General features: G+C 43.0%; 4 protein-coding genes across 8 annotated transcripts; 3 read left to right on the forward strand and 1 right to left on the reverse strand.

Moving 5' to 3' along the window:
- Window positions 1-8,270: 8,270 nt before the first annotated feature.
- SHISA4 (shisa family member 4) lies at window positions 8,271-32,557 on the reverse strand. Its single transcript, XM_063144375.1, has 5 exons — window positions 32,439-32,557; window positions 18,548-18,719; window positions 14,664-14,797; window positions 10,837-11,016; window positions 8,271-9,458 (listed from the first exon to the last, which is right to left on the reverse strand). The coding sequence occupies exons 1-5, from the start codon at window positions 32,497-32,499 to the stop codon at window positions 9,412-9,414; spliced, it is 594 nt and encodes a 197-aa protein (XP_063000445.1). The 5' UTR covers window positions 32,500-32,557; the 3' UTR covers window positions 8,271-9,411.
- A 7,144-nt stretch (window positions 32,558-39,701) lies between these two features.
- KLHL12 (kelch like family member 12) lies at window positions 39,702-68,050 on the forward strand. 5 transcript variants are annotated; one of them, XM_063144391.1, is made up of 12 exons: window positions 39,702-39,788; window positions 44,871-45,110; window positions 47,317-47,470; window positions 50,214-50,431; window positions 54,540-54,689; window positions 58,164-58,278; window positions 59,024-59,130; window positions 60,223-60,418; window positions 63,092-63,250; window positions 64,251-64,349; window positions 64,986-65,172; window positions 66,238-68,050. In XM_063144391.1, the coding sequence occupies exons 2-12, from the start codon at window positions 44,928-44,930 to the stop codon at window positions 66,362-66,364; spliced, it is 1,695 nt and encodes a 564-aa protein (XP_063000461.1). In that variant the 5' UTR covers window positions 39,702-39,788; window positions 44,871-44,927; the 3' UTR covers window positions 66,365-68,050. The 5 variants fall into 5 exon arrangements, with proteins under 5 accessions (XP_063000461.1, XP_063000474.1, XP_063000468.1 ...); XM_063144382.1 differs by lacking the exon at window positions 39,702-39,788 and adding an exon at window positions 39,869-39,944; XM_063144404.1 differs by lacking the exon at window positions 44,871-45,110 and having other exon boundaries at window positions 39,710-39,788.
- Window positions 68,051-72,546: 4,496 nt separating this feature from the next.
- On the forward strand, window positions 72,547-74,698 carry RABIF (RAB interacting factor). The gene is made up of 2 exons (XM_063119801.1): window positions 72,547-72,701; window positions 73,795-74,698. The coding sequence occupies exons 1-2, from the start codon at window positions 72,552-72,554 to the stop codon at window positions 74,038-74,040; spliced, it is 396 nt and encodes a 131-aa protein (XP_062975871.1). The 5' UTR covers window positions 72,547-72,551; the 3' UTR covers window positions 74,041-74,698.
- A 14,082-nt stretch (window positions 74,699-88,780) lies between these two features.
- LOC134410904 (tubulin alpha-8 chain) lies at window positions 88,781-100,285 on the forward strand. The gene is made up of 5 exons (XM_063144421.1): window positions 88,781-88,880; window positions 94,064-94,286; window positions 96,987-97,135; window positions 98,150-98,830; window positions 99,772-100,285. Exons 1-5 carry the CDS (start codon window positions 88,878-88,880, stop codon window positions 100,063-100,065), a joined length of 1,350 nt encoding a protein of 449 aa, XP_063000491.1. The 5' UTR covers window positions 88,781-88,877; the 3' UTR covers window positions 100,066-100,285.
- The last annotated feature ends 21,905 nt before the right edge of the window (window positions 100,286-122,190 follow it).

Here is a 122,190-nt window from a genome sequence, read left to right on the forward strand (position 1 = left end):
GCATACTTTTGTGCTTTGCATAGAAATGGGGGAAATTTACAGCTATTTACTGTAGCACAAGGCCACGTAGAGGTTATGTAGTGGGAAAGCATTAAAGGAAAATTGTGTAGAGCTCAGATCTCAATTCTGTCACAAAAACAAAAGTCGATGCAGTGGAAAATAGATGCAGCAGATTATCTGCCTCATGTAGAAAGGTTTGAAAAGGATTAATCAATTAGGCTTTCTTTAATTAGACGTATGTGGCAGAGTGTGTCAAAACAGAAACCACGCAGTGGATGACGTGTACTCTAGTACACAATACTTTATGCTACAATAAATCTGTTAGTTTTGCAAGATGCCTTAAGACTTTTTGTTGAGGTTTTCTGAAAGTGATCCTGTCCCTTTTATCTGATGCAGATGACAGGTAGCACTTCTCCCAACGAGTACCTCTCCGTGACAGCATAACCTGTTGACTTCCTACCTGTAAAGTAAAAAAACTGACGGGGGTGGGTTGAGAACGTTGTTCCAGACGGGTCAGATTCAGGCCTGCAATCCTGCCGGGGTCCAGTTCATTCGAAACCCCCGCCCTACGCCCAGCCGTCCGTCCCTCCTTCCTACCTTGGCTTTAGGGCCAGGTCTCGTCTTCCAGCCCATGACCTCCACCAGGGGGAGCGAGAGGGCGGCTGCCGGAGCCGGCGCCGACACGGCCGGGCAGAAGACAAAAGCCCGGCCTGCCTCCCCTCGCAACTTGCGCCCTTCTTGCCCCGGCATCCATGCCTGCGTTGCGCTCTTTCACCGCGCGCCCGCGCCTCCTAGCCTGCCGCGACGCAAAGGGCGGCGGCGGCGAGCGATGAGCCGCGGCGGGGCCGGCTGGCTGGCGGCGGCGGCGCGATGGCCGGGCGGCGGGGCATGCTGAAGCGCAAGCCGAACTTCACGCTGCAGGAGATCGACGTCCTCATGAGCGAAGTGCTCAAGTACGAGCAGCTGCTCTTCGGGGCCGCCTCCACCAACGTGAACGCCTACGAGAAGCAGAAGATCTGGTGGCGCATCACCAACAAGATCAACGCGGCCGGGCGCAACCAGCGAGACATTGGCGAGGTCAAGAACCGCTGGCGGGGCCTGCGGCGCCGGGCCAACGATAAGATCGCCCGGCACCGCCTGCAGCAGCGCCAAACGCAGCCCCCCGCCGACCCACCCCGCCTCGCGCACCTCGCGAGCCCGGGCGGCGACGTGGGCGGCAGTGAGCCGGCCGGCCGGCCGGAGCATGGCCCGGAATGGTCCATGGCGCACGGCGCGTGCCCGTTGGACATTCCGCCGCTGCCGGGCACCATGGAGGCGGCGGCGGCCTCGGCTTTTCAGGGTGAGTTGCTCCCCGCCCCCGGTCAGGTCGCCCTAGCCCTGGCAGGCCGTGAGCTGGTTTCTTAATTGCGTCAGAAGTCACGGCAAGGACAGGAATTGGGCGGTAAGGGGGGCGCAGCCATGCCTGCCACTTATTGCGAAATTTGCAGCCTTCACGCAAGCGGGGAGGAGGGCAACACTTCAGAAATGCAACCTTCCGGAACCCCAGAAAGGCTCTTTAATTTAGTAATTAAGCAGTGCCTCGTGGAGCGGATGGGCTAGCCTATATTGAGGAAGGTTTATTCTTCCCTGAGCTGGCGTCCTCCAGATGTGTTGGACTACAGCTTCCATATTCATGCTGGCTGGGGGTAATGGAAGTCGTAGTCCAACAGGAGGCACCGAGTTGGGGAAAACTACAGGCAGGGTTGAAGCGAGTCAGAATTATGTACTCTGCTTGGTCTCCTCACAGATGCCAAATCACAGAATAAGGGGGCTTAGATCTGTGGTAGAGCACCTGCTTTGCGTACAGAAGGTCCCACCTTTGGTCCCCAGAATCTCAGGCACAGAAAGTAAAAAAATCCTACCCTGAACCCTGGTTATCACCACCAGTTATTCCATCCTAGTTATTGCCCTGCCCTAGTCCATATTACTGGGTATGGATTTTGTACAGTAAGGCACAAAGTGGTCTAATTTTCTTGCATCCCTAGGACATCTGAAATACATGGAATGCTGTCTCCAGATTCATCTCACAGATTTCATGCTAGTTTACAAGCCTTGATAGAAGAGGTCTGTGTTGTCAAAGGTCACGTTCTCTTTTGGACAGCAGAGTTTGTTTATTCTGCATTACAGATTATATTTTCATGGGCCCACAACATTTTGTTTCAGGCAAGGAGTTGGATTAGAGGATTCATGGGATCCCTTCCAAACCCTTTGATTTTCCTGGTAGTCTCTTTTCAGCAATTTCCATAATGTCTCCCACACACACACACACACACACACACACCATTGTATTTATTTCTGAACATCCTGTATGCTTTGCTTTTGAATATATTCCTATATACCGAAAGTAGAGCAGGGGTAAGTGACCATTTTTGGACTACAGTTTCCAAAAGCCCTAGCCAGCATGGCCCATGGTCAGGGATTATGGGAGTTGTAGTCCAATATTTTGAGAGGGCATCAGGTTGCCTACTCTTGAAGTAAGAAGTCACTACATCTAATTCCTATAAGGCAGTCTTCCCCAACCTGGAGGCCTCCATACAATTTCCATCATGCCCCAGCCAGCACAATAAGGCTGCCCTAAGCTAAACAGATGCTCAGCCCATGCTGATTTTCACCTGTCCGTAGGTATGAGGAGCAGCACGGTCAACACAAGCAGTATTGCCTGCAAAAGGAGAAAGAGTTGTGTCAGTGTAGGAAACTGCATGTCATGTTGCATGCCCTACTGAGGAATTCTCTTCCACATGTCAGAATTGATTCTCTGTACAACTGAAACAGATTTCCCTAACAGAGCAGAAGGAATCCGTCGGAGGACAGTACAATGAGATGAATAGCTCAAGTGGGACTAGAAGATGGGTTGTGATGGAAATAATCATTCCTGCAAATTAGTCCACAAAGCCACCAGCACACACATTTTAAAATAGCTCTCCTGCTCACACTCAAAAGCTATTTGAGTTACACAAACAGCTTGCTGTTTTTGAAAATGCCTGGTTATTTACACGCTTGGAACAAATGTATGAACAATATTTGTTTAGATTTCTTTCCCACTTTATCTCATGGGCATGCTGCAATATATACATATCTAATTTTATCCTCACAGAAGGCCCAGGAGGTCTTGTACCCAGACTCACCCAGTGAAGTGCATGGCTCAATAGAGATTGAACCCAGGTCTTCTAAGCTGAAAACCAAATCACCAGCAGCTGTATCACACTGGCTACTTTTAATAAGAAATTGACTGGATTAAGGAAGGTGAAGCCTGCCAATAACAAAGGCATAAGTAGCAGAAATTCTAGCAGCTAAGAAGCAAACGATGTACAGGTGGAAATTCAGAGATCTAGCAAGAATGAAAAAGTTAATGCTTGATAGCACAATCTAGTACATATTTACTCAGAAGTAAGACCCATTCAATTCAGTGGGCTTTACTCCTAGATATGTGTATACAAGATTGCAGCCTGAAGGTCTCAAACAAGAATTGGACAAACAGGGCCATGTAAAAGGGTAAAACAACATTTAGCCTAGCTGAGACATCTGAGCTGTCCACTTATCATGTAATACCAGTGTGGAATATTTAGGTAATAGCTTTTCAGTTGCTGAAATTGGAGACACAAATGTGTGCCTTGTATCTATTTGTTAAATAAAAATCAGCCAGAAATCTCTTTAGTAGTCCCATTATTGCACACCAGACATAAATACATTTTGTATTTTTGGCTTGCAGACGCTGTGGGGAGGAGTGTGAAATTGGTCCTATCAAAAGGACTTAACCAGTGCTAAGCTACACTGGTTACAACAGAATACAAATTGGCACTTAGTTGTCAATGTATCATCACTGTACAGTCCAAGTCCCACTAGACTGGAAGATCATACCAGGCATGTGGGGAAATATGACCTTAATTGTCCAGCAAATTAGTCAGTGTGAGAACAATACTGAGCCGCATGGCCAGTGATCTAACTCAATATAAGGCATAACCTTCCATCTCATGCTGAACGTAGAGATTTCCCCCCGTTAAGTAGTGGAGCCTGTATTATGGGCTCTCAGAGGACATTAATATTGTCATATACAAAACCTGCCCATTTGGAAGGACCTAAAGGGGCTCATTGTTCTTAACGTGGGCTCTGGCTGGCTGCTACTTTGGGTTAACCTGATCTGTCCTCTCTGCTCTGGGCAGGTGTGAAGGAGGAGCCAGTGAAGGAAGAGCCAATAGATGTGAAGTCAGAGCCATTCCACTCCCTTCCCACTGAGACCATCCAGCAGCGTGTGACCCGGGGGGCCGAGAGGCGGTTGCTGAGGAGTTCTGGCCGTGCCCCCGATGATCCCTGTGAGGGCTGGAGCAGAAGCCCCCCAGATTTCTCACAGACTGAGCTCTCAATCAGTGAGTTTGGGGGACAGCAGGAGGCCCTGGGTTTGGATTATGCAAGCATCACATTTGACCAGGAGTCACCACATGGGCAGCTGAATGGTTGTAACGTAGGAGATGTGGTAGCTCCTGGGCCTGTGCCAATTCAGGAAGGGCCATCAGAAAGCAGCCGATTTAGCCTAGCACAGAGGCGGATTGTCCAGTCTAATGAGCAGCTTGTACAGGAGGTGCGTGCCTTCCGGCAGGAGTATGCTGAAAGCCGCAGGGAGACTGCCTCCATCTTGCACAGCATTGCTGAAGCCCTGAGCGGTGTCCGCAGCAGCCTGTCTGAGATCCGGGATCTCTACCTCCGTCAGCAGGCAGTGCCCAAGCAGTGAGGGTCCTATCACCAGAAGACCCTGAGCAACTCTAAGTGCACACACCCTTTCATGGATAGGCATACCAGCTCCTCCAGCAGTGCCTATATGGGCAAGAATTACTTCAGCTATTGGAGAGAAATATTGTTTTGCCTTGGATTTTCCTAATTTCCAGCCTTCCAATCTCAGCTCAATAAAACTGTGAAATGGGTATCTCCGCTTAGGAATTTGTTACCAGGAAGGGCATGTCTGTAGTGCTGTTGTATCTTCTATTTAAACAGCAATTCATCCTTTGTTTACCCAGCCTCTGTTTCCACTAAAGACTCATACTCCTTTCCCTAAGCTCTAATAACAGATACTGTATTTCTTCGATTCTAAGACGCACTTTTCCCCCCACATAAATATCTATAAAAACGGGGTGCGTCTTAGAATCGCAGATCATTTATTATTCCTTAGAATCAAAGCTTTTTTTCTGTTGGTGGTACTGAAATTAGTGTGCGTCTTACAATCGATGGCGTCTTAGAATCGAAGAAATACGGTAACCCTGGTACGTCTGCTACTTCCATTTTCTTTTCTCAATCTGTACTTCTCTTGGCCCTCTAAATGCAGCCAAACTGATCAATTCCCTTTGCCAACTATGGTTCTCATGCCAGAAGTGGCTCGGTTTGTCCAGCTGAAAATTGTGCAGTCTGCTTATGGTTGGCCTGAAGCACAAACAGTGACAATGGCACCAGTTTTTTTAATGCCCTTTCTCATAGATTTGAAAGAGGCTGTTCAGTAGGAGATGAAAATCTCTGCTAACCTGGGATTCAGGACCCTTAAGGACATGTGATATATGGGCCATTGGTTAGTTGATAAATTGTGCTAAGAAGAAAAGAAGAAAAATGGATAATGGAGTATTCTCACACAGACAAGCAGTTGCAAACGAAGTCAGGTGCAATACATGATTATTTGGGCCCAGATCAGAATAACTGTTTTCTTTTTGAAGGATTAGCTGTTTCAAGGGGATCTGCTGAATCTCTATAAGTAAATGAGAATAAACTAGAAAATACAATACAGGGTTGCCCTGAGGGAAAAAGCTGAAGGGGTATTTTTGTACACCACAGCTACTGATCCAAACTGAGGCTTGTGTTACCATGGCAATTAGACTTTCGTTAGCTATTTGAGGTATACTGGCTGAGCTAGTTTGGCCTATTTTTTTCAATTTGTTCCTTTAGTTAACTAGAGTGAGCATATACATTTTAGGATTGCCCAAAGTTTACCTTTGCAATTGTTTGTAAATATTTATATTACTGCTCTTCTCTCCCTTTCAGTTCTTTCACTTGCCTGTGGGCACTTACCTCAGTGCAATATATACAAGCAGAGCTGCTGCACCTGCTCACTTCCTCTCCTCCCATGCCAATATTCATATTTTTCCTTACCAAGCTCTTTATTGTTCCAAAAGCAAGAGTTGCTGTTTTTCCTCCTATTAAGCACTGTTATTCTGCTTAGACCATCCACCTATGCACTACCTGATGTGCCTCACACAGCGGAGGTAGAAGAACACACTGACACACACACACACAGCATTAGCCTAATCAGTGTTTACAATTTAATCCACATTTCAGCAAACAAATCTGTGATGCAAACACTTGCCATTTTGACTATAGCACGAGTTAGCAGTGGTGACTGCCGCTGCAGGGCCATCCCCACACAGTGGGAACAAGGTTTGAGCAAGGGGTTTGAGGCTATTCATCCCTCCTGCCTTCAAATCTGTGCTTCCTTACAGACATCAAAAGACACCAAACTGCAGAAAGAGATGCACTCCCAAGAGGAGCTTCTCAACAGCCAGGTTCCATAGCATAGCAACAAAGCTGTAGGCCTGCAGGGTTGTTCTGTCTTTTGCCCACAGCTAAAGTCACATGCTCAGGGCATTGCTTCCCATCACAATGGGTCCATTGACCTCCCCAGTTGCTAAGAGCTATGAGCTCACGGGGAACTGCCTCACTGCTGGGAGATCATCATGTGATTGGATTTTTATTTGTATTTATTGCACAAGAGCTGCCTTTATACCCTGGCCAATACATTGTGCCTTGGTTCCACACTCTGCCTTTCTCTCTGAGCTTTTATTCCACTCTAGGGGAATTTAAACATAAGACTCTGCAATACTGACAGGTCTAGAGTGACCATATGAGGACAGGGCTCCTGTATCTTTAATAATTGCATAGGAAATGGAATTTCAGCAGATGTCATTTGCAGCACCTGGTGAAATTCCCTCTTTATCACAACAGTTGAAGCTGCAGGAGCCCTGCCCTCTTTTGTATCTGGTTACTCTAGTATAACTCCTGCGGCATTAACTGTTGTGATGAAGAGGGAATTTCACCAGGTACTGCATATATACAAATGACACCTGCTGAATCTCCCTTTTCTATGCAACTTAAACATACGGAGGTTCTGTCCTCCTTTTCATATAGTCATCCTAGCCCTGGTCTAAAAGCTAGCATCTCTGCAGCAGGCAAGGCACTGTACCCTGGACATTGCATCCCCATCTCCACAGACTGGACATTGCAGTGGTTTGCGAGGAAGGACAAAATTGAGCCTGCAGTGGTAAATTGTGGAGTTGGTCAGGCAAGAGCCATGCAGCAAGAATATAGGGAAAGCCACAGGAAGTGTCAGGGACCTCCAGAGGAAATATGGCTACACTGAAAAGCAAGAGCCTAGTTTAAAGGACTTCGCCCCCGCCCTCCTCACTGGCCTCACAAGCTGAAGAGGGAAGGATTGGGGTACGGAACACGGCACAAGGGCCCAGCTTAGCTATTCTTAAGTGTAAAGAAGGGAGACAAGGCTAATTGGGTGGGTTAAAATATTACAAAATACATATTTAGGTACATAGGAAGTTATTACCGTGGGACCAAGACCATTTTCACACATGATATTTAAAAGAGGTTCCTGCTGCAGTCATTTTTTGCGTGATGCGAATTGTAAAACCAAAATTGGCCTGAATGCTCATTCACATTTCAAATGACACTACTCTACTCCTTTCTCTTTAGCATTAATGGTGGTCAGTTGTTGAAATAAATGGTGTAAGAGGAGCTCAAAACAGGACCCAAAATCCTCCAGCATAGCCAGTGAAATCCCTTCAAGAGGGATTCGTGTGGAAAGAAAAGCCATCATAGCTTGGAACCTGAGAAGATTCCAAATTTGGGAGGGGGGCAGGTCCACTGTGATTTCGTGTGTGTATAATGAATTAATGTTTCCCCTAAATGTTCAATTTCAACTGAAGGTCATAGCAAGGGCCTCTGTATTTTAGTACTGAGCTTGCTATTGACAAGTTCTGGCCAGGTTCTTTTTTCATTCAGCCTCACTGGCAGAGAAAGGGCGATTTCAGTACTTTATACTGAATTAACATGTACAAATCAGCAAGAACAGTGTTACCAGATGTGTTCCCATCATGAGTCAAGACTTCAAAACTCCACAGACTGTCATGGTTATGCATTATTGCCAGATATCCAAGCTTTGTATCGCTTTACAGAACAGATGCTACTACTTCAGTGTGTCTTAAATTTAAAGGCACAATACGAAAACAACAGGAATTTTGCACACGAGACTTGCTTCCTTGCTTAGATTGGTCTATAATATGAATATAAAATCTACATTGGCTAGAACGCACAATTTTAAAATAGATTCCCTTCCACACTGTATCCCTTGTTAACCACATTCACACATTGCAGACAGCACAAGAGAGATTCACAAGTGCTTTTTAGTGTTGGGGGAAATGACCTTTGCTACTGTTTTTCCCCAGGCAATATCCATAGGAAATATGCCCTCAGGCTTGCAGATGAAGTGTCAAACAAGGAATTGGCCTCAAAATCCTCAGACCCTTTCTCCAACCTGTGCTAAATAGTACACAAGAACACTTGGCTACTCCATACAGGCCCACCACATCTTGTCTCTTACAAAAGTGCCTGTCAGGCCCACTTCCTGACTCTTATAAATGTATTAATTACACTTACAGCTTCCTTTGGGTAACTCAAAGCAGGCCATATGGGGCTCTCAGACAGTTTCCCCTCCAAGCACTGACCCTGGCTGGCATCCACATAGATTAACTGTATATAACAGCACCAAATGCCCTTACGCTTGTGGGGTATTTGGACAGCCTTGTATCCATCTTTCCAATGAGCTGGGGCTTCCTCGGGGCACAAAACCTCACTCAGGGACTCTGAACAGAGGGCACAATAGATCCTCCTGTTGGTCAGGGAACATGGTAGGCCAAAGTCCCTGTGTAAAGAAGGCTGTGTTCCACTTTGCTCTCCGTTGTCACCTTGAAGCAGATGCCTCTCTACCTCCCACTGAAGAGGCTCAGCTGCGCAGGAGAGGGATATTTATGGCATTTTTGCCAGACTTGTGTGCCTGCCTTTGCACTAGCCCTTTCCTGAAGCCTGGTGAGAAATGAGGAGGTCTAGGAGTTTCCCTCAGTGACACAGCCAGGAAAGGGTTGGAAGGTGGAGGGCAAAGAAGTAGAGTCAGAATGCTTCCTACCATGCAGAGCAAAACATAATTAGTAAGGAACTGGCAAATACGGAAGCTTGGCCTGGAGTTCCAGTGCAGCAGGACATCCATACAAGTTCTGTGGAGCTGGTAGGCCCAGAGAGAATAGCTTTCATTGTACAGTCTTTGCAAAGTCTTCCTCAAGTACTGAACTGCGACGGCTGTGGAGGTAGGTAGGGTGGGGGAGCTGCAGAAGGAAGTGATAGACAATCAGAATATGGTCACCACAAGGAAAGTCTCCCCTATATTAGGGGTGCAATACCTCAGGCCTGGAGGCCATATTCATTACTTCTGAGGTTCCCCAGAGGGCCACACTCCTTTCCCCAACCAAATATCATTGGGTGGTTTCACAGCTTTTGTACAGTTTTTTCCCCATTCTAAAAGGCTGAAATGCTTCTCCTAAGGCTTGGGTTACTGGTAGTAAAAGCTTTAAGATAAAATATGCTGATATTTATGGTATTTTGGCCCTGCCTCCTTTGCCTCCACCCCCTTTGAAACCGGCCCCAACCACCACTGGAATGTGGCTCCAAAATTCAACCCTGGGGTTGAAAGATTTCCATTGGGCGGTGGCATGGACGACTCTTCTCTGCAGTGGTGTCCACTCTGTGGAATGACCTCTGCTCTGAGGTATGTCAGGCCTCAACACTGGCATGTTTTAGGCTGAAAATGTACCTATTGGTTTTTCCCCAGCCATGAGGTAATTTTGAACCAACCATTAATATTATACTTCCGTGTATTTTTTTTTTTTTTTTTTGGTATTCCTTTGTAAACCACTTCATGGGTTGTTCAATGAGAAGCAGTATTTAAATATTGCTAATAAGAATAAATGCTAGGGATATCGGGAGAAATCCGTAACGGATTCAAATGAATTTGGATTTCTATGAATACGACCTGCAAATTCCACAGCAGACCAGCTTTTGTGAGTCATGCAGTTTCCGCAAAGTCGTTTTTCACTTTGGGAACAGAATTTCAGTTAACGCGAATTAGCACGAATGCACATTAGAGCGAATAGTGGGGGGAATCTGATTTTAGAAATCCAGTTCCATCAATGACAGAATGAAAGACACTTGACAGTCCCTGAAGCACAGATGGAATGGATTCAGCAAAATCCGTATATCCCTAATAAGTGCACAAGGGTAAGAATCCTTCCCACCCCACCCTGATCAGCCGAAAGTCATCCTCTCAACCAGTCCCAGTAGAAGCCTCTGTCACTTAAATCATCTAGTTAACTTTGGTCCTTGCCACCCACCCCACATTTCCCACAGCAGCTTTTAAGAGTTTTATTTTAAGGGCAGGCTCTCTCTCTACAATGGTAGTGGACAAGACAAAGGGCCTGGTCAGACAACACACTAAGCCATGGTTAGGCTGCTAACCCTTTTGCAGCAAGTGGTTAGTGAGCATGTTTAAACTGTGGTTATGTAGCCACCATGGTTAGGGATGGTTCACACGACATGCTAAGCCATAACCTTTATCTCAAAACGCTTAACCATCGTGGTTTAACGTGTTGTCTGAACAGGGCCAAAACTTCAAGTTCTATTTACCATCACTTCATACTCTTTTCTTACCTGTGGGGTTGTAGTATGGTGGTCCAGAGGGGTAGAGAGGATACTGTGCAGCTGGAACCGTAGGGGGATAGGGAACCACAGGTGTATATCCAGGGTGAAATGGTGCTGGCCCTGCTTTGGGATCCATAGGGTAAGGGCCTGGAGGGTGAGCAGGGTAGCCAGACAATGGAATCTCCTGACCTGGTGAAAGAAAACAGACACAGTGAGAATGTGCCAGACTGATGATTCTTCAAGAGAATCCTGTAAGTCAGGAGAGCAGAAACAAAATGTGGTGGGGGGTCCAAATTACCTTCATGAGCCACATAACATCAGTGGACACGGCCATGCTCATTGACATCAATGCACTATTCATCTATTTTGCCTTTCTATGGGGCTGTGGGAGGCACAGAGCTCTACAGACCCGATACAGAACCTCCACAGGGGGGATTAGGCCTATAGGGCTGGGTTTCCACATTCCTGCTGTAAATGATCCCCTGACTCCACAGAGGGCAGCTCCATTTCAGAGATGCCTGTCCCCAAAATCTTTTAAGTAAATATCACCCCATTCCCTAAAAATGGTGAGCAGACATCAGGCTTGCAGGATCTACCTTGTTTTTTACTAGGAACCAAAGATCCGCCAACAAAGAACTGGGGCAAAATAAATTTCAAATTCATTAATTCTGAGCCCAAGAATTTGTTTTGAAGTCTAGAATTGAATGGCTACCCGAAAATCCACTCCTGGTTATCAGTAGCTTAATTGGAAATGTGTCATTTTATTGCTACTATTGTTAAACAATTGGGAGTCAGAAATCCTTGCTGATCTGCAAATCACAAAGAGATCTATTGTGACATCCAGGTCTATCTTCTGCCCGCTCCTAAAGAATACACTATAATGAGAAATTCCCAAGGGTAGCCCCACATCCACCCACCTGGCTATCCCCAAAGACATCGCATGGACTTGGACTATTTAAATTAGTGGTGGGTGCGTACAGCCCATGAGTGAATTTGCAGGGTGCCCTGAAATTTATTTCTTAAGAAAAACATTTGGAAGGGAGGGGCAGCCACAATAGTACAAAGTGCCCAAAGGGTAAAATTTAGCTTGTTTGGACCCCACATTGTGTAGAAGGGTCCAGGGGACAAAAATGCCCCCTGGCCTCCCCAAGTTGCCCACTTCTAATTTAAACGTACCAGATAGTGTAGTGTAGTATCAGGGCATGAAGAACCACTGAACTGTATCTAATGATGGCTTAGCACAAGCTAACTTTAGCTGATTTCTCCTACCCAGTTAAACCCCCACCCTGAAAAATGGCTCCTGGGGGGTGAAGTATGGGACATAGTGCACAGGGTTGCAGTAAATAAGGGGGAGTGGCAAAAATTGGATGACCCAAGTCATGTGACCAGAAAGCAGAGGTGAGCAACAGGTGACACTCTCAGCCTTTTTGTGGCCCCACTGCCGTGCCACAGCTGGGAAGAGTGCACAACCTCTTTTAAAGCAAAATCATCACTTTCTTTGTCAATGCAATGGCAATTTGGCTGACAAGTATATGAGCACTCTGGGGTTAGGGGTGGAGCCTAATTGTTCTGGGGGTGCTGTGTGACCCCAAACCTCCAGACGTTACCCAATCTTGTGCTAAGTCAAAGCCACTATTGGATACACCCCACTCACTCCATGATACTGAATGCCAATCTCAGGCCTTCAGATTTGAAAGACTCCCAAAGCAGGGAAGTGCAGGTTCATCAAACCAAATTGCTTCAATAAGTTTCGATGTGTGACTGCAGAAGCAGATTTATTTTGGGGCCTAAGAGGACAAAATGTCCTCATAGGCTCTGTTACTCCTCTTTCTGTGTTTGCTGTCCACACATGCAAAGAAAAAACACACAAGTTACCTGCAAGCAAGTGCCCCAGTCTATCAATGAGTGGATCTACACGTAAATAAGGGTTTGAGTTGACTGTATATACTATATAACCAATGCAGAACTGATTAGACAGCATATCCAGATGGAGCATACACAGTATTTATTTATTGTTTATTTATTACATTTTTATACTGCCCAATAGCCGAAGCTCTGTGGGTGGGTCACAAAAAATTAAAACCATGAAGAACGTAATAAAATAACCAACAATCTAAAACACCAATACAAAATACTGTATAAAAAGCACAACCAGGATAAAACCACCCAGAACAAATTGTTATAAGATTAAAATACAGGATTAAAACAGTAAAATTTAAATGTAAGTTAAAATTAGGTGTTAAAATACTGAGAGAATAAAAAGGTCTTCAGCTGGCGGTGAAAGGAGTACAGTGTAGGCACCAGGCAGACCTCTCTGGGGAGCTCATTCCACAGCCAGGGTGCCACAGTGGAGAAAACCCTCCAGTATGCTGGAGACCAACATCTTTTGGTAGACTAATGCCTTAGAACTCCAAAGGAGACAATGCCAGATGTTATGTGAGGATTGCCTTGCTGGAACAGGCCGAAGATCCATCTAGGCCTAATCTATATCAGCAGCCGTTTGGGAAGTGGGGTTTCCAGCTTCTGAGATCGTTCCTCAGGGGCCAAACATCAGCAAGTTCTCCCAGAAGTAAAGGAGAGCCGTCCCAGGTGATTTATTTATTTTTACTACTCCTATCGCTTGTGCAAGAGCAGTGGTGCACTCCTCTGCAAAGCTGTGATTTTTTAAAAAAACAAAACAACTCGGCGCTGGAAGAAGCCAAGGCCCCTCTGAAACATGGCAAAAATGCTCTCCCCCTCACTCTCAATACCCATGAGCTCTCACCCCACTGATCCCCACTACTCGTGAGGAACAGCGACAACCTCGGGAGGGGGGGCCACACTGCCTGCAGACCACAGGATTGTCCCGAGAGAGGGGGGGAAACAGGGAAAGCAGGCACTGATATCCCGGGAAAACAGAGTGGTCATCCCTGGATCACCACAGGAGTAGGTGAACATCATGTGGCGTGGTAGGAATGCCCTCGATACTATCCTGGGATAAGAGGCAGGTGTAGATTAGGCCTTAGTCCACCACTCTTTGGGTGCTTCCAGGTGGAGGGCTCCTAGCGCTACAAATTAAAAGGCATGAATTAAAAGTCATTAGGCAGTTATTCTGTATTTTCTCCTTAGTGGATTTTCTGCATTGAGAAAAAAAGACAGAAGCAGCGGAGGGAAAACATGAGAGATGAGTTGAAGACAACAACATCTGGAACCTCTGTAAAACTCCCTTAATTAGGCAGGACAATGGTGCCTTAAAAGCCTCCTCTGGAAGCCTTCTTATTCCTTAACATAGGTATGCAGATGCCCCTGGAAAGGTTCCTTATCAGAAAGCACATCTGAGCAATATAAGCCCCATTGCAAATACGGATACAATTTACTATATCAAATTGGCTTAAAGGAACATTAAATTCCCCAAATAAACCAACCTGGCGCCTTCCAGATGTCTTGGACTTCAACTCCCACCATCCTCAGCCAGCCAGACTGGGAAAGGCCACTCTATGTTATAACATCTCTGCTATGAGACATGGATATATTCTCTAGAACAGTTTTAAAATTAAACCATATTCCATATTTTGAAGCACGTATGCCTCTTAATCCAAATCTCAGAAATTTGTAAAACTTCTCTTGCAGTTTTTTGTAGTTCCCTAGATGTGCATGAGCTTACACATCTAGTTGCTTTTTGTCAGTTGCCTAAAGCACTGATATTTGCAATGTTTTCAAACCTGTGACTTATTAGGATGTTTCTACAAAAGCAGATATATTCAGAATCTGAAAATCATGGATATTCACACCATCTCTAGTCTTAACCTAGACTGTGAGCAAGAAAGTGTTGGCCATGACAGCAGGGCTTCACCTACCTTGATAGGGAGTCTGAATGTGATGTCGTCGCTGGTACAGGTAGCAACAGGAGCACAGGAAGCAGCAGACAATGGTGGCAACGATAGCCACAAAGAGTATCACGGCTGAAGCAATGCCAGCGATTGTTCTGGGACTACAAAAGGCACAGATAGAGAAGATAACTGGGGTGTGCATACTACAGCAACTGATACCAGCCCAGACACTAGAGATCCCCTCTAAGAGTAGACTATATTGAGATGGAAATACCAATGGGAGGAAATTTTCCCTCCCTTTCCCCATCACATGGCTCCCTTCAGTCTATCTTTGCTGTTATGTTGGCTTTATGAGCATAAGATATGGCTGTGATTCTTGCAAGAGCCCACAATGGCAGTTCTCTCCAAAGGCCCAATATGGTAGCTGTACCAAAATTAAGGGGATAGCAACAAAAGTAAGAAGGGCGTGTGACAATGCAAAGAGAGCAGGCGCTGCTCCAAAGAGCCCTGCCAGTCGCTCCCTCACTGCGGTAAATGCCAAAGCAGGAAAGTGGCTGGCACCAGAACAGTGGCAGTGGGCCCTCCTGCTAGGTGCAGCCAATTTGCCACTCCTCCACCTGATGTGAGTGTCTCACCCTGCTTCATGGGAGGGCCAGCCCTGGGTGTGTGTGTGTGTGTAACTGATCATGGAGAAGGGTTAAAAGAGGGGAGGAGAAAGAAGTTTCAGACTGAGATAATCTAATGGAGAAGAAACAGACGCTTTTTGGAACTGTAAGAGGATTTTGAAGAAGTGAGGGTTGAGCAAATGCAGAGGTTTGGGAAGAAAATGAATGGAAAGGCTTAAAAACAACAGGCAGTTCCAAAGCTGCAGATGGGGTGGAATATTAGGAAAAAATAACAAAAATAAACAATAATGGCAAGATTAACCTCATCTGCTGACTTGTGAGCACTGTTAAGCCTGTTCTGGAAAAACAAGGAGAAACAGAGATAACAGTGAGAGGCTGTTTTTCTGAGCAGCAAGCATAAGGGGTCTTCCTGGATGGAAAGAATCCTTTCTAAAAATCCATGGATGTGGGATGCTTTTTTTATCCTTCCTCTCAGGTTCCAGTAATTGAAAACATACAAAACAACTCCTCACTTCAAGATTGCTCACCAGATGTTGGAAAATGGATTTTCAGGTGCCAGACATTAGGAGCAGCAAGAAGAAAATAGCTTTTCTTTCTCCTCTGTGGGGTGAGGAAAATGAGGGAGGGATTGATGGGAATTAGCACAGCTATTTCTGGCTATTACAGATTGAGGAAAGAAAGATAGCCAGGATCTGAGCAGGTGTCTTAAACAAAGGGGCTCACTAAGGTGACAAAAGGTCAGTCAAGCAGACTTAGCATGACAGACTTTGACTAGATCTACACTACTGCTTTATTGAAGTGCACTGATAACTGTTGGGGCATAACCCACATTCCATATACCACTTTCATAGTGTTATTTCCCGCTTTTTATCCCACATTCGTAATGATTTCACACAAGGTGTAGATCTGGCTTTTATCCTTTGTCTCTCATTTGAAGCAAAAGCTGTCCTTTCCCCTTCTAATGCTTTTCTGAAGCAATACTGGGGAATTTCAGAGTATCACAGCTTATAAAAGTGTTTTAAAAATACTTTAAAAGGTTAAACGAAGTAAATTGGCTAATATTTTTTCCTTCAACATCAGCATAAAATATTTCTTTATAGAAGGTTCTGTGGCTGTCATCCTAACATAAGAGCTGAAATTTGCAAGTGTTAACACAGAGAAATTAAGGCATTCAGTGGCTGGCCAGCAAGTTGCTTGCAAGAAGTCATGTAGTCCATTTCACTTGGGATGTGTAGGGCCTGAATATCTTACTGGAACTTGCTAGCCTGCTTCCCTCCAAAACGAAGAAAACCAGTCCTCTTCCAGATACAGCTCCCTTCCTTCCTCCCACAAATAGCAAAAATTGGTGGGTGCTTTGTAACAACTGGGTTCTTGGCATTATATAGATGAATCACGTGACAGATTACTTTCAGCTATTCTTAAAAATTGACCCACCCCCATACCCACAATAACATATATAACTATCACCATTTCATGCATGAGCTAACACTGAAAGAGAGGGTCAAGTCCTCCCACCTCTACTACTCTTTTGAGACCCTGCATGTAGGTTAAAGAGCGTAAAGGGTTAACTTAATGAGGACATCCACAGGAAGCCTTGCCCAACCAGCTGGGAACTCCATGAGGGCAGCCTGGAAACATACTGGATCTAACCATCTTTGAGGCAGAGTGTTTTAATAGGTTCCTTCATCTTCGCAGAGATGGCGGGCTTTTCTACATGAGACTTTCAACCTGCACCTTTACTGAGTCTTCTTCTTCCAGATTGTTTTGGGTATTAAGATCAACTCCTTTACATTTGTCTTTTTCCAGATGTTTTTCTTTCTCTGCCTTTCTATATATTCCATTATACAACCACTAGGTGGTGCTATGGTAAAGCAGAATTGCACAATTATGAAAGACTTCTATTGTGCCATTCAGGGAAAAAAATACCATATTTTCCTCGTTAGGGAAAAAACCCTCAGTAATGGTTGTAAAACACAAGAGAGGCCCTGGAGGAGGAGGAGGAGGAGGAGGAGGTTGTGTAAAGGACGTGCAATCACAAGCACATAATAAAAGCGTCCTGTAGACAGGTTCTACAGAGTCGGTGAGGCTCACCCTCACTAGTGAAAGATCATACTTATTAGGGGTGTGCTCCGCTCCATTTCGGATCCCCAAATCTGAAGCGCAGCGGGCCGATCCACACCTCCGACGCCCGGTTCTGGAGCGGAGGAGGTGCAGAACGGTTCGGAATGGTTCAAAGCGATTCGGACTGTTCTGAAGCTCTGGACCCAGGTAAGTGGGGGAGGGGAGCCTACCTGGCTCCCCCATCCGCCACCGTGGTCTGTGCAGTGACGACAGCAGAGCCAGGTAAGTGGAGAAGGGGGGCTTATCTGGCGGCGACGGCGGAACCAGGTAAGGGGGGAGGGGGGTTTATTTGGCTCCGTTGCAGTCCGCGTGGTGGCTTCAACTGAGGCCCAGGCCTCAAGCCAGGCCTGCTTCCGGCTTGAGGCCTGGGCCTCAGTTGAAGCCGCCACCCGGACCGCGACGGAGCCAGGTAAGTGGAGGGGGGGCTTACCTGGCGCCGGCACCGCCACTCCATGCAGCGACAGCGGAGCCAGGTAAGGGGGGAGGGGGGGCCTATTCAGCCACCATTTTGTCCCTCCTTCCCCACTTACCTGCCTTCGCTGCCTGCCGCCGAGGCAAGTAAGTGGGGAAGTGGGGGCAAAATGGGGTCGGAATCTCAATCCAGCCCTCTGGATCTTGCTCCGGATCCGGTTCCAGGGGAGGGTCGGATCGACCTGAACTGGTTTGGGGTGGGGGGATGCACAGCCCTAATACTTATGACATTTGAGATTTATTCCTGAAGGGAGATTTTCATGCTGAGCTATGATCTCTGCACTTTAGACCCAGAGTACAGGTGAGATGTGCAAACTCCAATGTGCATGCTTATAATTAATATACAGTCATAAAGGGATGTGTGAATTTGATCGGAGCAAGAGGGAAGTGGGTACTTCGCCCTTATGTCACAGACTGTTTTCCCTGATCAATATCTCCTCAGATAAAGAGCAGAGATTTTGATGGTAAAAACAACTCAGAGGAAAGGGCAAAGCACACACCACACTGTGCTGACCTGATCAGGTTTCTATCCCCACCATCACCAGGCACACACATGGCTGCATCTCAGTAACCCAAAGAAGTGAGGAAGACTGTTCACATCCCTCCCCTGTCCCATCTACTTCAGCCCTTTAGGGATGGATGATGCTCCAACTTGTCTCTTCCCGCCCCCTTCCCTGAATCTGTCATTCTTACCCAAATGCCATGCAGTGCTTTTGCTGCCGCTCAGTGAGGAGTTTCCGGGGGTCCATACAGCAGTAACGTTGATAACAGTCACCACAGCAGAAGGAGGGGAAGTTGCAGTCGAAACCAGGGTGCCAGGAGCCATTTCTGTCCATGTACCACTTGCAGTCCTCATCGGCCAAGACTGGGAAAGATTGAAGAAGCTGGTCAGTGGTCTAAATCTGCTCAGACAACCACCCAGGAGAACAGTGATAAGCCTGCTAAGAAACAATGGTGGGACAGCACATGGGCATCCCACAGGTTAGCCTCTGGGGAATGAGCCTGTGGCTTGCATTCAAAAGCCTTCCCACAGTTTGTAAAATAGATAACTGTGTTGGATTCAGCTTATTGTTTAGCCAGAAGATTGCATAAACAATCTTTCTTAAAAAAAGAAAGAAAAAGACAATACATCTGGGCTGTGGAATCTCAAGACCAGGGTCCCAATCCGCCCCTGCAGAGTTCCCCACATGCAAACCGAGAAGGACCTTGTAAGTAAATTACTCAACTGAATAGAACTGGAATGTTATGCAATGAAGGCTGAATGCTATACACACTTTATTACATAATAAATGCGCCCTATGGGTTACACAACATAAAAGATACACTTTGAATAAACAGAATAATGAACAATATGAACACAGTTGATTCTAAGTAAATGGGCATATAATAAACCTAATTGTTATAGAAAGAAAACTGATTACAACACTGAAATTAATTTTGATAGGTTGACAAATAATGCTCAATAAGTAAGTAGACGACAACTCCGGATTGTGTTGTGCATTTCAATACTTCATCAGTGAAACTATTCCAGGTCACAATCTGTATCAATTACCCAGAAATCTTTGGCTGCCTTAGTAGCTCCTTGTTAAACAGGCTGGAGTGTCTGGTATTTCCCACGAGGAGAATAAGGAAAGAGTTCAAAGGGCCAGGCTGATAGTCATCAATCTTTGTGGCCTGAATTTTATTTTTCCCACCCCCAAAATAAACACCACCCACTCCATTATGGAAATTCCTGTTACAGTATTTAACTACTGAGCACTATTATTGCACAGCTGTAATTGTACGTGGAAATGGAAAAAAAACAACCATGTAATCATGTGGGTTGTCTCACACAGTCAATAAAAGCAACCTTGGATTTTCTAAAACAAATTAAGGTTTCATGAAAACCTGTATAGCTTATTTAAACATAAGAGTATAAGAAGACTTCTGTCAGATCAGACCTAAAGCCATATCTAATCCAGCATCCTCTTGTGGCCCATTTAGCCCCATAAAAAACAAAAACTCAATACAAACTATAGAGAAAAACTAAGAAGGGTGCCTTTTCTGTTGTAGCATCACGGTTTTGGAATGAGCTCCCCACAGAGGTTAGTCTGGCACCTACTCACTGTGGTCCCTTTGGAGACAGATGAACGCCTTATTTTCCCAGGCATTTTAGAACTTTTCAACAGGAGGCATTTATTGTGTGCTTGTGATTCCTTACCCACAGTTGTGTATGGGCTTTTAAGACGACACTGTGATCCTCCAGTTCCACTTCTGTTTTTTTCAGAGCACTTTCCCATTTTTTTTAAATAGGAATAGTAGGATATTATTTCAGAACAGGGAAAATAGCACAGTTCCTCCTTTTGTATTTCAGCTATTCCTCTATAGCACAGCTCCACCTAGAGGTTATGTAGTGGAAAAGCAGGACAAGAAAAGCTCTTTACTAGCTTGGATCTCAATTCTACGACAAAACTATACGTAGATACAGTGATTAATACCCTACAGTTTCTGTAGTTTTTAAATATGTTTCTGTATTTTAAATCTTTGCACTTCTGCTAGGTTTTATTTTAGTTATTATTTTTAATTTTAATTTTATACTGTAGTTTTAAACTTTTAGAATGTTTTATCGTGTTGTATTTTATGGTTTTAATTGTTGTGAACTGCCCAGAGACCTTTAGCTATTGGGCAGTATAAAAATTGAATAAATAAAGAGAGAATGCCATCTCAGACTTGAGATCTGTTGGAGGAGCCCTCATCTGCATCCCACCAACACAAGACATAAGCTATGGTGGGACATGGGAGAGGGCTTTCTCTGTTGTGGCACCCTGACTGCGGAATGCCCTCCCCTTGGAGGCCTGGCTGACGCTGGCGCTAGTTTCATTTCGGCACCAAATTAAGACATGGCTTTTTAACAAAGCCTTTGTTGGCTAAATTCACCAAGGCTGCACATAGTTTTAATTGGTTTTTACCATTTTTAAGTTCTATACTGGTTTTAGCTTGATTAATGGTTTAATTTGTTTTTAGCTGTGTATATTTATTGTTTTATATTGTTTGTATGATTTTATCTATACACTGTCCTGAGATCCTTGCGATATAGGATGGGATATAACTTTTTAAATAAATAAATGAATAACCTCCAGTTAAAGACTCCCTTAAGCTCACATTGCTCATTACATGCCTATACTTGAAAGTTATATTTCTGTGTGAACAAGGACATGCAGCAGCAACAATCCATATTTTATTTCCTAACTGGTTTTCTTGCAAGACAAATATGAATTCCATGGGGCCATTCTGCCACTAAAATAAAGAGATGAGGGGCAGATACTGGAGTCACATCCACGTGCTTACTTCTTGGAAAAATGTATGAGCGTGGGAGCCCATCCGTAAGGGAGGAAACATGTAGATCATGTTACACAGACACAAGTAGATTGTGTTACATCAGACCTGGCCATGAGTTAAGAGCAGTGGGGAAGAGGAAAGTAGAACTCCTATAGTTGCTGGGACATGGAGGTTGGGCAGCTGCTCTGCTTTTATATTGCCACGTAGAGTGTCAAATGTTGGAGTTCATACTCATGTTCCAAGTCTCCTTCCCTTCAAAATGTGATCTCCAGATATGGAACATGAGCAGCTGTCTTGGAATGGCTGGGAGTGATGCCCAATCTGCTCTCTAAACACACTGCAACTTTAACAAACCTGACCCAGGAAGCCAAGACCAGCTCTTTAATCAGGAATCCATCCTCCCACGATCCCACCCCTCTGTTTATGACCCATTGGCCACAGCAACTACCACAAGCTCTGTCAAGTCTTTTAACAAGCTGTAAATGGCAACTTATATAAGAACAGAGCACTAGGATGCATATATTTAGCAGTGAGAGGCAGTTTCATATTCTGCTGACAATTATGGCATCAAGCTGCAAATCTAGACCAGCCATGCTTATTTTAACATATACTAATAATCTGAGATACACCAATGATTTTAAATGTATTATATATAGCAGGGGTGAACCTAAGAAAAGCCATCCTGGATCAGAACAAGGGTCCATCTACTCCTGCACTCTATTCACACAGTGGCCAACCAGCTGCCCGTGGGAAACCCACAAGCAGAACACGATGCAACAGCATCCTCTGGCTCATGTTCCCCAGCAACTGGTGCACACAGGCATCCTGCCCCTGGATACTGGAGGTAGCATATAGCCATCAGGAATTGTAGCCACTGATAGCCTTCCCATCCGGGAATTTATCTAACACTCTTTTAAAGCCATCCAAACATATACAACATCTGCAGCTCTAAAAACAAATCCTCCACATAGGAAAACATTCCCCTTCTCACTGCTATACAACATCTAGAAATATAATCTATGGCAGTGCATACCAAATTAAGATCTCAAAAGTAATGATCTGTAATGACTGAAGTAAATAAAAACAGTATTTATTATTTTATTCATTACATTTCTATACTACCTGGTAGTAAAGTTCTTTGGATGGTTCACAAAACAAAATATAAAACCATGCACTACAATAACATAGTAAAATAATATTAAAAACATCAGTTTAAAACCTAAGACCTATATAGGAACCAAGATAAAAGCCAGCAGAAGTGCAAAGACCTAAAAATGCACTGACAGAAAAACTGAAGGGTTAAAAAGCCTAAGAAAATTAAAAGGTCTTCACCTAGCACCGAAAAGACTATAACATAGGTGCCTGGCGAGTCTTTCTGGAGCAGGCATTCCACAACCAGACTGCTACCAATGAAAATGCCTTCCTTGGGAGCCACCCGCTGCTTCACCTCATTCAGTGGGGGCACTCAGAGAAGAGCCCCTGAAGATGCTAATACTCATGTACAGTGTCTTCTCTTTATTTCAGGTGTCTATTCTACGCTCTCCCCACCTCCAATCCATACAAGTCACATTATCACCTATAACTATCCTGCACTGACCTCTCTACTTGGCTACTGACTGGGAGGCTGCGTGGCAGGTTGCAGGGGGGCAGCAGTGGCTAATTCTGATGTCGCAACAAAAGCACAGAGTTTCTGGCACCGGGCTCGCCCCGTCCTCTTCCTGCCCAGATAGCAACCAATCAGGGGTCGCCATCCACCTGGCGACCTCTGCAGCAAGGCTAGAAAGTGGGAACACTGTACTCGCCTCACTCTGGAGAAAAAAGTTGGGGCGAGTCCCCGACTTTTTTTCTTTGGAGTTTCAATAGAATGCCTCGTAGTGGCTGAGAATCTGCGGCTGCGTCATTTAACTGACACAGCGCATATTCACAGCCACTGCAGCTTTGGGTGCATATAGACAGTGCCTGGACGACAAACAGGAGAATTCAGTGGCAGGGGTTTGTAGGGAAAAGTCCGTGTGACCATAGAAGCACAGAGCTGACAGACACCTTAAGATCACAACCATCTAGTCCAAAAATTGATGTGAACATATACTGAGTCTCAGGAAAGACAAACTTGTGGATCCGTGCCTGCATTGCTCGCTTGCTGAACGAGCACAAGCAGCAAGAAGAGCCAAGCTACGTGTTTGCTTCTGCTCTTCTGGTTCTTCTTTTTGCAGGAGAAACAGCTGCATTTCTCTTTCTCTCTCTCTCTCTCTCTGCAGACTACAGCTGCAGCATTCTTTTCCCTGGCACTGGAAGTTTGTAAATGTGCCTAGCCACCATTAATACTTTCCTCTTACTGTTTCTGCAGTTTTAAAGGGTTGAAGCATGCCGCAGGAACAGCTCTGCAATGGTGAACAGGCATGGCAACCCAAGCTTAGACTACTTACAGTATATTCATACGTACATTTTATTTATTTGCCAGCTGTGTTTTAGCCCCTTTTCAGATAATTATTGCTTCCCAAAGCAGATCATGTCTATTATTTAAAAAATAAAACAAGGACAGGCTGGCCCTTCCATCAGGCTTACAAACAAAAAAGACAAGACACAAAAGGGGAGTGGAAGGCAGGGAGGCGGAAGTGAGTTCCCAACATCTGTTCTTTCTCTGGCCAATGTATGGGCATACTTTTCAAGGCCAGAACAAGGTGATAAACTTTAAGAGGGCACTGAAATGACTTTGGGCCAGGCTGGTCTTCCCTTGCTGGTGTTCTTGCTCAAATAGCAAGAACTCTTGCTCCTGGGCCAATGGATTGGACCAGGGTGGTCTCTGTCCCCTTACTTCTGTTGTCCCAGGGCTACAGGCAGTTGAGACCAAGTGTTTTTTCCAGCAAGTAGGGGAAACAAGTTCCCTGCAGCTGCTCCTTCTCTGGCCAGGTTGGTCTCCCTTGGCTTGTTGTTATTCCTGGAAATCAGGGGGTGTAGCCTTCCAGCAGTCCTAGGTCCCCTGCCTGATAGCAATAGCCAGAATGTGTTTCCCTTCCCTTCTAGTCGCAGGACAACCCTCTGTTAGAGTAGAGTGTTCTTTCTGGCAGGGAGGGGGAAATGAGATCCTTACAACTGCTCCTACTCTGGCCAATGAATGGACATGAAAGCTGCCCATATGCAGAAAGATTTTAATGCATAGGCACCAGGAAGTAATGTCTTGTGTGCATTCCAGACAGAAAATTTACCACATACCTCCCTGTCTTAGAGCATCATCACATGGGGGAAACCGCGTTTGCTTACCATCGCTTCTCTGCCTGCAAGTTTGTCCCTCGTTACTTCCTCTTTTGACAGAGGAAGTAAACAACTTGCATGTGGCCCATTCAGTGGGCTGTTTTGACCACGCTGCTTCTCCTGCACACACCAAAAGATAGCGGCAACTTCCGTTGGTAAAAATAAGTTGGACTTACTGGGGTATTTTGTTGTCATGTGAAGAAGGCTAAAGGGGCGGGAGGTGCATGAGAGGTAGACGACATTGTGAGAGAGACCCGCGAAAATCCGGGAGTGCCCACTAATGAGCGTGCAATAAAACGCTTGTCTGATGGAGCTCCCATTTGCAACTGTTCTTAGAGGTGCTCAGGAAACAGACCTCCTTTTGCCTAGATTATCAATCCTTGAGTTTAATCACTCTTTAGTATTTTATGCAGAGATATTGCCGAGCATATCTCTGCATAAAACACTAACACTCTCTGTCGCAAGAGAGTGTGAATAATTAAAGTCCCTGGCACGAATTTCTTTAGTGCAGTAAAAGCGTCTCTCCCTTAAGTAGAACCGGGAAAAACACAACCATTACTTTAGTATTATTGTGGGGAGCAGGAGTATCCATATGATTTGCCAGGATGGGCTTCTGTGATAAAGGGGGTTCTGGAGAAGAAGCACAGACCCAGGATAATTAGAAACAAAAACCTGTAAACTGATAAGAACAGGCATGGATAAGAACAGTTATCCTATTATCTTCACCATAGGACTCTCTTAGGTGCTAGGAGGTGAATATTCCTAGCCCAGTTTCTTTTGGACCTACTTTGCTTTTTCATGGGTAAACATCATGGATCAGCTCAGCTTGAGTAAGCATCATTAAAGCTAGGCTGTCAAGCTAGGGAGTACTGTAGTAAATGATGATGTACCTGGCACCAGTCATTTGGTGGGAGTTGATAAGATTATGGTTACTGGCTCAGTGCTTCATTCTGGATTCATATACTGCCCATGAAGAGACAGCCATTCCTGCTTTCCATCTGTTACATTCTTCCCTTGCCAAGGAAAGTATAACCTTTTCAAAGAGATGCCAAATTTTCATAATTAAGAACATAAGAACACAAGCAGAGCCATGCTGAATCAGACCAAGGGTCCATCTAGTCCAGCATTCTGTTCACACAGTGACCAACCAGCTGTCAACCAGGAACCCACAAGCAGGACATGGTGCAACAGCACCTTCCCATCCATGTTCCCTAGCAACTGGTGTATATATGTTTACAGCCTCTGACGCTGGAATTGTGTGTGGCCTATTACATGGGATAGCATGGCAAAGTATACTATCAGAATGGATCTTTTGTGGATCCAGAAAGTAGAGAAATTTAATTTTCCAACCGACTAATGTATGTAGATGATGTTGTATGGGCACTCAAAACAATAGTGGAACCATCTGGCCGACTCCCCTCAAGGAATTTTCTGTATGAAAAAAGTCTTAATTAACCAGCCAAAGGCCAAGAGGGAGGCAGCCAACATGATAAAATTCTACTTTTATAGCTTGTAGATCTCAGAAGGGAGGAGGAGAACCTCAATATGGAAGTGCCCTCAGGTTATCTCTGAAGCAATACTTCAGCAATACTTTAATCAGCCATTAAAACAGTACCATGGACAGCACCACAAGGATGTACAATTGGATGCAAGCAACTTCCATTAAGCCCAACAAAAGGTAATGAACAAAAGACCCCTGGCAATCACTGCATATCATAGGTAGGTAGGTATAAACAAACCTATGGCAGGGCTGATAAATGGCTAACAAGTAACCCTGAACTAAATAAAAAATGCCCTTGATTCTATCAGCTTTTCAACCCTTCACATTCAACCAGCTACAAATCAGCCATGCTCGTGGTCACAAGTAGACCTATTTCTACTATCTCTACCATGGGACTTCTGTGTCCCTCTGATAAATGCTGGATGTATGAACATTTTCATCTGATCATCCCCAACTGGAATCTTCAGCTGTGGAGCCAACAGCTCCCCCCTCTCACCCACACCAATGGAGAGTTAATATTTCCTTGACCTTCTAAGAGGGTGGGAAGCAGCACCTTGGCTAGAACAACAGGGACATCTTTGGTTATTAGAAGCTTTTTCCTTCTGGATAGTTTTGTACTACCCAAAGATAGGATATATCTGTTCTCCAAAACTAAGTTTTTGTTCAAGTTGTTTCTCTTTTAATTCTATTATTTTTTCTTATTGTTACAGATAATTGGTGGTGATGTCATACAGTTGATGGATCTTTTGTTCTTATGTTCTGGAAATACCCAATAGTGGCCTCCTTTGGGGAAGAAGTCCTCAGATGCATAAACTTTGTATCAGAAAGCTCTCTAATATTTTATCTTAAATTATTATCTGCTTCTTGGAATGTTACATACAGTCAGCATACAAAGATTTTTCATGCCCTTTTGACTGCTAAAAGACTGCTACTACAACATTGGAAAGATAGAAGTTCACCACCTATAATGCAATGGACTGAAGACATAACAACACTAGCAACATTTGAAAGAGTGGCATATAGGTGCCATGTACAAATGGACTTATATTTGGATATTGGGTCTGCCTTTATTGAAGATTATGTTTACTTTACTCCTTCCCTCCTTTTTTCATTTAGAACATTGTAGTATTTCAAATTGAGCCTTTAAAGTAGGTAGTTACACTTGCATTTTTTGTTTTTTGTTTTATTGTTTGACTTTGTTAAAACTTACAGCAAAACTGATAAAAAAAGAAAAGAAAAACTGATCTTGAAAAATCTTAACAAACTACTAAAATGAAAACAAAAAAAACCCAAATAAGTAGCACCTCACTGCATAGAGAGTAATTTAATCCCAGAGACTGAATTCTTTTAACCAGCTGTTAAAGGGATTTGTGGGGGGAAAAACCCATATATATGATTGTACAAAATATTTCAAATAGTTATTTGGAAAAGAAAAGGCATTTGTGTTTGAACAGCTGCTTGTGCCATACAAGAGAGAATCTGGGGCCAATGGAGTTTCTTTCTTTCTTTCAGACCTGGGAGGGGGGTGCAATTTAAGGGAGAAAAGCAGCTGGGTGGGACTGTTTAAAAAACACACAGCTGCAAGCTGTGGTCCCAATGGTTAAACTAAAGTAATAAAAAAAATAGGATCACCTACTACACACTAGCCCATCAGGTAGAGATGATCCTAACAAGGAATGTTTGTTTGAGAAACAATATAGGCCAATGAAATGTCACATTGTAGACATGTTAAAATCTCTTAGCAGGAACAGTATTGTTTTTGTGAAAAGCAGCCGCAAGAGGATGGGCATTTTTCCCACCCCAAGGCGAATGAAAAGATATAGGCAGCTGTATATTTTCTATCATGAGTGGAAAATAGGGTGACCCTATGGAAAGGAGGGCAGGGCTTCTGTATCTTTAACAGTTGTATAGAAAAGGGAATTTCAGTAGGTGTCATTTGTATGCATGCAGCACCTCATGAAATTCCCTCTTCATCACAACAGTTAAAGCTGCAGGAGCCCTGCCCTCTTGACCAGATAGAAAAGAGAGCAGCTCTCCTGCAGCTTTAACTGTTGTGATAAAGAGGGAATTTCACCAGGTGCTGCATGCATACAAATCACACCTGCTGATATGTATGGGTTAATAATTGGTTGTCAGGTTAACTCTGGGTTGTTTAATTCACAATTAACCCATAGTGTCTGGGTTTGCATATCATGGAGATCAATTGCAGGTTGTATATTCAAAATGGCAGCAACACACAACACATCAAATCACAGGTTAATTAAACCACAATTTGCCACTTTTACATGAAAACAGGGCTGTTTTTTAAAGACATTTGTTTGCCATCTGTATGTTCTGTTGGAATATGTTGTGAGCAGCAACATAACTTTCTCCCCGAGGCAGCCTACCTACCCAGCCAGTGCAGCTGGGATATTGTACTACTGGTAAATGGATTGAGGCTTGTGGAAAACTTTTTACAGGGAAAGAAAAACAGAGGTATTTCTTGTTTTTTATTGTCTTGAATTGAAAAAAGTTATTTAAAAATATCTGAAGAGACTATATCTAGTCTCATTGGCTGCCTATACATTTCCGAGCCCAATTCAAGGTGCTGGTTTTAACCTATAAAGCCCTACATGGCTTAGGACCGCAATACCTGATGAGGCTTGCCTGGCGCCAACACGGTTATCTTTTAGGTGCCAGGTCAAGACTTTCCTCTTCTCCCAGGCATTTAACACCATTTAACAACGCTAAGTTAGTTTTTTAACGGACCCCAGAACTGTTGTTTTTAAATGGATACTGTTGTTTTTATACTGTTGCTCTTATGTTTTAAATTTTGTATACTTTTAATGTTTACTGTTTTTAACTTTTGTAAACCACCCAGAGAGCTTCGGCTATGGGGCGGTATATAAATGTAACAAATAAATACATCTAAACCATGGTCACCTGACTTGGGTTAGATTACTCCTTGACTGTAAGAGGCCAGAGTTACAAGGCTAAAGTGTTGCAGAAAGAAAGAACCAAAGCTATAGGGAAGTCTTTTCCTCTGGATAAGCATTTCACCCAGAATAATGGTGGGCTTCCCTACATCTTGAAAGCAGAAAAAAATAAATAAACACTGGGGTACAGAAAGAAAAGCTTTATTCTAGTAACTGTTATGAAAATGAAGGAAGAGGTAGAAAAGAAGTTACAGTCTTAAACCAACCAACAAAGGAAGATGTAACCTAGTAGCACTCTAGTTGCAAGTATAACAGAGTAATTAAAGAATGTTAAGGCATAATTAATCTATATTTTTCCCCAGTAGGCAGTCTGGTACAGTCCTCTGGGGATTGGGGAATCAATTGTCTCGCCTTTGAGAATTGCTGCATTAATAACCAGCACATCATAAGAAGTTTAGGATGTTTTTAGGATGTTTTAATAACGTATACTATGTTTTTAATTCAGTTTTATATATTTTATACTTATTGTGGTTCCCCACCTCGATCCAAATGGAGAGGCAGGTAAGAAATAATTTATTATTATTATTATTATTATTATTATTATTATTATTATTATTATAATTATTATTTGCAGTGTACACTACTGAGGACTGGCTTTTATTTATCTGGTGTATTTTTGGATTGCTCCTCTGCTCAACAAGTCCAGAGTAATATAACTTTCATTTATACATTAAACCATCAAAAATGGATAAAGCCAACCAACCACCACCACCCCACAAAAACCCAGACGCATTACAATGAATCTAAGAAGTGCTAATAGAATCAGAAGCATTGGCCATTAAAACCTCAGAGGAACAACAGAGATAAGAAACAACATCTTGAATTAGGCTCAGAAACAAACTGGAAGCCAGTCCAGGTTTTTAAAGATTGACGTTACATGGTGTGTCAATTCAAGCACATGCCAGAGAACAATTAGGCAACTGCATTTTACACTAACTGTAGTTTCCAGACACTTTTCAAGGGCAGCCCCTTAGAATAGGGGCAGCACATTAGAATAGTCCAAACATAATGCGGTTAAGGGTGCAATCTATGCACATTTAGACAGACAGAAAGTCCTACAACCCCCAGCATTCCCCAGCCAGCAATGCTGGCTGGATGATGCTGGAAGCTGAAGGACTTTTTTTCTGTCTAAATATGCACAGGGTTGTGCCCTACAGCATAGATCACTGTGGCCAGGTCCATCTTCCCCAGGAAGGGATTCTGCTGCTGTGCAATGGCAGTCCTGACCCTAGCTGCTTCCTAACCATCCAGGAGCAATGCTGGATCCAAAACCACCCCTAAGCTGCATACCTGATCCTTCAGAATGAGTGCCACCCCATGCTTTCACCTTCATGCTATTTGTTTTGCATTCAAAAGCAGTTCATGCAAGATCAATTGAGCCATAGCAAGTGCAAGTGCACTCTTGCCAACAGAGGCTTTACAACTGCAACAAGAGTTACGGAAAAGCAGATATATGCAGGTAATTAGATGGGCCTTAGCTTAGGGCTGCTTTGGATGGAGAAAGTCCCTTTGGGTTAATTCATGGTATCCTGAGTGAAAGAATCAGGTAGCAGATAATGAGAAAGTCCTCTGCCTTAGATGCTGGAAAGTTGCTTGCTAGCCGGAATGACAGTATTGGCCTTGATGGACCAATGGTGTGATTGAATACAGGCAGATTTCGTATGTCCATGTCAGTGGCCAGTGCTCAGCATCTCACTTGCACAAAAAGCACAAACACATTTCACTCTCAGCTCTTCTGTGGCATCTACTTGACATGTTAGCTTTCCATGTGCTTTTGACATAGGGTTGCATTAAATTATGTGATGCCCCACCTGCTTTCTGAAGTGATAGCATCCAGCATGTATTTTTCTGAATATCTGAATCAGTTCTTCAAGTTCCACACTGAAAAATAATCATCTTAACAGTCAAAGAAAAGGACATTGGCGGGGGGGGGGGGGGGGACACCAAAAACATCGTATCAGACAAACTCTACTCAGCGAGGTCAGATGATTCCACTTTTCCAGAATATAGCAATGAAGTATCGAGGGAATCAGGCTGAAGTTGCTAATTTCAAGCCACTATGTTCAGACAAGTCAAAGCACAATTCCGTATTTCTGCAAATAGCTCATGTATTTAAAGATCTCACACTAAATAAGGTATTTAACTTCCTTGGATCCCCTATAATTATGGGCTTAGCATCCTCCTTTAACCACAGACAAAAATAATTTATACAGAATCGTCATCTATAAAGAACTCAACAAGGACGTGGCAGGAAAGGCAAATAGGCCCCAGCTATGGGCAAATGCAGGTATTTGCATTTTCACTGGCTTCCAAGAGGACTGCTGGTGCCCAAGGAACTGGCATTAAAAGGCATGGACGGATGCCAGCTGCCACAATGGCTACACAGTGCAAATCCCCTGCATAAAATCCACAGATATGAATGAATATTCACATTCTTGCACAACTCCCATTCAATTCAACAGAGCATACTAGAAGTTTCATGGCTTGATAGTTGGGGGTGGGGCGCTGTACTTCCCTAGCTCCTAAGACTGGTTTGGGGATGAAAATGCCAATTGAGGGATACATTATTCATAGAGCCAAACCAAGATACTTTGTTCCCTAAGGCAGAGGAGCAAGGATCCTAAGCACCAGTCAAGGTACACAGTATCCAAAGCAGGCGAAGTTATTTTGGCACCAGAGGCAAAAATTATTTTTAAAAAAATATCTCACAAGTAACTCTCCCCCTTCCTGGCTATAAAAATATAATCATAATAAATTAATCAACTAATGATTTGTGCCCTTTCATGATACCCCAGATCTGCTGCCTACTTGCAAAAAGAGTAGTGGGCTCCTGCTCATGTGATGGCCATTTTTTACTCTACTCTCTAAATGCGTCTGACTTCATGGGGAAAAAAGGCAGTGCACCTCTGCACGGGCAAAGTAGAATGATGGTATCTTTCAAGAGAAAGATACCATCATTCAGAGGTAGACATTATTCCCAGGGCAAAACGCCTTAAGACATCGAGTCCAGATGCCAGACCCTCAAAATAACAAGCACGCAGCCGCGGCCAGAGAACACTCCCCACCCAACGCCCCACCCCTGCTCCACAGGCATCAAGATCTAGAACAGAAACTATCAACCAACGAGCCTTTCGTCCTAATGCCAAGCTGCTTGTGAGCTGGGTCTTGTCAATTCAGAGGCGACGGGGCCATTTTACACATGCTCAGAGGTCCTCTCAGTTCTTATATTGGCTGGATGAAACGCAGTTTGCTGTACCAACCCAGGATCAAATGAAGCTCTGCTTGTCTAGGCAGAAGCCCCCAAGGGAGCTTTCCTCGCCCCACTCCCAGACCCATAGTTCTAGGAGCGACGACAAAGAGCAGAGCTTCTGCTCCACGGATCGGGCCCCAAGCGAGGACTTGCGCGCGACGCGCTGTTCTCTCCCCGATCGCGTCCCGGGGGCGCCTCGCGCAGAGCAGCGTGCAGCCCGAGAGCCGCCTCCCACCCGCGTGGCCCGGGGGCCGCCGATGCCCTCCCTCTCCCCTCCGGCGACCTTACCGAGGGTTGCGGCAAGCAGGCTGCAAAGCACCATCCCGGCCAAGGCCCAGGGCGCTCCCATCGCGGCAGCTCCAGGCGGCAGAAGCCCAGCGTACCCCCGAGCGACGCTGCGGGAGAGGGCGGGTGCGGAGAAACCGGATCCGAGGGCGGGGGGAGACGCCTCCTCTTCTCCCAAGAAGGGAAGGACCAGCAGCTCCACTTCGCTCAGCCGCGGCGGGAGGAGCCCCCCTGGCGTGCCACGACCAGCCTTCCGGGGCTGCGGAGCTTGCCCGGCTTCGACAAGGTTTCCCAGCGAGACCTCAATCCTCTGGGGGCAGGGAGGGGGTGACCAGGGAGGCGGAGGGAGAGGGCTCTGTTGAGCCGCGAAGGGGTGAGCAACCTGTGGGCGTGGGCTTTCCCCTCAGAGCCCCAGATTTTGCGAAGTGGGGAAGGAGGGAGGGAAGCAAAGTCCCACCGCAGAATTGAGAGGAGCCTGTTCATTTGCTAACCGTATTTATACGGCGCCCAATAAGAAAGTTTTCCAGGCACCTTGCGATTACAATAAAACTGTAAAATACAAAGATAGAACATTATATTCGTGTGTGTGTGTGTGAAATGCAGTGTAAAAATGTCGGCATTAGAGAATAAAAACAGCCTATTACAAAACGCACAAGAAATACCAACATTGTTTTAAACCAGCTCTAAATTGGAAAATGTGGGAGTTTAAAATGTATGCATTTTAAAGACCAGGGAAAATTGAATTGACTTGGAGCTCCAACACACCAGCTTTTTATCGCACTGAGGTCCTGTCTTGTTTACCATTTTGTCCCGCAATCCCCACCCGAAGTCATCCCTGTCCTGCAGTCATCTTGCCTCTTCCCCTCCGTTTTCTGTGTTTTTCTAGGGCGGGGAAAGTGTGGTGCTTTTTCTCCATGCGGGATAAACCTGCCCTGCCATCCCGTGTATTGCTGTCATAGTGCTATGTCACAGAACATTTCTTCTTGGGGGCATGTGCACTGAAGGGCGGTCTTGCTGACGAAAGAGGAGGGCAAGGGCAGTTCTCCTCCAGCACGCCAAGTCGGTCAAGCGGACTTTCACTGCTCCAATCCCACTCTCGTTGCTCTATCATCCACCCATTTCAACTTTTTTTTCAGAACCGAAGGATTATAGGGTTGCACCCAAAATAAGTCCTGGATTACCCATATCGCCCATACAAATATAAACACTGGGAGACCAGTCCTATGAGAGCATTGTCTCTAAATCTATGCTTCAGTTTTGTGCATGTTCTCAGGAGTAATGCCCCCATACTAGACACTGCCAATAGACCCATGACAAAGGAATTGTGGACTTTACAACACAAAAATAAGCCTTGCCTCCAAATCATACAACTTTGCTACCAGTAGACAATTCTCTTCCAGATGGCCTAATTGCAACATGTAATTCATTTTTGGGTTGTCAAAGGAGAATGTGACCAGAGGAACCAGAGACTAGAATGGCAAAGGAACAAAGAACAATATTACAATTTTATTATGATTGACTAAGGGTGTGGGAGGAATGACAGAATTGCTGCCATGGTGTGTGTGTGGTGGTGGTGGGGGCTTGCCTATTCATAAAATGGCTGCCATGGTGGGCATGGACAGTCACAAAACACTCATCTCCCAGAAGGTAAATGGTAAGATTAAAAGAAAAATAACATACCCAAGAATCGTAAGTACAAAGCAGAATTGGGGTCTGAGCTTCAAAAGACAAAACTACTCTTTGGAACCCAAATAAAGATAGTGCTAGAGAGCAGCTTTTCACTTTGCAGCATGTCAACCACTCAGTTAAAAAAAGGATTTTAAAAATTAAATAAAATTAAAAACCAAGAGAAGTAGGGAGCCTGGCAGATACTAAGAGAAGTGTCTGCAGGCTCCATGTTAGACCCCAGATGTAGACTATTCTATAGCTTCTTTGCAGTAAAACTTCCTGTTCCTTATTCATAGGTATTTCAGCAATCATTGTATGACCCATGCAAAACCAAAGATGCTAGAGCATCTCATAGGGGACAATCTGCCAATGGTGGGGGTGTAGAATGTGGGATGGCCACAAAGACTATAATTGACATGGGGGCATAATGTATTAAAGTACATGACACAGAAATGTATTAAATAATGTATTAAAGTACATGACACAGGCTTGATTTGATTCTGGGATATCTCAAATGGGACAACCCCTAAGTGTTGGCCTGAAGGTATCACACTTAGAGCATCTGGCACACAATCTAAGCTTTGGACAAAAACAATGTTGATCATCTTGAAGGGGACATTCACAGCGTGTCTAATGTTAGGGTGGCCAAAGTACTTTGAAATGCAAAAGTGTGTAAAGTCTTCATTCAGGCTGTCAGCTATCCTTTGTTGCCTATTCTGGAGTAGTAGTACTGCTATTCATGTTAATAATCCATGTGGACAATAATTCAGAGTCAGAACCAGGTGAAGCCCCTGTTTCAGGCAGCAGAGCAGGAAGAGCAGTTAATTGTGCCACTCCCCCACTCCACCCATATGAGGAGGGCCCACCATAGTCCCCAGCAGATGTTCTGGGGAACCCTGCCAGTTGCTTACCCTCTGCAGCATTTGCAGCTGCAGGAGAGACTGCCAGGGCTCTCTGGAACAGCCACCCACTCAGCGACCCAAGCCAGAGGAAACAGATGACATCGCTCTTCAAAGATCCAGCCAGATACCTGGCTCTGAGACGATCTTCCACAGAGTCAGCCATTGTGGGAGGAGTGTCCTAGGAGATCAATTGTACCACTTTTTACAGCCAACACGGTTCTTCAGAGAGCACTGGCAGTGGTGACAAAGGCAGGACGCAGTGAGGAGGACATAGCGGGGGAAGGAACTTACATATGCTCTCCTACTTCAGGTGGCAGAAGAGCTTGCACTGGTGCTGTTCAGACTTGCTTTTACACTTAGAGAGAGAGAGGCCTTTTTATAGGGCTTCCTTTAATCTCCATGAAAACTGTTTGTTGTTGTTTATTCGTTCAGTCACTTCCGACTCTTCGTGACTTCATGGACCAGCCCACGCCAGAGCTTTCTGTCGGCTGTCGCCACCCCTAGCTCCCCCAAGGTCAAGTCTGTCCCCTCCAGAATATCATCCATCCATCTTGCCCTTGGTCGGCCCCTCTTCCTTTTGCCTTCCACTTTCCCTAGCATCAGCCTCTTCTCCAGGGTATCCTGTCTTCTCATTATGTGGCCTTGTGAAAACAGTTTATGTGAAAACTGTAGCCTTGACCAATCAAAGAACTTAGTCAACTCCAGTTTCCAATTGAACTTTTAGTTTAAGAAACAGAATAACAACCATGAAGACAAAGCAAGATTTCACTATCAAAGTGCCAGTACAGTCTAGGAGTATAAACAGATATACTCTCATGATGCATCAATAACAAAGGAAAGTAGCAATAGGAAGTCAGCTGCATCATAACCATGAAACATCTAAGTCCTTTCAAGTCATTTAGGTGATTGTGTTGGTTATGGGGGTCAATTTAACACTTCCCTATGGCAGTGCTTAAACTTTAATTTCTGTTGAGATCACCTGCCTTGTCTTCAGAACATCCCAGGTTCCCTCCATGGCATCTGCAGGTAGGGCAGGAAAATCTCCTGCCTGAAACCCTGAATTTTATGCTAAGGTGTGGAGGGGGAGGAAGTGTGTGTGTTTATATGTGTACATGTGAACAGGGGCAGCCCCAGCTGACACCAGATATGGTGTCATAGAGCTGAAAAGATTATGCACCCCTATATAGAAGAATGCTGAATAAACTTGTAATGATGTGAAACCAATCTAAATATTCTCCATTTCTGAAATACTGTCATTTTTCACAATAGCTCTGATTCCTGGCTAGCTCATGTCATCTCAGGAATGGAATCCTGCCAAAATTGGTTACATGTCAGAAATTAAATAGCATTAGGTGCTGAGATAAGGTTCTTGTTATGAGGGTCACAGTGGCCTGTGCACAGGATTCTGCAATGTCATCAAGCTACATGGAGGTAGAACATCATCAGACAGCAGCAAAACTGTGACATAAAAAGGCCTAGTTTGCACATGATGACAACTCATGAGTTGTTTAAAGGATGGGTTGTTGGAGCCAGGCAAGAGTGAGCGAGCAAGGTGCCGCCTGCTCAGCACTTCCAGTTTGCATCCAGTTTCCCAACAATCCAGGAACCCTTTCCTTCCTTAAAAGATTTTCTGTGGTAAGAAAAAAGGCAGAAGATGCTGTGGGAAACACAGGAGGGTTAAAAATGGAAGATGATGTCATCTGGACCTCCCATAAAATTCTGTGAATTAGTCAGGGTTTTTGCACAATAAAAGACCTGACCAGAAGCACCCCCAGTCAATCATAGAAATATTTTACCTCTATATATCAAAACTTCAAACACTAGGATAAGCCTGCCATCTACTGGGGAAAAAGGTTTCCTGTTTAGTAATGATACTGGACTTTACAAATGTCTAATAGCCCACCTAGAGCATCTCTAAGGAGGAAAAAACACCCTCTCACCATGGTTTTTTTCTTGGGCCTTTCCATGTTCACTATGGGCTCCTTCAGATGTGACCACATGATTTGTAATTGAAACCTTCCCCGCTGGCCAATGTTTCATAAAGCTCAATGAAGCAGCACCTTCTAGTGGTGGAAGTATTCCTGCAGTTATTTTAGATACCGTATTATTTCTGGGTTTTTAGCATGATTTCCAGGGGAGGGTGCAAGAGACATCCTGGAGGTTGATGGCGTCATGTAATGGACTCCCAAACATCCATGAAGCTCATATGACTGCCCTTTAGTATCCTGGAATGTTAAAGGCCAGGTAACACCTTGAAAAAGAAAACAATTACTTCAATTCTTAAAGAAGAAAAAGGCACAGAGTGTATTCAGGTAACACACGTGTTGATAGTAGGTGTAGATAAGCTCTAGAAACACTGGACTGGCAATACTGTAACAAAAGTGACTCTGGGACATAATAGGGATTTGTCTGTCATAAATACCTCAGTATATCAACTCTTAACTGAAAACTAGACCCTCCTGCTTTGTGTATGATTCTTTTTATAGAACTCACACCATATGTACTTATGAATGTAGCTGCTGCTACACCCAGTCAGGATGACCCTAGATTTAAAAGTACTAAATATTCATAAACATGCTAAGATTGAGTTAAATCCAATGCCATCCACCCACCAGTCAAATGGAAACTGCTGGTAGAGCTAATTTTCCTTCCCCAGGTCTCAGGAGCAGATGGGGGGAGGGGGACACACACATGGGGTTGCAGGGGAGAGACGAGCAGGGGAAATCCCTTTGCATGAGTCCACTTATGTGATACTAGATTTAACCCTTTTTTACATGAAGGGGAGATAAACGAAGTACTAAACACATTGTTGGACAAAAATCTCACTATTACATTCTTGCATAGGTGACATGGAACTTGGAGGACATTTGGAGGCTTATACACCCAACAATCAAAGAGCATAGATATTTATTTATTTATTTATTATTACATTTCTATACCACCCAATAGCCGGAGCTCTCTGGGCGGTTCACAAATATTTCCTTCTCTTGCCAATCTGAGCAGGATTCTCACTAATGCTGCCATCAGGTCCATCATAACTTCAGACCAAGCACTGCCTCGCTACTGACCTAAAGAGAGCCAAACACAAGTCTAGTTAACAAACGAATAATAACTCTACTTTAAGGGATACTGCCAGCCTCATAAAGTCAACAAAGCTGCATATGTATGATCAGCTGGAACTGGAAGTCAGCAGAGCACTACTCTGGAACATTCTCTAGGCATAAGAGGAAGGACAATTTCTTATGCCTCCTTTAGAAAGAAAACTTGGGCTAACGAACTTCTCAACTTTGAAAACAGACTAAACGGGGTGGGGGGGAATGTTGCAATATATTTCCCCTCCTTCCTCAGTTATAATCAGTTCATCATAAACAATATGGGTTGAACAAACTGCATCCTAGAAGAGGATTTCTTGCTTAACTGCATAAACAATCCAATTGGGAGTTAGGCAGGTATATTGCTCACATACCACATTCAAGCAAATAAAAAATATAACAGATTGAGCAAAAGCACTCCCCTTAAATAGACTCAAAGAAAATTAATAAATCAATGAAAATTAATAAAAGGAATGAATTGTTTGAATTTTTTTTTAAGCTGGAATTGTATGGCAGTGATAGTTCCACACATCATTTACAAGTAAGCCCAATGAACTCACTGGGACTTACTTCCACTTAAGCATGCAGAGATTTTACTTACTGTTTTTACACTTTGTTCTGCAGGGGGAGAGGGGCACTCCATCTCCCAGATTGGTGGAGTGTGGTGTTCCTGCCTATTTACCAGTGTGAGTAATTTTTCTACAAGGACTTTTCCACAGCAGCAACACCTCCCCACCCCAAAATACAACCACCAGGATCTTTACCTCACGTTCAACACCTTTACTTCTCAAGATGTGAGGATACATTGGCTTTTTATTTTGAGATATACTATTATTTTATCCTTTAGTAGCAACAAACCATAGGATTTTGAAGAGAAAAAATATTTACAGAATTAAGGTGTTAAACTGTAGATAACCACCACTTTGTTCTCCTCCTGCACATAAATAACTGAGTTACAGTCATTAAGCACTTCAAACCCACTTAAGTCTCCTAGGAACCCAATACGTTCTCTTAAACCCCTTCCTTATCTAAACTCCACAGGCGCTGCTCCTTGTTTATATACCACACACGTTTCACCTGCCCCCCCACTCATTCAGCCAATCATCTCCCATATGCAAATACACCATACGTTCTGTCACTCATACCACTCACACTCTAGATCTACTTACAGAGAATTATAGAGTCATAACATGCATACATACATCTGACCCCACTCGGAGTAAAACAACCCTTCTCCACCAGATCTCTCCCACGGTCTGAACTGAGCTAAAGAATACTATTTTTAGTGTGACAACAACGGAAAGTTCCATTTCCAGGCGAGGGTTTTCTAAATGTTCCTGTCTCTATAGAAAACTGAAGCAACAAAAGAAAACGGAGAGGAAAATAGGAAACGCCCACTCTGTATTGTGAAATCTATGATTGGAACGGAGGCTTCGAATGCTGGCAACAAGCGCTCCCGCCCGTAGCTTAGCAACCAAGACGGAGCGGAATCCATCGGTTACGCATCCCTCAGGCCTCCTCTCGGCCTGCGGCGGTTTTTTACATGGGTTAAGCTAAGAAACGGTTTTCTGAAGTCTAGGGATCGGCGTCTCTTGTGACGTCATCGACGTGCGCCTGATGCGAAGGAGGAAAGAGTCGTGTGGGCCTGAGGAGCCGGGAATCTCTCCCCTCACGGGGAGGGTGCGGCGACGGTGAGTTTGGCTAGAGGAGCTCGCTGGGGACCGGTATGTTGCCCCGCCTGCCGCGTGGCGGCTAAGCAGAAAATAGAGCCCCCGAGCCGCCCCCGTGGGCCCTCCGTCTCGCTGTATGCCTCCAGGTGTCCACTGGCCCAGAGGAGGAGCCTGGAGGTAAATGAAGCCGTAAGAAACGGGATCGGGGAGTTCCCTCTTCTTCCTTGCGCCACCCACCCCTCTCCTCTCCTCACCCAAGAGGAGTTTCTTTCGCAGTCGGAAGCTGGCCGCTCCGAGCCACAGTCACAGCTCCCATTTACACTACCGTATAGCTGAAACTCCAGATGCCCATGTTGAAAATGAAAGGTCTTGCCCCACTGGGGAAGTAGGTGTCCGGACTGGTAACGTTACTTAGGCTGATGACTCATTCTGCTCGCTGATATAGGTGGTTGTGTCTTAACTCGTGGGGCTCCTTGCCTGAGCCTGTGTGTGTGCATGTATGGATACGTGCATTCCGTTTAGGGAGTACCCCAGGAGTTATAGTTCTGTGAGTGGAGTAGCTCAATTGAACAGTTCAGCTCTGAGAGATTATGTCCCTTATTCCCACATTGGAGTCAGCCTGCACGAGGCAAGGAGACCCATTAGTTAACACAACCATTTGCATCAGTGAAGAGAATTAGCTCCGAAATGGATTTTCTTTGCTCACACGTTTGAAGGCAAATGTAGGATAGAAAATGGCTAACAAAGCAAGATGTTGCAGTGGGGGTACATATACACACACATGCACCGCAGTCTTCACTACACAATTGAATCGGGCTGCTTAGATATGGATAATGGAAGTAGAGGGAAGTAACTCTGAAGGCAACTTGCAAACACCCTCAGAAAGCTACAATTCCTAGGATGCCAGGGGGAGGAGGAATTGTGATAATTTAATTGCTTTAAATGAGGCAGCTGGACAAGCATCTGTCAGGGATGCTTTAGGATGGATTCCTGCATTGAGCAGGGGGTTGGACTCGATGGCCTTGTAGGCCCCTTCCAACTCTGCTATTCTATGATTCTATGAAGTTAAAATTTGTGGTGCAGGTATAATCTTATACATTGCTTGTTTGCAAATGCTTCTGTTTCGAAGCCACTGCTTACGGGAATTGTAACCAAACTCCATACAAGTGTGTATAATAAGGCCTGTCTGCTTAAATACTGATAAGCTAAAGATAACTAGGAGGACTGGCCTTAATCTTGTTTGTTGAATTCTGTAAATGAAGTATGCACAGTAATGAGAATAGGGGGGAATTAAACTGCTAGATTCTGAGTCAACCAGTCAACAATATGCTCCCTTGCTTTGGAGCCAACCCCATCAAACTTAGTGAATCATTCATAAGGCCTGGCTATTAGGCATCTGCTGTAGTATTTTCTTAATGGTTTATAAGCTTCCTTTATAAAACAAGGGCAGAGGCTTTCATTATAGAAACCATGTTTTTAAAAAATGTGATGCAGTCCTGTGGGCTCCAAGTTCATATTTGTGGGGTTTTGTGCGTTTAGTTCTAGAAGTATCTGTTATTATGCACAGTCTGGTAGGAGATTCATCAACTTATTTAGACTGCAGGTTGTCTTCTAATTTAACTTACCTCTTGGTTTGGATGTGTTAACTAGAACGGGGTAGTTTGGCATGAAATCCAAGAATAGTTGTAAAGACATAGTTGTAAATATGATGGGATGGTTTCAGGTGGAGAAATGCTTCCTTCTCCCACGTTCCAAATTTGATTTGTAATATAGTGGCTAAAAGTTTGAACTGTATGTCATGAAGTCCCCAGTTCAAATCTTGCTGCAGCAATAAACTGACAGGCAGAGTGATCCTATTGGAATTTGAGCATTCCAACATTTCCAAAGCCCTGGCACTTTTTTGTCATTTTTTCCTCCTTTTGTTTTTATTAAACCTATTTCCCACTCATTGTGACCAATGGGAGGAAAACATTTGGATCAACTCTTAGGCTGCTCTAAATGTAACCTCACATTTGGGGCATGGTGGGGGCGTTGGGAAGGGTTTTGATATTGCATATCCAGCGCTTCCCTTGCTCTGCTCATCTCGCACTCCCAGCTTTGACCTTGGGAAGGTAAGACCTACAGATCTTTCTGCAGGGTAAAGGAAGGGAAATTTGAGATCAGATCTCCCCCACCAATGTTGGAACTCTGTCTCCAACCTTGAAGTGGGGAATCCAACCTATCCTATGGCTTCTGGAACTCCAAGAGCCATAGGATTGTAGCCTTAGAGTGCAGTCCTGTGCATAATGGCTTGGGAATGTTGGGTGTTTCTCAAGCGAGAAGATACCTACCCTTTTCCTTGCTCTGTGTCAAGCACATCCATTCTTACAATATATATTTGTCACTATTACAACTTCTGAATTAAATTGAAGTAATTTATATCAGGGAGAGTTAAATACAGTGGGAAAGTATGGTTGTTAGCCACACTGAGTGTAAATGTTCACTACTTTATTTTCCTGAACCGGCATTGCTCCAAGTCTATCATGCCTTGTCCTTGCACCTGATCTTTCCTCGACTACCTTACATTGTAGTCTTGTATTGCTTTGATGTTCACCTACCACACATTTGATAGTGTATAAATGTGTAGTGGTATGTTGTGAGAATTTTTAATTAAAATATTTTTTTCCTGAAGTACAACTGCTCTATTAGATAGAACTGGTAATTGGAATGCGGCTGAGTAGAACAGTCCATAAACCTGGCTGAGGCAATTAGAAAAGAGGCAAGGTGGGCCACGTCTTCTGCTGTAACCCACAATGGTGCAATGGGTAGCTATCAGGGAACGAGCTTTCTCTGTAGTGGCCCCATGATGTTACGCATCCATATATAATGCACTTGTGGTTATAGTTATGTATTCCTATTATATCTCTGTATTTATGGTGAGTATCTCTAGTGTGAGAATGGGGTGAGTGACTGGAAGAATGATGGATTTGCATATGTGTGAGAATTCGCTGAGGAAGTGAAGGGGTGAAGTGTGTGTGCTATATAAACTGTGCTGTGCTGTGTGAGTTACCCTATTTCTTCGATTCTAAGACGCACTTTTTTCCCCATATAAACATCTCTAAAAATGGGGTGCGTCTTAGAATCGCGGGTGTGTCTTAGGGGTTTTTTTCTGTTGGTGGTACTGAAATTAGTGTGCGTCTTAAATTGATGGCATCTTACAATTGAAGAAATACGGTAGATAGGATTTGTGATGAGACAGGGATCGGACTTTAGGATTGAGAACAGAGAGAGAGAGCGGTCTGTGGTGATAGTGCAGGGATTTTGGGGGAAGTGTGATCTTGAGTATTGCGTATGAGGAAGTATATATTAATAAAGCGTGTTCAGAGGAGGGCAACCAGGATGATCAGGGGTCTGGAAACAAAGCCCTATGAAGAGAGACTGAAACAACTGGGCATGTTTAGCTTGGAGAAGTGAAGATTGAGGGGAGACATGATAGCACTCTTCAAATAGTTAAAAGGATGTCACACAGAGGAGGGCCAGGATCTTTCTCGATCCTCCCAGAGTGCAGGACACGGAATAACGGGCTCAAGTTAAAGGAAGCCAAATTCCAGCTGGACATCAGGAAAAACTTCCTGACTGTTAGAGCAGTATGACAATGGAATCAGTTGCCTAGTGAGTTTGTGGGCTCTCCCACACTAGAGGCCTTCAAGAGGCAGCTGGACAACCATCTGTCAGGGATGCTTTAGGGTGGATTCCTGCATTGAGCAGGGGGTTGGACTTGATGGCCTTGTAGGCCCCTTCCAACTCTGCTATTCTATGATTCTGTGAAAGCCATTAAGAGTTACTTGTTTATTATTCAGGAACTTATTGCTGTAATTAATAAAACTTGTTTTGTTTCTAAAATACCACACCTTATGCTCTTGGCTACGTAATGCAGTGGTAATAAAGGGAATAGTACAAGGTTATAGAATAAAAAGGGTTAGGCCTGAGCAGGGTGGATATGATTTAAATCAATACTCAGAAAGTCTTGATTTAATCATGTGACCACCACCACCACCCCCGAAAAAGTGCACTCTTCCTCACTACATTTTACACAACTCAAGAGTTACCAAAAACTCATTCTTGCTGGTATAATCTTAATATTGACAACCAGATGAAGGATTCATTTTTAGAATAGCAACTTTTCAGATTAGTTTTACAGTTATATCAAAAAAATACTGATTTGGTTATAATATTAGAAACACATCATAGATAGTTCACCTCGCAATAATTTCATAATTATCTATCTCCAGTTTAATGGGTTAATCACTCATATTTGGACAACTTTTCTTCTGTACTTTATTGGAAGGAGAAAAATAATCTTACAGAAACCTCTGGAAGAGCATGACATTGTGAATGGATTAATGGAATTCATTTACCAAAAAAATTAAACAGCCTCATGCTACATAATTAAAAACTAATCCTTATTTCATGATGAATAACCTTTGGACTATAATGTATCTTAAATAGAAAACTATAGAGTTTTCCTCAAAAAGCATTTTATTAAAAAAAATCCAATTTAAATAAAAAAATCCATTTTTTAAATTTATTTTTTTTAAAGAATCTTTGATTTTTATCCACCCTGGGCCTGAGCCTTAAAGGTCCTGGTGGCAGCGAAACCCAGTGTGTGTGAGGGAGGGTGGTTCCTGCTGGGGTGAGAAAGGGAATTCTCACTAGGAGAAAGCAGGAATGCCACACACACCCCTTCCCACCATCTATGAAATACATTTCCTATGGAGATCTGCCTGACATCGTCACTGGATACATTCTGATGCCAGGTTAAGACCTTCCTCTTCCAGCATGTGTTTAATCTTTAAACTGTTGCTCTGGTTATTAACTTTACTGCTTGCTCTTTAATATTTTAATATTTTGGCATTTGATTGTTAAATTTATTGTTTTGTGTTTTTATTATAATGTACTCTGAGGGTATCTGCCAATTGGGCGGTATATAAATGTAATAAATAAATAGTATAGGTGAGAGAACTACAGAAGAGAACAATTCCTCATTCTCCACCTTTTATCTTTGTCAAACTTGGCTATATGTCCATTAGATGCCATCAGTGAAGCACATTCTTCTCTTCACAGGTTACACATACTCTGAACCTGCCATCTCAGCACTCTTGTTCGTTGAAGTAACTCACTATGGCTCCTAAAGATATAATGACTAATTCTCATGCCAAATCCATCCTCAATGCAATGAATTCTCTGCGAAAAAGTAACACGCTTTGTGACGTGACCCTACGTGTGGAGCAGAAAGATTTTCCAGCCCATCGTATTGTGTTAGCTGCTTGCAGTGACTATTTCTGTGCTATGTTCACCAGCGAGGTAGGCAAGATGCACAGTATTTTTTTATTCATTCAAGTAAGAAAGTTCCCTATAATACAGCTTCAACAGTGCAAAAATGACAGCAAGGCTGCAATCCTGTACATACATTCCTGGAGGTAAGTCATGTTGAACTCAGTGGGGCTTACTTCTGAGTAGATATGTCTAGGATTGTACTGCACGGCTGCAATTCTGCATCTACTTACTTAGGAGTAAGGCCATGGGACTTGCTTCTGGGTAAATGTGCATAGGATTTGGCTGTAAAAATGCATATGAAATTATTTGTATACAAGAAATGAAATCTGCCAAATAGTGAAATGAACTATCCACAAAAAATGTATAAATAAAATATTGGGGCAAAAGTTAGCATGACCTATAACATCTTATTCATGCTTTTGCTAGACTTGTCTAGCAAGAAGTTGGAGATTGCATAGTAACTTTAATTCACATTCTGAAATTTTATATTTTAAGTTACTATGCAGCCTCCAACTCCTTGGGATTAGTCTAGTAAAATTGTGATTAAGACATTATAGGTAATTGTAACTTTTTTGTCTCGACATTTTATTTATTTATTTGTTTGTTTTTCAACACATATCTTGGTTATTGTGAAATTCAAATATTAAGCCTTGTGGACAACTATTTTTTTTAAAGGGGCTATATTTTGCACTGCGAGCAACATTGGCCCTGCCCACTGACTCAATACCACACAAACTGTGCCTTCTTAGCCGCCTCCCTCCTATGTGAACGGCAGTAGAAGCTTTGGCAGAGCCTCTCATTTAGCTGCCCCGGTGTCTGACTTCTATCTGTCTTGGCTTGCACACAAATGCTGAACAGCCTAAGTGCAAAAGAAGGGAACTTACACAGTTCTTCTCTTTTGCACATTGCTATACCCTTTTTGTAACATGATACATTTTACACATAATACAGTCGACTAATCACAGATTCCACACATTATTAATCCATTAATTATTTAGTCTCTTCTGCAATGCTTAATTTGAAACAGATACTTCCTGCTTACATTCTTATCTGATATTGTTATACTAACCCATAGCATTTGAAATTATTTACATATACTTGGCTGTATCCTTAGTCTCGTTGAAATGAATGGGACTTAAATTAAACTAACGTTGGATACAATCCCCTGTACGTGCAGTGCTTTGTAAAGCAAAAAAAAACATTCTTATCCTTTGTTCACAACTCACAACCATGAGACCTTTAGAAAAAAAGCTTTGATGAAAAAATAAAAAGACTGAAATGAATAAAGAAATAAAACTGCCTGTTAACAGCTGGAAAAAAGCAAAGTTAAATTGCATTTTTCTAAAAACTTCCATGTTATATACAAATCCGCTTTCCTGGATAACCACAAGATAGCCACAAGGCTTACAAGTAACCAATGCTCTACATTTTAGCTAAATGGTTGATTTTGACCATTTAGCAGAGACTTCAAGGAGTGGGAGGGATGGAGGCTGGAGACGGTTGGGGATACCTCATAGCCCCATGTCCCTAGTCTCCCTCCCCACCCCAGGGAACAGGGCCCTTTCACCCCCTACGAGCTTGCATTTGGAAGCTCGTAGCATCAGCTATCACGGTTCTTGCCATGCTGGCTGCGAGAGAGAGTGGGAGGGGTGGGAAGCATGGCTTCTTGGCTTGAACCAGGAAACCGAAATATCCAATTTCTAGGGGACATAGGATTGCCCTCTTATTTGCAAAGCTATGTGAATTTATCATTTGTGTTGTACCCCGCCTCGATCCAGAGGGAGAGGTGGTTAACAAATGAATTATTATTATTATTATTATTTATTATTACCCTGAATTAAGTACAATAATGACTTTGGCGTGGATTGGATATAAAACGGAGGTGAATCTTAATTGGGTACGGTGAATGAATATGCTCATTTCCTAAGCAGATTTGAAAACATTTTATCGAAGTCTTTGCTCCGTTCTTTCAAACTTTTATATATGTGCATCAAGAAACTCTATTTGGTATTTGTTATACATACCATTTGCTGAAATATATTTTCCCTCTCTAAATTTATAGTCTAAATGTATTTATGACATTTGTAGACCACCCCATAATATAAAGTTCTCTGAGAAGATTGAATAAACAACTTACAGTTGGGCTTTCAGGTTTGACTTCAGAACCCAGTAAAGGCCATTAATATACCAACCAGAAAAATAAAACATCGCTTTTCTCTTTTGTAATTTGCAGCTTTCAGAGAAGGATAAGCCTTATGTTGATATTCAAGGGCTAACAGCTTCAACTATGGAAATATTACTGGACTTCGTATACACAGAGACTGTTCATGTGACAGTGGAAAATGTTCAAGAGTTGCTCCCAGCAGCCTGTCTGCTTCAGCTGAAAGGTAATGGCAAAACTGTGTGGATCAGGGATGGAGATCTTTTTGAAGTCCTTGAGCCATGTTGCCCATTATTTTATTTGTGTTTATATATACACTATGTGTGTGTGTGTATATATGTATAGTGATGAACAGAACCTTTATAGCACAATAATAAAACACCAAACTAGCTGTTTCCAATACAAAACCTTACCTAAAAGCACATATGAACTAAACATTTTGGATTAGGTGACCCTTTTCAATTGAGTGACTTCCACAACACAGGAGATATGAAGGAAATTCTCATTGCAGATCCTCATGGCTGGGGAGAGGCAACAAGTGGGGTACCTCAGGGCTCAGTCCTGGGCCCAGTGCTCTTCAACATTTTTATTAATGATTTGGACGAGGAGGTGCAGGGAACGCTTATCAAATTTGCAGATGACACAAAATTGGGTGGGATAGCTAATACCCTGGGAGACAGAAACAAACTTCAAAGTGATCTTGATAGGCTGGAGTGCTGGGCTGAAAACAACAGAATGACATTTAATAGGGATAAATGCCAAGTTCTACATTTAGGAAATAGAAACCAAATGCACAGTTACAAGATGGGGGATACTTGGCTCAGCAACACTACAAACGAGAAGGATCTTGGAATTGTTGTAGATCACAAGCTGAATATGAGCCAACAGTGCGATATGGCTGCAAATGCTATTTTGGCTGCATTAATAGAAGTATAGCTTCTAAATCACGTAAGGTACTGGTTCCTCTCTATTCGGCCCTGGTTAGGCCTCATCTAGAGTATTGCGTCCAGTTCTGGGCTCCACAGTTCAAGAAGAATGCAGACAAGCTGGAGCGTGTTCAGAGGAGGGCAACCAGGATGATCAGGGGGTCTGGAAACAAAGCCCTATGAAGAGAGACTGAAAGAACTGGGCATGTTTAGCCTGGAGAAGAGAAGATTGAGGGGAGACATGATAGCACTCTTCAAAGACTTAAAAGATTGTCACACAGAGGAGGGCCAGGATCTCTTCTCGATCCTCCCAGAGTGCAGGACACGGAATAACGGGCTCAAGTTAAAGGAAGCCAAATTCCAGCTGGACATCAGGAAAAACTTCCTGACTGTTAGAGCAGTACGACGGTGGAATCAGTTACCTAGGGAGGTTGTGGGCTCTCCTACACTAGAGGCATTCAAGAGGTAGCTGGACAAGCATCTGTCAGGGATGCTTTAGGGTGGATTCCTGCATTGAGCAGGGGGTTGGACTCGATGGCCTTATAGGCCCTTTCCAACTCTATTCTATGATTCTATGATACAATAGAATAAAATCTGTTGAAAGACATTGGATTAGCTCTCAAAGGGCAGGGGCTTCATATGGAAGCAGAAGGCACTCCTCAGGAGATTCATCAAAAGTACAGCTTGTAAACAAGAAATCAAAGTCAGTATAAAGGGCGAGAAGACTTCCTTTAAAACAGGGGTGCAGAACCTTTTCAGCCCTTTAAACCACAATTTGCTGGATCGTATGCCACATACAAGCCACTTCTGCTTTGCATAATTAACCTCCGATTGGATCGATAGATCTTTGCTTGATATGCAAACCTGACACTATGGGTTATTCAAACCTAATTGTAGGTTAACTTTGATCCACAAAAAAACCCATTGGCATGTGCTGTCACCATTTTGAATATGTAACTTCCAATTGGAGGTTACTCTGATGTCTGAACCCAGACATTATGACCTGGTTCACATGTAGTAATAACCCATCATTTTAAAAATTGATGGTTTGTCTTGCATGAATCATTGCTCTGCCTGCAGCACGCCTGTCTCTTCTGATTTAGCTCACAACCCACAGTCACCTCCTTTGTAGGTTGTGCATTGTAACATGTGAACCCAGACCACTGGCTTATTTAGGGGCTAAATAACCCAGCGGTTATCCCATGGTTTGTTGTTGGATTAATAGCTGGGTTGTTTACATCATGCTGCATAACCTATAAAGCAGCCAATTGTGGGTTGTGTTGTAAAGCAGAAGAGGTGAGCATGCTGTTTGTGCACAACAACTCATTGATTTTTAAACTCATGTGTTGTCCTTACATAAGTACAGGGCCTACTAGTTAATTGTGGGTTAAACAACTCATAGTTAACCTAGCAACTTATTGTAAGTTAACTGGGGGTTGTTTAACCCACAATAAACTTACAATGTCCAGGTTTAGCTGTCACAGAGGAACCTCAGGCATGGTGTCAGCATGCACCTAGCATGTGCCACAGAAAATCATGGATTAATTAATCCATGATCTGCCACTGTTACATGCAAACCAGGCCATTTTGTCTGGATTTTCACATCACATAACAACCTAAAATCAGGCTGATTGGAGGTTGATTATGCAAAGTGGCAACAGTTTGTGGATTAATTCACTTACGTTTTGCCACTATTATGTGCAAACCATACTCTCTCTATCCCCATCTACTCACGCACACTTCTCTATGCAGAGTTTAAAATACCGTTTTAAAAAGAACGTGCTTTACTACTGTCATACAGTTTCTAGAATTCATTACTGATAAAATCCAATAATGCTAAGAGCCAAGTAAAATGGAAAGCTGGGGAGATGAAGGCAGAGCTTTATATTCACCAGAGTTGGGGTTCACTAGAGAACCTGATTCATTTTTATTGTTGTGTGATTAATTTTCTCACTTTAAACACAAAACTTGGTTCTCTGAAATACTTTTCAGAGCAGTGACGTGGCCATGTGAAGTACACATCATCATTTCATTTTCTCACAGGAGTGAAGCAGGCTTGCTGTGAGTTCTTGGAAAGCCAACTGGATCCATCCAACTGTTTGGGGATCCGAGATTTTGCTGAAACGCACAATTGTGTTGACTTAATGCAGGCAGCAGAGGTCTTCAGCCAGAAGCACTTCCCAGATGTAGTTCAACATGAAGAGTTTATCCTCCTAAATCAAGAAGAAGTGGAAAAGCTAATCAAATGTGATGAAATTCAGGTAAAAGCTAGCTTGTTACTGCACAAAGAATAAGGGAGATCCTACTTGGTTCTTTCATGTGACAGAATGGAACCAAACACAACCCAACAATTAACTAGTGAAATATTTGTTAGGGTTCTAAGAATTCCAGCTTTCATTTCAAATAAACACATGATTCTAGTGCTGATAGTTACCGTGATCTGTTCAAATATGCAATGACAAAACGTGCTAATATATTCCATAGTTTTGTATATGTCAGCCAGTCCTACAATATTTTCTCTACTCCAATCCTACTAATGTATGCTTTTTTCTGCTTTAGCACTAAGTTTGAATGTTAATGGAGTGTTTTCTTCTATTAAAACTGTGTCTTGAAGAATAAATTCTCATTTCCTGTTAGATATTATAATAGTGTGCATATAAAAAAAAACAGTTATAAATGACTTCTAAGAAGCAGAACAAAATCCACTTCACAAAATCCACTTCTGTCAGTGGGAAGCAAGAAGCAGCTACTTAATGTAAAGCCAAGAAATGTCTCGTTTTGTTCTCAAACTGAGCAGTATGCCTACAAGGTGAATTTATCTTTCAGGAGGAAATTATACATCAGCCTTAAGTTTAGACTTGTTTTTATATGCTTTCAAGTCAATTTAGATAAGCTACTGTTTACTTTATTCTCTAGGTGCTACTGAAAAGAGACGTACTAATAAGCACTAGAGAACTTTTAGTGTCTATTGTCTAAGACGCACACTGTTTTCTCGTGTACTTTTGTTTCAAAGGACACACAAGCAAGATCTGGTAAAGGTTCTTGCTGGAGGAAGGGGAAGTGACTTTTGCCAACTCCCCCACCCCCAGCAGCCCCTCCATCACTCCAAACAGCTACAGAGCTGAGGAGGGGCAGCCCTTTGGCGCAGCTTTTCAGGGGGCTGTGGAGGGAAGAAAGAATCAGCAAAAATCTCTCCCCACACCCTTGCCCCAAATCTTACTTCAGTGGGAGTTTCTTGTGAGCAGATTTTTAGTCATGGAAGCTCAGGATCTAAGCCCAGATTTCAAAGTCCTAGACCTATGTTTAAGGTAACATAATATAGCTTTCCCTAGGCTCATGATTTAAGGCTTGGGGAGTGCTAATTGGTATATTCCTGTTAATAACAGGGCCTTGAGAGAACCCGAAATCTCCTAAGAATTCTTCAAGTGCAATTTGAAAAAGACTTGAAGGTCAGGTTAAAATAGGCACTTGGGACAAATATGCTGGGGAATACTGTGTGAACCAGAATGCTGGAATGCCTGTTGGCCTGGATTAGAAAATTTCAGCATCTCATTTGGAACCCCATAGTACTCACATTAGAAAAGGAGGTCAATTCCAGAGCAGTCAAGAAGATATAAATACCGTATTTCTTCGATTCTAAGACGCCATCGATTCTAAGGCGCACCCCATTTTTAGAGATGTTAATTTGGGGGGAAAAGGGCATCTTAGAATCAAAGAAATACTTCCCTCGCCGCCCAGCCAACCTCCTCCCCCCCTCTCCACGCTTTCTTCTAATGGTTGTGTCCTTTTCTTTTTTCCCTCTGTGAGAGAAGAAACTGCCGTTTGCGCGGGAAGAAGGGGGGCATTGAAACAAAGAGTAAACTTAACTCTCCAGTCCCGCTCTTTACTTGTCTCTGCACCAGGGGACGACGACACGCGAGTAAGTCCCATGGAAATCGATGGGACTTACGAATAAATTTGCCTAACAAAAAACCAGGTGCTTACCCAACCAGCTCCTCGCTCGCATGGCTCGAGGCTGCTGCAGGAGCTTCCTCTTTTCCTCTTACCGTATTTCTTCGATTCTAAGACGCCATCGATTCTAAAACGCAGTCCATTTTTAGAGCTGTTAATTTAGGGGGAAAAGTGCGTCTTAGAATCGAAGAAATACGGTAGGTTGAAAAAGGCAGAAGAGGGGAGAGGATGTAAGAAATTCAAGATGTAAGTCAGGAACATCAAGATATTTATTTATTTTATTTATTACATTGTTATACTGCCCATTAGCTGAGGCTCTCTGGGCAGTGCACAATTAGTAGGAGAGTCCTTTGAAGTCTCAGAGAAAAGCTATACCTGTCATTGCTATCAAGGAGAGATCTGGACTTGCTTCGCCATGTTGGATAAAAGGCTGAGAGACACTTCAGAAAAGTAATATGCAAGGGCAAATGCAAACAATGGTCAAAGAAAGTGTTAAAATGATGGGCAGGAGGTGGGGGAGCAGAGTTTTGGATCATCCACCAGCTCATGCTGGCAAGGATGGAAACAGGGCAGTTTTTCTGGGTATTTTAGCCTGTGAGATCTTTATCTTCTGAAATATCCCCTCATTGAGAACAGTGGGGGAGGGCAATTAATTACACCAGCTCCAGGCTGATGTAGCTGAGGGACCCAATTTTAGGGCCTCTGAGAGGGACAGAACTGCTTTGGATCTAAAGCCACTCCCAAAACATTGTGTTTTGGGGCATACTGTTAGAGAAACATCCATGGGCATTAGCAGACATGCCCACCCATCCCCCATGCATAGGCAGAGTTCCTTTCTACTAGGGGAGGGGCACCTCAACCCCATCTTGAAAACCTCTAGCCAACAGATCTTAGGGCTTGGATTGTGCTGAAACTTTTTTAAAAAAGAAGGCTTTTCCTCTTCTGAACTAACCAGTCAACAAGGAGCATATGTAGTCTCCTTGAAGGTGCAGTTCAAGCATGTAAGAGCTAGTTTATTCAAAACCTGTCCGTTGTTTTGCCCCATTCATAGCACTCTGTTAAATGCAGCAGTAATTCATGGATGGAATTTACTGAAATTCCCTGAAATCTCTGTGATCTCTTAATGTAACCAAAATTGGTGGCATTTCAAATGAATATGATACCTGAAAATGTATTTCAGCAGGGGGAATCTTAACTATAAGCCTAATGAGAAAGAGAGAAATTACTGGAAGAGATATGAGACTTGGTTTAAAGAGGGAAGTCTACAATAGTATTCCTGAGTCTACCTAGTTATTTATAGAAGAATCTGATTGCCTAAGAGTTAGTGAAATTAACTAACCCAGCCTTTCTCAGTCTAGTGTTCTCCAGATGTTTTGGGCCAACAGCCCCAGCCCCCCTGGCCAATTGTAGGCCAAAAGATCTACAGGGCTGAACTAACCCATCTGGATGAAATTTTGAGGCTACGTTTCCTTTAATGCAGTCAGCCAGTCTTCGTGACAGTTATAAATGAATATTTATTTTTGTGCTACAAACTCATTCTTATGAATAAATGAGTAGGTTAAAAGTTGTGGAAGTTGTTAAAAATGGTCAAAGTAAAAAAGGGCTGTGTAGCAGTTAAGAAAGTGGCATCTTGCTATTTACTTTAAAAGCATTTTGTACACACTGGAGCATCATCAAAACGTTAATTGCTAAGGCTGCTATCTTAAGCACACTTAGGGTTTGTACAAATAATCTTTTTCTTAGTAATAGGAGAGAGTTCTCTTTGCACTATGGTCAGGCTAGTCCTATCTTGCCTTCCATATGTTTTGGACTACAACTCCCATCATGCCTGACAATTGGCTGTGCTGGCTGGAAATTATTGGAGTTGTAGTCCATTACATCAAGGCACAACATTGGACAAAGTAACATCATGGGAGTTCTTTTCTTCACGAGCAAAGACCTGTTTGCCCTTCTGTTTTAGAAGTTGGGGGTGGGGAGAGAACAAAGAGGTTGGACACTCCTGTGCTAGAGAGGAGTGTGCAATCTCTATTATTTTTTAAAAGAAAGGTTCTTCAACTGGTTAGTTGTGGTGGTGGAACAGGTCGCATTGTACTCTTTAAAGGGCTACAGCAGGAAAGTGCGCACCCTTTAGAGAGGGCCTTTAAAAGAGCCAAAATTACATTGTTCTGAACATATCTTGGGCATTACACACTAAGTTCTTGCAGCAATCACACAACAAAGTTACAACTCCCCTCACTAGAGATACACTTCTGCTAGCTTTTAAGGGAATCGTGTTTTCCCAGCAGCCCTCATTTGCTGAACAACGGCAGCTTCCCCACACCAGAGGAACAATCTGAGCTGGGACCTAAAGAAGTCTTTCCTCCTGAATCACTGACATCGGTTTCCAAAGACTGATTAGTGTCATGCATTCTCTTATAGGTGGATTCTGAAGAGCCGGTCTTTGAGGCAGTTATTAATTGGGTAAAGCACTCAAAGAAAGAACGGGAAGCATCCCTGCCAGAGCTTCTGCAATATGTGCGCATGCCACTTCTCACCCCGCGCTACATCACTGATGTCATAGACACTGAGGTGGGACCAATTGCCTTATTAAGCAGCTCATGGAATTAGTCTAATTTAATACTACCACTGCTGTATTATAAATTACATACATCATTAGAATATGGGAGCATTTCTTCTCGTTCTTCTCAGGAAATACCTGTCATTCATAGTGTTAACACATATTGAGGAATGAGTGCTTATCAGGGCATTTGTTTCATCCATTGCAATTAACATATTTTTTTGAATGCACCTACAGTAAGTACAGATTAATATGTGTGCAAATGTTCCTTAAGAATAATCAAAACCCTATCTATTTCACTATACAGTATATGGATTCATAAAAGATCTGAAGCCAGTCAACTGAACATATATCTTGATAGTGAAACAATTGCACTTATAACCTAACCCCTCCTCATCCTGCCCCTATAAGAATGCATATTAACATTGGGGATAGTTATGAGTTCTGAGACTCCCAAATGCAGAAATCACAAAGACATTCTAGTTCAGGGATTTTCTGGATAGTAAGAGCTAGTCTACACTTTGTGCAGAAAGTAGAAGACTTCTGGACTGTACCACATCAGTCTCATTTTTAAATATCATATAAAAGTACTTCCCATTTTTAGATCTCGTGTATTTCTTTTAGCCATAGGCCCTAACTATATAGATAAATCTGAATATTAGAAAATAACAGTGTAATAATAAAAAAGAACATATGTCTAGTTTTGAATCTACTACACAAGTAACAGAATACTCTGCAGATGCCACACAGTAACCTCCTTACTATTAGCAAGTAGGTAATCAAGTTTTTAGTAAAATTTTCTGTTGAAGCGCCTCAGAAAATAGCAATAAAATGTATTGCCTTGGATTCTGAGAACTGAAAGAAGAAAGAAGCTCATGGAAAGGGACTTTCCCATCCCTTTCTAACCCCCCTCCCCACAACTCATTGCACCCCTCAAAAAGCATATCCATAGGTTTAGAGGAGCCATACAAATAGTTTCTGATGGAGCACTGCTGGAAGAGGGGGGAATTTGCCAAATCAAATTAACAAATCAATATATTAAGTCTGAACTAATTAACCTAATTAAAAAACCCTCCCTGGAACCATTCTTAAATATTCAGTCATGAGAGCTGCACTTGAATTTCTGCTGCGTACTCTGACAGCATGAAATGGATTTCCCATATGATTTATATTACAATATTTTACATCTTTAGTCTTTTTAAATTAGTGTTGTCCTCCAATACAGCCTTTCTTAACATGTGGTTAACTTGGCCTAGTTCTCACGTGATAGACATATGTGAATGAAAAAGTCGTATTCTGTATTATTATTATTATTATTATTATTATTATTATTTATTTATTTATATAGCACCATCTATGTACATGGTGCTGTACAGAGTAAAACAGTAAATAGCAAGACCCTGCTGCATAGGCTTACATTCTATTAAAATCATAGTAAAGCGATAAGGAGGGGAAGAGAATGCAAACAGGCACTGGGTAGGGTAAACAAGCACAGGGTAGGGTAAAACTAACAGTATAAAGTCCAAACAGCATCAGGTTTTAAAAGCTTTAGGAAAAAGAAAAGTTTTTAGCTGAGCTTTAAAAGCTGCGATTGAACTTGTAGATCTCAGATGTTCTGGAAGAGCGTTCCAGGCGTAAGGGGCAGCAGAGGAAAATGGACGAAGCCGAGCAAGGGAAGTAGAGACCCTTGGGTAGGCGAGAAACATGGCATCAGAGGAGCGAAGAGCACGAGCGGGGCAATAGTGTGAGATAAGAGAGGAGACATAGGAAGGAGCTAGACCGTGAAAAGCTTTGAAGGTCAACAGGAGAAGTTTATATTGGATTCTGAAGTGAATTGGAAGCCAATGAAGAGATTTCAGAAGTGGAGTAACATGGTCAGAGCGGCGGCCAAGAAGATGATCTTAGCGGCAGCGTGGTGGACAGAAACCAACGGACTGATGTGAGAAGAAGGAAGGCCAGAGAGGAGAAGGTTGCAGTAGTCCAGCCGAGAAATAACCAGTGCATGAACAAGCATCTTGGCAGAAGAGACAGACAAAAATGATCGAATCCTGGCAATATTATACAGGAAAAAACGACAGGATTTAGCTACTGCCTCAATATGAGGAATAAAGGAGAGCGAGGAATCAAATATAAAGCCAAGACTATGAGCTTCCTTGACTGGAGTAAGCGTAACATCATTGACAGTAAGAGAGAATGAGAGATGAGGAGAAGGTTTAGGAGGAAAAACAAGCAGTTCAGTCTTTGCCATACTAAGTTTCAAACGATGATGAAGCAGCCAAGCTGAGATATCTGAAAGACATGCCGAGATACGATCGTGAACATCAGGAGAAAGTTCCGGAGATGAGAGATATAATTGTGTATCATCGGCATACAGATGATGTTGGAGGCCATGAGATTGAATAAGCTTACCCAAGGGCAACATGTATAAGGAAAACAACAACGGGCCAAGCACAGAGCCTTGCGGAACCCCTACTGAAAGGGGAAAGGAGGAAGACGAGCTGCCATTAGCCAACATGCTGAAAGAGCGACCCGCAAGATAGGAGGCAAACCAGTTATAGACAGAGCCACAAAGTCCAAGGTCATGAAGGGAATCTAAGAGAAGATCATGATCAACCGTGTCAAAGGCTGCAGTTAGATCAAGAAGAATAAGAACGGAATAAAGGCCTTTAGACTTGGCAGTAAGGAGATCATTGGTGATCTTAGTAAGGGCTGTTTCAGTGGAATGCAAAGGACGGAATCCAGATTGAAAAGGATCCAGAGCAGAGTTACTAGAAAGAAAATCAAGACAACGAGAGTAGACCACACGCTCCAGGATCTTTGAAACAAAAGGCAATAAAGAGACAGGTCGGTAGTTAGACAGAGATAGCCTATCAAGAGTAGGTTTCTTGAGAATGGGAGAGACTGTAGCATGTTTAAAAGCAGAAGGAAATGAACCAGAGGACAGAGAAAAATTAATAATATGAAGCAAGGAAGGGAGGATAGCGGGAATAAGATTTATAAAGACGCGAGAAGGAATCGTATCACGAGAACAAGTGGAAGGCTTCAAAGAGCGCAGTACTGTAGACAGTTCATCAGCTGAGACCGAAGGAAACGCAGAGAAATTTGCAGGAGGAACTGACAGAAGAGGAACAGGAACTGGAAGAGGAGCAGAGCTGGCCAGATCAGAGCGAATAGTTTGGATTTTAGCATTGAAAAAAGAGGCAAAGCTGTAAAACTCAACAACTTGCTGTTAAGGAGTGGTTCAGAATTGGATCCCTCCGGCTGCCATAACCAGCTTGAAACCTCCTATTTTGCACATACTGGTCTTCTAACAGTTCAGAAATAGATTTTATTTGAATACAGGTAAGGTAAGCATATAGCTTTTTGCAGCAAGTCACTATGGCAGGTACTATTTTCAATGTACCACTAGTTATAGGATTGTTCTAAGGATTTGTAAAACTTGTATGAATTATAAAACTTGTATAATGTCCATATGTCTTCCCCAGCCTTTTATTCGATGTAGTTTGCAATGCAGAGACCTTGTAGACGAAGCTAAGAAATTTCATCTAAGGCCTGAGCTCCGGAGCCAAATGCAAGGTCCAAGAACTAGAGCACGTTTGGGTGAGCAACAGAGGAACACATATCGAAATGACTGTAAAATTGTACGCTATTAGGAAATGGAGATGTTCCATTCCTATGTTTAATGTTGCCTCTCATGCAGCAGGCTCAAAACATTTAACCCCCCAAAAAGGAGAGGAGATATTTTTCAAATATCTGAAAATGTTTTAATAACCCCATTGTGTTTTGGAAAGATATTCATTCTCTCATCTTTAAAGGACCAGCTGAAGCATATTATAGGGATAAATACTGCTCAACGAAGTAATATATCCTATGCTCCATACATGGTTAGAAAGTTAAACAGGCGTGATTATTCCAAGTTGCTCATTTTCTGCCCTCAAAGTCTAGGGGAGTAGGCTCCTGATCCAAACCACTTAAGAGTTTAAGTGGCATGGAACACAAGCAGTTAGGCTGTAAATTTGTTGTTCCAAGGAGCAGGCGAATGACTGGAGTTTCCATACAGCCCTTTAGAGTCTTGAAGATATCAGTTGTTGAGGCTGCTTTATTAAATCCAAGCACAGGTCTGCAAAGTTAACACAAAAGGAAATGAATCACCAAGCTCAGAGAACAACTGCAAATGCAGTTGAGAAGGATGCTTGCTGGTAATCAAGATGCCAGTGAAAAAATGTACTTTCTGTTGTTCGTGGTTAGGATTCCTTTTTCGAAATAGAATGAACAGACTTGACAGAGGATTTCTTTTTGATTACCTATTGGAGTATTAACATTATGGTTGTCAATCTTCATCCAGGTGCCAATGAGGTTCTCCTAGTAATTGGGGGCTTTGGAAGTCAGCAGTCACCTATTGATGTGGTGGAAAAATATGACCCAAAGACACAGGAGTGGAGTTTCCTACCAGTACGTAATTGTCTCCTTTGTCACATTTTTGCAGTTATAATAATATATCAGTTATATGTTGTTAAAGTATGCTTTGCCATTCTAAGGGACTGACTGCATGTGCCTCAGCCCCTCTTTTTAAAAAGCAAAACTGCAAGAAGGAGGACTTCACAAAGATGTTTTGTTATACATCCCCCCCTGCAGGAAAAATAAAAATAAAACCTGGACACCATTATGAACGAACCATGTTTTTCTCTCCACCTGTACTCATCACAGAGAGTGGGGTCTTGACTTACCACTGTTTGTATGCGTTGCGATCCATGTGTGCATGGTTTAGAGTAATAATTAAAAGAATGAACTGCAAAAAGTCCCCAGTTCAACACTCAGCTCACCCATGAATTCACAGGGTGTCTCTGTGAAGCCCTCCTCAGTCTCTTAAATCCTCCCCCAAAATTAAAATACTAAAATAACACTCGTCTTGCCCTATAGCACTGGTAGCTCCTGATATTGTTGGACTGCAGCTTCCATCAGCCTTAGGCAGCATAGTCAATGATGAGGGATGATGGGAATTGCAGTCCTTGTTCCCCACTGTTTGGAGAGCCACACGTTCCTCACTGTTGCCTTACAGAACTCTTATAAAGATTACTGAGATAATGCATCTGCAACAGTTTGAAAGTATTGTGTCCATATAAATACCCATATAAGGAAGACACTTGTAAATAGCAGCCTGAGATGAAGAATCAGAAATATTCCAGGTGAAATTTCAACTAGTTTATACTCCCAGCACAATCTAAATCTCCTAGTGAGCCATGTCCTAGTGAGCCATTGATATGTATTCACTGCTTTCACTGACCCTTTTTCATCTTGTGTAGGGGAACTGATATGTGATGCATACCAAAGGATAGAGCATGTGAAATTGAATACTTCTGTCATAATCAAAGTAAATACATAGAAGTGATCAGCCCTGTTATATTTGGCCATTATGACTTGCAGCACTTTATCTATATTAATAGTTATTTATCTGGCAGCACTAGGAAATTGCAGGTGTCATTGATATTTAGAGACACCAAAGTTTATGGTTTCCCTTTTCTCACTCTCTTTTAACACGTGTAGAGCATCAGCCGTAAAAGACGCTATGTTGCCACAGTTTCGTTGCACGATCGGATATATGTAATAGGTGGTTATGATGGCCGTTCTCGTCTCAGCTCTGTAGAATGCTTGGATTATACATCTGATGAAGACAGTATCTGGTACTCTGTTGCTCCCATGAACGTTCGACGGGGCCTAGCAGGGGCCACTACTCTGGGAGGTATGTATTAATTAACGTATTGTCATCCCCCCATCTGATGAACCTTATAAACAATATAGGTACATTAAGATAAGTTTTGAAAGAATTAATTATTCACTCTTATTTGGCCAAGATAAATTGATATTACTATAATACCAATTTCAAATACTGTGATTTGTTTCAGTTGGTTAATTAAACTACAAAAACTTGAATCTGTTGACTGCCCTAATATGGACTCATCAGACACTCTTATTTCTCTCTTGCTTCTGTGAAGACTTGGCAGAAGAGGGGGCATGGAAAATGCCTGTGCAGATGGCTCAGATTCCCATACATTTGGGAGTACATGTGCTCATGTCTCTCTTATGCATCACTAGGTAGATTTTTATCATTCAGTTCCATTTGTAATGAGCAATTGTAATAGATTTCATTTTAAGCATTTGTATCAGGGTTTAAGGTGAAAAAAGTATTATACTTACAACTTACGTCACATCCAGGAGCATGAAAATTTTGCCTTTTATGAAAAGCTCTTTCTAAGTGTTCCTAACTCTAGTTTATTCATGTTGAGGATTTGTTCAGGTATTGTACATCAAAGGCCATAAATAGGATGGTTGGCAAATTTGTTGAGGCTCTGACTAACCTTTAGAAGGAAGAAAATGGCCTGAGTGATTGATATCGTTCTGGAGTGCCCTCTCCTACTTATATGAACTTATTCATCTCCATAGTTTTCTGGGAGCTGACATTAAGTGATGAAATGACAACAGCAAGAGTGAAGGTGGAAGAAAACGCATGACAAGTATAACCAAACATGGGCAAGAAACCACGTTAGGGTCTAATCTGTGGTAGAGGCAGCAGCAAAGAAATCTATTTTTTTTCTGCCACCATTGCATCTGTACAGTCTGCAGACCTTTTCCAAATGTTAAAAGGCCATTATATATCCCTGGTTCAAACTGAAGGCCTAATCTAGTCCGGCATGCTGTTTTCCAACAGTGCCAACCTGTTTCCTCTGAAAAGCCCACAAACATGACATGAAACCAGTAGCCTTCTGCTACTGTTTCACAGTGACTGGTGTTTGCAAGACACTTCACAAATAAAAGTGCTGACATCCAATCCAACCTTCTCCAGATTGATTACAGAGACTTTACATATACCTTTTGACTGCTTGATCTGCTATGATTACGTATCAATTTGTGCAGCCTGAGGATGTGGACAGAATATAGGGTAGTAGGCCAACCACCCGTGCCCTTGATCCTTGTCCATCCTGGCTGATGAAATTGGACCTAGATGGATTGGGTGAATGATTGAGAATATAGTTAATGTTCTGTTTAAGAGTATAGTGTTGCTATGTTTGAAGGAAGCAGTAGGAAAATCTTTATTGAACAAGCCTTCCCTAGATTCTGCTATCTTTGGATAATTATAGTCCAGTGTAACCCAGCTCCAGAGAGTTTTGGACAATACTTATTACCTGGATGAATTTTAACCCTGTTTTGGAATCAAAACAACCTTGGTGAATGATCTGTGCAAGAAACCAGATAGGAGGAGTGCCTCACTGTGGGTTATGCGGACTTCTCAGTGATCATGGTTTCCTTCTGAACTACCTGGCCAGGCTTGGTCTTGGAGGCATATCTTCCAGTGGTTCTGACCTTTCCTGGAGGGTAGGCTGGAACAGCTGGTGCTAGACGAACTGCTCAGTATAGTGTCCTTTGGCTTATGGTATCGTGCAAGGTTCCATTCTGAAACTGCTGGGGGAAGATTGTCCAGAGAATTAAGGATGGATGTCATCCGTATGCTGATGATTCCCAACTCCTCTTTCCATCAAGTCCCAGGGAAACTTTGGTGGTTCTGAATCACCATTTGTAACTAGTGATGGACTAGATGTGAACTAACAAATTTAAGCTTAATCCAGGCAAGATGGAAATACTGTTGGTCAGTAGAGCTGCTGACCCAGGGGTAGGGTTTCAATCTGTTTGGGATGAGTTTGCACTCTTTTCGAAGGAACAGGTGCACAGTTTAAAAGCACTCCTGGATCTGGCCTCACGCTTAGATGTTCAGGTGGCAGCTGTGGCGAGCGGTGCTTTTACACAACTTAGGCTGCTGTGCCAACTGTGCTCACTCCAGGAGAAGGTAGACCAGGGCATGGGCTTGCGTGCCTTGTCTACATCAAGGTTGGACTACTGTAATACGCTCTGTATGAGGCTGACTTTCAAAAGGGGTTGGAAACTACAGCTGGTCAAAATGCTGGGGCCAGTATTTGGGGGCACGTAATTCAATTCTTGTGTCAGCTTCAGTTGCAATTCCGTTCCTGCATTAGCTTTTCTGGCACCTTTTAAAGTGCTAAACACTTTTGGCTTACAATACTTGAACTACTGACTTGCCCATAAGACACTGCTGGATTCCTTATATGATTAGGAGATGCTCTGCTCCAAAGCCCCCATTATCAGAGGTGCAGGTGGGCATTTCAGGAGGCAAATAACATATAGCAAAGGTTTTTTTAATCCCCTTTGTTTGCTTTGTCTAGCTTGTTTTTTTAAAAAATAAATTTTTATATTTCAAATGAGGTAGGGTGATTTGGGCACTTTAGAAATAAAGCAAAATGGCAAGAAATAAATATTTAACAAATAAATAAAGATGATCATGGCAAACATGGCCCTTGTTGAAATGTTTGGCTCCTGTTCATAACCTGCTGTTGTGTTTCAGACATGATCTATGTTTCTGGAGGTTTTGATGGAAGCCGGCGCCATACCAGTATGGAGAGATATGATCCCAACATTGATCAATGGAGTATGTTGGGAGATATGCAGACAGCTCGAGAAGGTGCAGGACTGGTTGTTGCTAATAATGTCATCTACTGTCTTGGTAGGTATCCTTAGCGTATTCTGATTTGTATGTACTAGTGTATCAACCATGTTCTGGTAATAAGGCTATGCAAGGACGTTAAACTAGGCGATCTTGTAAGTCTTCCAATATTTTCAAGTTTTATTTACCGCTGTCTAGGGGTGTCCATTAAATATGAAGATGTTCTTCTCTAGAATGTCTCTAAATTCAGAATTCCAATATCCGAGAGTAGTAATCTGTATGTATAAACTAAAAATGGAGTAAAGGTAGCAAGTTTTGTGGGACAGAACTGAGTAATTGTTTGATTGCACCTGTCCTCTTAGTCTTTGTATTGAAGAGGTGACTTAGTTACAGTTTAAGAAAAACTGTCCTAAACAAATGCTTAAGAATTCATCAGTACATTAACATGGGCTGATGGCTAAAGTTGGGAATATTCAAATTAGATTATTTCAGATGTTTATATTGTTGAAATGGGTTTTATGAAGTTTAATTATTTTCATTGAACTTCTCAAAGCAATTGAGCTAAAATATCCTGACACTAGTGAGATAATAAAAGCAGCATTACGTATCCTGAATAATAATGTAAGAAGAGAAAAGTACTGGAGTGCTGCCTTCTGAAGTCTGTGCTCACTGTGATGTTAATAATTTCACAACTTTACCTAGTAAAGCATAAATGTTGTGCTCATATATACCACCTTCCTCTTATGCCTAATGCCCCCAGGGTTCCCAGGCCATTTTTATAGAAATCACTTAATTCTGTTTCAGAAGCCAAACCTTCTGTAGAAAGCTATGAAAGGGCTGGGCCCATTGCCTACTTTTTTAAATGTTGTATGTCAATACGGTAGTAAAAGTCAGTCCCTTTATCCCATCTCCTTTGTGGCTCAAAGCCTTTTCCCCTTTACAGAGTCTAAGGAATTTAGAATGAAGGATCCTTCTCTTGTATGGATGTTATTCATCCTGAGCCTTCAACCTCTAAATAAAAGTAATAAACTCATTTCTTGGGTTCTTCTCTGTGTTTTAGGTGGTTATGATGGTCTTAACATCTTAAATTCTGTGGAGCGATATGATCCCCACACTGGGCATTGGACAAATGTCACTCCAATGGCCACGAAACGCTCAGGTGAGATTTCTGATCATAGGTAGGAAGCTGTGGGATGGAATGCATAACGTGATTTCTAGCCAGTCTTGATCGGCATTAATAAATTGCAGTGCAGTTGCAGTGATCCTATCACTGCCACCTTGAGCAACCATTTTGGGTAGAAATGCAGGATATAAATAAAATAAATATGTTACCTTTAAGTAACGTTAATGTTGGTTTAATAGAGAATTTTTCAGCAAAAAAACCATCCCCCATGCAGTTCTATTTCTAAAAAGCAGTCAAGACTTCAAATGATGGATCTGGAATTTACCAAGCCTACCAATGACCAGCCCTCTCTTTCTGGCACCCCCTTGAAGAACCTTCTCAATATAAAAACCATCTACTCTCTCTCACTCCTTCATGCCACCAAAGCAACAGTTTGGTGGGGCATTTGAAATATATAATTTCTTGGAGATCTTTAAGCAATTTTCGTGCCTTGTTCCTACATTACTGTTTAGGGAATAGTTTATGCTACCTTTCCTCTGACATCTTAGCTCTGGTAACCTGTGAATGCTAGAGAGGCAGGGAGTATGATAACTGCCCACAACGCAGTTTGTGTTCACAGACAGCGGGAAGCTCACTTATCTTGGCATCACGTTCCATGGTTTCTCTTTGTAGGAGCTGGAGTGGCCTTGCTGAATGATCATATTTATGTGGTTGGAGGGTTTGATGGGACAGCGCATCTCTCCTCTGTGGAAGCATATAACATTCGCACAGATTCCTGGACAACAGTGACTAGCATGACAACGCCCCGCTGTTATGTGGGTGCAACAGTGCTGAGGGGAAGGCTTTATGCCATAGCAGGGTAAGTAGGCCAGGCCTCCTCTACTGGAAAACAACTGGATGCCCTAGGCATACTGAGATGTCCTCTACTTTATGGCTATACTGGTGTGTTAAATCTGTCCCATCCTTTTTTAATGATGCCCTTCTGCCCCCTCCCCATATACAATTTGTTGGCAGTATGGGTCAACATAGGAACATAGGAAGCTGCCTTATACCAAGTCAGACCATTGTCGAAACTGGCTGGAATCGGCTCTCCAGGGTTTCAGGCAGGAATTTTTCCGGCTCAATCTGGGACTTCCTGCATGCAAAACATGTGCTCCACCCACTAAGCTATGGTCCTGGCCTGTTGTCATCTTATCCAACCTCTTCATCTATGATCTCCGTTTTGAGGTTGGCTAAGCCTCCATCCAGTTTGGCATGTGCCCTGAAGACATTTGTTAGACCAATGTCACACTCCCTATGCATCCATAATGCTTCAATCAGACTGCTTGCATGTTTCTCACTTCCAATTCATCAGCTCATGGGACTGCAGCTCCACACCCCAGTGGTGGAAAGGAAAAGAGCTGGTGGGCCATTTTTATTTATGCAATTATTTCAGTTTCCATCCAGTCCTGGTCATAATAATTAAGCTTGAATCATTTTTGTTAATTTGTCTGGGTTGGATTGTTTTTACACTGAGCTGCATATTCAAGGATAAAGGTGTATTTTGTGATGTTCAACTCCAGTGTCTTTACCCATATGGCATATCAAATGTGAGCAAGAGCTTACCAAAACACATATTTTTCCTCATGTTACAAAATAAACTTGGCCTTCTCCAGAAATGTGGACTTTCTATAAAAATGTAATGTGGTGATGGTTCCATAGTAGTAGCATGAGCAAGGATGGATATGGCAAGTTTTACCTTGCACTGATTTCTTTAAAAAATAACTAATAATGCAGAAGCTGTATCCTCATCTGACTTACAAAGGTGGTTTTGCCACCCTTCCCAAACTATCTTCATGCCTTAACTGATATAATGAATCGCTCTTACCTTCAAGAATTCTGGACTTCCAATATATTTTCATCTGTAACCTTCCATTGTGTGTAGGTACGATGGGAACTCACTCCTGAGCAGTATCGAGTGCTACGACCCTATCATTGACAACTGGGAAGTGGTGACATCACTGGGGACCCAACGTTGTGATGCTGGTGTTTGTGTGCTGCGGGAGAAGTGACTTTCGGGAAAGGCCTTGTGAGAGCACTTCCATGGGAGAGGGAGGCTGCAGTATGAAGCACTGGCTGACTTGGGAGTTCTTGATGCAGTGACCATTGCTCTCTGGACTGTGCTGCACTCCCTCCGGCTCATCTTCAAGGCTACTGATTCCAGTTTAAAAACAAAACAAAAAACCACACAAGGCACTTTGAGCTGAAAATAGAAAGAATTATATGCTCATGTAGGCTCCCCCTGTAAAAGTGAATTGTCAGATCATCCAGGTTGTCTATGCCTTCCAGCCTGCTGATTGCCTGAAATTAAGCATCTCGGTCATCTCCAAAGCATCAACACATACGGAGTTGTGAGCGTAGGTCCAAGGACTGGTTTGTGCCTGAATGTTTCCATGTACTAAATATGCTACAGTGTGGACATACTGTTTGTGAACATTGTGTGGGCACAATGTGCTTTCTGGATGCTTTTTCAGGTTCTGCACATACTTGCACTTGATGCTGGGAAGAACAGCCAGGTACAGGCTGATTGCATGCAACTGAAAGTCTCAGTATATTGGTTTAAGGAATCTGACCTTCATCTTAATAACTGAAGAGGGAGAAATGGAGACTATTGCCTACTGCACTATTTAGTCTGTCTGCTGGGGAGGATGACAGGCAGGCAGGAAGAGAACACTGCATTTTATGTTTTCTGTTAGATGCTGGATGCCAATGTTTCTTGGAGAGAAAGAGAGAGAGGTTGTGTTATAGTATTTGTGAATAAAAACTTGGTTGTAGTTTACATCTATCGTCTAAGTCAGAGGTTCTTAGTGTTAGCAGAGCAGTGAAGTAAAAAGTCTTGGCAGTGTGTTCTTGGGTACCTCAGCATAATGGTTGGGTGCAAACATCTGCTTTCAAAAGGGTACATCAGCGCAGGCTAATTTTCAGCCCAGGCTGGATGTGCACTTTCAATGCAGACATTCCGACAAATCACAAAGCACCTTTTAACTTACACTGGTCACTTCAGAGTCTTCACAGCAGATACTGTTGAAACCTATGCAGTCTGTATGTCCCACATGAGCAATGTCAGCCCAAGTTGTCTCATACTTCATCACTGCTTTTATTAAGCCTGTTTTTTGTGCTCCTGCTTTAGCACTGAAGCACCAACGTTAGGAGCATGAGACGTTATATCCTTATATCCTACAAATGTTGCCAACACATTGTAGTTTTACCTGCTGACCATCCAGATCCATTTACAGCAAGGATATTCAGTGATCATTTACAACATCAACTGGAACTCTTTAACTTTTCCTCAAGGCGTCTCTTGACATTTAGGATTCCCTTTCTTCCTGTCTGTTTAATACTCCACTGGTGTATAATGCAGCTTGTATTAGATGTGTGAAAATAAGTCACATCGCCGGAGTGGACACCTGAGCCTGTGGATAATGTAGCTCCATTCCTCAATTATGTGCCCTAAACGTTCAGCATGACCTTGGAGCAATATCCCATGACCTACTGAGCCTCTTCCTGTGTTGCCCAATCAGGAACTAAGGGGTGAATGTATTTATTTTCTTGGGTGCTGTTGACTCCTTGCTTTGGGGATGTGGTAGCATGGGATAAAGATGCACTTTCAAACAACACTGAGTTTATAAATTCTGTCCTGTCACACCAGTGTTTGTGATTAATTTCTTATGTATTTTTTAATAAAAGTATCTCTGGTACATGTGAACATCTCATCTTTTCAAGTAGGTTTTTATATTTGCACTGTTGCACTCCAGCCCATTTTTAAAAGCCAAACATGGTGTTGATCAAAAGCACTTTTTACAGATCCTCAAAGGCCTACACAAGCTTCTAGCCAGAGTTGCCAGTTAAATAACAATTACCAGCTCCTGTCTTGTGGTGGAGCTGACAGGAAGTATGTAGTTCAGGTTGAATCTTCCCTAGGAAATGAAGATGAACATGTTTTGATTCCCCAAATGGGAATGGGGAGGAAATAGGCTGTGAGCATTTGATGAAACATGATAGCCAGTCAAAGAGACCTAAGGGCCATAGCAGAAGATACACAGACATCTGGAGAGAAACTTTGTAAGTGTTTCAATGCTAATGTTAGAAGCCTTTGAGCTAAAATAGGAGTACCTGGTTTTAAAGGAGAATTTGATATAGTGGGCATGATGGTAACCTGGTGGAATGCAGTCGTCTCTGGATATAAACTCTAGAAGAACAGGGAAGGGCCTACTCGAGGTGTTGCTCTGCATGTCAAAGAAGAAATAATATCAAACAGACTAGAAACTATAAAAGAGGCAGACTCATCCACAGAAGTGCTGTGGGTGACAATAACTGGCTCCAAAAGTAATTTAGCATTAGGTACGTGCTATCCGCAGATGAGAACAGCCAGTGCATTCTTGAGATGGAAAATGGAATTGGAGGTATCCAAATTAGTAAATAGATGAGAATTCTAAATCTTTGTCACATTGATCTTATGATGGCCAGTTAAGCTATCTAATATATTAACTACAGCTATTTAACAATGTACAATCGATACATAGTACTGCAGTCCTCACTAAATTACTGGAGGGCATGTCTGGATTTCTTAAATCATAGCAACAAATTTGTAACAGCATTTGGATCTGGAGATGTAGATCTATTTGAAACTGAAAAATAATTGGAGAACAAAAATGTCTGATTTTCAGAGTAAACAAATTGACAAGTAAGTAACAGAAGGATTCCCCCCCCTCCCCTTAAGCTCCATATAGGTAATTGTTACCTGATGCCACACTGCATTCCTGGCAATCGTAACCAACCGATTGGCCACCTTGAAACTATCTTTTCTGTTTTTGCATACATTGTATGACCTGATGGCTCATTCCTGATAGAGAGCATACTATTTATGTAATAAATGAATAAAATAAACCTAAACTTGGTGCAGAATGGAAGAAGAAAGTAGTGCAGCTCCTGGTCTGATAATTTTCTTTTAAGTGTCAGTCTGAAGTAGAGATTTGAAGAGTTTAACAAGGTAATATTCCTGTCCAACATGGCAACAACAATATTCTTCACTAACATTTCATAGAAACTCAAGAAAGTGAAGAAAGATGTGGCAGGAGGAGAGTAAGTAGGGAAATAGTGATGGGCACATTGCAATAAGAAGGAAGAAAGTAAAACAAGGATCCATGAAATTATGAGGATCCTCATGATTTCATATATTTAAAGAGGACACCCACAAAACCGCCATCCAATCACAGAGCACATCTGCCGCCACAGACTGAACCACCAAAATCAGAGACCCAAGAGTCACAGGCGTGGCCATGGTGCAAAAACATGGAAAACAGGCAAGGTTCCTCAGGGATCCTCGTGATTTCATATGATTTTTCCAGAGCAACACCACCATCACCAAACCACAATCCAATCACAGAGCCCATCGGCCTCCATGGACTCCACTACCAAAATCAGGGATCCACCACTCATATGGATCCTATACTTCTCAGAGCTAGGAATGTGGGGGGGAGAAGGATTCAAGATGCAGTTCCTCATGGATCCACTGGGTTTTAATACAGTGTCCTCACAAATGCACTTTTACATCACAGGGCACATCATAAGAACATAAGAAGACCCATGCTGGATCTGACCAAGGGTCCATTTAGTCCAGCACTCTGTTCACACGGTGGCCAACCAGCCCACAAGCAGAACACAGTCAACAGCATCCTCCCACCCATATTCCCCAGCAACTAGTATATACAGGCTTACTGCCTCTGGTACTGGAGGTAGCTCTTAGCCATCAGGACTAGTAGCCATTGATAGCCTTCTCTTCCAGGAATTTATCCAACTCCCTTTTAAAGCCATCTAAGTTGGTGGCCATCACCACATCTTATGATAGTGAATTCCATAGTTTAGCTCTGTGCTCTGTGAAGAAGTACTTATTTTTATCTGTCCTGAATCTCCCACCAATCAGCTTCATGGGATGACCTCATTGGGTTCTACTATTATGGGAGATTGCACGTTAGAGCTTGTGTGCAAGAATCACGAGGACCCTGCTTCTAATCAAACCTCGTTCAACATGCTGGATCTATGCTGATTTTTATGGTGCACTCCATAGATAAGGGTGAGGTGTTCTATGTAAAAACTATTAAGATGGTTCATGAGGATCCACTCCTCAAATACCTGTTGTTGTTCTGTGGGAAAACCTTGCTCCAATCGATACATACTTTTTAGAGGGCAGAGAGTACAGAAGGATGACAGATGATTTGATTATGGACTTGGGGCTATTTCTCTGGCTTGTTCACAAAGAGAAAAACCAGACTTCCTTGTTTGCATATCACGACAAACACCACAATAACAAAACATGTCTGAATTATTTAGCTGCTCTCAATCAAAGCAGGAGAGATCAGGCAGCATGTCATAGTATGCTGACTCATTCATAAAAACCCAGGCAGGATCTACACTACTGCTTTATAATGGTTTATAACAGTAGTGACAACTGTTTAGGCCCAGGACACACTACATATACAGTTTTCAGAACGTTTTCAAAGTGTTATATCCTGCTTGGTGTAGATCTGGTCCCAGGGTTCTAATGAAAGTAACTACATGTTCAGCTTTTTAAGGTTCAGGTCTGAGGACATGTTCCTCAAATCAATGGTTTTGTACTGCAGTGGAACACTCAAATACGGGATCAGTAATTTGGTTCACACTGAACAGTGTTATCTATGATTTGATTATGGTTTCATGTGGATCTCCATGTTTTTCTGTCATAGTCACGCCTATGAATGTGATATGATGTTTCAGTGTCTATGTCTTATAATCATGAGGATCCCTGCCTCAGATCCATGTTTTTGCACTGTGGCTGCACCCACGACTGGTAGATCCCTGATTTTGGTGGTTCAGTCAGTGGAGGCTGATGGGTTCTGTGACTAGATTGTGGTTTGGGGGTGTTGCTCTGTAAAAATCATATGAAATTATGAGGATCCCTGAAGATCCTCATAACTTCATGGATCCTTGTTTTACCCAGACCCCAATGAGAACCCTTGCACAGAATGGAATGTCAGTAGCACCTGTGAATCAAAGCCATGTTTTCATGTATTATTTTAGAGGGTTAGGCTGAAAAAATATTTCGTACATCCCCCCTCACCCCAATAATCCCAGCATGGCACCTGTGCCAGCCTGCCATATTTCCTGGTAGCAAGCAGGTCTGAAATTTTAGGCAGGCCTGACAAAGCAGTCCTCACAAAGCTGAAGTTGGGAATCCAATACAGTACCACTATAAGGGGCATCACTGGCAGCTGCCATGCACCGAGACACTTTCCAAAGGTGCCATGGCACCTTCCAGCAGAGAAGGTAAAACCCAACATAAGGCCTGCTTTGAGTAGACTTGTTGAAATGAATGGGTCTTAAACTAACCATGACTAACTGCAGTCCCATTCTTTTCAATGGGTCTACTCCAAGTAGGATTTATATAGTTTTTCACTCACAGTTAACAGCCTGCAGAGCTGTTTGGTCACACTTTTCACTAGGCTCGTAATCCAGTTGATTCATTCAGCTAATATTATCTATGGGCATACCCACAGCCAAACTCTCTTAGGATCCACTTTTACAGTTTGTTTGGGCGTGTTTTCTTACCATGCGAGTCCTGTCCAACATTATGGAACTCACTACCACAAGATGTAATGATGGCCACCAATCTGGATGGCTTTAAAAGGGGGTTGGATAAATTCCTGGCAGCAAAAGCTATCAATGGCTACTAGCCCTGATGGTTGTGTGCTATCTCCAGTATTCGAGGCAAGAAGCCTGTTTCTGGGGAACATGGGCGGGAGGATGCTGTTGCACCATGTCCTTCTTGTTCATCCCTGGCTGATGGCTGTTGGCCACTGTGTGAACAGAGTGCTGGACTAGATGGACCCTTGGTCTGATCCAGCAAGGCACTTCTTATGTTCTTATCAGCTTTGTTTGACCAAATCAACGCAAAGGCAAGGTTGCAAAAAAAGTACGTGCTTTAAGAGTTGAGGACAGCAAAGATCGGTGCCTGTGAAAGCCAAGGTCTTCCTTCTCCTGTCCCTTTGATCAGTCACTGCCGAATTTACGCACGCGCGTGGCTACAGATGAGCGGGCTTGCCGAAAACTTGGAAAGGGGGGGGGAAACGGGGGAGGAGGCACCCAGCGTGGGGACGACTCCAGCCACGGCCCCGCCTATCTCGCGGTCTCTCCCCGCCCTTATTCAGTTGCGCTTGCGTGGCTATGGCGGTGCCCAGTTCGGCGATGGAGACGGCCGCAATGGGAGTGGAGGAGCTGGTGTGCGCGCAAGGCCGGAACCGAAAGGCCGTGCTGTGCCAGCGCTGCAGCTCTCGCGTCCTTCTGCCTGGGGCCGCTACCTTCACCCGCAGAGAGGTACGGGCACCAGAAGGGTTGAGCCGCCGCCGCCCTGCTTCGGCGTGTTGCAGGGTGTTCCTCTTTGGCCGGGGTGGCTCCTAGGATTCTCCCTTTCGTCAGGCAGCGCTTCGTTAAGAAACGGCGTGGTGTAGTAGTTGCACCAGCCTTCCCCAACCGGTGGTCCTGTTGGACTACAGTTGCCATCCAACACATCAGGAGGGCGCCAGGTTGGAGCAGGCTGAGTTAGAGTGTGGGACAAGGACTTGCAGACTCCAAGGTTCAAATCCCTGCTTAGCCATGAAGATGACTGCCGTACTTTGGGCCAATCTCTCTGGCACACAGTGTAGGCTGGTGGCTCCAATGTCAAAGGGGTGGTTAATCTGGTTTGGGTATTAATCAGATCCAGTCAGAACTCTAAAGCAGCTATCCAAAGTGTACCCTGGATAGCATTTTTAGGGTTCTCACTGGTTCTTACTGAAGCCCGGAGCAGATTCACTGCCCCACTGACATTGGACCCACCAGCCTCCACTGCTCTCTTAGCCTCACCTCTTTCATGAGATTTTTGTTGTGTGAGAAGTGAACCATGTATGCCGCTTCCTTGAAAGAAAGGCACAACGTAAATAAAAATAATAATTTGGGGGAATGAGAAGTTTTTCTTTGGAATATACACTTTCTTCCCAGAAAGCCTTTTTCTTTGAGAATTGCAGTCTGTTTGTGGCTACTGAGTAGTGTGACTAAGGCACTCTGCACATGCTTAAAGGCATATCAGTCTGCCAATTCCATAAGGTCTGTAACAGATCCCTGATGTTAAAAGCAGATTGTGGTGATGACCTGTGGTTCAAATAAGCCCTGGGGAGGGCCTGCTTTGTGTCTAGACATCTCAATACCCAGAAATTCAATACCTAGGTTTATGTAAGTATTCAAGGCAATCGTGAGGAGGAAACCACACACATACATGTGTATATGTGTGCTGTTTTGCCAGCAGGTGCCTGCTCCAGTTTTGTGTTTGGGAAAGGGTAGAGAGCTCCCCAAACTATCCCCCAGATGGTGCTGGTGGTGTTGCTGCTTTCACAATAACATCACATGACTTGTTTGTCTTGTCATTTGACAGCTTTTTCTTCCTGCCATGAAGAAGAAGACAGCACTGGTGGGTAACAGTGATCTGGAAGGGGATGTCCTACAGGACCACTGGCTGGTCGATGACATGTTCTCTTTCGAAAACGTTGGCTTCACCAAGGATGTTGGGAATATAAAGTTCCTAATCTGTGCAGACTGTGAAATTGGTCCGATTGGCTGGCACTGCTTGGATGACAAAAAGAGTTTCTATGTGGCCTTGGACCGCGTGTCTCATGAATGACTGGTGACCAAAAGACTAATGAGCCTCCTGGCAAGCCAGTTAGGCCATCCTAAAGGTATCCTGCTTCCCTCTAGTGAACTAATGTCCACTTTGTAATGCCAACATGCCGCCTTGAAAATGGCACTGGTATGGTGCCGTAACCTGATGCGTCAAAAGAAGTATCTGTTTATATCGATTGTCAACTCTCCTTCTGATTTAAGTTTTGCCGTGACTCTGTTCCTGTGTAATACCTTGCAGATTGATGTGGGTATGTTTTGAAACAAAGGCCTACCTGTGCAAATTGGTGGTTTACCTTGTTTAAATATTAAGTCCTCTGAAAAATGACCATATAATGCAACTGGGAATGAGTCTTCTAGACATTGCTTTTTGCAGCATCAGATGGAGTTTTAAAGTTTTCTGCTCTATTTTGGACCAAAAGGTACATACTTCTCATTTAATTTTTACAGGCATAACAGCTATATCTGTCAGTTTCCACTTTATGATGATAATCTATTATTGAAAGCCAGGTCTTAGTTGCAGAAGGACATTTTTAATGGGGGAAATCAGATGATGTTTTAAGAGTGCAAAAAGGGTCATTTTAAAATTGCAAGAAGAGAATGTCACTGGAGACTAATTCTTTATAAATATTTGTATTTAATTAAACTTAAACCAAGCTTCACAGTTTGTGTATTGTGATCTTTCTATAAATATGTTGCTAGAGAGGGATGAACCTAGTGAATCTAGACTAATTAAAATAATTGAGAAAGCAATCCTATGCCACAGACAGCATCCAGGGGTGGGGGGCATAGATAGTTTGGTTTCCTGGCTCTGAGATTGGCGACAGGGCTCGGACCCTGGAGCTGGGAAACCATGCTCCCTGCTCCCTCCATCTCTGCCTCGTTGCCTGCGTGGAGAGAACCACGCCAGCTACCTCTCAGTGCTTAGAAAACAGACCACAGAGACAGGGAAAGGGGGACATTCCCAGGCATGTGGAGGGAAAGAGACCAGGGCGCTGCAATATGCTGCTTCCTATAGCTGCCCCAGCCTCCTTATCCACCCCCACCACTTGTGGTGCCTCTGCTAGACTGGCAAATTCGCCCATCTAGCAGAAATGCAGGGTGGCTGGGGAGTATGGAGGTGAAGATCATCTCCACTTTCCTCCCATCCTGCATTGAATAGTTGGCAGCCTCCCTAGTTCTGAGGCTGCCAACTATCTACATAGGATTGTGCTCTTAGCAAATCTGAAGGAGGAGGGATTGCTTTAGTAGGGTCCAGCCCCTCTTTACTGCATGAATCTTTTCAGGTTTTTAACCATTTTTAATTCCAAGGGTGAGCAATTCTAAAGAAACAAAATCCTGAAGTTAAAACAAAATGTATTTGTTATATTTTATATATCAATATACACTTTCTGGGGCAAGGTGTTGGAGAGAGTGGTAGCCTCTCAACTCCAAGTAGTTCTGGAGAAAATTAGTTGTTTGGATCCATTCCAATTGCAGTTCCCATCTAGTTTTAGGATAGAGACAGCCTTGGTTGCTGTGGTGGATGGCAACATTGGGAATAGGACTTCTCAGAGACTTCTGACCATGATATCCTTCTGTCCCGCCTCTCTGAGCTTGGCTTAGGGGGCATAGGCCCTGTTCAGACATCAAGCTAAGCCATGATGGTTAAGAGTTTTATGCTACCCATGATGGCTTAGTATATTGCATGTACTGTCTCTGCAGAGGCCATCAGTGGGGGATGAAGCAGCAGCCAGGTACCTCTCCATCATGCCTGGGTCCAGCTCCAGCTGAGAGCCCCCTCCCTCCTGTTACCAACTGTCACTGCTGAACTTTGCAACTAAGAATCTAGTGCCTGAATTTGCTTTGCTTTCCCCCCTCCCTCCCAATCCTCTTTCCTTTTGTGTCATTTTTTTAGACTGTAAGCCTGTGGGCAGGGACTGTCTTAAGTAATATTTTTGTAAGCCGCCTTGAGAGCCTTTTTGGCTAAAGGGTGGGATAAAAATGCCAAAATAAATAAATAAATATAGAGTGTTTTTCCTAACCATGGTTGCTACATAACTACGCTTTATCCGCCCTCACTAACCACACACTGCAAAATAGTGTCCCTAACCATGGCTTAGTGTGTCATCTGTCAGGCCTCCATGGTTAAGCAAGCACTGCCATAGAGCTCAGTGGCAAGAGCGGTTGAAAGCAGTGCTTGCCATTCCTGACACAGTGTGAGATCTCCACAATGCAGTCTGAGAAGCGTGCAGAGCACCAAGATGTAGGGATGGGTGCACTCACCCACTCTCAACTTGTGCCCCACTTTTCTTCTAAGTTTTTCAGTTCAGTTTTTACAAGTTTACGAATTGGCACAAATGTGCAAATTTCCCCCAAACATGCATTTTCACTTTTTAACATGGGGAAATTCACATTTTGGGCATTTCTTTTGAAAGGAAGAAGAATGAAACTGCTGGCCATGTAATTGTCGCCTGCAGCTGGCGGTAGCACTGGCCCTCTAGTGGCTGACTGCTGCACCGCTGAAGCCGCTGGGATGTTTGACAGACCGATTGGAAGACTATGGACTTCTGCGGGGCAGTAGGTGGTTAGGGTGAGGGTGTGATTAGGCTAACCACGCATTGGATCATGGTTCAGTGGTCATGTGGGGGAGTATGCAGCGTAATTAGTGCTAATCACCATGCACCATGGTTAGGTTAACCAGCCTTCCCCAAGTTATGTGTGAACGAGGCCATAGCATTACAATGGCTCTGGTCCTTGGATAGACATTGCCAGAATTTGCGCTGGGTGAATTCTGTCCCCACCACCACCACCATGGACTCTAGTTTGTGGGGTGCCTCAGGGTTCCATCTTACCCCAATGCTCATCAACATTTAAATAAAGCCTCTGGGAGACGAGACGATATCCAGAGGGTTGGGTTGCATTGCCATCCACATGCTGATGACATGCAGTCTACCTCTGTTTTCCATCAATAAATCCTAGGGAACAGGATTCACTGGACAAGTGCCTGGTTGAAATTTTGGAATGGATAGAGAACAAACTGAAACGTAATCCAGATAAACTGGAGGTGTCGTGGATTGGGAAGTCTGTTGATCTGGGTAGAGCTGTTAAATTTGCTTCTGGACGGAGTTGCACTGTTCTGAAGACCAGTTATACAGCTTAGGAGTGCTCTTAGTGTTGTCACCATCTGGAGAAGCACAAGTAGTGGCAGTGGCCAGGAATACCTTCCACTAGCTTGGGTTTGTATGCCCCCTACAAGCCTCTCTGGAGCTACAGGACCTGACTTCAGTTACCCATGCTCTTGGTATCTTGGAACTGGGCTACAGCAATGTATTTTACATGGAGTTGCCTCTGAAGACAGCTTAGAAACTTAAATTGGTGCAAAATGCAGCAGCCTGGATGTGTAACATCACTCTTGTGCTATTCCACTGTCCCCAGTGGATTTCTGGGCCCAATTCAAGGTGCTAGAATTAATCTTGAAGGGGCCTAAACAGTTTGGGACCAGGTTACTTTTAAGGACCATCTGCACCTAAATGACTCTGCTTGTAATCTAAGATTTGTATCAGAGGGCCTGCTTGTGTGTTTGCCAGAAAAAGTGGTTATATTGGCAAGCACACACATGATGGCCTTCTTGGTGGTGGCCATATGGAACTCTCTCCCAGTTGACTTTTGACTGTCCCCTTCAGTTCTCATTTTTAAGAAGGCCTTTAAAATGTATATTTTTATTATTGCATTTCCTTAGTGAATTCTTTGCTCTTTTGTTATTGTGTCCACTATATGCTTACTACTTCTGCTTAATGTTTCATTTCTCTCTCTCTCTCTCTCTCTCTGTGTGTGCGTGTGTGTGTGTGTTTGTGTGTGTGTACACATATTGCTTTGTGAGGGGTTGGTCCTGAAAAGTGACTAATAAATAATGGGAATAAATAAAATAATTTAGAGCTGCAATACTATACCCACTTACCTGGGAGAAAGCCTCATTAAACTCAGGGGCAGGGTCTGCGTAGACATGCATAATAAAAAGATAATAAAAAGATAAATTTAAAAGGATTAAATAAAAAGTTACACACATGGAAATACAGAGCAGAAAGGCCATTTGTAAATCAGAATTACAAAACATTGCTGGAAAGTTGTGTGAAGATAAATGTTTTATAATGCTTTTCACAAGTCAAAACTAGACTGTAGACATTTTGAAAATTAACTTTTAATTTTTTTTAAAAAATTACCCATTTAACATGACTCTGCAGAGACTATGGACCAGTTCACATGACATGGCAGCATATTATGGTTAATTAACCCATGACTAGCCAAGGTATGTGTAGTGGCCATTTTGAGTATGTGATCTCCAATCAGTGAAATCAGCAGTTGTGTTGTATTATGTGAGCCCAGCCACTTAAACAACTTACATTTAACCCAACTACTAATCAAGGGTTAAATGTAGGTTGTTTAATCCTTGATTAACCCACAACAACCAGACCAGTATTTATGGATTCTGTTAATATATTTCAAGCCAAAAAGGATTCTGTGGCCAAATTAGCTTGGGAAATGCTCGTCTAAATCATGGGTGGCTAACTTGTGGCGCTGGTACCACAGGCACCAGTGTTTGGGGCATGCCTGCAGGGCCCATAGGCTTACTGAAAGCATAATAGAGTGCATGTTCTTATCTGTAATCCGGCCCCCCACTGCTGCCTGCTCTGTAAAGACTTAGACCATAGCTAGACAGAGTGATATCCCAGGGATCGTCCTGGGATCATTCCTGTGTGCCTACATGACGCACAGGGGATCCAGGGAGCAGGGAGTGACGATCCCTCCCTTTCCTCGGGATATCACCCTACCCTTTAGTGACCTCATTTTTTTCTTGTATAAACTCTTCTGGCCATCACTCATTTTAAATTGTGGTAATCAGCTGCACCTTTATTAAAGATCCTGGAAAGATTCAGAGCCAGACTTGATCTGATGGGGGGCCATCGCATTTATTGTTATGTGTTTGACTCATTCACCTGTAAAGTGGGGTTGGGGTGTAGTTTTTACACTAAAAGATAAACCGAGCCCTCTCCCACCATGCTTCCTTGTATAGCTTGAACACAAAAAGGCCAGCAGGCAGAGCCACCAGAGCAGTCCCATTGTTGCTTATTCCATGCTTAGCTTCTACAGGTGGATAATGTCTGAAAAGGACTCGTTATATCTAATTTGGCCATCACCTATCATAGAGTAGAAGGGCCATCTTGTAGGCCATCTGATCCAACAAAAAAAAATAGCATCCAGACCTAGAATGTCTCCCAACAAATGGCTGCCTAGCCTTTGCTTGTAGTCCTCCAGTGAGGGAGAGCTGTCACATTCCTTTTATCAAGATGTTTCTTCAAATGCTCAACCAAAATCTGCCCTCTGTAACTTTAGTGCATTAGATCTGCTCTAGGCAGTAAAAAATAAGACTTTGCGGTCCTTGCAAAGTATTTCAAATGGTCTGGAAAGTAAAATCCCTGGAATGGATTTTTTATTTTTCCTTTGCGAGGGCCTGATGACTTTTCCATTTCAAATGTCCACCTCATGGTGGCACCACGGTTGCAGGATTGCAATGGTGGTGGTGGTTTTTTGCTGTGTGGCATCAAGTATTAGCCCTGCAGTGAGGAGAACATGGCTCTGTTAAATCCATGACTATACAAACAGCAACAGCTTCCTTTATGTCCCTTTGCCACCTTTACTTACATTGTTATTCACTCTGTAGGAAGTACAGATAATATTCCACAAGCCACTCTAAAGGAACTATGGATTTTATGCTTTTCTGTAATTTATTTATTTATTACATTTTTATACTGCCCAATAGCCGAAGCTCTCTGGGAGGTAAGGACCATCCACCTTTCTTCATTTATATAGGAAGGAACACAAAGGCCCAAATCCAAAAAAAATGTGCGCAGCATGTATATAGCTGTCCAACAGATGATTGGTGCTGTCACCAGTATCACTTGTTTGGAAAGGGCCCCTGAAGCCAAGACCCCATTCCCAACATGGAAAGAAGGGACACCTCTTCTAGAAAAGTGGCTGATGAACTGAGATCTTACAATACTAACAAACTGTTCAGCACTCAACATAGTGTTCCCAACCCAGTTTTGGGAATTGTACATTCCCACCCCAAGTGCCACATTCAGAGATTTAGCATTAGGATAGCATTGTACATGTTGATCCTACGGCTGCTCCGCACTGAAATGAAGCAATATCCATCGGCCACATAATAGTAACCCTTGAATGTTACTTCACAGGACACTTGAGTGCCTAGACATTCCTGCCTTTGCTTCCCACTGAAGTAATTACTTTTTTCAAACTGTAGCAGTCTTTTTAGGAGGTGAATGGTATGGAAGGACTTTGGGAGTTATGGCAAGGAAAACAGAATTGATGGATAGTCAAATAATTCTAGCCATAAGTGGTTTTTAATTCATATCAAGTCATGATTATTTCTTTATTTTGCTGATCCAGCAAAAGTTGAAACTAATGCAATAAGTTTATCACCAATAGCTTAATTCCCACTAATGAATGGGCTTCTCAGTGGAAGATCTCATCCCATTCCTATCCCTATTTAGGCCACATGCAGTCTGCCCCTATATCTATTATATAATGTAATATACAATATTAAATTAATTATGAGTTTAAAAAGAAACACTGACTATGACTGAGCTGGTAACTACAAAGAATAAACAGCTTTACAACATAATAAGACAACATTACAAACTCAACACTAACAACAACTTATTCTTAACAATATTTATCCACTGGTTCTAATTTGAAACAAATCCCAAAGCAGTTTACAAAAGAATAAAAACAAACAACAAAACAAATGAAATAGTCCAAACACATACATAAACACAGACCAATAGTAACATGAGGCTGGTACAAAGATAGTTCATTGGGGGTGGGGGAAGAGAACCAAAGCAAACAGATATTTTCAGTCATAATCCTTTTGTCAAAGAAACGAAAGCTATGCAATGAAGCCAGGATCACTGTTCAACTGATGTGAACTACTGTGCCATGGTTTATATCAGTTTCAATCCAAGAGCTGGGAATATCAAGAGCTGCACTGAAGTTTGATAGGAAATAGGATGCCACGTCAGCAGTTTCGGCACAGGCATCTTTGAAACTACTTGATGGAACAAGCTTCCTGTGATGGAACAAAAGGCTTGTCTGGTGTCTAGAGCAGGCTACTGTTTCATGCAGGACGGAGAACATTACTTCACAGAAACAATATGCTAAATGCCAGGGAATTCTTACCTTTCCTTCCTAATGGAGTTATTACATACTGCAGATGTTGGAGTACTGGATTGTCAGGTGGTGAAAGTCATAGAAGAACTCTGGGTATTATTATAGGGAAGTCCACATTGAAGAATTAAACACTATCTCTAGCCATGATACATTGATTCTTATTCATATCACATTGTTCCTATTTCTAAATTGGGGTCCTGAACTAGCAAAAGTTAACTCTGACTAACAGAGCAATCCTATGTATGTCTACTCAAAAATAAATCCCAAGGCATTTTGTGTTCCTTCCTTTGGCTGTCAGATGGGGTGTTTTATGCTGTGCCTCCAGCAATAATAAGATGTATCTATTTGGGGGGGGGATCAAAATTGCAAAATGCCAATATAAACCCCCAGTGACCTCCATTCCTAGGGAAGCACTACTCCTCTGAAATATCTCCCCTTTCAGAAAAGTTCAGCTGAGCATAATTTATACATTTGCATCTTGATAGGATAACTTGAACATCTCTTATTGTTTGAAGATCAATTCACATGAGCATTTGGACGTTCCCAGCGGCCTGGATTGGACCATTGTTTCAGTTCCTGCTGACACCAAATGTTCCAATTGCCTCAAGTGTGCTTCATCAACACAAACATCGTAAATATTGTGTAGTGATGAAACAATTCCTCGGGGAAGGCAGCTGTTCTGACTGGATATAATGGCTCCAACTATATGTACCACAAAATACAGTTCTTTATATCTCTCCTCATAAATCAGCTCCTTTTCATATGTTGAGGCACCTCCCTAATCACTAGCTAGCATGCAAACTCACAGCAGGCATCTGAATCTGGGACTCCTTCCAAAAGCAGATGCTTCTCTTGAAAGTGGTGGGATCCTGTCAAGACAAGAGTTGAAAAACACTTGTATAAGAATAACAGTTTCAGTTTTCCACTCCTATAACCAATTTTCAAATAATTTGCAAACTCGAGAAGGTATTGATAATAAATAGTGAATTAAAACTTTAGAATAGTTAGAAAAGGGAGATATCTGTATACTATTTACAAATCAGGCATTTATTGAATTCCACTATATTTGCTTTAATACTTGTGTAGATTGAAGGTTACATTTCAAAACCTATTAGATCCATGTCTATAGATGAGAGTGTACCATCTTTGTGAATGATTCCTCGGCCAGGATATTTTCCCAGTTAGAAATGTCATCTTACCTATGCAAGATTTCTGAGAGCTATAATGATAATACTGCAAACTGTAATTTCTTGATTCATACCCAGATTTATGTTACTTGCAAAATGAAACCCAGGAGACTGAATTTAAGGCCTTGAGCAGTTCCATAAAGAATGTCTGGCATTTAGAATCACAACACAAAAGACACAAGTCATGCCTTAGAAGTGTACAACATGACAACAAATCTGCTCTTTGCAGCCATTCTGACATGAGCATATGTGAAGTTTATGCTGCCTTGTCCTGGGATTCATCAACCCAAACCCAGAAATATTGATGGATCTTTCAGCACTGGTTTTGATAGAAGACAGATTCCTCCGAGAGTGCCCTGGGGCCCTGTTTTGTCTCAGGAAATTTCTCAGGTTTGAGCTGGATGCAGCCTAATGCAATTGTAAAGTTCACATAAGAGTAGCAGAGACAGATCAAGTGTGAAAGGAGAGTCCAGTTCAGCATCAGTATAACCCAGTGTTTCATAGCCACTATAACAAAAGTAGGAAGAAGCATTAAGGCTGCAATGGACAGACATGCATAGGAATGCACTCTAAGCAAGGTGTCTTCAGTTAGCATAATACAGGGGGAGGCCATCTTTTGGGGTCTGTGACCACTTTTTTGCAATTTGAGAAACTGTCTTGGGCATCTCCACGAAATGGATGCCATAGCAGGCATGGCTGGTCAAAAAGAGCAAGTAACCTGCCCAAAAGATTTACAGACAGAGGTGGAATTTGAGTCTCAACACACTATACAACTCCTTTGACCACACAGTTCAAAGTCCATTTTTCTTGCTTCCCTTCTATTTCTTGGTGGCTGGGTGTACTGCAGAGGAAAGCACTGGCCTGCTGCCACCCACTGTCTTCATTTCTTAACAATGTCTCTGAACCCCATATGTGACCCAGAGACATTCAGGAGAAAAGAAAATGGGAGCAGTCAGAGGCCCTCCCCTTGCTTTGAAGCAATTCCAGCTGCTGGTAAGAAAATTTGTTATTTAAAAAAAGTAGGAGAAGCAGGGCACTTTAGCAGGTGCTAAGGAAGGTGTCTGGGGACACCCTGGTGCCCATGGACATCACATTACCTACCGTTGGCATAAGAAATGTATTTCATACATCAGTGTCTACTCTCAATTGCACCTTCTCTCCCACAGATATTCACACAAAACAAGCACACCAATTATCTATGCTTGTGGTGAACCTCCTACTCATATAACCAGTTACCACATCCAAAGTCAAGCAGGGTCATAATTAGAGGTTACTGTCCAAAAGTGGCCAGAGTAAGTTAAATTGCCATTTAAAAAAAATAGGTTGGACATTCACCCGATAGTCCTGAAGCCATGATGGACCCTGCCACAAGGCCTAATGCTAGAGCAATTGCAAAAAATAAAAATAAACCAAGTGTGCTATGTCGGTGTTTAAAGTCCCTCAGCTTTCCTATCTAATTCAAGAATGTAAAAGAATCCTTAGTCTATCTTGCCTGGCCTGTATGACTGGTTAAAAAATAAGTCACAAACAGCAATTATATAGCAGGCAGGCAACTCCCAGAATAGTAAATACTCCTCCTGTCTCTTTCCAATTCCCCACATTCCACTATGTTCATACCTGGCCAAGTTCACTCCTCCCACAAACCATCCATGCAGAAAGAATGATTTACATTCTTCATGGGGATAGTGTCATAATGGCAAGTGTTCAAATTGCCATTATGAGATGAGGTTGGTTTTGGGGCGCTTTAAAATGAGGAAGAGGTTTTGAGGGATTCAGAAATCCCTTAAGCAGAAAGCATCACAATATTGCTGACTCCTTTGGTTTCTTCTAGGCTTGTGCACAAAAACTGAAGGAAATCAGATCTTATGGTCCAAGGCCAAAATAATGGACTTGATCTGGAAGCTAGGCTCTGCCATGACCTTAAGAACATAAGTGTCATGCTGGATCAGACCAAGGGTCCATTTAGTCCAGCATTCTGTTCACACAGTGGCCAACCAGCTGTTGACCAGGGACCCACAAGTAGGACACAATGCAACAGCACCTTCCCATCCATGTTCCCCAGCAACTGGTGTATATAGGCTTACTGCCTCTGATACTGGAGGTAGTACATAGCCATCAGGGCAGCCATTGATAGCCTCCTCCAGAAATTTATCCAACCCCCTTTTAAAGCCATCCAAATTGGTGGTAATCAATCACTACATCTTGTGGTAGTGAATTCCATACTTTAATTATTTGTCCTGAATCTCCCACCAATCAGCATCATGGGATGACCCTGGGTTCTAGTATTATGGGAGAAGTAGAAAAATGTCTCCTTATCCACATTCTCCACACCATGCATATTTTTGTAAACCTCTGTCATGTCTTCCCTTAGCCTCCTTTTTTCCAAGCTAATCAATTCCAGCTGTTGTAACCTTACCTCATAAAGGAGATGCTCCATCTCCTTCATCATTTTAGTTTCCCTTTTCTGCACTTTTTCCAGCTCTATAATAACTTTTTAGGTGTGGTGACCAGAACTGTACACAGTATACTAAGTGTGGTCACACTTAGATTTGTATAAAGGCAATATGATACTGATAGTTTTATTCTCAATTCCTTTGGAGTTTGCCTTCTTTACGGCAGTTACACACTGGGCTGACATCCATGAAGAAAGAATGAATTAAATTCTTCATGAGAATAGTCTCATACTGGCAAATGTTCAAGTTGGCAGTATGAAATGAGGTTGGTTATGGGGCTGCTTTAAAATGAGGAAGAAATTCTGAGGGATTCAGAAATCCCCTAAACCTAAAGCATCACAATATTGCTTACTCCTTTGGTTTCTTCTGGGCTTGTGCACAAAAACTGAAGATCAGATCTCATGGTCCATAGCCAAAATAATGGACTTGAATCTGGAAGTTGGGCTCTGATCTTAAACAATCTGCTCTTAACTTGGCCTCAGTCCACCCCCTAAGAGTACTGATTTATTTCACAGAGTTATTGCAAGTAGGATTATGGTTAAGCTCTCTAAACACTAAAAAAAAATGACATTATAAATACTGCCGTTATTAAATTTCCACCATTAACTATAAAGAAGCAGCTACCATTATCTCTTCAATAACCCTGGGGTGGGAACAGCCCCCACTTATCAATTATAAATCCAGTGTATAAAAAGTTGGAGAGTTACATGGGCTACATATAGTTGTAGCCATTCAAAGAAGGGAACTGAAAAAAGTAATGGATACTGTGAAACGAGGTATTATTACATTGTAATGAATAAACCATACACTACACTAGCAGCTAGCTGGTGGATATTTTAGTGAGGCCGGTGGATCATTCTGTGTTTCAAGATTGTGCTAACTTACTGACAGGCAGCAAACAAAACAGAGGGATAAAATTCTGATACATGTTTATGAACTAGACATTTTATCTGTCCAGAAAAAGGGGAAGTGGAGGAGCAAAGACAAACCCTTGGACACTGGTACTGCTGAATACCCAACGAAAGATTCAGTAGAGTTAATCTGTGCCAAAATTTAGCCCTGGAATGAGTTTTCAGTACCAGGTCTGAATCCTGGAATGTTTGAAGTAGTCATTGTAAAAGTGCCCCTGAACATTGTCAGCCACCTTGAGTGCCATTTTTTTGGTAGAAAAGTGATGTATAAATAAAATAAATAAATAAATAAAAGTGATGCCTCTCTCTCTCTCTTACCACTGAGCAACAAAGTCTGTCCCCATAAACTATTATTATTATTATTATTATTATTTATTTATATAGCACCATCAATGTACATGGTGCTGTACAGAGTAAAACAGTAAATAGCAAGACTCTGCCGCATAGGCTTACAATCTAATAAAATCATAGTAAAACAATAAGGAGGGGAAGAGAATGCCAACAGGTACAGGGAAGGGTAAGCAGGCACAGGGTAGGGAAAAACTAACAGTAGAAAGTAACAGTAGAAGTCTGCACAACATCAAGTTTTAAAAGCTTTAGGAAAAAGAAAAGTTTTTAGTTGAGCTTTAAAAGCTGTGGTTGAACTTGTAGTTCTCAAATGTTCAGGAAGAGCGTTCCAGGCGTAAGGGGCAGCAGACGAAAATGGACGAAGCCGAGCAAGGGAAGTAGAGGCCCTTGGGCAGGCGAGAAACTAAGATAAGTGCTACAAAATATCTGTGAATAGGTAGTTCCATTTAAGAACTAGCAGGTGGTCCCCATATAGATCATCAAAGGTGATGTATGTATGGTTGCATTTGCTACATATACACATGCTGGGAAGCTTTAACTGGCTATACTTTTCAAGCACGTGTGCCCTGTGCATGCAGCCAGCAAAATGCTTATTAACGTAATGGCCATATGTGATCAGCTACTCACACAGGTTCCATGTAATTCCTGCAGCAGACTTCCACTACCTGGGTTTCTCCAGATCACGGATAGGGAATCTCCAGTCTGTGGGGCCTTGGATCAGGTCCCTCCCTAAAGCACCACCCACTAAGGCTAGAGCAATCTCCACTATTAACTCCAGTGATCAGTGATAACAGCAGGGATTCCACAACTAAGAGGGCAAGTGGCTCACAAAGTGCTTCACCTGCCCTGCATCCACCCGAAGAGGAGGCCAGGGAAAGCCAGGGCCTAAAGCTGCGCTCCTCCAGTTAATGCCTCAGTCAGAGGAGCTTTGCTGTGTGGGGGCTTTCCCCGATGAGAGAAAGCCTGCGCACAATGAAGTCAGGTCCCCGACAAAAGCCCTGGTTGGAGGAGCTCGGGACACACTTCTGCCAGGAACAGGATGACAACATTGGGCCCACAGAGAGCTCAATGTGGGATCATCTCTCCCCTCAGTTTCAGTTCCCCACTCCTCCAGAAGCTTGGGGCAATACCTCCCATCAATCTCATGGGGCCAGCCATGCAATGTTCAAGGATGATGGAAGTTGTAGGACAAAACATCTGGAGGTACCCAGATTGGGGAATTCTGTCCCACCCAGAAACATTATTCCAGCAGGAATTGTGGAACAGAAAGTATCCTGAGTGGGTGGCACAATGTCTTCCCAAGCAAGCATGAGCCTAGGCAACTATTTTTTCTTTCTTTTTTTACATCTAAGTATTAATTACAGACATTCCAGTAAATACCTCTGTTCCTTCAGGGACACCCCCATCTATTAATAAAAGTATAAAGCCTGCAAAGAGAAGTTTCTCTATGGTCCTCCCAAGTATGTTTATGCAGTAAGTCCCATTAAGTTCAATGGGACTTGCTAGCTACTAAGTGTGCTTACGGGTATATTGGCACAAACTTTGTTAGACTGAATTATATGAAATAGTACTTTCTACTAATAATATGTTGAGTAATTTCCAGGACTGTTCCGGGGACGGGAAGCAACGAAATAAATTTGCCCCAGGCCCCCGCAAAGCAAAGCAACCCGCCGCCCCCCACCTGCAACAGGCTCCATTCCTGCGCGTATTGTTGGCCCGGGCGGAGCCACGTCGCTCACTGCTAAAGCCCCACGAGCGCATGGAGCCTTGTAGGGAACAGCAGTGGGGCTTCCAATATCACATCTGCCCCAGGCCCCGAGGTGGTTCTACTAGAAGAAGAACGCTGAGCTACGAAACGCTTTGGGGCTTCGTGTTTGCTGGGGTTCTGCACTTGGTGACGACCCTCGAGCGCTCACAGAAAAGCGCAGCGAAAAAAATAGCGCGAGGTTCTTAGGCGAGGGCTACTTTCCCGCTGCAAAACACAAACGGAAACATGGTGAATTGTGCAGAAACCACTGCGTCCTGAGTTCCCTCTCTCTTTCCCCCCGGAAGGAAGTCAACGTATGCAAGCAGCATTTCAAAATCCAGGCAAGCAGCTCCTTGGGTAACGCACCTGCGTCTCAAGGCCCCAGACAAGCGTAGGCAGGCATTTGAACTTGGCATAAAGCAGCTTCCCCTGAGGGTGGAAGAATGCGAGTAAGAGGTGGTGGGCCTGGGGGAGGGGGAGGAGATTTTCCAGCCTTCCCCAGACTGATGTTCTCCAGATGTGCTGGACGACATATCTCATAATCCCCAGCCTGCATGGCCATGCCGGCTGGGGATGATGGGAGTTATAGTCGAACACACCTGGAGGGCACCAGGTTGGGGAAATTATCCGGTCGCCTTTTGATTTGGCGGGAATATATAATTCAGCTTTGCTCCATTACGAATTACCCTATGGCTATCCGCAAAAGGACACATTCATATCCGCTGCCCAATGACGGTGCAGGGTGGGCGTCTCCCTTTCGCTCCCTATTCAATAGCGCGCAAGGGGAGGCGCAAGGAGACCGAGGCGCTGTCCAATGCACTGCAAGGAGAGACGCGCTCGTTTGGGCTCCCTATATAAAGGCTGTCCGGGCGGCAGAGCAGCTGTTTTCGCGGTGCTGTTCAGACCCGTAGCGCGTCTGCTGTCGCCAGAGTACCGATAACCTCCTAGACTCCTAGCCTGCCGGAGACATGGTAAGGGCCGCTTGCCTTTCCCCACCCCACCCTCCAATACCTCCGGACTTCTGCTTTGCTTTTTCCATCCATATTATTAATACACCGCGCGATACGTTTCAGAGTTACGTAAGGCGATTGTAAGGTCAACTTTGGCTGTAATGAGCGTTTGGCATTGACGCCGTTGCTCGTTTTCCGCGTTCTGTGCGGTCCTAGCCAGGTTCATGCGTGCACGCAAATAGCCGACAGGGAGGGGGCATTTTATTCCCCCACCCCCACTCGTTAGTGGTTTTTTTGTTCTTGGCTCTGAGGGAAAGAGGACGGGGGAAACCTTGTTGTTCTGGGCATGGAACCTGCCCCTTAAAGGTCGCGCCAGGCCGGTTGCAGGAGTCGAGGACGGAATGTATTGACGAAGTTGCTTCCGTAACTGGGATGCAAAGCATTATGGCCCTTTTCCTAAGGTACTATTTTGTATTTGAAGCCCCACAGCTCTTCTCATACATAGAAAGAGGTAGGCTAGTGCAGCCTTCTTCAGTGCCCTCCAGATGTGTTGGACTACAACGCCAACATCTCCAGCCAACATGGCTGGCTGGGAAGCTGTATCTTAACACATCTGGAGGGCACCACGTTGGGGAAACGTGAGTCAAACCGGATGGTTCTTTTACTCCTTCCCCGCCTAGGTTGTGGAGGAGGGGTGATCGTCGGGGGGTCCAAAATCCCCCTACGGGGGAGTCGAGCCAACTGCGATTGCACTTAAGATCGCTTCCTCGGTTTCGCCGTGCCGTTTGCCATAGCCGCGAGTTGCCTCTTCTGTTCCTCCCCCTCGCGCTTCTCTTAAAGCCTCCTTCATTTAGCAGATCTCTTAAAGATCTGCTAAAGTTCTAGATCTTTTTCGTCTTCCAAGTGTATCTGGACCTCCAGTAAGTAGAGAGGTGCCTGGCGATATGTAAAATGTCTGCATGTCCTGAAATTAAAGGACAAATAGAGAGGCAAGAAGCTAGGGCTTAAAAATGTCTTGGGCGTGACTCATTGTCTGGGACACTTAGAGCTGACAACTACAAAAAAAAACCCTCTTTGTCTGGACTGTGGTGCAGGGGCAGCAGAAGTGGGGGGAAGTTTTTGATCCCCCACTCGAACTCCTGCCTGCTCTCAATTTAAGACGTTCAAGCCCTACCGACTTTTCACCAGCTAGCACTTTTCCTTAGGAGTTCTGACATCTTATTTGTCGCTGTAGAACTGGTTGGTGCACTTTTGGCCACTTGGTTTTTCCTCCTTCCATAAGTTTGTACAGAAGCATTGATGCAAAATGGTGGGACGTTTCCTAAAGAAGATGGCTGCCTCTCAGAATTCTTCCCTTCTGTGATGTTTCAACATCCTATGACAGCTAGTAAAAAGGCTGTTTTCATTCCCTGATTTTGGCACAAAGTTCACATTGCTTAACTAGTTACCTTTTAATTCTAATTGCTTCATTTGGTGGAAAATTATATTGCAAGACAGAGCTTTTAAACTGGTCTCAGGACTTTACTGTACTATCGCTTTTTTGTGATAGTGATTACTCCAAATACAGCTTCTGAAGGACAAAGAAAGCAAGGAAATCTTGCTTTGATAGAAGAAGACAATGAATCTAGAAATAAGACAGATTTGTAACATCTGGCTAAAATACTGCACTCAATCTGACCCTTAAAGTGGCATTTGAATGATAAGTGAAGGGTGACCTGTACAAACAGCAGAAGCACAAATATATTCCATTTACGTAGATTAAATTATTGCAGATGAGGAATTTGATTTCTCTGTAGACTGTAGATAGCAGTAAGCAGTATAAGAAATTGTGGAAATTATTTCTTCCCTGACTCCTGGGCCAAGGAAGGGCTGATCAGTGGCTTGAGTTTCTTTGACTGTCCAAATCCTCTTCAAAGATTCTTCCATTATGAAGTAAATAAGCATGATTGCAGTTTTGATGTGATACTTCAGTAAAATCAATGTTGATAGCTTTCCATTATTACTTAGTAGGTCAGCCTTTCTCCAACCTGGTGCTCTCTAAATGTGTTGGAGTACAACACCCATAATCCCCTAGCCATCATGTCCATTGGTTGTGCTGGCTGGCGATACTGGGGGCTGTAGCCCAACACATCTGGAGGCCATGTTAGCAAAGACTGACATAAGTCAACAGGTGGTCAGATTTCCCTCCTCACTTTTATTAGAGTTGATCAGACCTTTCTTACCTGTACCTGCTTCCGGTTCTGACTTAGTTGAGTGAGGGGTGTGTTTCATCCACAGTTATCCCTGATTTGGGGATATACAAAAACTCAACTACATCTCTGGAACAATCACATTCCACATCTCTGTTGCAACTATGAATCCTGACTGGGTGATTGGAGTGTCCTGTAAGCCACTCCTCAGTGGGTGGGTCACTGAAGTGCACTGCTTTCAGCTTTCCCCAACCTGGTACCCTCCAGATGTTCTGCACTAAAAAACCCATCAGCCCCAGCCAGCATTGCCTGTGATGAGGATTGATGAGAGTTTTGGTCCAAGATAAATCAGGCAATGGTAGGAAGCTAATGTGTTCTCTTCGTGGGGAGCCATGTCCTTCACATTCCTGCCCTGGGCCTCTCAACTTACTAAAGAAGAGATTCATACCAAGCAAATACACAGCTGTAAAGGTGGTTGGACTTGTAAGGCCTGGGGCTATTACAGTAGGACCTATTGGCCATTTCATGCAGCAAGCACTAGGCATTGACAAAGAAGCTGAAGGTGCAGAGGCATTCTAAAGGAGGAAGGTTTGGGCAGTGGACCAGACAATTTTGTGGGAAACTGTTCCTTGAGCCAAATGTGAAATACCATTGGACTGTGTAGCTGAGATTGTTGAAAGCCAATGGTTTTGCAGTCTACCTGCTTTGGGTAATTGTTGAAAGAATTCTATAAATATAAGAAATGAAGGAGTATCCCAAACTATTTTCAAAAGTATCGCCTGAGCCCTAGAAAATGGGGTCACTGTTCACAAATTAGGACACTTAATTAAAAGCACAGCAACAGCTTGCTTACTGAGTTAATTTCATCATTCTTTCCAAGTAAGGAATGATACAGGAACAACCCATAATTAAGCTGAATCAACAGGTCATGAAAGAGAGAAGCATTTACAATACATCAAACCATATTCAAGAAGAGAAACCAATTGGAATGGAGAAACCTCATTTATCACAACATCCCAATTCTATTCCAGTTACCTCAAGTGAAACATGATTTCAGGTTAACACATGAACATCACCATCTGCCTTATCTATAATGTAAATATCCTTGAACTCAGGATGACATTTTGCTTGCAAAGAATGTAGTTTTGTATCGTATATCTAAATCAGCCTTCACCTGGCACCCTCCAAATGTGTTGGATTGCAATTTCCATAAATCCCAAACAGACAGCATATTTAATCTATTTGTATAGATTTTGGCTGCTCTTTAGCTAAAAGACTTTTGAGTGGTTCACAATAAAGTTCTTAATATAACAACACACTGTATTATAGGAATGCATTAATCATGACAGGACTTAGCCAGTTACAAGCCCATGCATCTAGTTTGAAGCATCTTCACTGAGACGCAGCAAAATATTGAACCACTGCAGATGCTCATATCTGAATTCATTCTGCTAAAGCAGTGGTTCCCAAAGTGGGCGGTACTGCCCCCTTGGGGAGGGAGGATTGCATAGGGGGGCGCTAAGAGGCAGGGGAGCGCTCGAAGTGGTCTTTTCTGAGAAGCGCCTCTCCAGAAGGTCTTAAAACCCAGGGACATTTTTTATGGGAGAAGGTAGTTTGGTTCCAAGCCATATAGGGGAAGAATCCACACATGTATTAAGACCATTTAAGAAGAGTCCTTTTAACAGTGAATTGCTATCCTGCACTATGGAGAGTGGTTCAGAAGCTCCTAGTTGCACTTCCAACATCATATTTGGTGGGATGTGGTTTGGTCTGCCTACTTCTCTCCAGGCAAAGAAATCGACTCCAGATTACTAAACGTGGTGATTTAAGACTCATGTTAAGTGACTTTAAACCAGACATTGGGAAACTGGTATCACTTCATCAAGCCCATCCATCACATTAAGAATTTACAGAATAGTGAGGTATTCTACCCTAGTTACTAAATGCGATATCTAATATTCTTGCTAAATGACTATCAGACTTGAAAAGATGATATCACTGGATCAAGTTCATCAATTGTGTTTAACTGAATAAACTAAAAAAATGTAATTGGATTTTGAATAAATATTCAATTAATTGTGACTGTTTTGAATTTTATTGTTATTATCTTCCTTAGTGGGTTGTTGAAAACTGCTATTCTGAATAATGATTTTTATAGGGTAGGGGGCATTGGGCATGAATTTGTGGAACCAAGGGGGCGGTTACCTGAAAAAGTTTGGGAACCACTATGCTAAAGCATAGTCATCTGGTCTTCTAGTTCATTTATGCCTTGGCAGATGAATTGACTAGATGGCCATGGAATGTATTTTCTACTTCCCCATGGGAAAGATTCAGGTCAAAATAGCTGGAATATAGTAATTTGGGAAAGGTACGGTTCTTATGCTGAATTATCAACATTAATATGCTGGATTCATTTTTCTGTCTTCAACTAAAACTTCTATATTTTGGCTGTTGTGTATTCTCTAAAGGTGGACTTCTCCACTGGCAATACTACAACCTGGTACACATGTAACAATAGCCCATGTGTTTTTGTGGATGAGTGGGAGAAAGCAGGTGTGATGTCTCCTCTGCATCAGCCACTTCCAATTCACAGTCTATGATCATAGATTGTTGAGCATGATATGCAAACCCAGAGCGCTTGGTTGTTTAATGGCTGAACAACCTAGCAGTTAACCCAACAACAAACCATGGTTTAACTGCTGCGTAGTTTAGCTGCTGCTCTCTCCTGTTTGTGTCTATTGGTTGTTTAATGTACAAACTGGCTCTATTTCTGTAGCTAGGTTGGCAGTGCTAGATGCCCAGGGAGTACTACATTCTTTTTATTAATAACCTTCAGGAAGTTGGTAACTGCTTAAAAGATAATTGTAACTTGAATTCAATTCAAAAGAAGCTGCCAACCACATGTTCCCCATTTAATGGATTAAGTGGCAGATTGCCTTTCAGTTTATGGTAAAGAATGAAGGAAGAGGAAATTGTATTCGTATTGACTTTCTCCCTCTGTCTCCCTTTCTGTAGCGTGAGTGCATCTCAATCCACGTTGGCCAAGCTGGTGTGCAGATTGGCAATGCATGCTGGGAACTCTACTGCTTGGAGCATGGCATTCAGCCTAATGGCACCATGCCAAGTGACAAAACAATCGGCGGTGGAGATGACTCATTCAACACCTTCTTCAGTGAGACGGGTGCAGGAAAGCACGTCCCTCGTGCTGTGTTTGTGGATCTGGAGCCAGCAGTAATAGGTAAATACAGCCTGTTACTGTAATGGCTGGGATTGATGCAAAGGGGGGTGGTAACTGTATAACTGAAAGCCTGGTATGTCTGTTGTTGTTGTTATTATTATTATTATTATTATTATTTATTTATTTATTTATTTATTTATTTATATAGCACCATCAGTGTACATTGTGCTGTACAGAGTAAAACAGTAAATAGCAAGGCCCTGCCGCATAGGCTTACAATCTAATAAAATCATAGTAAAACAATAAGGAGGGGAAGAGAATGCCAACAGGCACAGGGTAGGGTAAGCAGGTACAGGGTAGGGTAAAACTAACAGTATAAAGTCCGCACAACATCATGTTTTAAAAGCTTTAGGAAAAAGAAAAGTTTTTAGTTGAGCTTTAAAAGCTGCGATTGAACTTGTAGTTCTCAAATGTTCTGGAAGAGCGTTCCAGGCGTAAGGGGCAGCCGAAGAAAATGGACGAAGCCGAGCAAGGGAAGTAGAGGCCCTTGGGCAGGCGAGAAACATGGCATCAGAGGAGCGAAGAGCACGAGCGGGGCAATAGTGTGAGATGAGAGAGGAGAGATAGGAAGGAGCTAGACCGTGAAAAGCTTTGAAGGTTAACAGGAGAAGTTTATATTGGATTCTGAAGTGAATTCTGAAGATCCTGTTTCCCTTGTCTTTTGGATACTACAATGAGAGCCAGAGCAAGGCACAACAGGGATTTATTTGCAAATGTATGATTAGTCTGCTTTATTTTAATTAAGGCAGGAATGCACAATAACCCTCAAAAATTAGTATTTCCCATTGTCCAGTGTTACACCCTTTGTTCGGTGCCATAAAATATTACCAAGGTTAAGATGTAGTGTCTAAGCCTCTGCAAGGTTTGTTTCTTGAAAGATTAGATTGCCTGGGTAGCACCTAAGTTTCAGTAAGGGTGCATTTGTGTGCATTTTTAGACAGGAAAAGTCCTTCAACTCCCAGGATACATGCTAGCTTAGGCATGCTGGGAATTGTAGGACTTTTTTTCTGTCTAAATGTGCATAGGATTGTGCTAATAAAAAATATTAACCCTCATATTATTTATATTTTTATTTTAAAAGCTATATCCTAGCTATTTTCTTGAGAGGGAACTCAAGGTAGTCAATGGACAAATGAGCAATAAGTTAAATCAAATTAATAATAGTTTGTAAGAACAGCAGTTAACCATATAACTCCATAACTCCAGCTGGACATCAGGAAAAACTTCCTGACTGTTAGAGCAATACGACAATGGAATCAGTTGCCTGGTGAGGTTGTGGCCTCTCCCACACTAGAAGCCTTCAAGAGGCAGCTGGACAACCATCTGTCAGGGATGCTTTAGGGTGGATTCCTGCATTGAGCAGGGGGTTGGACTTGATGGCCTTGTAGGCCCCTTCCAACTCTGCTATTCTATGATTCTATAATATTTTTTAAAAAAGAAAATCCCATTCAAGCCTATGGGGAGAGTAATCCTGTGGCCCCTAGACAGAATTTGGTGGGGGGGGGGGCACAGAGTTCTTCAGATTCCTGGATCGAAGGTCAGAGTCAGCACTCGAACTCAGGAGCTCCTTCCCCCTTCAGCCAGCTTGCTCTACTGGATGCAGTTACTGTTTGCTATAAAATCATTTCTTATACTCAAAACTTGCACTCTTCACCCCTCTAAATGTCCTACACAATAGAAGTTAAGCTATTGGAACAAATCTAAAGGACAGCTAACATGTTCATGTTCCATGAAAATACCTTCTTCAATTTTTTTTATCTTATCCACGATGTACTATGGTTGCTCTAGTATATTTAGTGTTTAAAAATGTTGGTTTAAAGATGGAAAGTAAAATAGTTAATATACACCCAGCCTTATTTTTAAACTGCTTTCCTTATTAAACTAATGCAATCTATGTGAGGTGATTTTTATTAATGCCAAAATGAAATCCTTTGCCCCTTAGTAGCAAGGATATGGATCTAATTCTTTGGCTCCTTCTATTTTACAGAGTTGCAAAACTACTTCATAAAATTGTAGAGAAAATGCTTAACTTAACAGTTGTTTCAAACAACTATATGCAGTGTTTTAATACCTACTTAAAGTAGTTGCATGAAGGACCAGTTGCTTGTAGCTTCCATTTATGTGCTGAGATACTACCCCCACTTCTGCAATTGATAAAAGATCCGAGGAAGCAAAGTGCTAGTCTTTGCCATGCAACTTGATGCTACTGATAACTGGCCCCATGTGGTTAGCCACTATACAGCTAGGGGAAGTACACATACGGAAGCAGGCTCTTGCATATCTTTTTTTTAGCAGGATGGGGAAATAACAAGCACAAGAAGATGCTACATGCACAATTTCTCAGTAGATTCAGCAACTGGGCAGTATATGACCCTGTTGGGTAATCACAGGTAGTGCTCATCAGCCGTTCAGGTGAAGGGAGCAATAGGCTGCATTTAATACCTCGTGCTTCCCTCCCTACCCCCAAAATCAAACGGCAGAGTTGCATGATTGATTATTTGCACAGTTTTGACTCCTGCATGAACACACACTTGGCTTGGAGCCAGTGAGTCGAATCAACCACACACATTATAATTTGAAACTATCTTTGAGCATAATGGGAATTGATCATTTCATGTAAGGGTGTCTAACAGAAACTATTGAATTCTATGCTAGACTGTTCCATTTTTATTGAAGAAAAACTTACACATTCTGTTGCAGATGAGGTGCGGAATGGAACATACAAACAACTTTTCCACCCTGAACAGCTGATTTCTGGCAAGGAAGATGCTGCTAATAATTATGCAAGAGGTCACTATACTGTGGGCAAAGAAATAATTGACCTTGTTCTGGAGCGTGTCAGGAAGCTGGTAAGTTCTAGTGTTTTTGCACTGTCAAACTTAATACTGCAACTTTTGCACAAATTTAAAAACAAATTATGAAGGTTCAAAATTCATCTAGCATATTTTGAGTCTGTCAAAATGTAGGGATACTCAGGCTCTATTGTACTTCACTTAAATCAAGGGAGAAATTGAGCACATGGTTCCACTAGAAACTGGCTGTTGTTTTAGGCTGCTTACTCTGGTTAGGAGCGTGAGGTAGGCCTGATGTGACACGTTTGGTATGGTTAAACCAACAGGGCTTGAGCAAACATCATTTCTGCCTTGCTTAGTGGCTATACATGTTAGTCTAGGAGGCCCCTGTAAGGGGATTAAAACAATATTTGATATATGCTTCTGCCAACTTTGGGAATTTAGTCTCCTCTCTCATGGTTTGGGAGTCAAGCCAAAGAGAAATGAGAGGCAAATGGTGACAAAGTAAGATAAGAAAAATCTGAAATCTGTGCATTGTGGCTTGCTCAGTACATAAATCTGAGGTAATGGAATTTGCCTGTGACTTCCATGTAATATGAAACTGCTACCTCTGAGTAGCAAATCTCTGCTTGGCTGGTTTGGGAAGTACTCCTAGTTCTTGCTGTTAACGGCCTATTCAGAAGGAGATTATCAATATGTTTTTGCTGCATACAATGAGATCAACTTTGACTCTTCTTTTTCTGTAAAATGCTCAGTGGTGAATCCCATTATATATAAGAACATTATTTATTTAGTATATTTATGTGCCACTTCTCTGTAGTAAACTGTACCCAAAGCAGCTCACAATAAACATATCAAAAGACAACATTTTAAAAGGGGGGGGGAAGAAAGGGTTTATTATGAACTATATCAATAAAATGTTTCATTTAAAATTAAATGGTGACTTGGAACAGTAAAAATTTATTTTTGTGGTCATGTAAAATGCCATAAGCAAGAGAGAAAGGGCAAAAGGACAAAATTCTTAAATGTTAAGCCTACTGGTCTGCTATAACATGCATATTCGTGTTTCAGGCTGACCAGTGCACTGGGTTGCAAGGATTCCTGATTTTCCACAGCTTTGGAGGAGGCACTGGTTCGGGATTCACTTCTCTGCTGATGGAACGCCTCTCGGTCGACTATGGAAAGAAATCAAAATTAGAATTTGCCATATACCCAGCTCCCCAAGTTTCAACTGCTGTTGTTGAGCCATATAACTCCATCCTGACTACCCACACCACCCTTGAACACTCTGACTGTGCCTTCATGGTTGATAATGAAGCCATCTATGACATTTGTCGTAGGAACCTGGACATTGAACGCCCAACCTACACCAACCTCAACCGTCTCATTGGTCAGATTGTCTCCTCAATCACTGCATCTCTCAGATTTGATGGTGCCTTAAATGTGGATCTGACAGAGTTTCAGACAAATCTGGTGCCTTATCCCAGAATCCACTTCCCTCTGGTAACATATTCCCCCATTATTTCAGCAGAAAAAGCCTACCATGAGCAGCTCTCTGTCTCTGAGATTACTAATGCTTGCTTTGAGCCATCTAATCAAATGGTGAAGTGTGATCCTCGTCATGGCAAGTACATGGCCTGCTGCATGTTGTATCGTGGAGATGTTGTCCCCAAGGATGTCAATGCTGCTATTGCTGCTATCAAAACAAAACGTACCATTCAATTTGTTGACTGGTGTCCTACTGGTTTTAAGGTAAGTGCTGCTCATTGGACTCAAAATGGCTTTTTGTTTATTTTGAGATCTGTAGCTTACTGAATAAGCACATCACAAGTATGTAATTTTACAAGTGATGTAAACAGGCAAGTAAGTGACTTTCCCTGGGACTACAATGACTTAAGGGCACGGTCCTAATAAAGACATTGACTGAACATGGATTTTTTCTTAAGGACCAGCACAGCTTCCTTTATTTTGTGTAAATAAGGCATGTAGTAGCTGAAGCAGTTCTCTCATATTTTAGTGGGAGAGATCTGAATTTCTATTGCAGAATCTACATGCAGGAGGTAAAGCAGTTTGAACCCCACTACTAGTTCATGATCTATGAAGACCATTCAGATATTAAAGATTAGGGATTTTTCATATGTTGCATGTTCAGTGCTAGCCATGCTATTTGTGGGGAGGTAAAGTGGGTGGAGCACTGACTCCTAACAATCCTTAAGTTACAAATTGATGGAGGCAAGTAGAGAACAGAGACAACTAATAATGTCGTGCGCTCTAATAGGTGCCTGCAAGACTCACCTAACCACTCTCCACATGTTGGTTCCAAGAGTAATCAAATGTGCTTGCTTGGAAGAACAGCAATAAAATATTACAGTTAGAGTATTGGTAAAATCTATCCCCATAACAGAAGCACTACTTTGTGGGAAGGTGTTTGAAAAACCCTCAACGAAGAAGGTAAATTGTGGATTTGCTATACTTAAATCAGTTTGGGAAATGAGCTTAGATGAAAAGATTTAAACTAGCATTAAGTTCTACAATTCCAAACCCAATGCTCTTAAATGCAGACCTCTTGATCTTGACTGCCCTATTCTGTGTTCAGAGGCAGCTCCTTTACGACATGAAAAGAGGGAACATGTTGAATAATTATTCCCGTGCTATTGGTGAGCCTTACCTTGTCTATATTTGTTGCTTTTTAGGTGGGTATTAATTATCAGCCCCCAACAGTAGTTCCTGGTGGTGACTTGGCCAAAGTCCAACGTGCAGTCTGTATGCTCAGCAATACTACAGCCATTGCAGAAGCCTGGGCCCGTCTGGACCACAAGTTTGACTTGATGTATGCCAAGCGTGCTTTTGTCCATTGGTATGTAGGAGAAGGAATGGAAGAAGGAGAATTTTCTGAGGCCCGAGAGGATCTGGCTGCACTTGAGAAGGATTATGAAGAAGTGGGCACAGACTCCTTGGATGGTGAAGATGAAGGCGAGGAGTATTAAACTTTATAAAAGTCTATTGTGTGGTTGTTACCATTTGCTGCTTTGCTTATAATAAAAAGTAAATGGGGAACGCATCTCAAATGTAAACTGTACACTTAGCCTTCCTTGCCAAAGTGCTTGGAATAAACTCTTATAACCAAGATAATTTGCCAGTTGATGATGATGCAAGTACTAAAACTTTCAGCTGGATACAAATAAAATGTTCTTGCATATTAGTTAACTAACACTGAGTACTTGGCTCATTACTAATTGCTATATTTCAAAGCAAGCAAACTTTAAGAGGGGAGTAGAATCCTTGACAAGGAACTGTGTTAGCTTGGCTAAGAGAAGCTTACCAGCAAAGAGGTGAAATTTAATGGTGAAGTTGCTTGTAACTTGATCCTGAGTTACTGCACTAGAAAATAGTCTAAAACTCCATGTTACTTTAAAACTAGTGCCTCTGAGTTGATCTGAATGTTACGAACTTTGGGTTGTGAGTATATCTGCTAATCATAATTTAGTAATCTACTAAAAAAAACCCACCAGATATAATAGAAAAAAGGGGGAAAGATGTCTCACTGGTATATGACTGCTCTTGGCCTCTTCAAGACTTGCTGTCATGTGAATCTTTTCCCTCCGGTGACCAAATTCATTGGTGGACAGGAGCATCCTGGACCTCTAACTTGCAGAAGAGAGAATTTTGGTAGATGTAGCTGTCAAAATTCCTACTTTCATGGTTTAATGAGTTCTGGTTTCTTCCCCCAAACTCTGTATTTTGGGATGGCTGGGGAAAACTAAACACACAGTGTGATATCACTGGTACAAACCTCCTGAGATATAACCCACTTACACCTTTTGCCTCACCAGTTGAAGGCCAATGGGATCCAAGCAACTCAACATCATTCTATTATTCTCTTGAAACAGCAAGAGTTTAAGAGAAGGGAGTAATACATTGTGTGCTATTAGGTATCTTGAGGCCTTTTCCATCACTGTTGAAGGATTGGATTAGATCAATGGAAAGTATATGGACTTTAGTTCATAACTGCACTCCTACATGTGACAGTCCTGGCTCAAATCACAATCTCCAGTTATCCCAAAATAGAAATGACTATTCTTCCACTCAGGCTACAATCCTAGGCATACTGAGAGTTTCCACAGGATTAATGATTAAATAATACATAGGACAGAATAGTTTATATAGGTGGGCTCTTTGAAATTAGGAGTTAGAGAATGCTTTGTTTTACCAGGAAGCTTTACTGGATAAAGACATCTTCACAACACAGTCACACAGTTTACCAAGTGTTTAGGTATGCTTCCGTGTTCACAAGTAATCAGGATGACAATAAACAGGAGGATACCATGGTTCATCCAGACTTGATCATTCTTAAATTTGTAGATATAAACATATACACCAGTTGCTGGGGCACATTGGTGGGAGGGTGCTGTTGCACTGTGTCTTGCTTGTGGGTCCCTGATTGAAAAAGGGAGTGGTGCCAAGAGACAAACATACGAGCACATTTTATTGCTAAACTTTAGAGGTATTTCTACCTTTTAGAACAGGAAAACAGGATTTGTGTGTTTACTGTGGCATGATAAGAACATTCACTGTGAAGGACTCTAGGCTGGGTTATAGCCAATTTCAATCCCTGCATGCACACACAGAATTAAAAACTGTCCATGTAAGAATGTTAGACATGAAGATTATCCTATAGCAGGAGTGCAGGCCCTCAGCCCTAGAGACCAAATCCAGCCCTCCAGGGATCTCCAGATAGCCCCACCCCCTTTTCCCCAACCACTCATCACTTGGTGGCTTCCCAGGTTTTTTTACAGTTTATTCCCCTCATTCTAAAAGGTTGGCATGCCTTTCCTAAGGCTTATGGACTGGCACTAAGAGCTTTAAGCTAAAATATAGGAATATTTTAGCCCTGCCCCTTTTTAATAATAAAATTATTTCTTACCCGCTTCTCCATTGTGATCAACGCGGGGAACAACAAGCGATAAAATACATAAAACTGAACTAAAACATAATATACATAATTAAAAACATTCTAAAAACATCTTAAAATTCCACTGGATAGGTCTGCCAGAAGAGATCAGTCTTTATAGCTTTCTTGAATGCTAGTAGACAGTTAAGTTGATGAGTCTCCTTCGGCAGGCCATTTCACAGTCTGGGAGCAGCAGAAGAGAAGGTCCTCTGGGGTAACAGTTAATCAAGTTTTTGCTAGCTGAAGTAGATTTTTCCTAGAGGACCTGAGTGTGCAGGGCAGATTGTATGGGAGAAGGCAATCCCGCAGGTAGCCTGGACCCAAACCATGTAGGGCTTTAAAGGTAATAACAGTTTATACTTTGCTCAGAAACTAATTGGCATCCAGTGAAGAGATTTTTTCCCTTTGGTCCCACCCACCATGCAGCCCTCAAGAGCTTCTCCAAAATGGAATTTGGCCCCTGAGCTGAAAGAGGTTCTGCACCCCTGTGCTATAGGAATATTCCACTTTTCATATTGTTCTAAGTATGATTTTAGACTGGTTATTGATGCTTATCAACTGCCCTGCAAAGGAATGTTCAAGAGTGCTTTGCCAGGGTAGGTTTCTTTTGCAAGCTATTTCATTGACCTACTTTTTGGCGAGATGAGAGTAGACATTACTTTTTAAATTTTAGAGTTTAAGAGAATACCTACATTAAACCACTTAACAAATTAGGTCCTGTCACTGGCAATTACATCGTGATTGTGTCTGAGACCTAATGAACCTTTTTAAAAATTATTATTGCTGAGCTAATCCTGACATTTAAAAATAACCTGAAATATTTTCAGAACTTGGATGTGGGGAGAAACACTGCTTTAATTTCTGCTCCAGTTCGGTAAAATGTTAATAGTGACTGGTGTGTATTCATTATTTCTATACCTCACAGAGATATGATAGGGGATGGTGTGGGAACAGCTTGTCTTCTGTGCTAAGAATTTTCTCTATTATTGCCTAGAGCATCCGGGGCCTTTTTTTAAATATGTCACTTTCCAGTCACAAGCTGCTATTGGCAAAAAGAAAAAGAAAAAGCCTTATAAGAACTTCTGAAAATAGGTCATGTTCTTATTTACACAAGCTCCAGTGGAGGCACTGAACAGAATGGATTCAATATATGTTTAACCTTCACTAGTCTTACAGAAAGTAAGTAATTGACATAGCAATTTTGAAGGGATTTTTATTCTCCTTTTATCTCATTTTATGTAGATAGAGCAGAGAACTGAGCTGCTATTCTGTCAAAATGAACATTTGAAGTCCTTGTAGAGAGTTCCTTTTGCAAATCAGCCTGGCTGACTAGAGTATATTAACATGTACCACAGCATATTGTTCTGGGGTGAGCAATCTTATGGTCCCTAGACAGTGTCTGGAAGGGCCATAAGATAGTTTGGATTCCTGGATCCGAGGTTGGAGACGGCGTTTCGACCTCGGAGTCTGAGCTCCCCCTCTCCCTCCCACAGCTGCTGCAGAGAGAACAGCAAAAGCAACCTTGGAGAGGAGGGAAGGGGGGCGGTTCTGTAGGAGGGGAGGGGACCAGGGAAGCATGGATATGAGCTATCCCCAGCCCCCTTCCCTTTCCCTTTGCAGAGCCCTCACTAGATAGGCCAAAACACCTGTCTAACAAAAATGCAGAGTGGGAGAAGCACAGAGGTGAAGACCTTTGCATAGGATGCCCATCAGCCTCTGAGTTCAGAGGATGATGGTCATCAGGATAGGATGGCACCTAAGGGTCATATTTTTAAAAATAAAAAGGTGAGGCACCACTTAAATAACTTCATATGGCAATATACCAGGAGAGCATAAAGAAAAGCCTTATTTTACATATAATTTACAAGAAGTTGGATCCAGACTGAGTCATGCTTTGAGTCGACTCTTTGAAATCAATGGAATGCAGTTAGTCAACTCTAAGCATGACAAAGTTTGGCTACAATCCAATTTTGCATCTTTCCTGAGCTGGGGTTTGAACCTAAAATGAAGAATTATGTCACAAATATATATACAAGTTTCATTGTGATATTTGCTGCTTTGGGGGCTTTTTTTTTTTTTGCTGAAAAGTGAGATATAAATTTTAAAATCATAGAATCATAGAATAGCGGAGTTGGAAGGGGCCTACAAGGCCATCGAGTCTAACCCCCTGCTCAATGCAGGAATCCATCCTAAAGCATCCCTGACAGATGGTTGTCCAGCTGCCTCTTAAAGGCCTCTAGTGTGGGAGCCCACAACCTCCCTAGGTAACTGATTCCATTGTCATACTGCTCTAACAGTCAGGAAGTTTTTCCTGATGTCCAGCTGGAATCTGGCTTCTTTTAACTTGAGCCCGTTATTCCATGTCCTGCACTCTGGGAGGATCGAGAAGAGATCCTGGCCCTCCTCTGTGTGACAACCTTTCAAGTATTTGAAGAGTGCTATCATGTCTCCCCTCAATCTTCTCTTCTCCAGGCTAAACATGCCCAGTTCTTTCAGTCTCTCCTCATAGGGTTTTGTTTCCAGACCCCTGATCATCCTGGTTGCCCTCCTCTGAACACGCTACAGCTTGTCTGCATTCTTCTTGAATGTGGAGCCCAGAACTGGACGCAATACTCTAGATGAGGCCTAACCAGGGCCGAATAGAGAGAACCAGTACCTCACGTGATTTGGAAGCTATATTTCTATTAATGCAGCCCAAAATAGCATTTGCCTTTCTTGCAGCCATATCACGCTGTTGGCTCATATTCAGCTTATGTGATCTACAACAATTCCAAGATCCTTCTCATTTGTAGTGTTGCTGAGCCAAGTATCCCCCATCTTGTAACTGTGCATTTGGTTTCTATTTCCTAAATGTAGAACTTGGCATTTATCCCTATTAAATGTCATTCTGCTGTTTTCAGCCCAGCACTCCAGCCTATCAAGATCACTTTGAAGTTTGTTTCTGTCTTCCAGGGTATTAGCTATCCCACCCAATTTTGTGTCATCTGCAAATTTGATAAGCGTTTCCTGCACCTCCTCGTCCAAATCATTAATAATAATGTTGAAGAGCACTGGGCCCAGAACTGAGCCCTGCGGTACCCCACTCATTGCCTCTCCCCAGTTTGAGAAGGTTCCATTGATAAGTACTCTTTGAGTCCGATTCTGTAGCCAACTGAATCCACCTAATAGTTGTTCCATCTAGCCCACTTTTAGCTACTTTGTTAATCAGAATGTCATGTGGTACTTTGTCAAAAGCTTTGCTGAAGTCAAGATATATGACATCCACAGCATTCCCACAGTCCACAAGGGAGGTTATCCTATCAAAAAACGAGATCAAATTAATCTGACAGGATTTGTTCCTAACAAATCCATGTTGGCTTCTAGTAATCACTGCATTGATTTCAAGGTGTTTACAGATTGACTTCTTTATAATCTGCTCCAGAATTTTCCCAGGGATGGATGTCAGACTGACTGGTCTGTAATTCCCAGGTTCCTCCTTTTTGCCCTTTTTGAAGATAGGGACAACGTTAGCCCTCCTCCAGTCGTCCGTCTTCCATGATTTTGCAAAGATAATAGACAAAGGTTCTGAGAGTTCTTCCGCTAGCTCCTTCATTACTCTAGGATGCAGTTCATTGGGCCCTGGAGATTTGAACTCATTCAAGGAAATTAGGTGTTCTTTGACCATTTGTTTATCAATCTCAAACTGTAATCCTGCCCCCTCAACTTCTGCTTCACTTTTTCCAGTATGGTCATAGACCCGCTTTTGGGAGAAGACTGAGGCAAAGTAGGAATTGAGCACTTCAGCCTTTTCTTTGTCGTCTGTTATCAATTTGCCATCCTCATTAAGCAGTTGAACCACCATTTCTTTCCTCTGTCTTTTACTACTCACGTATCTGAAGAAAGCCTTTTTATTGCTTTTAGTATCCCTCGCTAATCTCAGCTCATTCTGAGCTTTAGCCTTCCTGACGCCATTTCAGCACTTCTGTGCCACCTGTCTGTACTCTTCTTTTGTAGCCCGGCCTTCCTTCCACTTCCTATATGTATCCTTTTTTGTTTTCAGGTCATCTCTAAGCTTTTTGTGGAGCCACATTGATTTCCTCTGTTGTCTTCTATCTTTTCTCCTTGTTGGAATTGTTTGTAACTGTGCCTTTAAAATTCCCTTTTTTAAATACTCCCACCCATCCTGCACTCCTTTTCTCATTAGGCTCATTTGCCATGGGACCTTACTTATCATAGTTCTGAGTTTATTAAAATCAGCTTTCCTAAAATCCAGAGTACGTGCATGGCTACACTCAACTTTTGTCTCCTTCATAATCAAGAATTCAAGTATGACGTGGTCACTTTCCCCCAGAGTTCCCGTAACTGCCACTTTATCCACTAAGTCATCCCTATTGGTCAATATCAAGTCAAGGATTGCCGATCCTCTAGTTCCTTCCTCCACTTTCTGTAAGAGAAAGTTATCACCCACACATGTCAGGAATTTCTTGGAAGGGCCGCTTTGGGCAGTATTTGTCTCCCAACAGATATCAGGGTAATTGAAATCCCCATCACTACTACATCACACTTCCTTGAAACACTGGCAATTTGTTTCTCAAAAGTTTCATCCTCGTCTTCTCCTTGATTGGGTGGTCGGTAGTAGACTCCGATTATCATGTTCTTTTTATTCCTTGCCCCATTTATTTTAATCTAGATGCTCTCGACAGGGCTCCCAGCCTCATCTGCCTGTATTTCTGTGCAGGGATAGGTATTTTTAACATATAGTGCAACTCCACCTCCCTTTCTATTTCTTCTGTTCTTTTTGAACAAGTTATATCCTTCAATTGCTATATTCCAGTCATGGGAGTCAACCCACCAAGTTTCAGTTATACCTATCAAGTCGTATTTGCCTTCATGTAATAAGAGTTCAAGTTCATTCTGTTTGTTTCCCATGCTCTGGGCATTAGTATATAGACATCGAAGACCATGTGTTTTATAGTCTGGCTTTGTTCCTACATTGTTGCGAACACTATTTTGGGGCACTATTGGAGCTGTTCTCTGTACTGTGGTGCATTGGCCTTCATTCATTGTTGCCTCGAGGTTTACGTCTCCCGCCCCCATAAGATTCAGTTTAAAGCCCTCCTGATCAAGTTCTTCATGCTGTGGCCGAACACATTCTTTCCAGCCCTTGTGAGGTGCAACCCATCCCTTGCCAGCAGTCCATGTTCCAAGTAGCATAGCCCGTGGTCCCAGAATCCAAAACTCTCACGACGGCACCACCTTCGAAGCCAGTCGTTCATCCGGAGTATTTTTCTTTCCCTTTCTAATCCTCTTCCAAGAACCGGGAGGATGGATGACAAAACTATCTGGGCCCCAAAGTTCTTCAGTTTCCTTCCCAGAGCTTCAAAGTCTGAAATGATTTCTTCGTAGCTCTGCTTGGCGACATCATTTGTTCCCACATGGATGAGAAGAAAGGGGTATGTGTCCGTAGGCTTTATGAGCTTTGGTAACCCTTCAGTCACATCTCTAATCTGTGCTCCAGGGAGACAGCACACCTGGCGAGTCCATGGGTCTTCACGACATACTTGGGTTTCAATCCCACGCAGCAGGGAGTCTCCCACAACAACTACTCGTCTCTTCTCCTTGGTTGACTTACCTTCTGCCTCTTGTTCATTGTTGCACGGTGTCTCCTATACTTCTTCCTCTGCAAACTGTCCTTCAGTCTCATCCTCCAGTAGCTGAAAGCGGTTGCTTAACTCTAATGGTTCCACCGGTGCAGAATGCCTTCTAGTTCTTCTGCTCCTAACTGTCACTCTTTTCCAGGGAGTTTCCTCTTCATTGGTTTTCCTCCTCTCAGCATACTCCACTTCTGCTTCAGCTGGCTGTTGCTCTTCAATCTCATGTGCTTCTTGTTGCTGTTGCAGTTCCACTGTTCGGTGTAAGACCTCCTTGTCTTCTCTTATTCCTTGAGGGTGGACACTCGCCGCTCAAGTCCTCTCACTTTTTCTTCCAAAAGTGCCACCAGCTTGCACTTGTTGCAGGTGTATGCCATGTTGAGCTCAGGCAGAAACACGAACATTGCACACCCTTTGCAGGTCACCACCTCTAGGGACTCCTTTCCATCCATATTGTCGATTTCTGCTTTGTTTTTTCCTTTCTGATTATAGTGGAATTGCCTTTGCTTTGTCCTGTCCTCTCTGAAGGTACACAACTATATGAGTATGTCTTAAGGGAAAATAAGATTTTTTGGTTGGTTTGTGTGTGTGTGTTTTGGGGTTGTTGTTTTTTCTAGATGTTTTTCTTTGTCGTCCCCCCTCTTTTTTTCCTTAGAGGTCTCCCCCTTGACCTCCCCTGCTGACCTTCCCCTGTCAAACTCCTGTTTGCTCTTCCTGTTAGCTCTCTCTCTGTTCGCTCTCTCTCTCTGGGAACTTAAATATTTTTTGCTCAATAAAGTTATTACATTAATGTGGGTGTTAAAATTTTTGCTTCCCCCTCCCCCTGAAAATGGGTGTAGGTGGTTGAGCTGGTACTCAAACCTGAAATGTAGAACTGTGTCCTTAAGATGCATCTCAGATTTCTTTCCGTCTCAATGTTACAAATGATGTCTCAATATGCTACACACAAACAGAAATAGGGAATGCCTAACGCAACCCTGCCCAACCAGCACTCCCCAGATGTGTTAGCAGCTTATTTGAGATCCAGAAACAGCTCAGCTATGATTGGCCAGAGTAATTGCAACAGCTCCTGCCAGAGAAGAAAATACCACAAGATGGCATCCCCTTTGCCGGGGGTGCTCATGTAGGTGCTCCAACCAGCCACATCAACATCAACATTGCTTCTTGGCTATGAGGTCTTTGCATCCCATGTATGTCTGGGGTTTGCTGGCTTTGAGGCTGCCTTGTGGGCATCAGTACATTATTACCCCTTAATGCCCCATCATGTAGCAGTTATGAATTAGGCCTCTAGCCCAAATGAATCCAGCTCTAAATATTTTTCAAGTTAAAACCTGAAGTCCTGTTCATGTGCAAAGCTTGAAGTGGAAGCTCTTAAAAGCTGTTCTGTAACAGATTGTGAAAGCACACGAGAAGCTTCTGCCCCAGTTGATGACTCAAGATATGTGGTTAAGCCCTGTGCAGGTACATGTTCTGCCTAGCAAAACTGGTTGGGCCGGATCAGAACTAGATGCTTACCATTTCTAAACTCATTTGTTCCCAAGAGGCAACTTGGCAGAAGGAGTCTTCCAAAAATCCATAGATATTATGACCACTGAATAATTCTTACTTACACATTTGCTCAAGCACCCAGGCTGAGAGAGGAATTTATTCTGTTCTTTGGCATTAGAAATTTAGACCCCATTCATAGAAACAAACAGCTACCTGGTGGTTATTTGTAATCCATACTGCCTGGAGGCTGCTCCACTGCAGGCAGGGTGATTTATTTTGTGGCTGATTGCCAGACGACTCTGTTGCTCACCGCCTGGATTGCACCATGGATTGCAAATGTTCTGCAGCATCATGGTGAAGTTGGTAGAACCATGTGGTAGCTTAATGGCTACATAAAAAAAAAATGAAGCAGAAACATACTACAACAGTGTACTAAGTTCCTGGTAGACACTGATCTGTGTACACATAAAAAGGCTGGGTGATCTGATACAATGCAGGCACTTTCCCCAACCTCTCCCATGAGTCCATCCACCATCAAAACTATTTATACTGGTGCCAGAATCAACACTCACGGATTACCTTTAGCCACACTGGCATTTTATTCAAGGTATCTATTTAAACAACTTTTAATTGTTCTCATGGCTGATATTAATTCCAAATGTTATGCCTAAAGGTCATCTGTACACCTTCAGGTGTACTTGTTAATTGACCACAAGTCTGCTGGGTAAAACCTTTCAGTTCACTTCTTACTTGCTTTGTAATCTAGCATGATGTAATATCTCTGCATTTTAATTCACATATTGCTACTTGCATGAAAGCTGAATCTGATGTATTGAGCTGGTTATTGTTGTTGTTTTATTTTTAATAACAGACAGTTATGCAGTTATATATGTTTCACCTTAAGAATTGTCTATAAAAATATCACAGGAATCCTGTCATCCCTCCTTTTTTACTCCATTAGCTGCTCCAGAAACATCACACTAACCTACACTCGGTGGTTGAGTTGGGTTGTTTCAAATTGTGGGTTGTTTGTTGAACTGTGGGTTAGTGTGTTGTATGAATGCAGCCAGGGTTGCTTGTTAATCATACAGTGTAGCTTATCTTTTCAAACAAGCCACCTTTAGAACCCATGGTTTAGGGTGGTTAACAAGCCACACTGCATGGCTAACAAGCCACCCTGGCTGCTTCAGACAACAATAATCCACCCTGCAGAAAACATGCTGTGTTCAGACGACACACAAACCCATGGTTCATCAAACACACCACAGTTCACCCCCATCCCCCCCCCCCCAGCTGTTAACATAACGTAGCTGGGATTCCAGTCTCAGTAGTTCAGACAAGGTGTAGGAAGCATCAGTTTACAAACATCCACTGCTAATTTACATGCCTGATGGAGACTGGCATAGGATCAACATAAGTCTGCACAGCTGATTTCCTATAGTGAACAAAGGCATTTTCCAGACAAACCTGCCTTTCCCCAAAATGATTTTTATGATACTACATCCAAAGGGAAATGCAAGAAGCTGTTACCTGATGTGGGTTTAATGTGGGGGATAGGCAACATGGTACCCACAGGCACCAGTCTACCCCTAACATCTTTCTTCCCACCTGCTGAGGTGCCCTATCCCCCCATTTTTTAATTTTTTTAAATAATAAATTTTCTTACTAGCAGCTGGGATAATTTCAAAGAAAAGAGAGAACCTCCAGCCATTATCATCCTCATTTCCCATGAATGCCTCTGGGCCCCACATGGGGCTCAGAGATGTTTTAAGGATATGATGATGGTGGGCTGCTGCAGGCCCATGCTTTCCTCTGCCACCAAGGAAAAGAAGGGGACAAAGAAAAAGAGATTCCTGCCATTTCTATCTAATAAGCTGGGGCAACCGTGTGGGGGGGGGGGGTGTCTAAGAAGGGCAATGGTAAGCCATCTTGAGGGGAGGGTGTCAAGGAAACCAGGAGGGAGTTGGAAAGGAGAGCAGCATGAAGCAGCAGTGGTTGTGGGAGCCAGCTGGAAGTAACCTGTGGGGGAAAGGGTTGTGCTTGTACATCCGAATGGATGAGGGATGAGGGAAAGAGAGAGAGGTTTTAGGAGGGAAAAAGTGTGGCTGTGGTTCTCCGTGTGCTTTCAGTGAGGAGAAGGAAGCGATATGTGTGTGTTTGTGTATATACACACAGGTATGTATTTTGTGTGTGTGTGTATGAACAGATGGCTTTTTAGCAGATAAGGTGTCATATAAATGTAATAAATAAATAAATCAGCCAATAATAGTGATAATGGACAACCTTGACCAGCGCCCCTTCCAAGTCAGAAATTTTCTGATCTATCTCTAAAACAAACAGAAGCTAAAGGGTTGGTTTCATATGTTAATTTTTGAACCAAATTCTGTACCTTTAATCATGGCAGACTAAATTAGCATGTGACAAACCTTATTTCCATACTGTGGGAAGCTTCATTGCTGATTTCAGCAGGTCAGGTTGCCATTCAAGGTATATGATTTGGTCAGATGGCAACCCTATTGAGGATGCTGCCACATCTGTTTTATCTACATCTTGGCTAGCATACTGCTTGCAATAAATAAATGTGGAATGCATATGAAGAACAAAGGCATGTTTCCAGTGTATTTAAGGTGTTGAGAATATTTATGTATTTGCTACATTTATATATTACTTTTCTGCCAAAGCAGAATAAGCATTCTGGGAATGATAGATGGAGAAAGGGTAAGGAGAGAGGGAGAGAGATTCCTTAGGTCATATGACCAGAAAATCAGTTCCAGACTTTTAAAACTTGCACAAGAGATGACCTATCCCTCTCTTAGGAAGCAGCAACGCAGAGGCCAGGGGAAGATTATTCAAGCTGTTATATGAAATATATTAGAACAAACATGTAAATGGGTTTGCATAGTGTGTGTATGTGATATAATATACTTATATTATATTATCATCTTGTATTCTGCCTGGGTAGATTCCTAGCTACCAATAAAAAAATCCTTCCCCAAATCCCATTTGTAGACTTAGGTTCCTGGATGCCACTGCAAATCCCTCCTTCCCAAATTTTAGGCTGATTCACGCATGTGGGGGGGCAGTGAGGGGAAGGGCAGGGGACACAGACTCCCAAAGTCCAACATCCCATCTGTCATTCAGCTTGCTTTTTGCTGAAGAGTGATGCCCTCTATTCTGAAATAAACTGCATCATAGATGTAGCAACAGCACGTTTTACAGATTGCCATCTAGTGGAACTCAAGAACAACAGCAGCAGATCTAGAGGATATGATGAGTTGGCTAGTTAGGCAGAAATTGCAGTTTTACTGTACACTGCAAATGGCTTCCTGTGGATGTTTATTGCCTGGCAGTTGCCAAACGTAAATCTGCAAAGATCCTGGAAAAAAACCAATTGGATTCTTCTTGTTTTCATTTTGGTTTCAGGGGGCATACGTCCTATATACTACATTCTCTATGAGTGTGAATCTTTATGTAACTAAAATAGCACCAGCCACACAAAAGGGGGGGGGATTTAAGTAGCGTTGGGGGAATGCCAAGGTTTGCAGAATATATATACAGGGGAAAAAGATGGGGATCCCTTCCCCCGTCTCTGGCAAACAGCCCGGTAAGGAATGAGCAGGCTCAATATACATGGGATGCTGACTGAGTATTGTACAGGAGAAGACAGGGTGGAGCTGGAATGGATTATCCTGAAAAGAGCAAGGCTGGCTGACTGGGACCTAAATTCTATTCCAGAAGAGGTTCACATGCCCCTTTCATTACCGGTCTTCAATGGGGTGTTAATGCCCCCCTTTTTAGTTCACTTTTTTCTAGAAGGTTCTATGAGACTATTGGCTTACATTCTGGTGTTGGGATGGTGTTGCATGTTTTTATTTGTTTTTATGGTCTTATGCTGTTTAATATTTTACTGCTGTGTTTATGTTATTGTTATTTATTATTACATTTATATTCCACTTTTTTTTCCTCTTGCAAGGAACCCAAGGCAGCTTATGTAGTCCTCCACTCCATTTTATCCTTACAACAACCCTGTGAAGTAAGTTAGACTGAGATACAGTGACTGATCAAAGTCACCCAGTGAGCTTCATGGCTGAGTGGGGATTAGAACCCAGATCTCCCAAGTCCTAGTTCAATTATCTAACCATTACACCACACTGGCACTCATGTTATGACTATTGGATTTTATTTTATTTTTGTAATGGTGATTTCATATTTTGATGTTTGCATTTTAAGTATTTTGTGTGTGTTTTGTTTTACTTGTGAGGTCTATCCCCTGAAAGTGGGCTTAAAAATCTTAGATAAATGAACTAAGTAAGCATGAACACTCTATACTGCAACATTTCTTTTTGTGAGAGCCAGTTTGGACATACAAGATCATCACCACACATTTTACTCTGGATGAAGTCCATCTTACTGGTGATTATATTCATGTAGGGCAGCCTTTCCCAGCATGGTGCTCTGCAGATGTTTTGGACTACAATTTCCAACATTCCAGACCATTGTCCATGCTGATGGGAGTTGAAGTACAAAACATCTGGAGGGCACTAGGTGGGGAAGGCTGGTCTGGGGTTTGGTCTGAAGGCACATAATGCAGCCACCCCCCTTGCTGAAACTAAACAGATCTGGATCTGGTCAGTGCCTGGATGAGAGACTGCCTGGGAGCTCTATGTGTACTGCTTTGAGATCCAGAAAAAGGGAGAAATAGAAATATAATAAAATAAATAAATTACAAACATGCAACAGAATTTCCATTCCACACATAGGGGTTGGTCTTACTTTAAAAAAGAAAAGAAACCACAATTTTTTTTTCTGCCTATTATGAGTGCTGGGAATTTCAGATAGCATACTTGGGTTTAATGAATGGGACAGTCTGCAGGATCGAAATCCCTAATGCTTTGGCAGTGGACATCCTTGTGTGGTGGGAGATTCAGGACAGATAAAAGGAAGCACTTCTTCATACAGCACATAGTCAAACTGTGGAATTTGCTACCGCAAGATGTAGTGATGGCCACCAATTTGAATGGCTTTAAAGGGGGGGTAGACAAATTCCTGGAGGACAAGGCTATCAATGGCCACTCGTCCTGATGCCCTTCGATAGCTAGTCTGTCACTGTGTGGATAAGAATGCTGGACTACATGGATCTTGGCCTGAGCCAGCATGGCTCTTCTTATGTTTCTGCCTAAGGATATGGATTGATGGAGGATATGCTTCAGGGAGGGAATAAAGAGAGGAGCCCTGGCTGCTACCAGGTTCAATCCCCAACATCTCCATTTAGGACTGCACCCCTTCCTGCACCTGAAACCCTGGAGAGTTGCACCAGTCAGTTTGACAATACTGAACTGGATGAACCAATCATCTGACTTGGTATAGGGCAACTTCCTAAGGAAGATACATACTGGTCTATTATATTGGAATTGTAAGGGACCTGTTCAACCCTAGTCTGTGGGTGGGTGGGTGGAAGAAGCACATTTGTCGTGCTTCCCCCCACCCCCCGAAATATAAAGAGAGGGCCCAGAATTCTTTGAGCCTTAGAATCAGTCTGGAACAACAGAACTGAAAGGATCCCCCCCACAAATTTAATAATCTGCTGAAATATCAAAATTCAGATTTTATTTTGGAATTTTACCTCAGAATATGAGTATTTTAGCCTTACTCGGCAGATAGTTGTTGTTGTTGTTTTTATCAGCAATGGAGACAATATTTAATAAATGGTTCTCTCACTTACCTTACTCCCCATCCCTGTTCTTTATAAAAATAAAAAAAGACTAAGCCACAATACTATGCATGTATACTCAGAGGAAAGTCCCATTGTGCTCAATGGGGCTTACTACCTTGTAGGTGTGTTTAGGATTTCAGTCTGATGTTGAAATACACAGTTAGCTGGAAGTAAGTGCCATTAAACTTAGTCGGAGTTACATCTGAGTCAACATGCATAGGATTGTACAATTAGGCTACTGTCTAATCCTACAAGGTTTACTGAACTCAGTGTGGAGTAAACATGCATAAGATTGCACTGTAAGCCCTTACACTAAAGATATGGTTCATTGTTTATCACTGTCCTATCGCTTCTAGGCCTTTTGGCTAAGATCAACTGTAACCTGGAAGGGTCTATGAAGCTTGATACAAATTCTTTCTGCTTTTTGCTATCACATTTGAGGGTGGGGTGGATGATGCTTTAAGTTAAAAAAGTAACTTTTCTTCCACTTCTACATGTTTACCACATTTGCAGACTGATTATACATGCTTCTAAGAAGTTCAAAGGAGCTTACTGACAGGTAAGTGTGCATAGGTTTGCAGTTTCCATTAGAAAGTGTTTTGTCTAAAACTTTCCCATGTCATGTTGGCTGTGCATTTGCTTCTCTTTGGTTTTCGAAAAGGAATTGTGTCTTCAGCTTTAATCTGATTATATCTGGAGGGAGTCTGTTTTGGTTTGGAATATTTTGTTGTTGTCTGGTGTCCTTCTAATGGAATAGTTCTGGGTATTGCTCTAATTTGCCTACCACAGCATTTGCTCTTTTTCTAATGATCTATATATTCTCGGTTAGTTGGCTACTGCAAATTATGTCCTAAGACCCAGAGGGCTCATCATCTAGTTAAAGAAAAAATAATACATCATATATACGAATAACAAACTGAGGTGCTGAGTTATTATGGCTGTGTAGCTAAAATGCGGCTACTGAGGAAGAAGAGGGAGGTATCAGCACGTCCAGGAGAAATCCAGGCATAGAAAAAAAATGGAGGGGGGATGAAGCCTAGAGGGACCAAGCCCAAAACAGCCTAGTGTGGACTGAGTATGCTAAGTGTTCAAAGAATGCTGAGAGTCTTGGGGGTAGGGTAGGATTGAGGATGGGATGGGATGGAATGGGATGGGAGAATGGCATAGAGTATTCTGAAAGAAGGCACAGCTGACTGGCACACTCCACACTGGAAATTTTGTTGCAGATCTCATTTATATGGTAAAATAGAATTCAATACTACTAGTACTGAACATCAATGATCAAATAATTCATATGTAAAGTAACAGATTTAAATGACAAAACAGTAGAATGTACGTATACAGAATTTCAAATACTTGTTATGAAATACAGGCTGACACATATTGAAAGTCAAATTTCAATTAGATAGTCAAATAGCAGCAGTTCGCTACCAACTGCCACCAAGTAACAGTCATATGCAAAACAAGTTCTAATATCAATTACGGTAGCTTGACAGTTGCAAAGTATTCTCAAATATCAAACACTGAGTGCCAGCTGTAAAATATTGGCTACCAAATATCAAATATAATTAAATATTAAATTCTAATATGGAGCATTAGATATTTGGTGGATATTCAACATAAAAATCTGCAGACGAGGACTTTAAAGAATCTTGATGGAAGCAAGTCCAGCCCTACCATTGAGCAGAGTGAGGCAACTACCTCAGGCAGTAGATGTTGGGGAACAGAAGTGGCAGCCCCAAGACATTTGTTCTGAGCCTCTTGGGGCATTCCCTTCTCTTGGAGGATAGAGCTGTGTGTGCCACACAGCCTGTCCTGCACTCCATAAGCTAGACTGCTGCAATTTTGTTGCTAAGTGTTAAAGTAAGATTCAGCTGCTGGTCCAGTCAGTTTCTGTATGCAGAATAGAGCGGGGCACCATCTTGTCCTTTGCCTCAGACAGCAAAATGTCTTGGCCCAGCAGTGGATAGAGGCACATTTATCTGACCTTTATCTTGGTCATATGAAATCCTTCTACTCATAATATGGTTGATACTAGTGTAAAGCTCATCTCACTATGGGCACTAGTAGTCCTGCTCCTTCCTGTCCCTCCCCTCACAACAGAGGGGCTCATGAATAATGCAATTGTCGTTCATGCCTAGTGAATCCCCCTTTCGAAATTTGCACACAGTGTGGCCCCACCCCTCCCTCACCCCCCCTAATTGGCTGCCTCCATCCCTTTCCACCTCCCCACTGGCAGCGGCAGCCTAATATGCGGCTACGCCCAGGACCTGCTTTTAAGCCACAGTGATTGACCACAGGGTTTTTAAAGCAAATTTTCCAACTGCACAAATGCCCTATCAGAATCCCCCCACCCAAGCCAAACACATTATTTCTCTTTCACAACTGGACAGATGATCATCAACACTAGTAGTGTCTTAAACTAAAAGACAGATTGACAGGGCCATGCAGATACCCATGAAGTATGACAGACCAAGAGAAGTACGCCACTGGTTATTATCTACAGCCCCCAATTGAAACCACTGCAACGGATCATCAGTGAGCTCCAATCCAACATCAGCACAGACACTTCTCTCTCACAAGCGTTGGGAGGCAGACCAGTCCTGGCCTACAGACAACCTCCCAACCTCAAGCAGATGCTAACCAGCAATACTATACAGGACAGAGACACAGATAGAGGGACCAGACCAAGCAATAGACCCAAGTGCCAACTCTGCCCCCACATCTATTCAGGCAACACTGTCACAGGACCCAACAACATCAGTCACACCACCAAGGGCTCTTTCACCTGCATCCTTATATAATCTGTGTTACATGCCATCCCTGACTTTGTCTATTGTTAAGTTCTTAATAAACACATACACATAATATGTGTCTTATTTTTTCACCACTTTTTTCAGCTGCACATTATCAGATTTCCAACTGCACATTTTTTCCCCAACTGCACATTTTGTGTCCAACTGCACACTAAAAAAAAACCTGATTGACCAAGCAGGGCTGTCTGTCATCCCGCTGATGGAGCAGCTGCCCTGCCTGTTTGACACAAAGGGAAATTAATTGCCATTAAAGCTTGAGCTTTGAACTTGAAACAGAAGAGATCAAGAAAAGGTGGCAAGAATATATGGAAGATCTATATAGGAAGGATAATAATATCGGGGATAGCTCAGACGGTGTGGTCAGTGAGTTAGAGCCAGACATCCTGAAGAGTGAGGTTGAATGGGCCTTAAGAAGCATTGCTAATAACAAGGCAGCAGGAGACGACGGTATCCCAGCTGAACTGTTTAAAATATTGCAAGATGATGCTGTCAAGGTGATGCATGCCATATGCCAGCAAATTTGGAAAACACAAGAATGGCCATCAGACTGGAAAAAATCAACTTATATCCCCATACCAAAAAAGGGAAACACTAAAGAGTGTTCAAACTATCGGACAGTGGCACTTATTTCACATGCCAGCAAGGTAATGCTCAAGATCCCGCAAGGTAGACTCCGGCAATTCATGGAGCGAGAATTGCCAGATGTACAAGCTGGGTTTAGAAAAGGCAGAGGAACTAGAGACCAAATTGCCAATATCCGCTGGATAATGGAGAAAGCCAGGGAGTTCCAGAAAAACATCTATTTCTGTTTTATTGACTATTCTAAAGCCTTTGACTGTGTGGATCATAACAAACTGTGGCAAGTTCTTGGTGGTATGGGGATACCAAGTCATCTCGTCTGCCTCCTGAGGAATCTGTATAACAAACAAGTAGCAACGGTAAGAACAGACCACGGAACAACGGACTGGTTTAAGATTGGGAAAGGAGTATGGCAGGGTTGTATACTCTCACCTTACCTATTCAACTTGTATGCAGAACACATCATGCGACGTGCTGGGCTTGACGAATCCAAGGCTGGAGTTAAAATCGCAGGAAAAAACATTAACAATCTCAGATATGCAGATGACACCACTTTGATGACTGAAAGCGAGGTGGAGCTGAGGAGCCTTATGATGAAGGTGAAAGAAGAAAGTGCAAAAGCTGGGTTGCAGTTAAACCTCAAAAAAACCAAGATTATGGCAACCAGCTTGACTGATAACTGGCAAATACAGGGAGAAAACGTGGAGGCAGTGACAGACTTTGTATTTCTGGGCTCAAAGATTACTGCAGACGCTGACTGCAGCCAGGAAATCAGAAGACGTTTACTTCTTGGGAGGAGAGCAATGACAAATCTTGATAAAATACTTAAGAGCAGAGACACCACACTGACAACAAAGGTCCGCATAGTTAAAGCAATGGTATTCCCCGTAGTAACCTATGGCTGCGAGAGCTGGACCATAAGGAAAGCTGAGCGAAGGAAGATAGATGCTTTTGAACTGTGGTGTTGGAGGAAAATTCTGAGAGTGCCTTGGACTGCAAGAAGATCAAACCAGTCCATACTCCTGGAAATAAAGCCAGATTGCTCACTTGAGGGAATGGTATTAAAGGCAAAACTGAAGTACTTTGGCCACATAATGAGAAGACAGGATACCCTGAAGAAGAGGCTGATGCTAGGGAAAGTGGAAGGCAAAAGGAAGAGGGGCCGACCAAGGGCAAGATGGATGGATGATATTCTGGAGGTGACAGACTTGACCTTGGGGGAGCTAGGGGTGGCGACCGCCAACAGAAAGCTCTGGCGTGGGCTGGTCCATGAAGTCACGAAGAGTCGGAAGCGACTGAACGAATAAACAACAACAAACTTACATACCCTTGTACACACTTTTAATGAGTCCAGAATAAAAGCTGCTCCCTAATTCTGCACTCACAATTACTGAGTTGGCTAGAGAAGGTGTACTTTACCCAAGTACGCATTGATAGGCAGCCAACGCCTTCCTTCCTTAACTCATTAACTTCCTTGTGAGTGTGTGACAGGGTGTTTAAAGGGCTAACTCAACTGCTACGTCCAGTGCTTTGGAGTATGCTCTATGCGCCCACAGTGTGCAAATGATGTTCTCCTGAACATCAGGGGTGCAGCAGGAGAGAGGCCAGATCCCACGTGGCTAGAGGATGCTTTAAGCTGTTGCTATGCTGGGGAACTTGCCTAGTGCATACTTAGGAGCTGAGGGAGGGAAGGCTGTGATGGTGGAGAAGTCGGGATAATAGAGGGGGCGGGATCAGGGCTGTGCAGAAAGAGGAGTGACGGCTGCAAGCGTTGGGTGGGGGAGGAGCGGGCTGGCCCAGAAATACGGGAGTGAATACACGTGTGCTACGTGCAGCGCCTGCTGCTCCCCTGGGTCCTAGAGAGTTGCGAAGTGGCAACCTTCCCCTCCCTCCGTGGCTGGCTGGTTCTTGGGGCCCCATCCCTCTTCGTTGGGTCGACACCTGAGCGTGGCCTCTTTACACACGCCATTCACACCTAGTGTGTCTGTTCAGCAATGGAGGCGCTTCCCTTGGCTCCCTTCCCTACCCCACCTCACTTTTGCCTGCCTCCAGAAGCCAGACCCCTGCCAGATGCTGTCGAGGGAAGGATTTGGGCTCCATATACGGGGCCTGGCCCCATCCTGGGTGGGTTGCACCTCCCTCTGCTAATCTGACACCACAGAGGTCGCCCTTCCCTTTGTCCTGCTGATCGTCCCCGAATATAGCAGGGGCCGATGTAGGAGGCACCGGGTTCTTCTTGCTAACCCGAATGCAGGGCTCCAGCCAGATGAGACAGATGTCACTCAAGTGACAGACTGTCTCCTTCCCTCCCAGTCTCAACCAAACCCCGCATCCCCCCATCCTTTACCAGTAATATCTATCGGTGCGGAGGGCAGGCGAGCGGCTCGGGGGGATTTGGTGAGGATTACAAAAACATTAAAGACTGCAAAGAACGAGAGCTAACGGGGGATGTTATGGATGGACAAATCCCGCAGGCTTTGAAATTACCGGGCCGGAGGGTTTGCGTACAGCCTCTTCAGGGTTGCTTGAAGAGATATGGAAGTAGATCTCACGCGCTGTGCAGAATACTGTGAGATACGAATACCAAGAGAGCTTTGTGTAATACTGAACGATGGAGGCATAGCAGCTGGGGGGCGGAGGTGGGGTGAGGCCCGATTAAAACGGGGAGCGTGTTATTGGGGGAGATGGTTTGTCTGTTTTCGGTTATTCAGAGAGCACACACCCACCAACCCAGATGAGACACATTCTGGATGTGGAGAGCTGTTTTGGAGGATTTGTGGAAGCTCCTCTGTGAGTCTTGTCAGTGGCTCCAGTAGGGGGAGGGGAGGGGGAAAACCTGTTTGTGCAAAACTTTTGGAACAGTTCCACTATTTTTCCCCTTGGAAAGGAGCCCAGTTTCTGCTCGATGAAGAGTTCTGTTGAGATTAGAAAGCGGGGGGGGGGGGGGAAGGGGGTAACGGAGACAGCCCCTCTTGCTGTGAGGGCCGGGGCGAAAGGCTGGTGCTCTCTCTCCACAAGACTCAGTGAAGACTCAGCAGATCGCTGCAAAGGGGGGGGGACTGGGGGGTATTCAAAGCTGCCTTTTCGGGGTATGGGGAAGCCATACTAGGTGGAAACGTCCAGTGGGAGGAGCAATGTAACAACTGCCAGCTTCCCCGTATGATTTTCTCTCTAGGAACGTGGCACTATCAATCCCATAATAACCTACAGTGCAATCCTATGGAACAATTCCATAATAACCTACAGTGCAATCCTACTCAGAATCAAATCTTATGAACTTCAATGGGGTTTACTTCCAAGTAAGTGGGTATAGGATTGCAGTCTTCTCTAAGCACACTTACTCGGGAGTAAATCCTACTTCAAAGTAAACCCGTCTAAGATGGGGTTGCACAAATATACAATGTTTTCTCCGAGCAGCCTCCCCACTCCTTCCTTCCATCCAATCATCAGTCCCCATTGACCCGTGATCTGCCTAGCGCTACTCCCCGCTGAATCAAGGAGTCTGTGATTCGTATATGCAGACTAGAAAGCTACATGGATAGCAGCGTTCCAGTTGCCCCCCTCCCCCGTGCAGTGTTTTGCACTGGAAATGGAAGGCTTCCCCACTGCACAGTGCTAACCACAGACAATGAAACAGCTCGGCCTCCCTCCCCCTCTGACGTTTCCCCAAGCCCTTGGCCTATCCCAGAGAATAGAGAGGCTCTTTAAAAAAAGAAGTGCCGGCACTGAGGTGGCTGTCAGCTGTGAAAGATCCGTCCGCACATGTAAACATAGATCATAAAGGCGAAGAAGGTGGATTAGAGAGTAGAGACTCATGTGGTTGGCGTTCTCTGCATGGAGCTCATTAGCTTAGAGGCCTCTAGTGCTGGCGAACTGGAAAGAATCTGTCATCGCAACAATCCTGTATCAGGCACCCGGAACAAAGACCTATCGCA

The sequence above is a fragment of the Elgaria multicarinata genome, chromosome 1 (genome assembly GCF_023053635.1).
Source record: "Elgaria multicarinata webbii isolate HBS135686 ecotype San Diego chromosome 1, rElgMul1.1.pri, whole genome shotgun sequence".
Taxonomy (NCBI): domain Eukaryota; kingdom Metazoa; phylum Chordata; class Lepidosauria; order Squamata; family Anguidae; genus Elgaria; species Elgaria multicarinata.

Coding starts and splice junctions, on each gene's coding strand:
- SHISA4 (XM_063144375.1), bottom strand. CDS start 32,499: ATGGGAGCGCCCTGGGCCTTGGCCGGGATGGTGCTTTGCAGCCTGCTT. Junction 14,798..18,547: donor AAGCACTGCATGGCATTTGG/GTAAGAATGACA, acceptor TGCCTTTTGTAG/TCCCAGAACAATCGCTGGCA. Junction 9,459..10,836: donor ACCATACTACAACCCCACAG/GTAAGAAAAGAG, acceptor TTCCTTCTGCAG/CTCCCCCACCCTACCTACCT.
- KLHL12 (XM_063144391.1), top strand. CDS start 44,928: ATGGCTCCTAAAGATATAATGACTAATTCTCATGCCAAATCCATCCTC. Junction 47,471..50,213: donor CTGTCTGCTTCAGCTGAAAG/GTAATGGCAAAA, acceptor ATTTTCTCACAG/GAGTGAAGCAGGCTTGCTGT. Junction 60,419..63,091: donor AGGGGCCACTACTCTGGGAG/GTATGTATTAAT, acceptor GTTGTGTTTCAG/ACATGATCTATGTTTCTGGA.
- RABIF (XM_063119801.1), top strand. CDS start 72,552: ATGGCGGTGCCCAGTTCGGCGATGGAGACGGCCGCAATGGGAGTGGAG. Junction 72,702..73,794: donor CTACCTTCACCCGCAGAGAG/GTACGGGCACCA, acceptor GTCATTTGACAG/CTTTTTCTTCCTGCCATGAA.
- LOC134410904 (XM_063144421.1), top strand. Junction 94,287..96,986: donor TCTGGAGCCAGCAGTAATAG/GTAAATACAGCC, acceptor ATTCTGTTGCAG/ATGAGGTGCGGAATGGAACA. Junction 98,831..99,771: donor GGTGTCCTACTGGTTTTAAG/GTAAGTGCTGCT, acceptor GTTGCTTTTTAG/GTGGGTATTAATTATCAGCC.